General features: G+C 43.5%; 3 protein-coding genes, 1 long non-coding RNA gene and 1 pseudogene across 10 annotated transcripts; 2 read left to right on the top strand and 3 right to left on the bottom strand.

Annotated features, from left to right (window-relative positions):
* Positions 1-12,034: 12,034 nt before the first annotated feature.
* On the top strand, positions 12,035-30,016 carry septin4a (septin-5). 3 transcript variants are annotated; one of them, XM_035748390.2, is made up of 12 exons: positions 12,035-12,476; positions 19,540-19,941; positions 21,966-22,062; positions 22,222-22,308; positions 22,481-22,604; positions 24,926-25,060; positions 25,204-25,321; positions 28,348-28,449; positions 28,566-28,662; positions 28,941-29,103; positions 29,273-29,384; positions 29,569-30,016. In XM_035748390.2, exons 2-12 carry the CDS (start codon positions 19,591-19,593, stop codon positions 29,638-29,640), a joined length of 1,458 nt encoding a protein of 485 aa, XP_035604283.1. In that variant the 5' UTR covers positions 12,035-12,476; positions 19,540-19,590; the 3' UTR covers positions 29,641-30,016. The 3 variants fall into 3 exon arrangements, with proteins under 3 accessions (XP_035604283.1, XP_035604282.1, XP_035604281.1); XM_035748389.2 differs by having other exon boundaries at positions 12,036-12,577; XM_035748388.2 differs by lacking the exon at positions 12,035-12,476 and adding an exon at positions 12,693-13,263.
* Positions 30,017-32,605: 2,589 nt separating this feature from the next.
* On the bottom strand, positions 32,606-56,759 carry mntb (MAX network transcriptional repressor b). Of its 2 annotated transcripts, none has more exons than XM_035748393.2 (5): positions 56,156-56,759; positions 49,168-49,777; positions 46,133-46,286; positions 41,171-41,363; positions 32,606-33,451 (listed from the first exon to the last, which is right to left on the bottom strand). In XM_035748393.2, exons 1-5 carry the CDS (start codon positions 56,226-56,228, stop codon positions 32,700-32,702), a joined length of 1,782 nt encoding a protein of 593 aa, XP_035604286.2. In that variant the 5' UTR covers positions 56,229-56,759; the 3' UTR covers positions 32,606-32,699. The 2 variants fall into 2 exon arrangements, with proteins under 2 accessions (XP_035604286.2, XP_035604284.2); XM_035748391.2 differs by having other exon boundaries at positions 32,608-33,454; positions 56,156-56,755.
* Positions 37,410-41,162, top strand: LOC127914586 (uncharacterized). Its single transcript, XR_008088929.1, has 3 exons — positions 37,410-38,415; positions 38,651-38,744; positions 39,787-41,162. It is a non-coding gene; the product is annotated as an uncharacterized LOC127914586 (long non-coding RNA).
* A 370-nt stretch (positions 56,760-57,129) lies between the features above and the next one.
* Positions 57,130-57,873, bottom strand: LOC118365864 (coiled-coil domain-containing protein 43-like; annotated as a pseudogene).
* Positions 57,874-61,739: 3,866 nt separating this feature from the next.
* LOC118366054 (lissencephaly-1 homolog B) lies at positions 61,740-108,289 on the bottom strand. 4 transcript variants are annotated; one of them, XM_035748383.2, is made up of 11 exons: positions 108,009-108,289; positions 94,002-94,153; positions 90,615-90,699; positions 90,407-90,481; positions 85,647-85,853; positions 72,691-72,859; positions 66,241-66,343; positions 65,813-66,041; positions 63,478-63,579; positions 63,018-63,174; positions 61,740-62,843 (listed from the first exon to the last, which is right to left on the bottom strand). In XM_035748383.2, the coding sequence occupies exons 2-11, from the start codon at positions 94,031-94,033 to the stop codon at positions 62,770-62,772; spliced, it is 1,233 nt and encodes a 410-aa protein (XP_035604276.1). In that variant the 5' UTR covers positions 94,034-94,153; positions 108,009-108,289; the 3' UTR covers positions 61,740-62,769. The 4 variants fall into 4 exon arrangements, with proteins under 4 accessions (XP_035604276.1, XP_035604277.1, XP_035604279.1 ...); XM_035748384.2 differs by lacking the exon at positions 108,009-108,289 and adding an exon at positions 107,882-107,969; XM_035748386.2 differs by lacking the exon at positions 108,009-108,289 and adding an exon at positions 107,388-107,524.
* Positions 108,290-125,626: the final 17,337 nt, after the last annotated feature.

The following is a 125,626-nucleotide window of genomic DNA, read 5'->3' as shown; positions in this document are numbered from 1 at the left end:
TCATAGTGGCGTCCGACCTAACTTACTGAGTGTACAAAACATTAAGAACACCATCCTAATATTGAGTTGCACTCCGTCCCCCCATTTTGCCCTCAGAACAACCTTAATTTGTCGGGGCATCGACTCCACAAGGTGTCGAAAGCAGTCCGCAAGGATGCTGGCCCATGTTGACTCCTATGCTTCCGACAGTTGTCAAGTTGGCTGGATGTCCTTTGGATGGTGGACCATTCTTGATACACACAGGAAACTTCTGAGCAGCAGCGTTGCAGTTCTTCACACAACCGGTGTGCCTGGCACCTACTACCATACTGCTTAAATAGTTTGTCTTGCCCATTCACCCTCTGAATGGCACACATACACAATCCATGTCTCAAGGCTTAAAGCTGCAATATGTACCTTTTTGGGGCATCCCGACCAAATTCACATAGAAATGTGTGTTATAAATCTGTCATTCTCATTGGAAGCAAGTCTAAGAAGAAGTAGATATGTTCTATGTCCACTTTCTATGCTTAGGTATCAATTTTGTACACCTGCTTCAAACAGCGGTTTAGATGGTAGAATGATTCTCTACACCCCTCAAACTCAACTCTGGACCTCGAAGCCAGTTCCACTGCTTTTTTGTCATTATTCCTCTCCAATCAGGGACTGATTTAGACCTTGGACACCAGGTGGGTGCAATTAATTATTAGGTAGAACAGAAAACTAGCAGGCTCCGGACCTCGTAGGGCAAGAGTTGAATACCCCCGCTCTACGCTATTCTTGCTTGGTTTTTCACATAAATTGACATAAGGCAAACTATTCAAATTTTTGCAACCAGGAACTGGCGGAGCGATTTCTCCATAGTGCACCTTTAAAAATCCTTCTTTAACCTGTCTCCTCCCCTTCAGCTACACTGATTGAAGTGGATTTAACAAGGGATCATAGTATGTTTTGTACACCGTGTAGTTGGCCCTGCTTTCCCGGGTTGTCGGCTATCGTTATTTTATTTTTTATATCTTGCGCCACTCCACGTGCTTCCCCATGCTTGGTGTGATGGTGGGTTCGCTAAGGTATTTCTTATGATTGAGATGTAACTCATTTATTGCTTTGTACTCCAAGCTATTTAAAGTATTGATTGAATAGAGCGCAAACCACCATCCGGGGAGTTTCGGAAATCCAGACCAAGGCAACAGCAGTGACTGGGTTTTGGATTAATGACGGACTCTATTGGTAACTTCGTAAAATGAAATAAGAAATAACTCTCCCAACAAATCACACGTTTGGGTGGACAGGGTTTAAAATGCTAGTGGGAATTGAGGGGATAAGATTATCCTGCCCAGATTAACCCATTGAGAGGAGTTTGCACCTGGTGAAAAGTGATTGCATTCATTTTGGAACCGCCTCTTGGGCGTGAGCCAGGTGCCCCATTTAAAAGCCCAATGCAAAGTCAGCTCAAAACAAAGGTGACGAAGGCAAGATTAAGCACATGGTGTAATGAGTAGGGTTGTTGTTCTTACATGCAAAAGTGATTCCTTTTGTAGAAAAAAATGGTTTAAATGGGCCTTCCCAATGAGATCTAGTTTCAAAATGTTAACATATTTTATGGAGAAGGGATACTGGACGATGCACCATGCTGCCTTATTGACAAAATGACAGAGCGAGGCAAATTACGATTAGATTTGAGAAGGGCGCTCCTCCCTCACCACTTTTGCTCATTCACCTCACAGGCCATACCGTTGCACCGCAGCTCAGATTAATAGAACTCCCTCATTGTGCAAGGGCAGTGTTTCCCAACTCCGTTCCTCAACAGTACACATTTTGTTGTAGCCCTGGAAAAACACACCTCATTCAACTCAAGGGCTTGATGATTAGTTGACAAGTTGAGTCAGGTGTGCTTGTCTGGGGCTACATTAAAAATGTGTACTATTGGGGGTACTTGAGGTCTGGAGTTGTGAAACACTGCGCTAGGGCAATAATGCAGATATGGCAGTGACGTAGAAATGCCGGATGTCCCAACTCCGTCCGTTCCTCAATGCCAAACTGATGTTTTTTTACGTACAGACGTATAAGCCGGTACACTGTGGGAGGCAACCCGTCTGAGACTACCAGCCGGCTATGTATTATTGATTGATGAATGTTGGAACTGGCTAACAAACAGGAAGTGCCAGTTTTAATCTTGTAATTTAAAAATACACTTTTTATAAAGTGTTGTCTGGTCCATTGTAATGCTCAGAACTCATGAGCCAATTCAATGGGTGGCCTGACACGAACCAGTCTTCTTATGGTTCCCCCTCAGTAAAAAGGAACTGCCGTAGTCTGGTAGTTGTGCCATGTTAGGTAACTCTATAGGCGGTAGGTGTTACATAGTCATATGGCCAATGTATTCTGTAAATATAATTACATTACGGACATGTACTTCCTCTTTAGTGAAGTTCTGTCCACTTTGTTGGAAACCATATTCACGGAAACCTATACAGAACAAAAATATAAAAGCAACATGTAAAGTGTTGGTCCCATGTTTCATTAGCTGAAATAAGATCTCAGAACGATACGCACAAAAATATTATTTCTCTCAAATGTTGTGCTCAAATGTGTTTACATCCCTGTTACTAAGCATTTCTCCTTTACCAAGATAATCCAGCCACCTGACAGCTGTGGCATATCAAGAAGCTGATTAAACAGCATGATCATTACACAGATGCACCTTCTGCTGGGAACAATAAAAGGCCACTCTAAAATGTGCAGTTTTGTCACCCAACACAATGCCACAGATGTCTCAAGCTTTGAGGGAGCGTGCAATTGGCATGCTGACTGCAGGAATGTCCACCAGAGCTGTTGCCAGAGAATTACCATAAGCTGCCTCCAACGTAGTTTGAGAATTTGGCACTACGTCCAACCGGCCTCACAACTGCATACCATGTGTAACCACACCAGCCCAGGACCTCCACATCCGTCTTCTTCACCTGCAGGATCGTCTGAAACCAGCCACCAGTACAGCTGAGGAAACTGAGGAGTATTTCTGTCTATAATAAAACCCATTCTGATTGGTTGGGACTGGTTCCCCAGTGGGTGGGCCTATGGCTGCGCCCCAGTCATGTGAAATCCATAGATTAGGGCCTAGTCCTTATATGATCTGTAACTCAGTAAAATAGTTGGAATTGTTGCATGTTGCGTGTATTTTTTAGGACAATGTTTCCATCATAGGTTCCCAAGGCTACAGTAAGGGTATATTGTTAAATGTTCAGATTGGCCATGACAAATCAATGAACTAATGATATCAACATTATTTACATTATACCTCACACAACCTTTTCATGTTGACAGTGACAACTTGATATGCATTTATTGTAGGATTTTCTATCTTGTGAAATAAGATGTTTCTTAAAGTATTGACTCAAGCAAATATGGTGTAAACAGTACTGGAGGGACAGAGCAAGCAGGTGTGCTTCCTCCATCTTTGGGGATACACTTAGGGGAGGGGGTTCAGAGGAAGCCAAAGATGGTGGATAAATTAAGATTGTTCACTCAGGCCGTGTACCATTTGTCTACTTAAGGGGGTGGCTCTCCCATAGACACCCAATCCGATAGCAGCTGGATCTGGTCTACTTAGTTCATTGACTTGAATTGAAACGGAAAACATTTGGGAGTGGGATGTCTTACTTCTACTTCCGTCTCTGGTGAAGCTCTTGATTCACCTTTCTAGACCAAAAGGTTATGCAGCGGGGTCCAGCTGAGGCTACTATGAAGGAGATGGGAGACCACTTGGCACCTAAGGTGGTGAAAGGGACCTATACTGACGAGTAATGTCAAATGTGTGTGTGTGCCTGCCTGTCAGTTAGTTAGTTGCTACTCAAAGAATAGTCTACCTCGGTCAGTAGAGTGTTGCATGGCGATTAACATGGCTCCTACTTTGGCTGGTGGAGTTATTCCTGGCCTCCGCGATGGTCAGCAGACTGCACCAAGAGGCTGAAGGACAGCAGGGGGATCTGATAGGCGCTCTCCTCTCCTGCAATAGAAGTATTGAATGCAAAATAAAGAATCTCTCCTGGTGATTGGATGTCAAATGAATCCTTGCCAATAATTGAGAAGAGCTGCTGTTGCCAGGCTAGTTACAGATCTGTATGTCCACTCACCCACATCTACTAATCATAGACCAGGGGGGGTCAATCTGAAGTTATAGAAAGGATGGGGGAGAGAGAACTCTTCCTCAGAATACTCCCAAGACAGACGGACAGGCTGGCAAAGACACACATACACACGATCTGAGACCTGGGCAAAATAGGCAAATGCTAAACAAATGTTGCTATTCATAGGTTGCACCTCAGTCAGTCATGCCATTGGTGGAGTTTGTTTTGCATGTCCCGGTTCCCCGGGTGAGGGGATATTTCACTTAAGAAACAATGCAATGGAATACAATTGACAACCTCTGCCCACCCGGGGCATCGGGCCATGCAAAATTAACTCCACCATTGTTAAGAACGTTCTCAAGCCGCCCTCTACCGGCGGCCCCATACTGGGATTGGAGGGTCTAATTGGCATCTACACCCTCAGTTTTGGGAAGCTTGCACATAATGACAGAGGCGCGCCTAAACGCCCAAATGGGAAGTGAAATGGAGAGGTTTTGGAGGCGGACTTCACGTTCCAGGAAATCGAGGAATACGGGAGAAAGAGAGCGTGTTTGAAATGGAAAAGCGTTGAGGTAGATATTGGTAAAGAAGAACATCAAGACGAAAGTGGCTGCTTTGCAAGTGGGATGCACTGTTGAGTGCCACATCCTGAGGGGTTTGTGCTGGTTGTACGGAGATTGTGACTGCCGGTTAAATGGTCATAAGGCAAGAACAAGATGTATGTCAAGAGAAGTGCAGCATTATCATAAGAAGAAAAATGAGGCGGTCTAAGAGAGAGGGAAGAAGAGGGTGAGCTTGAGCTGGTTAAAAAGTGTGGGAATAAGAAGATGGTTTGTTAAAGAAGAAATGGTAGAAAGTGTAAGCAGAGGGAGCTGAAGACAGGAGGAGAAATGGAATTGAATGAGGGCGAAGTATTGGAGGTGGTAGGTGTGAAGTTCTCTGAGCCCGTGGCTTGCACCAAGGGTCAGGATAAAGATGAGTCTGACAATAGGAGTGAAGTTTTTGGTAAAGTGGACCCTTGCCTTTTGGCTGATCCATTTTAGGTTTCAGGGTGGGTGACATCAGAGTTGGGTGCTTTTGAATCGGTGAGGGTAACAAGAAGTGGTCTTGTGATAATTGTATGGGTTTCTGCTGGCTAGAGGGAGCAGGTGCTCCGTGTTAAACGAATGGGGGCAAGAGATGTGAATCATTTTGCTCTCAAGAAAAGGGTGCCATTGAAAGTGATTACTGGGGGTAGCAGTAAATGTGAAGGCAGACCAACTGAAGGGGAAGATTCCCGGTGTTTGTGATGCTCGCAGTTTGGTGCGACGCAGACAGGATGGCGTGAGTGGAGAAACAGTCATTGTCTGTTCTTTTGAGTTTTGATGTTGAGTCTTTGTCTGACAAAGTGATGTTAGGAAATATAAAATATCCTGTACGAGCTTTGTGCCGACTACATTTTGTTGTTACAGGTGTCAAGCTTATGGTATGTGGCAGCAATGTGTAGGAAGGAGGTTCCAACGTGTGAGAAGTGTGCAAAAGGGCATGAGACAAAGAATTGTGTAGCATTGGGGAAATATGTGGTACTTGTAGGGGTGCCTATGTAGCTGGGGATCAGATGTCCAGTGCGAGAGAGGCAGGTTGAGGTTTCAAGTATTACAGTAGTGCAGAAGTTGTCATATGCTGAGGCAGTGAAGAAAGAAGAAGATTGGTCAAGGGGGAGGGTTTCTGAGAGGGGTGTGAGTATTAGATCTGTTCCAGTACAAGTGATATGTTTCAGTAAGATTGGATTTTTGGCATTTATAGTAATGGTTATCAACTGTACTGCAGAGATGGAAAGTGCAGTGGGGCAAAAAAGTATTTAGTCAGCCACCAATTGTGCAAGTTCTCCCACTTAAAAAGATGAGAGAGGCCTGTAATTTTCATCACAGGTACACTTCAGCTATGACAGACAAAATGAGGAAAAAAATCCAGAAAATCACATTGTAGGATTTTTAATGAATTTATTTAAAAATTATGGTGGAAAATAAGTATTTGGTCACCCAAACAAGCAAGATTTTCTCTGACCTGTATTCATTAAGAGTCTGTTTCTGAATCAGATTTGAGAAGACACATCTCTAGGGTTGTGGCCATGTGGAGGTCATTTTCAGCAGCTGGGTTGGCTGATCCTCCACACAATTTCCCATAGCCGTCCTGATGCTGGGTTTTGCCAACTCCTCGGCCTCCTCCAATTGTCAGCTATACTAATATATAATAATAATAATATAATATAATAATAATATAATAATAATATAATATATGCCATTTAGCTCGCTTTGATGGTCCATCCTGGATGAGCTGCACTACCTGAGCCACTTGTGTGGGTTGTAGACTCCGTATCATGCTACCACTGGAGTGAAAGCACCGCCAGCATTCAAAAGTGAGCCAAAACATCATACTCTGGTCATTAGGAAATGAGAAGTGGTCTGTGGTCACCACCAAGAACCACTCATTGTTTGTCTTACAATTGCCTATAATTTCCATTTACTGAATATTTTTGCAAACAGATGGAAATTTATTTTCAATCACCTTGTTCCTAAGTGGACAGTTTGATTTCCAGAAGTGTGATTGACTTGGATTTGCATTGTGTTGTTTAGTCCCTTTATTTTTTGAGCACTGAAAATTACTGATGGATCACCACAAAACACTGCTACTCCATCACACATTCTCTCCATAGTTCGACCACGTGTTCTCGATCAACCGTTCACCTACTCTGGTCTCACAAAGACACTGGATGGTACCAAAATCTAAAATCTTGACTCAGGCCAAAGGACAGTTTTCCACCGGTCTATTGTCCATTGCTCGTTTTCTTGGTCCAAGCAAGTCCCTTCTTCTTATTGCTGTCCTTTAGTCCATGGTTTCTGTCAGAAATTACTATGAAGACCTTTCAAGCTTAACATCCTCTGGATCAGTTGATGTTGAGATGTCTGTTACTTCAACTCTGTGAAGCTTTATTTGGGCTGCTCCTTTCTGAGGATGGTAACCTCTGAACAGTTCTGCAGCAAAGGTAACTTTTTCCTCCCCTGTCTGGTCCTTTGACTCAGTTTCATCATGCTCTTTAGGGTTTTTCCACTGCACTCTGAAGAAGTTTTGAAATGGTCCATATTGACTGTCCTTCATGTCCAAAGGCAATGATGTACTGTCATTTTACTAGATGCTGTTCTTCCATAGTATGGCACTTGGTCTTTTAGTAGATAGGGCTATCTTCTGTATACCACCCCTACCTTGTCACAACACAACTGATTGGCTTAAGAAGGAAAGAAATTCCACAAATTAACTTAACAAGGCACACCTGTTAATTGAAATGCATTCCCCCCGCTACCTCATGAAGCTGGTTGAGAGAATGCCTAGTCAAAGCTTCCCTCAAAGGGTGGCTACTTTGAAGAATCTCAAATATAAAATATACTTTGATTTGTTTAACCACTTTCAGTTGCTTTCTGATTCCATTTGACTTATTTCCCCTAGTTGAGGTCTTCACTATTATTCTACAATGTAGAAATAGTAAAAAATGTAATAAATACAAACTTGAATTAGTAGGTGTGTTTGGGGAAGACCCTTTCCTGTTTCGGACATGACAATGCCCCAGTCCCTCCGAGGTCCTACAGAAATCCTCTGTCTCTGCTGTTAAGAACTTTCTGGCCTGCTACAGTCCTGACAGAGCTGCCATCGAACACACTTGGAATGAATTGGAGGGGGAGGACCAACTCCATATTAATGCCAATGATTTTACATTTACATTTAAGTCATTTAGCAGACCTCTTTGCAGAGCGACTTATGTTCGACCATCAGGTGTCCACACACTTTGCCACTACCCTGTGTGTAGATGAAGTTTACAATTATTTTACAGATTGACCAATGGTGTTTATATAAGTAGTGAAGTGAACAACCTGCCCAAAATTGACCCTATGGGTACACCTTTCTTCTTCAAGAAATTTCAGACCTTAACTCCCTTAGTCACAATAGCCTGAATACTCACTAAGAAACCATGAACAGGTGGCCGAGCTCAGGTCCCTTCCGTCTTTCATTAAAATAGCATGATCAACACCCAAAAGCTTTTGACAGGTTCATAAACAAAGCAGCATATTTCATGTGTCTAAAGCATGGACAAGATCATTAACAACTTCTTTGCTTTTCTTTGATTTTGTCTTGATAATAGTGCTATGCCTTGGCATGCATAAACCGTGATTGATTTACATTCAAAAATACCTTTCTCATACTTTTGGAATATGTCCTGATTTCAATGTTAAGTAAAAAAAAAAAAAAGACTGTTATTCAGCCAACAATAATAGGCGCTGCACACTTAAGCAGACCAGGATCCAATTGCTCTCATCTTCTGATTTATTGTTGTCTCGATTGCTGAACCATCAGACTTATTTTTCTAAATAGCCTAAAAGAAAAGCTTTGGCATCTTTCGCTGATCATTCAGCAAGTTTACAAAGTGAAGGTGTATTTACCAGGTGGCCTACACCAGCCTCCGACAACGCTGGGCTCAATGGTGTCCCCCATGGGACTCTGTTCAGGCCCTTGTGATACAGCCTGGATACAACCAGAGTGTCTGTAGTGACACCTCAATGGTCTCTGAGATGCAGTGCATTAGACGACGTGCCATTAATCTTCTCCTTTCCCCCTTATTATTAAATGCATCAATGATGGCATTTTCTTCCATAATGAGGTCAGTGTCTTAATTAATGTCTTGTGGCAGAGAGGAGTAGAAGTGTGGATCGCATCCTTCAGTGATTTGACAGTTTTCCTTTAGCCGGGTTACCATTGCCCGTTCTGATAGAGTGGTTACATAATCAGTTTATCAATTCTGATTTGTTTTACAAAATGATTCCAGAGTTGCTTAAAAAGCTTTTCAGTCTGGGCCTAAACCTGTGTTCCTGGCCTTTACATCAAAACATCTCTTTTATGAATGACTCTGATAATTCTGTACCAGGCATTCAATCTACCCTGCCTCACATTCTTTGAAGGGTGCATGACTTTCCACAATAGTATCTGAAGACATCTGCAAAGAGGCAGTAATCTAAATCTGGTTCTGGGATCCCTGAAATACAATAAAGGTCACTAAAATAAAGATCACTGAAGTTTTTAATGTTGTTCTTTGTGATGACATGAGGCTAAGATTTTTGGTCACTAATGTCTTGGTTGAAGACACCAGTAGAAACATACAGTGGGGCAAAAAGCATTTAGTCAGCCACCAATTGTGCAAGTTCTCCCCTTAAAAAGATGAGAGAGGCCTGTAATTTTCATCACAGGTACACTTCAACTATGACAGACAAAATGACAAAAAAAAATCAAAAATCACACTAGGTTTTTAATGAACCTATTAGCCTGGTAAGCCCCACTGCTTTGTAAGCCCCACTGTTTTCTCTGCTGTATTCATTAAATTAAGATCAATCAGATTTGACTTTGAAGCCCCCTAGGGTTGGGCCATGTAGGCTTAGTCAGCAGCTGGGTTAGGTTAAGATCATTACACACAATTTCCCATATCCGTTATGATACTTGTTTTGTCCAACTACCCACACCTCTTTGTCAGCTATACCTGGTCATTATTTGAATTGGCCAACCAGCTAAAAGAATTAATGCAAAACTATTGTTTAAAAATTGCTGTTCCACTGGTTTGTCATAGGTTGACATTTACTGAATATGTTTTAAACGGATGGGTTTATTTTGGACTCAAATGTAAATGTAAATGTGCTGTGCTCACTTAAACATGAAGGTGTCGCGGCGGTCCTTCATGGGCCAATTTTGTCATCAATGTCTGACATTCTCTGGATTTATGGTGCTTTCAAGACAACTGGGACCTCTTTAAAAAAATATATTTAAAAAGGTTGAATCATGACGTCAGTGATCTTCAGGTCAGAGCACTAGAAAAAGGCCTGAGTTCCCGACTTGGAATTCCCAGTTGGATGACCGTTTCCAGTCGGAGCTCGTTTTTTAAAAACGATTTCCCAGTTGTCTTGAACTCACTGAAGTCTGAGATTTCCCAGTTCTGAGTTTCCAGTTGTTTTGAGTGCAGCAAAAGTCATGCTGGATTGACAGCATGTTCAATGTTGAATGTTTATCCTTTTAAGCTTGGAAGAGAGACCCTTAAACCCAGACTTGGGCCACGCACCCACTCCAATGAGTGATTACTTTGCAATGCTTGCAGTGAGCCACTGATTCCTTCCAAACCACTCACTGTTGAATATGCGATTTCCAACTTGTTGTGTAATGGTTATGTCCAATGGCCGATGAGCACCAATACATTTTATTTTCGTACTTTCTCTTCATATGACAAGGATTGAAAATGATTTGCCAAGATTGTTGACTTGATTCATGATGATGACTGCTTGCTAAGATTTTGAAAGTTTGATGTTGACATGATCAGTCCAATGAAAGCTACAGTAGATATAACCTGATTTTACATAATATCTGGTGCCAATGACCTTGAGCATTCTTGGAGGGGCACTTTTAATGTAACTATGGCAGCACCCAAGGGGCTTGAATTTTTTTGTTATAACTGTAGATTTTGCTGTGACGCAGTCCCCATGAGTGACAGAACACTGAGCCAATCACGGTGCAACTAGAGAACATTACCAACCACTACACTCCGTATTTTCCGCTGGTTGCCCCACAACAGAAAGCACTGATCTAGGCTTAAACACCTGCATTTTAGAGCTCCCTTATTCAAGAAAGCAAAAAAAGAGACCATGTTTGTATGCAGAGCCCCACCTGCCCTGAATGACGGGTCGCCACTGCATAGGCCTATGCACTTGTGATTTGAAACAATCCACAGCATTTAAAAAAAAAAGAAGGTAATGATCATGTGTAGCTAAGTATTTTAAATGATTTCATTTAGACAGTAATTATATAGTTTTGGAAAAACATACATTTGGTTTAGGGGAACAATGCAGTGCACCTGCCAACTTTTCTTTCTAATTTGCAAATGGCTGAAACCAGAGATCCATATATAATGGATACAAGGCGGTAATGCAGTTGACAAATTTAGGTCTGCATATTGTTTTTATCGAAATGCATTGAGCTTATTCGGGACAGATTTCTGAGAGAGTGATCCGTCTCGCTTCGCCTCTTCCTCTCTGCTGAAACAACACCCCTGTCTTATGTATTCAATGTATCTGATACTGTCTGGACAGAAAAGGTGACATGCCATACTCCTTTTGTCCAGACAGCATCAGATTCATGGTCTACACATACGGAGACAGAGGGGCGCTGTTTCGCTCGCTCGGATGCTTTATGTGAGATTGATGCATCTTTCTGTTGGCGCGCCTCGTCAAATAAATGATCAATATTTTACATGGACAGCCCATAATGCCGGCCCTGAATGTCCTGTGTTTCGGTTAACCATGGCAGCCAGCATTGCAAGTAAAGAGATGTGCAGAAAGATAATCAGCCTCCGTCTGTGGATCCTTTCCCTTAATGTATTGTATTAATATATTTTTAAAGAAACACCTTTATTTCAATCTCAAGTTCTGGTCACAAGATGTTCCAGAAAATTGCGGTAAACAGTGCCACACAAACAAAACTGAATGTTCTATTCTAAGCCAGGCCCATCTTTTTAAAGTAAACATGATTTAATTATCTTTCTATTTGAACATAATAAGTAGTACTGTCGTGAATATTGTGATCACAAGAACATCCTAACAATTGAGGTAAAGAGCGTCACAGTCATGCAGAAAATTCTGTATGTGAGAACAATTAGTTTCCCTGGCTTACATTTAGCTGCTACATAAAAATACTATAAGAGTAAATTAATAGATGATATTCAATATAAAAATTGCATAGCTAACACAGACCCACCGGAGTGACCGGACCTTTGACAAAGTATCTGTGTGAAAAGGCATCCCATGGTTTTTGTCAACGAGCTCAATGTATTCCAAACATTGGTGGTAACCAGATGATCCCAATAATTTAGTTCGTAAAGATGCCTCAGTTTCTGATTTGGAATTCCAAGTTGGATGATGATTTCTTTCAGAGTTGTCTTGAACCCACTGAAATCAGATATGTCGGCAACTCTGGTCTTGGAGTGGTGCAGGCACTTCATATTAGTTATTTAACCGACTCGGAAGACCAGGCGTGTTGAAGTAAACTGATGAATAAAAACGGGGAAGGGCTGGGTTGTGGGTTCACAATTCACCGCTGCCCTTTTAAATAGGTCACTCTTTGCTGCAAGCCACACCCCCGCACACATCTCAAAGTCTGTTCAAGAACGTTTTGGGAAAACGTACAAAGTACAAACTGTTCTGCAGTGTAGCAAACGTTCAAGCAAACTGAACGTACCCCTGGTTTAGGGCCAAATTGGAACAAAATCCAGTCATTGACGGAGCGAGATTGTTTTGACAGACACCGAAGGTACGCGATCTTAGCCGTCCGATGACTAGCTGACAGCGCACTGCACCGCAACATAGACCACATGTCGTCGCCTGTCAGGTTACGTAGCAGCTTCAAACCTGGTAAATTCTGGGTGCAGTCATGGGATAGCCCTTTGAAATAGCAACTGCAATATTTTTTTTAAATAGCCTGATTTAACATTTTCTACTTTTACTTGCAGTTATGGTGTAATGTTGATGTTTTTTGTGCAATAGATGGTCTATCATTTAGTTTATTCTGTCTTTTTTTCTGATATCCGTTTGGCCAGGTCAGACAGTTTTACATTGATCAATTAATCTCTTTATTGATTGAACAGCATGTTATCTTCACATAACTTCTTGTGTCCTCCATACTCTCTCCTATGGTCTCTTCTGCACTCTGTTCAGACATCCAGGTAGGACCTTCAGTACCCCATTCATAGACTTTAGTGCCTATAAACGATAGTATCTTTATTAAGAGCCCAACACATCCTCTAATAACTCGCACTGCTTGCGGTACTGTTTTGGAAACATAAGGAATATATCTTTCATATCAGCAAGAAATTATAAAACAACTAAAGGTAAATTACTACACCTTTTTTTATAGGGTTAAGATTAGTGTTCCCACATTGCCAGATCTCCATGTTTACAGGGCTTGTTTTCGGGAAAGACTGGCCCCCACCTATGCTAATTAGCTAACCGCTTTGAACACCTGTGTGTAGAACTGGGGGGAAGTGTAGTTTCTCAACTGGAGGCACACACGGTGTATGGATCTGTGCAAAACTGCTACAGTAAGTGTCTCTTTTTAATTTGAAATATTATTTATCGCTTAAATGAAAGATAAGAGGCATATCAGTATATGTTTAGGAAAACCTTATTGAAAGCGCTGATTTGACATTTCTAAACGTTAAAATAGTGTCGAAATTGTAGTTTACACAGCCAAATGTGGGCAAATGTAATTGCTGAAAACCCTACATACGGAGAAGAGTTTAAGATATATTCCTTTAGTTCCATCTATATTTGTAGAATTGTTGTAGGTTACAATGTAATAGGTAAACAAGTGTGTGTGCTAGACTAAGTCTCCAACCCCCCATCCTCTTACCGGAGATCAGCGTATTAGAGAGCCTAGCGTTAAGCCCGTTGTAGTGGGTTGTGGGTAATGTGATGTGACGGGTAGGATTGGGCCCATAGAATTAGAATGATTAGAACAGTGGTAACCAACCGGTCACAATCAACCGGTCGATCTTCAAGGCATTCTTCGTCGATTACCTAACATTTTTTGTAAAAAAAAACGAAATCCTTGCATTACAATTTATTTTTATTTTTTTTGCGCTGTCAATTAGCAGCCCTCGCGCTGGAAATGCAAATGGTGTCCAGGGAGCAAATCATCTCCGATCACTGTGTCTGTACAGCAGAGATCATCAACTAGATTCAGCTACGGCCAATTTTTTTCTTGAGCAGATGGTCGGGGAACCGGAACATAATTGCAAATAATTTGTTGACTGCAAATTGACAGCAAGAAGCCCAAACATATGTTTGACTAAAACATACATTTCCAACCTTGCTTACATTTTTACACAATCACGTGTCTCTTTATTATGTATGGGAATACTTGGGAACAGATTTCTGAAATAAAATCATATGGAGCTTATTTCCTGGTGTTTTTACAGTCTTATGTCCAACAATAAATGCATGTGTGTGTATGTATATATATTACACACAATATACTACTCAAATGTTTGGATGCACCTACTCATTCCAGCATTTTTCTTTGTTTTTACTATTTTCTACATTGTAGAATAATAGTGAAGACATCAAAACTATGAAATAACACATGGTATCAGTTAGTAACCAAAAAACTGTTAAACAAATTAAACTATATTTGAGATACTTCAAAGTAGCCACCCTTTGCCTTGACAGCTTTGCACACTCTTGGCATTATCTCAACCAGCTTCATGAGGTAGTCACCTGGAATCCATTTCAATTAACAGGTGTGCCTTGTTAAAAGTTAATTTGTGGAATTTCTTTCCTTCTTCATGCGTTTGAGCCAAATAGTTGTGTTGTTACATGGTAGGGGTGGTATACAGAAGATGGCCCTATTTGGTAAAAGACCAATCCATATTATGGCAAGAACAGCTCAAATAAACAAGGAGAAAGGACAGTGAAGGATAGTCAATCCGGAAAATGTAAAGAACTTTGAAAGTTACTTCAAGTGCAGTCGCAAAAACCATCAAGCACTATGATGAAACTGGCTCTCATGAGGACCACCACAGGAAAGGAAGACCTAGAGAAACCACTACTTAAAGACACTAATAAGAATACTTGCTTGGGCCAAGAAACACGAGCAATAGCATTATACTGGTGAAAATCTATCCTTTGGTCTGATGAGTCCAAATTTTTGGTTCCAACCGCCATGTCTTTGTGAGATGCAGAGTAGGTGAATGGATGATCTCCACGTGTGGTTCCCACCGTGCAGCATGGAGGAGGAGGTGTGATGGTGCTTTGCTGGTGATATTGTCTGTAATTTATTTAGAATTCATGGCACACTTAACCAGCATGGCTACCACAGCATTCTGCAGTGATACACCATCCCATCTGGTTTGGGCTTAGTGGGACAATTATTTGATTTTCAACAGGACAATGACCCAAAACACACCTCCAGGCTGTAAGAGCTATTTGACCAATGAGGAGAGTGATGGAGAGCTGCATCAGATCACCCGACCTCAACCCAATTGAGATGGTTTCGGATGAGGGAAGGAAAAGTAGCCAACAAGTGCTCAGCATATGTGGTAACTCCTTCAAGGCTGTTGGAAAAGCATTCCAGGTGACTACCTCGTGAAGCTGGTTGAGAGAATAGCAAGAGTGTGCAAAGCTGTCATCAAGGCAAAGGGTGGATACTTTGAAGAATCTAAAATATGTTTTGATTTGTTTAACACTTTTTGGGGTAATACATGATTCCATATGTTCATAGTTTTAATGTGTTCTCTATTATTGTACAATGTAGAAAATAAAGAAACACCCTTGAATGAGTAGGTGAGTCCAAACTTTTGACTGGTAATAAATATATCAGCAAAAAAAGAAACGTCCTCTCATTGTCAACTGTGTTTATTTTGAGCAAAATTAACATGTGTAAATATTTGTATGAACAAAACAAGATTCAACTGAGACATAAACTGAACAAGTTCCACAGACATGTGACTAACATAAAGTTAACAATGTGTCACTGAACAAAGGGGGGTCAAAATCAAAAGTAACAGTCAGTATCTGGTCTGGCCACCAGCTGCATTAAGTACTGCAGTGCATCTCCTCCTCATAGACTGCACCAGATTTGCAAGTTCTTGCTGTGAGATGTTACCCCACTCATCCACCAAGGCACCTGCAAGTTCCCAGACATTTCTGGGGGGGAATGGCCCTAGCCCTCACCCTCCGATCCAACAGGTCCCAGACGTGCTCAATGGGATTGAGATCCGGGCTCTTCGCTGGCCATGGCAGAACACTGACTTTCCTGTTTTGCAGGAAATCATGAATAGAACGAGCACTATGGCTGGTGGCATTGTCATGCTGGAGGATCATGTCAGGATGAGCCTGCAGGAAGAGTACCACTTGAGGGAGGAGGATGTCTTCCCTGTAAAGCACAGCGTTTAGACTGAGCTCGTTGCCATTGCAGACAGTCTGATGATGCTGTGACACACCGCCCCAGATCATGACGGATCCTCCACCTCCAATTCGACCCCGCTCCAGAGTACAGGCATCGGTGTAATGCTCATTCCTTCGACGATAAACACGAATCCAACCATCACCCCTGGTGAGACAAAACCGTGACTTGTCAGTGAAGAGCACTTTATGCCAGTGCTGTCTGGTCCAGCGACGGTGGGTTTGTGCCCATAGGCGACATTGTTGCCGGTGATGTCTGGTGAGGACCTACCTTACAACAGGCCTACAAGCCCTCAGTCCAGCCTCTCTCAGCCTATTGCGGACAGTCTGAGCACTGTTGGTTGAATTGTGTGTTCCCGGTGTAACTCGGGCAGTTGTTGTTGCCATCCTGTACCTGTCCCGCAGGTTTGATGTTCAGATGTACCGATCCTGTGCAGGTGTTGTTACACGTGCTATGCCACTGCGAGGACGATCAGCTGTCTGTCCTGTCTCCCTGTAGCGCTGTCTTAGGCATCTCACAGTACGAACATTGCAATTTATTGCCCTGGCCACTTCTGCAGTCCTCATGCCTCCTTGCAGCATGCCTAAGGCACATTCACACAGATGAGCAGTAGAAAGGCCTCTTTAGTGTCCTAAGTTTTCAGAACTGTGACCTTAATTGCCTACCGTCTGTAAGCTGTTAGTGTCTTAACGACCATTGCACAGGTGCATGTTCATTAATTGTTTATGGTTCATTGAACAATAATGGGAAACGGTGTTTAAACCCTTTTACAATGAAGAACTGTGAAGTTATTTGGATTTTTACAAATGATCTTTGAAAGACCGTGTCCTGAAAAAGGAACCTTTCTTTTGTTGCTGAGTGTTATATATATATATATATACACACACACAAATACAGTTGAAGTCGGAAGTTTACATACACCTTAACCAAATACATTTAAACTCAGTTTCTCGATTCCTGACATTTAATCCAAGTAAAAAATTCCCTGTTTTAGGTCAGTTAGGATCACCACTTTATTTTAAGAATGTGAAATGTCAGAATAATAGTAGAGTGATTTATTTCAGCTTTTATTTATTTCATCACATTCCAGGTGGGTCAGAAGTTTACATATACTCAATTAGTATTTGGTAGCATTGCCTTTAAATTGTTTAACTTGGGTCAAACATTTTGGGTAACCTTCCACAAGCTTCCCACAATAAGTTGGGTGAATTTTGGCCCATTCCTCCTGACAGAGCTCGTGTAACTGAGTCAGGCTTGTAGGCCTCCTTGCTCGCACACACTTGTTCAGTTCTGCCCACAAATGTTCTATAGGATTGAGGTCAGGGCTTTGTGATGGCCACTCCAATACCCTGACATTCTTGTCCTTAAGCCATTTGCCACAACTTTGGAAGTGTGCTTGGGGTCATTGTCCATTTGGAAGACCCATTTGCGACCAAGCTTTAACTTCTTGACTGATGTCTTGAGATTTTGCTTTAATATATATAGATATTTTCCCTGCCTCATGATGCCATCTATTTTATGAAGCGTACCAGTCCCTCCTGCAGCAAGCACCCCCACAACATGATGCTGCCACCCCCGTGTTTCACAGTTGGGATAGTGTTCTTCAGCTTGCAAGGATCCCTCTTTTTCCTCCAAACATAACGATAGTCATTATGGCCAAACAGTTCTATTCGTGTTACATCAGACCAGAGGACATTTCTCCAAAAAGTACAATCTTTGTTCCCATGTGCAGTTGCAAACCGTAGTCTGGCTTTTTTATGGCGGTTTTGGAGCAGTGGCTTCTTCCTTGCTGAGCGGCCTTTCAGTTTTTGATCAAGGGAAAGATAAACAGAGCAAAGTACAGAGAGCTCCTTGATGACAACCTGCTCCAGAGCGCTCAGGACCTCAGACTGGGCCCGGCTGGTAATTTAACCATGATAACAAGTTTGCCAAATTAGCTGGCCGCTAAACTATCTATTCTAAAAGACTATCAGTGACTGACCTGACAAGAGAACCGCTAATGCACTATCCTAACTCGCAAAAGTAGTTGAGACCTAGACCGAGTTCCTTAAAAATAAAAAAAAGTGGATGGGGATTGATCCGACGGGACCACGCATCCCTGCCCTAGACAGTTTTCTTTATGTCACAATTAGATAACAGCCTCTCTTTGCTCACAAACTACTCTAAAGGTAAGTCACCATATTGGAACGTGTGGACTAGAATAGCCTAGTTATTTATAAGCCTGTTATTTTAGGTGTACCTAGCTAGTTACCTAATCATTCTCTTGCAGTTCTTGGCCATTACTCAACACTTGATAAACATTTTAAAATGTGGTTTTGAACAGTGTCTCTACTCTTAATTTTTTTGTTTGTAGGATAGCCCAATACCAGATTGTGGCTTTAGCTAGCTATGAAGTTGTGCCTTGTAAGACCGCTACATAGATAAAGCCAGGCACAATCCACATTCAGGTATGGGCTGAATAAAGCAGAAACATCCTCTTCATTATGCTTGTTTTAATATTATTGTTGGCTGCCAAAAGAGCACCGTACGCAACCTGGTTAGCTACAGAAGATCTGTTAACTAGCAAGATAATTAACAACTGCATACGTCAAGCTAACTTAGCTAGCAAGCAGATGATGGTCCTCTTCGTCTGGTTTCTTCCGAAGACCTCTTACAGTCAATGGGGCAAGTTGGGGTTCATTCAGGGGAATTTGTGCATTCGGGTAGGTCAGGTTGTGTGTTTTGATTATGTCAGGCCATTCATTGAACCAGGGAAATATTGTTGGCATATTCTGGTCGTGTGTACTGGCACCCCCTCAAAATGCAGTTTACATACAGATAGATGTCCACTTACTACTTTTACGTCTGTCATTAAAGTGTTCCAAATTGCTTGTTGTTTTGGGTCAGTCGGTAGTTGGTGAAATTGCACGTTGTGTCATGTGGAATCCAACCGGCAGTAGGGTACACAGCAGTTTACTTTGTTTATGTTGTGTCAGCACAGGACCCCGTGTTTCACCTAATTGGGTCAGTGTTTACCTCAGACTTTGCAAATTTACCCCCTATCGATCCCAGAGTGAAACGCGCTGTTTAGGGTGTGAAGTAGGGCAATTCTATGGTTAACTAGTGTGAGAAGGTAGACGGGCCTGTTGATCAGATGGTTCGTGTGAGCTGATTCTTCCCTACGAAGCCCTGCATTCAGCACAAGAGGCTTCCTTTACTCATGTCCTTCAACATGAAATAACGAGACAGATTTTAGTAATGTGGTGGACAATCTGTTCTGCAGGTATATATCCTAGTTTCCCTCCTCCACTATGTTTCTGCTTTGCTTGCGCTTCAGTGTCTAGGCCGGTATTTGTTAAGCACTTTCAGACAACTGCTGATGTAACAAGGCTATATGATTGATATTTGGCTTTATAACCCCCTCCTCCCCCAGTTGTCCAGTCTGTCTATTGAGGAGCCAGAGGATGCAGAGCTGGCCTACACCATGAGAGACCTTCCCCCCACCCCCCCACCCCGGGGTGCATCTGTGGACCAAAACACAACTCCGGGATGCCACACACCTGTCGTTGACCGAGAACCAGAAGGAACTGGGCTTGAGATGGGGCGATCCCCTCACACCCCAGGAGGGACACCCCTGCTTTCTCGGCCCTCCCCTAGTGGCCCCCCTCCCTTCACCCCCCCCAGGACCAAACGTGCCCCCCTGGAGGGAGAGTTTGAGCCGCTGAAGTTGAGGAAGTACCAGCTGACCTCTATGGGGTCGCGGTCCATGGACTCCTCCCCTCAGTCCCGGCCACGCAGCCCCTGGGGACACTTTGACCCTTACGACTCTGCAGAGGTGGGTGAGGTGTGGATACGTGTGTGAGTGAGACCTATGTGTGCACTGATGTAGTGATAGAATCATTATGAAAACTTCAGGAAGAGTGTGCAGAAGTGTGATAGCATTTTTATCTAATGGTGTAGTGACCAATAAGCATATTTTATAATGTGAAACTACAGTGCATTCGGAAAGTATTCAGACCCTTGACTTTTTCCACATTTTGTTATGTAACAGCCTTATTCTAAAATATATTACATTGAGGAGGAAAACAATCTACACACAAGTGAAAACAGGTTTGCAAATGTATTACAAATAAACATACCTTTATTTACATAAGTATTTAGACCCTTTTGCTATGAAGACTCTAAATTGAGCTCCGGTGCATCCTGTTTCCATTGATCATCCTTGAGCTGTTTCTACAACTTGATTGGAGTCCACCTGTGGTAAATTCAATTGATTGGACATGATTTGGAAAGGCACACACCCGTCTTTATAAAAGGTTCCACAGTTGACGGTGCATGTCAGAGCAAAAACCAGGCCATGAGGTCGAAGGAAATGACCGTAGAGCTCCTGGACAGGAATGTGTCGGCACAGATCTGGGGAAGGGTACCAAAAAATATCTGCAGCATTGAAGGTCCCCAAGAACACAGTGGCCTCCATCATTCTTAAATGGAAGAAGTTTGGAACCACCAAGACTCTTCCTAGAGCTGGCCGCCCGACCAAACTGAGCAATCGGGGTAGAAGGGAGGTGACCAAGAACCAGATGGTCACTCTGACAGATCTCCAGAGTTCCTCTGTGGAGAACCTTCCAGAAGGACAACCATCTCTGCCGCACTCCACCAATCAGGCCATTATGGAAGAGTAGCCAGAAGGAAGCCACTACTCAGTAAAAGGCACATGACAGCCCACTTAGAGTTTGCCAAAATCCACCTAAAGGACTCTCAGACCATGAGAAACATAATTCTCTGGTCTGATGAAACCAAGATTGAACTCTTTGGCCTGAATGCCAAATGTCACATCTGGGTGAAGCATGGTAGTGGCAGCATCATGCTGTGGGGCCGATTTTCAGCAGCAGGGACTGGGAAGACTAGTCAGGATCGAGGGGAAAGACGAACGGAGCAAAGTACTGAGAGAGCGACTCCGGGATGCTGGCCTTTTAGGCAGAGTTGAAAACAAAAAAAGCAATTTCTCAGACTGGCCAATAAAAATAAAATATTAAGAATGGGGAGAAGAACACAGGAACTCTACCTAGAAGGCCAGCATCCCAGGGTTGCCTCTTCACTGTTGACGTTGAGGCGGGTGTTTTGCGGGTACTATTTAATGAAGCTGCCAGTTCAGGACTTGTGAGGCGTCTGATTCTCAAAGTAGACACTAATGTACTTGTCCTCTTGCTCAGTTGTGCACCGGGGCCTCCCACTCCTCTTTCTATTCTGGTCAGAGCCAGTTTGCGCTGTTCTGTGAAGGGAGTAGTACACAACGTTGTACAAGATCTTGAGTTTCTTGGCAATTTCTCACATGGAATAGCCTTCATTTCTCAGGACAAGAATAGACTGATGAGTTTCAGAAGAAAGTTATTTGTTTCTGGCCATTTTGAGCCTGTAATCCAACCCACAAATGCTCATGCTCCAGATACTCAACTTGCCGTTTTCAGCTGTGCTAACATAATTGCAAAAGGGTTTTCTATTGATCAGTTAGCCTTTTAAAATTAATAACCTGGATTAGCTAACACAACGTGCCATTGGATACAGGAGTGATGGTTGCTGATAATGGACCTCTGTACACCTATGTAGATATTCCATAAAAAAACTGCCGTTTCCAGCTACATTTGTCATTTACAACATTAACAATGTCTACACTGTATTTCTGATCAATTTAATGTAATTTTAATGGACAAAAAATGTGCTTTTCTTTCAAAAACAAGGACATTTCTAAGTGACGCTAAACTTTTGAACGGTAGTATATGTAAGTGAGATATTTCTGTATTTCATTTAATACATTTGCAAACAGCATGTTTTATGTCCCGTCTTCTGTCTTCCCTACAGGACATGGACAGGGAGTATGTGGGCTTTGCCACTCTACCCAACCAGGTACACAGGAAGTCAGTCAAAAAGGGTTTTGCCTTCACCCTCATGGTAGCAGGTGAGACATCTAAATTACTCAGATTACTACTGAAATGAATTATAGACAGAAAATAATCTATTCCAAATAACTTTGTTTTATTGAGGTGAACATTGCCCAACATTTATTTGTACAGAAAAAAGTAGATAGAAGAATGACTGACTTGCCTTCTTTCTCTAGGAGAGTCTGGTCTGGGTAAATCCACTCTGGTCAACAGTCTGTACCTTACAGACCTCTACAACAACAGGAAGGTGCTGAATGCAGAGGGTGAGACAGAAATATTGTCAGAAACTCATTTCTCAATGTGTCCGTTGCTATTAACTACTATTATTGTTTTGCTATAACAGCAAGTTGTGTCCTTTTTGGAATCATTTGCCTCTTCTATTACAACCCTGATCTTCAAGATTGATTTTATACGTGTGTGTGTGTGTGTGTGTAGAGCGGATCGTGCAAACAGTGTTCATCACCAAACACACCGTGGGTATCGAGGAGAAGGGGGTCAGACTCAGACTCTCCATCGTAGATACACCAGGGTTTGGTGACGCTGTCAACAACACAGAGAGGTACATGGTTATCTAGGCTGAAATCATTACTATCTCATGATGATTTGCTGCTATCAATAGTCCCTCATGGAATGACGATTCAGTGGCCACGCCCCTCTACTGGGGGCACAGATGTAAAAAAATAATAATAATAAAAAATAATAATTTTAAAATCCCTCATCTGCCCGTTGGCACCAGGTCACATTAGTCCCAAGGTTGTCTTGTTAAATCTTGTTCCTACTTTTAAATTAAATACTCATTAGCTGTTTGAAATATCTAATACAGAAAACTTTGGTGACATTGTTATCAACCTGCTGCATACACCTTAAAAATATACATTTACGTGTGCAGGTTGTGCTAACACTCATTAATACAGACTGGTAGATTAGCTAGCATAGCTAGCATTCACTGGTTAAGTAACTTGAGTGTAATGGAGTTGACTGGTAACTATGACATATACAGTGGGGCAAAAAAGTATTTAGTCAGCCACCATTGTGCAAGTTCTCCCACTTAAAAATATGAGAGAGGCCTGTAATTTTCATCATAGGTACATTTCAACTATGACAGACCAAATGAAAGAGAAGAAATCCAGAAAATCACATTGTAGGATTCGTAATGATTTTATTTGCAACTTATGGTGGAAAATAAATATTTGGTCAATAACAAAAGTTTATCTCAATACTTTGTTATATACCCTTTGTTGGCAATGACAGAGGTCAAACGTTTTCTGTTAGTCTTCAAGGTTTTCACACACTGTTGCTGGTATTTTGGCCCATTCCTCCATGCAGATCTCCTCTAGAGCAGTGATGTTTTGGGGCTGTTGCTGGGCAACACGGACTTTCAACTCCCTCCAAAGATTTTCTATGGGGTTCAGATCTGGAGACTGGCTAGGCCACTCCAGGATCTTGAAATGCTTCTTACGAAGCCTCTCCTTCGTTGCCCGGGCGGTGTGTTTGGGATCATTGTCATGCTGAAAGACCCAGCCACGTTTCATCTTCAATGCCCTTGCTGATGGAAGGAGGTTTTCACTCAAAATCTTACGATACATGGCCCCATTCATTCTTTCCTTTACACGGATCAGTCGTCCTGGTCCCTTTGCAGAAAACAGCCCCAAAGCATGATGTTTCCACCCCCATGCCTCACAGTAGGTATGGTGTTCTTTGGATGCAACTTGGCATTCTTTGTCCTCCAAACACGATGAGTTGAGTTTTTACCAAAAAGTTCTATTTTGGTTTCATCTGACCATATGACATTATCCCAATCTTCTTCTGGATCATCCAAATGCTCTCCAGCAAACTTCAGACCGGCCTGGACATGTACTGGCTTAAGCAGGGGGACACGTCTGGCACTGCAGGATTTGAGTCCCTGGCGGGGTAGTGTGTTACTGATGGTAGACTTTGTTACTTTGGTCCCAGCTCTCTGCAGGTCATTCACTAGGTCCCCCAGTTTTTTCTGGGATTTTTACTCACCGTTCTTGTGATCATTTTGACCCCACGGGGTGAGATCTTGCATGGAGCGAGCCCCAGATTGAGGGAGATTACCAGTGGTCTTGTATGTCTTCCATTTCCTAATAATTGCTCCCACAGTTGATTTCTTCAAACCAAGCTGCTTACCTATTGCAGATTCAGTCTTCCCAGCCTGGTGCAGGTCTACAATTTTGTTTCTGGTGTCCTTTGACAGCTCTTTGGTCTTGGCCATAGTGGAGTTTGGAGTGTGACTGTTTGAGGTTGTGGACCGGTGTCTTTTATACTGATAACAAGTTCAAACAGGTGCCATTAATACAGGTAACGAGTGGAGGACAGAGGATACTCTTAAAGAAGAAGTTACAGGTCTGGGAGAGCCAGAAATCTTGCTTGTTTGTAGGTGACCAAATACTTATTTTCCACCATAATTTGCAAATAAATTAATTAAAAATCCTACAATGTGATTTTCTGGATTTTATGTTCTCATTTTGTCTGTCATATTTGAAGTGTACCTATGATGAAAATTACAGGCCTCTCTCATCTTTTTAAGTGGGAGAACTTGCACAATTGGTGGCTGACTAAATCCTTTTTTCCCCCACTGTATACTTGTGTATGTGTGTTTACTGTATATCATTCACGACATTTGGACGGGAGCTATAATTGAAGAAATGCTTTTAACTATGCGTGTTGTTATTTCTTGAATTCGGGCTTGGCTTGACTACTTTCAATGGGGAAAGATTGCTTCTATGCCCCACTTCTGTGATTTTTGTAGGAAACGTCACTTTGCCGAGTGGAGCTATAGTGGAGAGTGTACATCTATCATCATGTTGATCCACCATGTTTGTAGTTTCCTCTGAGTGGTGTTTGTGCTTCTTATAGCTGGAAAGAGATAGAGGACTACATTGACCAGCAGTTTGAGCAGTACTTCAGAGACGAGAGCGGCCTGAACAGAAAGAACATCCAGGATAACAGAGTCCACTGCTGCCTCTACTTCATCTCTCCCTTCGGACATGGGTACCAGACTACACACACAATACATATTTTCTTTCTCTCTCTCTCAACACAAGTATGAGGTAGATACACACAGTTCTTTCACAGTAAACCTGCTTTTCCACGATAATTTTAATAATTTTGTCTGTGTGTGTGTGACTCTCCAGTCTGCGGCCATTGGATGTGGAATGTATGAGGGCTCTGCATGACAAGGTGAACATAGTCCCTGTTCTGGCCAAAGCTGACAGCCTCACACCCACTGAGGTCCGCAGGAAGAAGATGAAGGTAAGAGACTGTAACTGTGCTATGGTAATCTTTAATTATCTTTACCAGTGCTAATTTTACCTGTGATATTCCTATCTGTGCTACAGAATTTCTGTATTCTATACCTGTGCTATAATGTTGGGGTATATACTTGCCCTGTGCTATAATGTTGGGGTATATACACTGCTCAACAAAATTAAGGGAACACTAAAATAACACATCCTAGATCTGAATTAATGAAATATTCTTCTTAAATAGTTTTTTTCTTTACATAGTTGAATGTGCTGACAACAAAATCACACAAAATTTATCAATGGAAATCAAATGTGTCAACCCATGGAGGTCTGGATTTGGAGTCGCACTCAAAACTAAAGTGGAAAACCACACTACAGGCTGATCCAACTTTGATGTAATGTCCTTAAAACAAGTCCAAATGAGGCTCAGTAGTGTGTGTAGCCTCCACGTGCCTGTATGACCTCCCTAAAACGCCTGGGCATGCTCCTGATGAGGTGGCAGATGGTCTCCTGAGGGATTTCCTCCCAGACCTGGACTAAAGCATCTGCCAACTCCTGGACAGTCTGTGGTGCAACGTGGCGTTGGTGGATGGAGCGAGTGGATGGAGCGAGACATGATGTCCCAGATGTGCTCAATTGGATTTAGGTCTGGGGAACGGGCGGGCCAGTCCATAGCATCAATGCCTTCCTCTTGCAGGAACTGCTGACACACTCCAGCCACATGAGGTCCAGCATTGTCTTGCATTAGGAGGAACCCAGGGCCAACCGCACCAGCATATGGTCTCACAAGGGGTCTGAGGATCTCATCTCGGTACCTAATGGCAGTCAGGCTACCTCTGGAGAGCACATGGAGGGCTGTGCGGCCCCCCAAAGAAATGCCACCCCACACCATGACTGATCCACCGCCAAACCGGTCATGCTGGAGGATGTTGCAGGCAGCAGAACAGGGCGCCAGTGGCGAATTTGCCAATCTTGGTGTTCTCTGGCAAATGCCAAACGTCCTGCATGGTGTTGGGCTGTAAGCACAACCCCCACCTGTGGACGTCGGGCCCTCATACCACCCTCATGGAGTTGTAGACTTGTGTGGGTTGTAGACTCCGTCTCATGCTACCACTAGAGTGAAAGCACCGCCAGCATTCAAAAGTGACCAAACATCAGTCAGGAAGCATAGGAACTGAGAAGCTGTCTGTGGTCATCACCCGCAGAACCACTCCTTTATTGGGGGTGTCTTGCTAATTGCCAATAATTTCCACCTGTTGTCTATTCCATTTGCACAACAGCATGTGAAATGTATTTTCAATCAGTGTTGCTTCCTAAGTGGACAGTTTGATTTCACAGAAGTGTGATTGACTTGGAGTTACATTGTGTTGTTTAAGTGTTCCCTTTATTTTTTTGAGCAGTGAAAATTACTGATAGTGTCACCAGCAAAGCACCCCCACACCATCACACATTCTCCTCCATAGTTCACGATGGGAAACCACATATGCGGAGATCAACCGTTCACCTACTCTGCGTCTCACAAAGACACTGGATGGTACCAAAAATCTAAAATTTTGACTTTACAGGCCAAAGGCCAAAGGAGTTACCTTGTGTTGTTTAAGTGTCCCCTTTATTTTTTGAGCAGTGTACTTGCCCTGTGCTATACTGTTGGGGTATGTACTTGCCCTGTGCTATACTGTTGGGGTATGTACTTGCCCTGTGCTATACTGTTGGGGTATATACTTGCCCTGTGCTATACTGTTGGGGTATATACTTGCCCTGTGCTATACTGTTGGGGTATATACTTGCCCTGTGCTATACTGTTGGGGTATATACTTGCCCTGTGCTATACTGTTGGGGTATATACTTGCCCTGTGCTATACTGTTGGGGTATATACTTGCCCTGTGCTATACTGTTGGGGTATATACTTGCCCTGTGCTATACTGTTGGGGTATGTACTTGCCCTGTGCTATACTGTTGGGGTATATACTTGCCCTGTGCTATAATGTTGGGGTATATACTTGCCCTGTGCTATAATGTTGGGGTATATACTTGACCTGTGCTATAATGTTGGGGTATATACTTGCCCTGTGCTATAATGTTGGGGTATATACTTGCCCTGTGCTATAATGTTGGGGTATATACTTGCCCTGTGCTATAATGTTGGGGTATATACTTGCCCTGTGCTATAATGTTGGGGTATATACTTGCCCTGTGCTATAATGTTGGGGTATATACTTGCCCTGTGCTATAATGTTGGGGTATATACTTGCCCTGTGCTATAATGTTGGGGTGCAAAATGGGATTCAAATGGATTTGTATTTTGAATTTATCAATCTACACAAATTACTCTCAACATGGAAGAACATTTTTAACATTTGTAAAAAAAGAATATGAAAAATAAAACATCTTGATTAGATAAGTATTCAACCCCCTTAAGTACAGAATTACCTTTAGCAGCGATTACATCTGAGAGTCTTTCTGGGTAAGTCTCTAAGAGCTTAACACACCTGGAATGTACAATATTTACCCATTATTCTTTTCAAAATTCTTCAGCTCTGTCAAATTGAATATATGGATCTTGCCATTGTCAAGTTTACAAAACTGTCTTCTTGGTAATCATGTGTTTGGCCTTGTGTTAAATGGTAAAGGAATTTGCCTGTGCTAAACTTCTTTTTTACAAAAATGACAGAACATTTTTTGATGCAGCCACCATTATGCTATTTCTTTGTTGTGTTTAAGGTAAATCCAATACAACAGAACATTTTTTGCAGTATTTCTTTAGTGCCTTGTTGCAAACAGGATGCAAATTATTGTGACTTGTTAAGCACATTTTTATTCCTGAACTTATTTTGGTTTTCTTAACAAAGGGGTTGAATACTTATTGACTCAAAACATTACACATTTTATTATGTTATTCATTTGTAAAAAGCAAGACAAAAAAATCTATTTGACATTATGGATGCAATTAAATTTTAAATTCTGTCTGTAACACAACATTGTGGAAAAGGTCATGCATGGGGTGTGAATACTGTATGCGTGTGCCTGTGTAGATCCGAGAGGAGATGGAGAAGTTTGGCATCAACATCTACCAGTTCCCAGACTGTGAATTTGATGAAGATGAGGAGTTTAAACAGCAGGAGCAGCTGCTGAAGGTGACTTCAGACCTGGGAAGGATAGAGGGCTATTAGGGCATCTGTATGTTTTGTCCATTGCATATAGCACTGACCACATGGCTTAACCATGAAAACCTTGATCTTTCTCTCTCTAGGACAGTATTCCTTTTGCTGTAATAGGCAGTAACATCCAGGTTGAGAGTAAAGGACGCAAGTTCAGAGGTCGGCTCTACCCCTGGGGTGTAGTGGAAGGTACGCTGCACAGGCACACCTTCACGTTTACACTACAGAACTCACACACACACACACACACACACACAACTGAACTTTCCTCGCTACGGTGAACAGCAGAGTTGGGCCTCACTGAGCTTGCCTGTAAAAAAATACACATTCGCACAGATTACCGTGAATGCAATCTCCGCGAACTACAAGGAAATGACTTGTCGACAGTGTACTACCTTCGATTGAATTCCAGCCTAAATGTCTTTCTGTGAAAACACACTGACCTAATAGCAGTGTTGTGTTGTCAGTGGAGGACCCGGCCCACAGTGATTTCCTGCTGCTGAGGAACATGTTGGTGAAGACTCACATGCAGGACCTGAAGGATGTCACCAGAGAGACACACTACGAGAACTACAGAGCACAGTGTATACAGAACATGACACGCATGGTGGTGCAGGAGAGGAAACGCAGGTTGGTACTACACACACACACAGAGTAGACGTACACAGAACTACCCAGACCCATACACACTAAAGTTGTACTGATGTACAACACATTTGGCACAACGGTTGTGCTACAAGGTTTTTCTGCACAAAAAGAATGACAATCTATTTGACCTTTGTTTTGTTCTGTGTGTTAGCTTGCGTGATAAGATTCAGAGTGAGAGCAGCGCTGACTTCCCCATGACCCCACTCCCACTGGCCCCTGTAGACCGCGAGACAGAGAGGCTCATCTGGGAGAAGGACGAGGAGGTGAGAACACCCACGTGCACTCCTACACCGACAACACACACACCCGTACCTGGATGTATTGCACTGCATAGAATTTGGTCTTCTTTCCAGTCTACGTTTGGAACGTTCTTCTTCAGCGTCTCAAAAAACCTAGACCGACCGACACACAAACACTAACTTTCCTTACCTTCTCTCTCCCCTCTAGTTGAGGAGGATGCAGGAGGTGTTGGAGAGGATCCACGAGCAGATGCAACAAGGACAGAAACCAGACTACTGATTTACCAACAATCCTCCTGGGCCTCTGAGGTCCATTCCCGTAGACACCTAGAAAAGGGAAGGAGGGAATTTGCGTCAGAGGAAGAAACGTGACAACCTCACTCAAACCAGCACCATTCTCCTCATTGGTGTATCAGCCTTCGAGGTCTCCATGGAGATGAGATGGGGGCAGGAATCCTCTGCAGCTGAATGTTCTGAACCCATGTCATTTTTGTTCCCTGAGAAATAAGGAGGTCCTGTAAACGTTGTTAGTAAATGCTGTGGCCTAGTCTTGATTTACCGTCATACCTGAGGTGTCAACGTAGACCGTTTGAAGTGTCAGAAAGAAAGAAGCAGCACAAACGGTGTGTAGTAAATGTAATATGATTTATTAAGAATCTTCATTTATTATTTGTTTTCATCGTACTTTTGTCCTAATGAATAGTTTGTAGTACTGTTGTTATCTTTAAACATGGTGGACAGTTGGATCCAAAAAGGCAGCCCAAAGTGTACAGGCGATATATAACGTCAACTTTCTCCATAGGGAAAACATCTGTGTTTTTATATTTATATATAATAACATTGTAGCATGAGGTCCAAGATCCTGCCCACATCATACAATATTGTACATGGTCCCAGAAAGAAACATAAAAAAAAAAAAAAGCTACATTGAAACGGAACCTAAATCGCAATCTACATGCAAGGTTAAAGAGTAAAATACACACATGTATATGCAAAACAACGTGCATACAATCACACATGTACAAAAATACACCCATACGTACCTACACACATATATTAGAAAAGTCAAAACATCAGAGTGTTCTAAAGAGAAAATATTTAGTTCCCCCTCCCCCCACGTTTCAGTCGCTCTCCTACCAAACACACACACTTGAACACAAAAGGGACATCACACCCACTGCTTTTCTGCTTGCTCTCAGATCATCTCCGGGTGTAGATCAAGGTTGTCACAGTGCTATGGTTGAAGGAGAATGTTATGACTGATTACACACCGACAGGAGCGCGCTGCATGCACACACACACGTCAAAATGCTACAACAGAAATAGAACCATGCACCAGGAACAGTAGATTTATCCACCATAGTGTAGAATAGAAATCCTACTGAATATAGGCATACACACACACACACACACACACACACACACCTGAAACAACCAGTAGGACCATATGAGATTGCTTACATACATATATGATGGTGACTCGAACGTAGTCAGACATGCATAGGCTGGCAACGGGGCATATAATTCACTATCTCTCTCACACATACACAGCAGGTATGCTATGTGTCCAGCCCCCAGAGCTGTTCCCTTATTCTAACACCAGGATAAGGTTTTCAGTGGCTATGATGGGAGACGGGCAGCAGGGGGGGCTATTGAGCAGGAGAAGAGCAGTCCTGGATGAGGCTGCAATGTTGTGGTACGGTTTTATGAATGAATGAGTAGGACCCCTGATGCCTGAGTGAATATTCATCTTACGTTAGTGCGTCTGAGGAGATGAGAGGGAACGAGAAAGACTGGCGGCGGGTAGACTGAACCTGTGTCTACAGGTGACTGCTACCCAAAGCAGGCTCTGGCTGTAACAGGAGTCAGTGTCCTCGAGAACAATTAATGTATGAGGTCATCCATGGGTCTGTCCCAAATGGCATCCTATTTCCTATTCACTTCCTATTTTGACTAGGGCCCATAGTAGTGCACTATATATGGAATCGCGTACAATTTGGGTGCTACCCATAAGTCTTGAGAGTTAATGTTCTGGGGAGGAATGTTCTGGTCACAAATCCTGTAGTCTGAATCAACCTGATCATGTACTCCTTGGTACCTGGGATCAATGAGCACCAACGGCTTCACTCGCTCTTTCTCTTCCTGCCCTCTCCGTCAGATTGTGATTTGAGTCCAGGGTTGCATTCAGTACGACAGAACGGTGTGCAACGTTGAATTCAGCGGAAACTGAAAATATATGGTGTTGCTGCATGAGTTTTGCGATTTCAAATGGTCACACCCATATTGATCAGGCCACACCTCGCTATACTCACCAAACGGGAGCAAATGTTGAATGCTACAAATGTCACACTGTAGCAAATGTTGAAGCGAACTGTCGCACCCCCCCTCTCTCTCTCCCGCACCCTCTCTCTCTCTCTGTCGCACCCTCCCTCTCTCTCTCCCGCACCCTCTCTCTCTCTCTCTCGCACCCTCCCTCTCTCTCTGTCGCACCCTCTCTCTCTCTCTGTCGCACCCTCCCTCTCTCTCTGTCGCACCCTCCCTCTCTCTGTCGCACCCTCCCTCCCTCTCTGTCGCACCCTCCCTCCCTCTCTGTTGCACCCTCTCTTTCTCTCTCCCGCACCCTCTCTCCCTTGCTCTCTCTGCCGCACCCTCTCTCTCTCTGCCGCACCCTCTCTCTCTCTCCCGCACCCTCTCTCTCTCCCTCTCTCGCACCGTTTCTTTCTGTCGTACCCCCTCTCTCTGTCGCACCCTCTCTCTCTGTGCACCCTCTCTCTCTCTGTTGCACCCTCTCTCTCTCGCACCCCCCCTCTCTCTGTCGCACCCTCTCTCTCTCTGTCGCACCCTCTCTCTCTCGCACCCTCCCTCTCACACTCTCTCTCCCCCTCTCTCTCGCACCGTTTCTTTCTGTCGTACCCCCCCCTCTCTCTCTGTCGCGCCCCCTCTCTCTCTGCCGCGCCCTCTCTCTCTCTGCCGCGCGCCCTCTCTCTCTCTGCCGCGCGCCCTCTCTCTCTCTGCCGCGCCCTCTCTCTCTGCCGCGCGCCCTCTCTCTCTCTGCCGCGCGCCCTCTCTCTCTCTGCCGCGCGCCCTCTCTCTCTGCCGCGCCCTCTCTCTCTGCCGCGCCCTCTCTCTCTCTGCCGCGCCCTCCCTCTGTCACGCCCTCCCCCTCTCTCTCTGTCGCGCCCTCCCCCCCTCTCTCTGTCGCGCCCTCCCCCCTCTCTCTGTCGCACCCTCCCCCTCTCTGTCGCGCCCTCCCCCTCTCTCTCTGTCTCGCCCTCTCTCTCCCTCCCTCCCGCTGTCTCTCGCGCCCTCTCACTCTCTCTCCCTCCCTCCCGCTGTCTCTCAGGCTAGTTTGAGTGTGCTAACAGGGAAGGGTGGTACAGTCACCATGGTGACTGGGTTGAGGACGGTGGTTTGTCCCACCAGCTGTGGGTGGTGATGGTGGTGGTGGTGGGCCAGCATGGTTGTGGGCTTCCCCAGGGACGAGCCACACTGGCCAGGCACAGCCGCCCCATTGACCTGGGGCACGTTAGCGGTAGCATGGCTAGCCTGGACGTGGGGAAGAGTGTGGTGGGTGAAGGTGTGGGTGATATGCCCCAACACCGTGGGCTGGGAGACCGTCAATCCCTGGGGGTACATGTGGGGGGGCAGGGGACCCCCCAGGTGGGCCACAGGGTGGACGGTGATGTGTCCGATGGGCTGGGCCGTGATTGTCTGGTGGGCAGCGGCGGCGGCTGCTGTGATTGGCTGCGAGATGGAGGAGGCAGGACTGGGAGAGGGAGCGATGTGCGTAAGGTGTTTGTGATTAGCCGGGAGGACGTGATTGACAGCCTGGATGACGGAAGGGTGGGTGATGACTTTGGGTGAGACTTGGACGGTCGGATGGGGGTGAGGTGGGGGGCCGGGGGCGATAGCTTGGGGGTGAGGAGGGGGGGCCAAGAGGGAGGGGCTGGTCAGAACCCCAGAGGAAAGGGTCTTGTGTGTGATGGAGAGGTGAGGAGTGAGGAATGATTTGGCCTGTATAATGGGGAGGGAGAAGGGTGGAGGAGGAGGGGAGAGGTCTTCATCAATGTCCTGGTCAAAGTTGTCTTCTCCTTCTGAAAGAGAGGGAGAGCGATTACTCATACAGCACATGTCACTATAAGAACACATCACACATATTGACATGTATGTCTACACCAGGGTTTCTGTGGCGCTGGACAACGTGAACAGGAAGATTTTAATATACCGTCCATCGGACAAATTTACCGGACCCATATGCATTGGGTGCGTAACCCATTAGGGCATCCACTCACGGTGCTCAGAATGACAGAAATCACATATAGATTATGGTCATTCATTTGAGAAGCACATGCAACTCCTGTATTGAAGTAGCCAATAAAACACAATTTTCAAACCAAAATGTAATTTGAGGGAAAAGTCCATTTTAAACAGTGAAACTGAGAAGAGCAGCTTGTGATAGAGATGAAAACGTGTTAAAACTTAGATTTGTTGTTGACTAGGATTGTGCCTTTTGGCTTCTGGACAACGGAAGAAAATTGATATGAAAACCAATAGAAGAGGAGAGAAATGGCACAAAGTCTTTCAGAGGCGGCGAGTCAAATAGGCTAGGAAGTAGACAAAATTATAAAATAATTCAAATTATAAATAATTACTCCTGTCTATACATAAATAAAATAAATCACCAGAAAGCATGACTTAGCCGCAAAGGAATCGAGGATCATTTAAAAAAAATAAATAAGTGTTTTATATAGCTGTGGATTGTTTCAAATCACAAATCAACTCAAATCAAGTTGTATTTGTCACATACACATGGTTAAGATGTTAATGCGAGTGTAGCGAAATGCTTGTGCTTCTAGTTCCGACAATGCAGTAATAACCAACAAGTAATCTAACTAACAATTCCAAAACTACTGTCTTATACACAGTGTATGGGGATAAAGAATATGTACATAAAGATATATGAATGAGTGATGGTACAGAGCAGCATGGGCAAGATACAGTAGATGGTATCGAGTACAGTATATACATATGAGATGAGTATGTAAACAAAGTGGCATAGTTAAAGTGGCTAGTGATACATGTATTACATAAGGATGCAGTCGATCATATAGAGTACAGTATATACGTATGCATATGAGATGAATAATGTATGGTAAGTAACATTATATAAGGTAGCATTGTTTAAAGTGGCTAGTGATATATTTTACATCATTTCCCATCAATTCCCATTATTAAAGTGGCTGGAGTTGAGTCAGTGTCAGTGTGTTGGCAGCAACCACTCAATGTTAGTGGTGGCTGTTTAACAGTCTGATGGCCTTGAGATAGAAGCTGTTTTTCAGTCTCTCAGTCCCAGCTTTGATGCACCTGTACTGACCTCGCCTTCTGGATGATAGCGGGGTGAACAGGCAGTGGCTCGGGTGGTTGTTGTCCTTGATGATCCTCTTGGCCTTCCTGTGACATCGGGTGCTCTTGGTGTCATGGAGGGCGGGTAGTGTGCCCCAGGTGATGCGTTGGGCAGACCGCACCACCCTCTGGAGAGCCTTACGGTTGTGGGCGGAGCAGTTGCCATACCAGGCGGTGATACAGCCCGCCAGGATGCTCTCGATTGTGCATCTGTAGAAGTTTGTGAGTGCTTTTGGTGACAAGCCAAATTTCTTCAGCCTCCTGAGGTTGAAGAGGCGCTGCTGCGCCTTCTTCACGATGCTGTCTGTGAGTGGACCAATTCAGTTTGTCTGTGATGTGTATGCCGAGGAACTTAACTTGCTACCCTCTCCACTACTATTCCATCGATGTGGATAGGGGGGTGTTCCCTCTGCTGTTTCCTGAAGTCCACAATCATCTCCTTAGTTTTGTTGACGTTGAGTGTGAGGTTATTTTCCTGACACCCTCACCTCCTCCCTGTAGGCCGTCTCGTCGTTGTTGGTAATCAAGCCTACCACTGTTGTGTCGTCCGCAAACTTGATGATTGAGTTGGAGGCGTGCGTGGCCACGCAGTCGTGGGTGAACAGGGAGTACAGGAGAGGACTCAGAACGCACCCTTGTGGGGCCCCAGTGTTGAGGATCAGCGGGGTGGAGATGTTGTTGCCTACCCTCACCACCTGGGGGCGGCCCGTCAGGAAGTCCAGTACCCAGTTGCACAGGGCAGGGTCGAGACCCAGGGTCTCGAGCTTGGAGGTTACTATGGTGTTGAATGCCGAGCTGTAGTCGATGAACAGCATTCTCACATAGGTATTCCTCTTGTCCAGATGGGTTAGGGCAGTGTGGTTGAGATTGCATCGTCTGTGGACCTATTTGGGCGGTAAGCAAATTGGAGTGGGTCTAGGGTGTCAGGTAGGGTGGAGGTGATATGGTCCTTGACTAGTCTCTCAAAGCACTTCATGATGACGGAAGTGAGTGCTACGGGGCGGTAGTCGTTTAGCTCAGTTACCTTAGCTTTCTTGGGAACAGGAACAACACAACATGCCATCTTGTGTCTGAGCCGTTGAATTGAGATTCTACTTCGTCTCTGTACTGACGCTTAGCTTGTTTGATAGCCTTGCGGAGGGAATAGCTGCACTGTTTGTATTCGGTCATGTTACCAGTCACCTTGCCCTGATTAAAAGCAGTGGTTTGCGCTTTCAGTTTCACGCGAATGCTGCCATCAATCCATGGTTTCTGGTTAGGGAATGTTTTAATCGTTGCTATGGGAACGACATCTTCAACGCATGTTCTAATGAACTCGCACACCGAATCAGCGTATTTGTCAATATTGTTATCTGATGCAATACGAAACATATCCCAGTCCACGTGATGGAAGCAGTCTTGGAGTGTGGAGTCAGTTTGGTCGGACCAGCGTTGGACAGACCTCAGCGTGGGAGCTTCTTTTTTTAGTTTCTGTCTGTAGGCAGGGATCAACAAAATGGAGTCGTGGTCAGCTTTTCCGAAAGGAGGGCGGGGCAGGGCCTTATATGCGTCGCGGAAGTTAGAGTAACAATGATCCAAGGTTTTTCCACCCCTGGTTGTGCAATCGATATGCTGATAAAATTTAGGGAGTCTTGTTTTCAGATTAGCCTTGTTAAAATCCCCAGCTACAATGAATGCAGCCTCCGGATAAATGGATTCCAGTTTGCAAAGAGTCAAATAAAGTTTGTTCAGAGCCATCGATGTGTCTGCTTGGGGGATATATACGGCTGTGATTATAATCGAAGAGAATTCTCTTGGTAGATAATGTGGTCCACATTTGATTGTGAGGAATTCTAAATCAGATGAACAGAAGGATTTGAGTTCCTGTATGTTTCTTTCATCACACCATGTCTCGTTAGCCATAAGGCATACGCCCCCGCCCCTCTTCTTACCAGAAAGATGTTTGTTTCTGTCGGCGCGATGCGTGGAGAAACCCGCTGGCTGCACCGCCTCCGATAGCGTCTCTCCAGTGAGCCATGTTTCCGTGAAGCAAAGAACGTTACAGTCTCTGATGTCCCTCTGGAATGCTACCCTTGCTCGGATTTCATCAACCTTGTTGTCAAGAGACTGGACATTGGCGAGAAGAATGCTAGGGAGTGGTGCACGATGTGCCCGTCTCCGGAGTCTGACCAGAAGACCGCCTCGTTTCCCTCTCTTTCGGGGTCGTTTTTTTGGGTCGCTGCATGGGATCCATTCCGTTGTCCTGTTTGAAAGGCAGAACACAGGATCCGCGTCGCGAAAATCATATTCTTGGCCGTACTGATGGTGAGTTGACGCTGATCTGATATTCAGTAGTTCTTCTCGACTGTATGTAGTGAAACCTAAGATGACCTGGGGTACTAATGTAAGGAATAACACGTAAAAAACAAACTGCATAGTTTCCTAGGAACGCGAAGCGAGGCAGCCATCTCTGTCGGCGCCGGAAGGTAGCTTGTAGGCCTATGTCTATTTGGGATCACAGCAATCTGGGCAGAGTGCATGGCAATAGGCCTCACTCGATTGAGTTGCGGCTGTCCGTGAAAAGTATCTTAAGATATGTGCCTCGAGTATCATTTCTAATGTTGAGACAAGAAGAAGGGGAGAGGTGTGTGGCATCGATAAGAGGTGAGTCTCTCTCCAGAATGGCTGGCTCAGCTTGTCTCCTGACAAATTCTTGCACATTCACTGTAAATTATTTGCCCTTTTTGAATGTTAATTTTTGTTGATCAATCCCCCCATTGCATATGTCCCCAGCAGTAAACGTATGTAGGCCTAATGGGGAATTGACCAAAAAGAGAGGAAGGGGGGCAGTGAGGCGAATCAACCTGAATTGATCATGTTTTTTTATTTGTCGGTTTTATGCATTTCGACTTAGTTGACAATGGAAGTCCTAGGACTACTGCTGCATTGGCCTATAGGCTATGAGTCGCTCTCGTTTCCACGCGCTCGTTTCTTTTAACTGCCAAAGGATCACGTGTATCAATGTGACGTGCCCTCGCATAAGTTACATTTTTTACTTTCGCATTTTTACGATGAGCCACGTGACAATGACTATGAGAAACCCAAACGGTATTATTAGAACTGTTCCAGGAAAATGTGCACATGAAAATCGTGACTGGCACACAGATCGATAGAAATGGGAGGAGAAATTATAAGGTACCCCCAAATTTGAAACTCACGCATCGCCTATGACGTCTATAAAAGATTTGCCTCCATGTTTCCATGGTCAGATTTGCCTACAGGCTCCTATGAAGCAAGGTAAGACGTCCCTGGTCAGATTTGCCTATAGGCTCCTATGAAGCAAGGTAAGACGTCCCTGGTCAGATTTGCCTATAGGCTCCTACGAAGCAAGGTAAGACGTCCCTGGTCAGATTTGCCTATAGGCTCCTACGAAGCAAGGTAAGACGTCCCTGGTCAGATTTGCCTATAGGCTCCTACGAAGCAAGGTAAGACGTCCCTGGTCAGATTTGCCTATAGGCTCCTACGAAGCAAGGTAAGACGTCCCTGGTCAGATTTGCCTATAGGCTCCTACGAAGCAAGGTAAGACGTCCCTGGTCAGATTTGCCTATAGGCTCCTACGAAGCAAGGTAAGACGTCCCTGGTCAGATTTGCCTATAGGCTCCTACGAAGCAAGGTAAGACGTCCCTGGTCAGATTTGCCTATAGGCTCCTATGAAGCAAGGTAAGACGTCCCTGGTCAGATTTGCCTACAGGCTCCTACGAAGCAAGGTAAGACGTCCCTGGTCAGATTTGCCTACAGGCTCCTACGAAGCAAGGTAAGACGTCCCTGGTCAGATTTGCCTACAGGCTCCTACGAAGCAAGGTAAGACGTCCCTGGTCAGATTTGCCTACAGGCTCCTACGAAGCAAGGTAAGACGTCCCTGGTCAGATTTGCCTATAGGCTCCTACGAAGCAAGGTAAGACGTCCCTGGTCAGATTTGCCTATAGGCTCCTATGAAGCAAGGTAAGACGTCCCTGGTCAGATTTGCCTACAGGCTCCTATGAAGCAAGGTAAGAAGTCCCTGGTCAGATTTGCCTATAGGCTCCTATGAAGCAAGGTAAGACGTCCCTGGTCAGATTTGCCTACAGGCTCCTACGAAGCAAGGTAAGACGTCCCTGGTCAGATTTGCCTATAGGCTCCTATGAAGCAAGGTAAGACGTCCCTGGTCAGATTTGCCTATAGGCTCCTACGAAGCAAGGTAAGACGTCCCTGGTCAGATTTGCCTATAGGCTCCTATGAAGCAAGGTAAGTCGTCCCTGGTCAGATTTGCCTACAGGCTGCTCTGCTATGAAGCAAGGTATGTCGTCCCTGGTCAGATTTGCCTATAGGCTCCTATGAAGCAAGGTAAGACGTCCCTGGTCAGATTTGCCTATAGGCTGCTATGAAGCAAGGTAAGACGTCCCTGGTCAGATTTGCCTATAGGCTGCTATGAAGCAAGGTAAGACGTCCCTGGTCAGATTTGCCTATAGGCTGCTATGAAGCAAGGTAAGACGTCCCTGGTCAGATTTGCCTATAAGCTGCTCTGCTATGAAGCAAGGTAAGACGTCCATGGTCAGATTTGCCTATAAGCTGCTCTGCTATGAAGCAAGGTAAGTCGTCCCTGGTCAGATTTGCCTATAGGCTGCTCTGCTATGAAGCAAGGTAAGACGTCCCTGGTCAGATTTGCCTATAGGCTGCTCTGCTATGAAGCAAGGTAAGACGTCCCTGGTCAGATTTGCCTATAGGCTTCTCTGCTATGAGGCAAGGTAAGTCGTCCCTGGTCAGATTTGCCTATAGGCTGCTCTGCTATGAAGCAAGGTAAGTCGTCCCTGGTCAGATTTGCCTATAGGCTGCTCTGCTTTGAAGCAAGGTAAGTCGTCCCTGGTCAGATTTGCCTATAGGCTTCTCTGCTATGAGGCAAGGTAAGTCGTCCCTGGTCAGATTTGCCTATAGGCTGCTCTGCTATGAAGCAAGGTAAGTCGTCCCTGGTCAGATTTGCCTATAGGCTGCTCTGCTTTGAAGCAAGGTAAGTCGTCCCTGGTCAGATTTGCCTACAGGCTGCTCTGCTATGAAGCAAGGTATGTCGTCCCTGGTCAGATTTGCCTATAGGCTCCTATGAAGCAAGGTAAGACGTCCCTGGTCAGATTTGCCTATAGGCTGCTATGAAGCAAGGTAAGACGTCCCTGGTCAGATTTGCCTATAGGCTGCTATGAAGCAAGGTAAGACGTCCCTGGTCAGATTTGCCTATAGGCTGCTATGAAGCAAGGTAAGACGTCCCTGGTCAGATTTGCCTATAAGCTGCTCTGCTATGAAGCAAGGTAAGACGTCCATGGTCAGATTTGCCTATAAGCTGCTCTGCTATGAAGCAAGGTAAGTCGTCCCTGGTCAGATTTGCCTATAGGCTGCTCTGCTATGAAGCAAGGTAAGACGTCCCTGGTCAGATTTGCCTATAGGCTGCTCTGCTATGAAGCAAGGTAAGACGTCCCTGGTCAGATTTGCCTATAGGCTTCTCTGCTATGAGGCAAGGTAAGTCGTCCCTGGTCAGATTTGCCTATAGGCTGCTCTGCTATGAAGCAAGGTAAGTCGTCCCTGGTCAGATTTGCCTATAGGCTGCTCTGCTATGAAGCAAGGTAAGACATGCCTTTTATAATATGAAGTAAAACAGTCAGGTTTCAAACTATTAAGTAGGCCTGTGTTTTCAGAATGCATACTGCCTCCAGCTCACATTGTAAAGTGGTGGTGACGCACTGATAGCCTGTTGCCTGCACTTTAATGGTGAATGGGAGGCGTGCTTCAATTAGGCTACCAGTTGAGAAATAAAAATAGTAGGCCTAGTTCTTTTTAATTGTTCACCAAAACTTAACACGAGTGCATTTCAAATTGTTGCACAATGAACAGGCTTTTACAAAAGCACACGTTGTACTTCAGCAGCACCGGCCCGAGGAGCTGCAGGAGAAACATCCTGCTCAAAATAGGCTCTGTATGCTGTGTACGTGTGACAGTTGTGTTGGATAAAAAAGATAGGCCACATGATGACTAACGAAAATACACACATAGCAATTTAATTCCACTATATTATGCAAATTAACCTGTAGACCAGCGTTTCCCAAACTCGGTCCTGGGACCCCAAAGTGTCCCTGTTTTTGTTTTTGCCCTAACACTATACAGCTGGTTTTAAAATAATCAAAGCTTGATGATTAGCTGATTGATTTGAATCAGCTGTGTAGTGCTAGGTGACCCTTTGGGGTCCCCAGGACCAGGTTTGGGAAATGCTGCTATAGACTGATAAGCATGATGGTCAAATGTGTTTCTAACGGAAACCCTGGTATGCACACAGCATGCTTTCTTCTGCAAGTGTGTGTGTGTGTGTGTGTGTGTGTGTGTGTGTGTGTGTGTGTGTGTGTGTGTACCTGAGGCAGTAGAAGTAGAAGCCTGGTCGTCCTCTGGTTGTACAGTCTGTCTGAGAACCTTGTCTATCTCCATAACGTCCATACACTGACTCAGCTCGTTCTTCAGCTCAGCCAGTCTCTGCTGCGTGGAGATCTTCTCTCTCGCCAGACGCTCCATCTCGTGTTCATACTCCTTCTCCTTTCGCTTCAGAGTCTGGGGGACAGGGAGACACACACACACACACACACACACACACACACACACACACACATACATCAGCATATGTAATACCAACACACTTGGTACACATTACCGTAAATTAAACTCATTCTCAAAGTCTGAGAAAAGGACATTAACACACTCCTTGCTCATAACACACATGCAAACACACATTTCACGTAAACCAATAACATCTGCCCAGAACTGACCCAACCGTGTGCGTGTGGTGCACTCCAGACAACATGGAGATGAGAAGAGTAAACTTATGACAGGGAGCGAGGGGTTGACGTGATGGAGGAAAAGGGAGAGAGAGGCGTGCAGTAGTCATGCAGACAAATGGTTCTCGGACCAAGTTACTGAGTGGTCTGAGGGGCTCCTAAACACAGGCACACACAACTCTCTGCTGAGAGGGAGAAAGGGGGAGTGAGAGAGGAAGAGAGAGCACAGGGTGGACAGAAAGAGTTAGAGAACAGAAGATCACAAGATGGCGGCGATAATAGAGATGGGATAGAGGAGAAGACGGATAGCAAACAAACGAAAAAGGGAGAGAGAGGGTCATCACATGATCCGACTACAGGGCACTGAGTTCAGTGAGCAAAGCGGTTTACTCTTAGCAGGCACGTGATGGAGTCCACACGCGAGGTCAGTTTCTCTCCCCACATTCACTGCTAGCCAGGAACACGCCATTCCGGCTCAACATTCAAAGGGCTCCCATTTCTCTCTGCAGAGGTGTTACTGGAGCTTTGTAAGAGAGATATGTGTGTGTGTGTGTGTGTGTGTGTGTGTGTGTGTGTAGTCCAGTGATCAGGATTAGCCTATACGCTTCTACAGTCTGTGTGGTTTGTTGTACCATTAATCATATTGATAATCCTATATCACGTGAGACAAATCATTCATTTTTACATTGCATGTCCATTCATCAATATCAGCAAAGAAATGAAACAAGTCATTTTGATAGCCTTTCCTTCTCCCAGTGCACCACTGACTATTCATTGACCAACTGGCTTGGTGTCTGGTTGCGAGTGTGTTTGTCTAACGGTGTGTATTGGTGTAATTGTGCGTGTTGGTGAACAGACCAGCTCAACACACACACCTTCCCGATGATGACACGCATGGTGGTGCAGGAGAGGAAAACACAGGTCGGTGTGTGTGTGTGTGTGTGTGTATGTGTGCGCTCATTAGGTCTACTTGCTTCTCCAACACCACGGCAACAGCTGCCACACATAGCCGTTTCCTTGGTAACAACATCCACAAGGGTTTCTGCGGTTGAGCAGGAGAGTGACAGCTTATAAGGAGGAATCTAATTGGAAGATATATAAAGGTGGAATTTCATCTAAAGAGTCATGTAATTGGTTGTTTTCCAGTTTACTGATCCAGCTGACTACTCCCCTCTCTTCCTTAATCTCCCCTTCAATCCCCCTCTCCTTTCCTCCATCCCCCAGTTCCATATACACTATAAGGCCAAAAGTATGTGGACTGGTCGTTGAACATCTCATTCCAAAATCATGGACATTAATATGGAGTTGGTCTCCCTTTGCTGTTATAACAGCCTCCACTCTTCTAGGAAGGCTTTCCACTAGATGTAGGAACATTGCTGCTATAACAGCCTCCACTCTTCTGGGAAGGCTTTCCACTAGATGTAGAAACATTGCTGTTATAACAGCCTCCACTCTTCTGGGAAGGCTTTCCACTAGATGTAGAAAGATTGCTGTTATAACAGCCTCCACTCTTCTGGGAAGGCTTTCCACTAGATGTAGAAACATTGCTGTCATAACAGCCTCCACTCTTCTGGGAAGGCTTTCCACTAGATGAAGAAACATTGCTGTTATAACAGCCTCCACTCTTCTGGGAAGGCTTTCCACTAGATGTAGAAACATTGCTGTTATAACAGCCTCCACTCTTCTGGGAAGGCTTTCCACTAGATGTAGGAACATTGCTGTTATAACAGCCTCCACTCTTCTGGGAAGGCTTTCCACTAGATGTAGAAACATTGCTGTTATAACAGCCTCCACTCTTCTGGGAAGGCTTTCCACTAGATGTAGGAACATTGCTGTTATAACAGCCTCCACTCTTCTGGGAAGGCTTTCCACTAGTTGCAGGAACATTGCTGTTATAACAGCCTCCACTCTTCTGGGAAGGCTTTCCACTAGATGTAGAAAGATTGCTGTTATAACAGCCTCCACTCTTCTGGGAAGGCTTTCCACTAGATGTAGGAACATTGCTGTTATAACAGCCTCCACTCTTCTGGGAAGGCTTTCCACTAGATGTTGGAACATTGCTGTTATAACAGCCTCCACTCTTCTGGGAAGGCTTTCCACTAGATGTAGAAACATTGCTGTTATAACAGCCTCCACTCTTCTGGGAAGGCTTTCCACTAGATGTTGGAACATTGCTGTTATAACAGCCTCCACTCTTCTGGGAAGGCTTTCCACTAGATGTTGGAACATTGCTGTTATAACAGCCTCCACTCTTCTGGGAAGGCTTTCCACTAGATGTAGAAACATTGCTGTTATAACAGCCTCCACTCTTCTGGGAAGGCTTTCCACTAGATGTAGGAACATTGCTGTTATAACAGCCTCCACTCTTCTGGGAAGGCTTTCCACTAGATGTAGAAACATTGCTGTTATAACAGCCTCCACTCTTCTGGGAAGGCTTTCCACTAGATGTAGGAACATTGCTGTTATAACAGCCTCCACTCTTCTGGGAAGGCTTTCCACTAGATGTAGGAACATTGCTGTTATAACAGCCTCCACTCTTCTGGGAAGGCTTTCCACTAGATGTTGGAACATTGGAATCAAGTCCCCGCAGCATTCAGCTATGAGCGTTACTGAGGTCAGGCATTGATGTTGGGCGTTTAGGCCTGACTTGCAGTCGGTCTTCCAAGTCATCCCAAAGGTGTACGATGGGGTTGAGGTCAGGGCTCTGTGCAGGCCAGTCAAGTTATTCCACACCGATCTCAACAAACCCTTTCTGTATGGACCTCGCTTTGTGCATGGGGGCATTGTCATGCTGAAACAGGAAAGGACCTTCCCCAAACTGCTGCCACAAAGTTGGAAGCACAGAATCATCTAGAATGTCTTTGTATGCTATAATGTTAAGATTTCCCTTCACTAGAACTAAGGGGCCTAGCCTGAACCATGAAAAACAGCCCCAGGCCATTATTCCTCTTCCACCAAACGTTAGTTGGCACTATGCATTTGGGCAGGTAGTGTTCTCCTGGCATCCGTCAAACCCAGATTCGTCCGTGGGACGGCCAGATGGTGAAGCGTGATTCATTACTCCAGAGTCCAATGGTAGCGAGCTTTACACCACTCCAGTCGACACTTGGCATTGCGCATGGTGATCTTAGGCTTGTCTGCGGCTGCTCAGCCATGGAAACCCATTTCATAAAGCTCCCGACGAACAGTTTTTGTACTGACGTTGCTTCCTGAGGCAGGTTAGAACTCGGTAGTGAGTGTTGCAACTGAGGACAGACAATGTTTATGCGCTACACACTTCAGCGGTTCTGTGCTGTGAGCTTGTGTGGCCTACCATTTCGCAGCTGAGCCATTGTTGCTCCTAAACGTTTCCACTTCACAATAACAGCACGTACAGATGACCGGGGCAGCTCTAGCAGGGCAGAAACTTTGCAAACTGACCTGTTGGAAAGGTGGCATCCTATGAAGGTGCCACGTTGAAAGTCACTGAGCTCTTCAGTAAGGCCATTCTACTGCCAATGTTTGTCTATGGAGATTGCATGTGTGTGCTTGATTTCATACACCTGTCAGCAACGAGTGTGGCTGAAATAGACATCCTAATATGAAGTGGTGTCCACATACACTTCATTGCCAAAAGTATCTCCTACCACCCTCTAAGGTTCCCTCATCTCTCTTTGCTCCCCCTCTCTCTCTCCATCACTAGGATGGAGATCTCCTGCCGATACCCTCCCAGATATCATTGTATCAGTGACCAGTGTGTTTCTTGAGATATCTTCCTCAAAACAACCACAGCACCTAATTTTGAAAAGCCTTCGTCATCATGATCCTCATCATCAATCAGCATAATATTTTTCATTTTGTGCTGGTGTGAGTACAAACCCTGCAGACTTAACACACAATTCCACAAACACATCCTTGTATAAATACACCCGGAACACAAACACACACTGAGTAAAGAATTGGACCTCCTGCAGTGTTCTGACCACCTGCCGCCTGTCTCTATGGTTACCAAGTGTTCTAAAGGGCAGAAACTGAGAGAGGGGGGAGGAGAGAAAGAGAGGAAAAGGGGGAGAGAAAGGGTTGTATAACTGGAAAGAGAAAGCATGAGAAGGAAAGAGGGATGACAGTGCAAAAAAAGAAAGAAACAGGTAGACAGAAAGAGAGAGAGGGAGGTAGAGACAAAGAGCTGAGCAGCAGCAGAACAGAGTGTGCTCAGTGTGTCTCTCTCACTCTGCCATGTGGGTGAGGGAGGGGCATAGCCAAGCGGGGCAGAGGGAGGGAGGGGGGTTGACGTCACTGAGCTCGCGTTAGCCATGTGCTCTCAACTCACGTGGCCAAGGATCCAGGAAAAGAGAGGGAGGGAGGGAATGAGAGAAAAAGGAAATGGTAGCTTAATTAGAATACAGCTCTAATCGCTATGTTTTCTGTGAATTTTGGCTAATAAAGAAAAACACATTTATTTGAATTAGGAGCGAGAATGAGAACAAGAAAAGCAAGATAAAAGGCAGAGGGAAAGCGAAAAGGAGAATGCACCACCCTAACATCACACACGTAGCCGTAGCCTACCTGTATGTATCGCAGGGCACTGCGTAGAACACTGAGGTTAGAGGTCTTCTTCTCATCTACGTTTGGAACGTTCTTCTTCAGTGTATCAAAACAATCCTTCAAGTGAGCTCTTCTGTTCTTCTCCAGTTTGTTGTGCACCTCTCTGGTTCCAGCTCTGCAAAACGCAACATCTGTATCAAAACTGACTTCCACACCAATTGTTGGTGTTCGATGACATGCCATCATGTTTGACTACACTGTGCGTGTTCGATTACATGACATCATGTTTGACTACACTGTGCGTGTTCGATTACATGACATCATGTTTGACTACACTGTGCGTGTTCGATTACATGACATCATGTGTGACTACACTGTGCGTGTTCGATTACATGACATCATGTGTGACTACACTGTGCGTGTTCGATTACATGACATCATGTTTGACTACACTGTGCGTGTTCGATTACATGACATCATGTGTGACTACACTGTGCGTGTTCGATTACATGACATCATGTGTGACTACACTGTGCGTGTTTGATTACATGACATCACGTTTGACTACACTGTTTGTGTTCGATGACATGCCGTCATGTTTGTTCGATTACATGACATCATGTGTGACTACACTGTGCGTGTTTGATTACATGACATCATGTTTGACTACACTGTTTGTGTTCGATGACATGCCGTCATGTTTGTTCGATTACATGACATGTTTGACTACACTGTGCGTGTTGGATGACATGCTGTCACGTTTGTGTTCGATTACATGACATCATGTTTGACTACACTGTTTGTGTTCGATGACATGACATCATGTTTGACTACACTGTGCGTGTTCGATTACATGACATCATGTTTGTGTTCGACATGTTTGACTACACTGTTTGTGTTCGATTACATGACATCATGTTTGACTACACTGTTTGTGTTCGATGACATGCCGTCATGTTTGTTCGATTACATGACATGTTTGACTACACTGTGCGTGTTCGATTACATGACATCATGTTTGACTACACTGTTTGTTCGATGACATGCCGTCATGTTTGTGTTCGACATGTTTGACTACACTGTGCGTGTTCGATTACATGACATCATGTTTGACTACACTGTTTGTGTTCGATTACATGACATCATGTTTGACTACACTGTGCGTGTTCGATTACATGACATCATGTTTGTGTTCGACATGTTTGACTACACTGTGCGTGTTCGATTACATGACATCATGTTTGACTACACTGTTTGTGTTCGATTACATGACATCATGTTTGACTACACTGTGCGTGTTCGATTACATGACATCATGTTTGTGTTCGACATGTGTGACTACACTGTTTGTGTTCGATTACATGACATCATGTTTGACTACACTGTTTGTGTTCGATGACATGCCGTCATGTTTGTTCGATTACATGACATCATGTTTGACTACACTGTGCGTGTTCGATTACATGACATCATGTTTGACTACACTGTTTGTGTTCGATGACATGACATCATGTTTGACTACACTGTGCGTGTTCGATTACATGACATCATGTTTGTGTTCGACATGTTTGACTACACTGTGCGTGTTCGATTACATGACATCATGTTTGACTACACTGTTTGTGTTCGATTACATGACATCATGTTTGACTACACTGTGCGTGTTCGATTACATGACATCATGTTTGTGTTCGACATGTGTGACTACACTGTTTGTGTTCGATTACATGACATCATGTTTGACTACACTGTTTGTGTTCGATGACATGCCGTCATGTTTGTTCGATTACATGACATGTTTGACTACACTGTGCGTGTTCGATTACATGACATCATGTTTGACTACACTGTGCGTGTTCGATTACATGACATCATGTTTGACTACACTGTTTGTGTTCGATGACATGACATCATGTTTGACTACACTGTGCGTGTTCGATTACATGACATCATGTTTGTGTTCGACATGTTTGACTACACTGTGCGTGTTCGATTACATGACATCATGTTTGACTACACTGTTTGTGTTCGATGACATGACATCATGTTTGACTACACTGTGCGTGTTCGATTACATGACATCATGTTTGACTACACTGTTTGTGTTCGATGACATGACATCATGTTTGACTACACTGTGCGTGTTCGATGACATGACATCATGTTTGTGTTCGACATGTTTGACTACACTGTGCGTGTTCGATGACATGCCATCATGTTTGACTACACTGTTTGTGTTCGATGACATGCCATCATGTTTGACTACACTGTTTGTGTTCGATGACATGACATCATGTTTGACTACACTGTTTGTGTTCGATTACATGACATCATGTTTGACTACACTGTTTGTGTTCGATTACATGACATCATGTTTGACTACACTGTGCGTGTTCGATGACATGCCATCATGTTTGACTACACTGTTTGTGTTCGATGACATGACATCATGTTTGACTACACTGTTTGTGTTCGATTACATGACATCATGTTTGACTACACTGTGCGTGTTCGATGACATGCCATCATGTTTGACTACACTGTTTGTGTTCGATGACATGACATCATGTTTGACTACACTGTGCGTGTTCAATGACATGCCATCATGTTTGACTACACTGTGCGTGTTCGATGACATGACATCATGTTTGTTCGATTACATGACATGTTTGACTACACTGTTTGTGTTCGATTACATGACATGTTTGACTACACTGTGTGTGTTCAATGACATGCCATCATGTTTGACTACACTGTGCGTGTTCGATGACATGCCATCATGTTTGACTACACTGTTTGTGTTCGATGACATGCCATCATGTTTGACTACACTGTGCGTGTTCGATGACATGCCATCATGTTTGACTACACTGTGCATGTTCGATGACATTTGTTCAACTACACCCGTGGTGTTCCACTGTTGACTGGCTGATCTACAAATCACCTTGCATCCTAAATAACTACTCATTTATTATAGTCGTTATTATTATCCTTAGTCGGTGATCAGTGAAAATCCATGCAAAATGTATGCCCTCAAAAAGCGAGGACTCTCTCACCCTCCAGGTCGTCTCTTCCCGTCCAACCCTCTCAGGTCATCCATGATGGTTCCGTTTGGGCGTGGCTGCGTGGGAATGGCTTGCTGTGGAAGTAGTGCATGTTGGGAAGCGGCTTTGGTGATGATGGAGGTCGGGTACGGAATCTGAATTGGAGGTTGGGATTGGCTAGGGCTTCCGCCTGTCTGTGGTGTCATCGAGTTAGGCTCCGCCTTCACCTGGGCTGCCAGCTGGTGCTGGATTGGCTGCTGCTGAGTAGGGGAGGAGCCTCCCTTCATCACCTGGGTGCCTCCGAGGTGGAGCGAGGTTGCCGCAGCAGCGATCGTCGTGATGACGGGAAGGGGCGGTACAGAGGGCGTAGCTGTGACAACGGGTACCATGGGGATGACAGCGATGGAGATGGGGGGAGGAGGGAGGGAGAGGGGAAGAGGGTGAGAGGAGGGAGAGAGGTGCTGGTGCTGACAATGTTGTGATGACTCAGGCCAATGCTGTGATGGCCCCCAGGTGACATGGTTGAATCTGATTGGCTGGTCCGCACAGGTCACAACCTCTGCTCGTCTGGACTCTGCCTCCCGGCTGTGAAGCTCCGCCTTCTCTCTGCAACGCTCCTCCTCTTTGGGCGAGGAGAAGAATAACATATAAGAGGAAAGAGAGAGGGGGATGATGGTTAGAAATGTAGGCACTTCAAGGCTTCATCTCGTATAGCAGTACAAAAATGTAGTAGAATTCATATTTCACAGACAACCCCCCCCCACACACACACACACACATAATGATGTCATCCTAGAGGCAGACCGACCGATGGGACGTGAGGACATGGTCTTTCTCTGACAGCCCTTGGTCCAGGCCTGTGATAGGCTGGTGGGTTGAATGGGTCTACTCAGTGGTGTCATTGGAGCCGGCAACATGCGCAATGCACACCAAACACGGTGTAGCTGACACGCATATACACATGCACATACACAGGTCAACACATATGCACATCAGTAAACACAGCACACAGCAGACACACAGGCAAGCAAAATCACACACACACACTAGACAAAAGGGGTTTGTCTTAAATGAGCATGCTCAATGAAACGGCAGTAACCACAGATCCAAGGCAAACTTAGATACACACGATACGAGGGATCCCACAGGCAAGAACACTAACTAAAAAGGTGGCACACCACGGAGTTCACTCATGCTTAAATGTACTACATATCAAATATACACTGTACATACAGTTACAAAACCAACTGTGTGAACATTGCTAGAAGTTTGACAGACACACACACACACACACACACACAGAAAAAAGGCACAAGTTTCAGTTTGTTCCACCTGAGCGAGTCTGACCACAAGTCAAGAGACCATATTGATGACACACCAAATGGGTTTGATGAATCGCAGGAAAGGGCTTTTGTAGGCTACAGTCCAATGGTGTGACTGCTGTCAGCATCCGAGCATTATCCAGTACATCCAACTGGAGATAAGGACGACAGCAGGGGCGTGGCCTACGGGCGCTATGGATATCACTTATTATTGATATATCTACATAGCCCAATGAGGTGAATCACACTGCTGCTCTCTCATTTAGCTAATTGCACCTTACGGATAGTTTTTATTCAACCTTAATTTAACGAGGCAAGTTAGTTCAGAACAAATCCTTATTTACAATGAAGGCCTACCCTGGCCAAACCCGGGCCAATTGTGCAATGCCCTGCACACCCAATCACAGCCGGAAGTGATTCAGCCTGGATTCGAACCAGGGACTGTAGTGACGCCTCTTGCACCGAGATGCAGTGCCTTAGACCGCTGCGCCATTCAGGAGCACGTTGTTGTGGAAGGCTGTAAACAAATGTAGGCCTATGTCTGTATTTGAACCCAATAATGGTTGAATTGTAGAAGTTTAAGCTGCCTTTCAAGCATTGTTTTTGCAACCAGTGGACAGCCAGTGAACAATGTGCTCTTGCAACAGCTGCATAGTGAGTATCCAGTCTGTGTGGAATAAACGTCAGAGGGTGTTCCTCCCTTCTAAACTCCTCCGTGGTATTGTGCTTTTACATACGGGCAAAAATGAGTTTCATATAACACGACCATGACTGGGGCTTTTATTGCTCAATCTAATTTGTCCTGGGATTTTTTTTTCCATAGGCCTAACATGCTAACATGCTCAAACTCACACACTTTTGATAGACTTTATACAGCTGCAAATGATCAAGGTATCAAAGCGTCACCAACAGAAAACGTGAACAATAGGCCTATAACAAATGTAGAATATTTCATTCATTTTCACATGCAAATAGGCCGTCATTGGAAATAAGAATTTGTTCTTAACTGACTTGCCTAGTTAAATAAAGGTACAAAAAAAAAATGGGTAGTGCACAAAGCATGCCATTCCATGAGAGCAGTATTTATTTTGCAACTCGAAGCAATGAGCCCAATCAGTTCTTCATGACAACAAAATCCTAAACAACAGAGTAGGCTAATAAGTCCTTTGTTTTGGGGTTATGCTCAGGTAAAACTATTTGGCTAATCTATATATTTCTAAATCCAATTCTTGAAGATCAAGTGGTATTAAATTAATTGGAATGACTTGAAATCTGACAGCCTAAAGATATAGCCTAATCAAATGAATATCTCTATTGAAGTAGAAAGCAATGAGTTAGAAGAATCCTACATAACCCATACATTTAAATGCAGCATCCATTTATGGCCAGCAATGTAAACTCTAAAATTGATTTATCCTAATTATATATATATATATAATTAGGATAAAGGACATATACATATATATATGTATATGTCATTCAATTGGCAATATTCATTTTGGTCTAAAAAGTAGTCTAAAAGTAACTGAAAGTAATTAGATTACGCTAATCCAAAATTGTTACTGATTACAATTTTGGACAGGTAACTAGTAACTAATGGATTACATTTAGAAAGTAACGGATAAGTAAATGAGAAAACAAGAGGTAGGTTGGGAGGGAGAGATAGACCTCTGCATTGCAACGGGGGGGGATAAGCACACTTTCCAGACTCCCTGACCTTTCTCTTCCGCTCTGAAAAGGTTCTCACACATACATACAAAAGTTGGTGGTCGCCTTTTCAAATGACTGGCTATTAATTTTTTTTAGTTGTTCTTTTTTTTACCCATTTTTCTCCCCAATTTTGTGGTATCCAATTGTTTAGTAGCTACTATCTTGTCTCATCGCTACAACTCCCGTACGGGCTCGGGAGAGACGAAGGTTGAAAGTCATGCGTCCTCCGATACACAACCCAACCAAGCCGCACTGCTTCTTAACACGGCGCCATCCAACTCCGAAGCCAGCCGCACCAATGTGTCGGAGGAAACACCGTGCACCTGGAAAACTTGGTTAGCGCGCACTGCGCCCGGACCGCCACAGGAGTCACTGGTGCGCAATGAGACAAGTATATCCCTACCGGCCAAAACCTCCCTAACCCGGACGACACTAGGCCAATTGTGCCTCGCCCCACGGACCTCCCGGTCGCGGCAGGTTACGACAGAGCCTGGGCGCAAACCCAGAGTCTCTTGTGACACAGCTGGCGCTGCAGTACAGCGCCCTTAACCACTGCGCCACCCGGGAGGCTAGGATTTGCCTATTTCAGCCACACAAACATTGGCAGTAGAATGGCCTTATTGAAGAGCTCAGTGGCTTTCAACGTAGCACTGTCATAGGATGCCACCTTTCCAACAAGTCAGTCTGTCAAATTTCTACCCTGCTAGAGCTGCCCCGGTCATCTGTAAGTGCTGTTATTGTGAAGTGGAAATGTCTAGGAGCAACAGCGTCTCAGCCACGAAGTGGTAAGCCACACAAGCTCACAGAACGGGACCGCCGAGTGCTGAAGCGCGTAGTGTGTACAAATCGTCTGTCCTCGGCTGCAACACTCACTACCGAGTTCCAAACTGCCTCTGGAAGCAACGTCAGTACAAGAACTGTTCGTCGGGAGCTTCATGATATGGGTTTCCATGCCCGGGCAGCCACACACAAGCCTAAAGATCACCATGTGCGATGTCAAGCATTGGCTGGAGTGGTGTAAAGCTCGCTGCCATTGGACACTAGAGCAGTGAAATCGCATTCTCTGGAGTGATGAATCGCGCTTCACCATCTGGCAGTCCAATGGACGAATTTGGGTTTGGCAGATGCCATGAGAACACTACCTGCCCCAATGCATAGTGCCAACTGTAAAGTTTGGTGGAGGAGGAATAATGGTCTGGGGCTGGTTTTTTGTTGTTCTTTTTTTTCCCCTTTTTGAATTGTACAACCGTTTTCTCCCCAATTTGTAGTTGTGATTTTGTCTCATCGCTGCAACTCCCCAACAGGCTCGGTAGAGGCAAAGGTCAAGTCATGCGTCCTCCGAAACATGACCCGCCAAACCACGCTGCATCTTAACACGCTGCTCGCTTAACCGGACGCCAGCCGCAACCAATGTGTCGCAGGAAACACCGTTCAACTGACGACCGAAGTCAGCTGGCAGGCACCCGGCCCGTCATCGCTTGAGTGCGATGGGCAAGGAGGAACCCCCCCCGGACGACGCTGGGCGAATTGTGAGCCGCCCTATAGGGCTCCCGGTCACACAGCCTGGGATCGAACCCCTGGGGCTGTCTTTCATGGTTCGGGCTAGGCCCCTTTAATTCCAGTGAAGGGAAATCTTAACGCTACAGCACACAATGACATTCTAGACAATTCTGTGCTTCCAACTTTTTGGCAACAGTTTGGGGAAGGCCCTTTCCTGTTTCAGCATCACAATACCCCTGTGCACAAAGCCAGGTCCATTCAGAAATGATTTGTTGAGGTTGGTGTGGAAGAACTTGACTTGCCTGCACAGAGCCCTGACCTCAACCCCATCGGACACCTTTGGGATGAATTGGAATGCCGACTGCGAGACAGGCTTAATCGCCCAACATCAGCGCCCGACCTCACTAATGCTCTTGTGGCTTGAATGGAAGCAAGTCCCCACAGCAATGTTCCAACATCTAGTGGAAAGCCTTCCCAGAAGAGAGGAGACTGTTATAGCAGCAAAGGGGGGACCAAATCCATATTAATGTCTGTGATTTTGGAACGAGATGTTGGATGAACAGGTGCCCACATACTTTTGGTCATGTAGTGTACATACATACATGCAACACACACACACACACACACACACACACACACACACACACACACACACACACACACACACACACACACTGTTTCTTTTCAGCCCTGCTCCAGATTTAAAAACATGCTAACATTAATTACATAACTCTTTCATTGAGAGAGGGAGAAAGGTGTCCATATACTTTTAATTTGAAAAAAAGGAAGAGATAGAGGGAGAGAAAAGGGGGGGGTTGCCCTACTTTCCCCCCCCACTGTGACCTGTGCGCCAGTCATTCTGGCATGCACGTGGTGGTCGGGGGCAGGTCCTCTTAGGCACACGGTATGCATGTGCCACTAGGGGCGTGTGGATGAACTGACACGTCACCAGATGAGTGAAACAAAAAGCCTTCTTCCCAATATGTGGCGATAAATCACCAACCGTCGATGAAACATCCTGTGAATAACCGTGATTCAGTTCACAACCCCGTTAAACGGACACCCATGCTGTGTTTGACGTTTCACACACACAGCTGGACAGGGAGTAAGGTTGTGTGTGTGTCCCGCCCCGGAGTGTCATAAGATATCTGAGCAATGTCAGAGCATTATGTAAAAGAGAGAGCCTGCTTGCAGGAGCCTCTCCGGTTGTTCTGCTGCCTGCCACCGCCCTATGCAACCTGGTATCAGATCATTTTGTATTATTCTGTACGTAGACACTCTATTTAGTATGATATGTTGTGTTTTGTATGGTATGTACTAATTTGTGGATGTCCAGCACCTATTTCGTACGATATGTTACAAATTACAATTCATAATATATGTTATGAATTTGCTAAACGTATGATATGTTACAAATTCTAGTTAGGTGGCTAACGTTAGCTAGGCCAGGGGTTTGGGTAAGTTTTTAAGTTAACTAACATGCTCAGTAGTTGCAAAGTAGCTCAAATGTAGTAAGTAATTGAAAGTTGCTATTTATCAAAAATGATAAAGTTGTCTGTGAAAATTTGAACTGACAACTTTTGGGTTGCTAGACTTCGCATTATACACCCACCCGTGTCCACCTCAACCAACCACCCTTCTTTCGTTTTTGCCTTAAGTAACCATCTCTCTTATGTAACCATACCAAACATAACATATCATGTTAAATAGTGTCTCGGATTTATATAACGAATAATACGAAATGCTCTGAGACCAGATTGCAACATCGACCATCAATAGCCTTGCCAAAATTCTGCAATCATTAGTCTACTACTGCAAAACAAGCTACAAATATAACCCTACTCGACCTATCTTTTACGCCCAAAACATGTTAAGAATTTCCAAGAGTATAAAAGACTGAAGACTAATGACGACATAGTACATGTAAAGAAAGTACTGTTGTAACATAGTAACACGCGTGTGTGTGATCCACAGTTGCAACATTGTAGCAAGCAACAACACATGCTTTGGAGCCAACCCGAAACAAATACAGAAGCGTTCTGGAGTGCAGAACGCGCGGCAATATGTCAGTAGATACAGCATAACTAGCCACACATAGACAGAGTGCGCATATTAGTAGCAGCAAAGCTATATATAGCTGGGATTTAACCCGGAAACCGAGGTAGAAAAATACCTCCTGCTCCCGTATTGATAAATGAAAATAAATGCATTAGTCAAACTATAGAGGGTCAGTCAGACTATGGTCATGAATGACCGATAAAGGGTCCATGAACAGGCTATTGAGTGAAAACGATGTTTCCCAGCAGGACCTAGGCTGATCGGTGGGAATGCATGACCGTTCGGGGTTAAAGTAGGTGTGGACCCCCCAATATACCGACCAAGCCTAATCCTGCTATTCCAAAGGTTTACCTAGACTGTGAACTCCCGCAGCCCCCCCGCCGGTTCCCACCGGAGTACCCCTTTCTTACCATGTGTGATCTGTTGTTGCTGGGCTTGCCATTCCAGATATCTGGCCGCTTCCAGAAGAGTATCGATGCTCATCGTGCGCCCCTCACCGTAGGCTACCCGATCGCCCAGGACAGAAGAAAAAAGGCACAGCCGAGATCCGCCGGGGAGCACTGTCTGGAACGCAGCAGACACGAACGCGCACTTTGTTTATTCCTTTCTCCCTCTCACCGGAAAGAAAATGAGTAAAAATATATTCCTTGGATAAATGCTTTACTCACACGTAAAAGAGGGATTGCAACAAGATGGCGATGCGATCACGGGAATACATTACAAGGCGAATGCAGTCAGGGCCCGCCCTCCACGTTTCTACCCCTCCCTGTTACTACAGCCTGGGGTAAAAGACGGCAGGGAGAGCGCTACTGTATGTAGAGAACATCAGAACCAAACAGAGGGGTTATACCGCCTGTGGCCTACTGCCTGTACACACTATAGGCCAGACACCGTCGCTCCAAAAGTCCAACGTTTATTGCGTATATGAATATGAAAGCGTTTGGGTCGCTTTTTGACGTTAAACTGCGTGGCATCAACGCCTGGCGGGACTCTGAAGTCCCTGAGAGATTCCGTCCGTGTGATCCACTCGGGACCGCTCTCCAGGGTTTAGCCCTTCCCCTGGCCCGCAGCGCATTAAAACATGTCGATGTGAATTGGCCAATGAGTGCACAGAACAACAAGGCATGGTGCCTGTCCACATGGGCACCCGCTCCGCCCGAGCGCGGCTCATTTACATGCGCTCCCTCGCGCCCGGACCTGTCAGTCACACAGAGGGGGGCGGGGCATCTGCTCGACAACATAAAGATGTCATCTTATATTTGCAATAGTGCTAATCTGCTTTTAATGTCTATAGTGCTACTATGGGATAGGCAAAAATAGACGTGTTTTTGTTCGGGAACAAAACATTTCATCTGACAGTGTCCCAAAGTGTAATTTGTTTTTCTTATCGTTTGCGTTTCCCTTTTTGTGTGCGTTTCTTTTCGTTGCCCTTCCTTGTCCTGCTTGACTAGTTTATCCTTTTCATTATGTATCTTGTCTGTTTCTTTCTTCTTATTTAAGTCTTAGCCTGGTCCCTCTGCTGCTTCCTCCTGTTCAGAACCTCCTCCATGTTGGAGTTGTTTAACAGGGATTTATAACCACTGGGGGGGGGGGGCAGCAGCAGCTATTGGCATATTGAGCCAGGATTGCTTCTTTAGTTTATTTCCTCTTTCTGGACTTCTGGTTCACCACAATCTGAGCCTGCTAATCTATTAGACTGGCAATGGTCAATGTGTCAATATCATATTTGTTCTTGGTTGCAGACTGAGCACAGCTCTCCACCCACATTCTGATGATCTCTCTGCAGACACCTTCAAGTTTCTTGCCCTCCAAAAAAAACGCAGATAGCATTCCAAGCAGTGTGTCGTCCTTCTTTTCGTGACTCTCCTCCTAACTTAACATAGCAGGCGTACAAGAAAACGCTTTAGTGGAGTTCCCACATACGGTTTTCAGCCAAAAAAAGGAAGCTAGTTTGAATTAGCTGTATCCCTGAAAACCCAGAATCATTTGCTTGTTAGCAACTCTGCTAAGACCACTCTCCTACTTTTAAAATATAAGCTCCATACACCTCCTGGTCAACTTCTAAGGAGTCTAGTCGTTCATTCAGCTACTTCTCCAACTCCTCAGTATCTGCTATGGACCCGGCCATCTTGGCCGTTCCACATCCTACCAGACCACTATGACCAACAGCAGAAAGCAGCACTAATGGATCTCACTGCCCATTTATTTACTTTGTAAAAAATCAGATGGTCATTGTCTTGATGTTAAGGCATTTTTGTAGTTGTTGCCACTTGCAATACTACCTCAATGGCCAGCCATTCCCTCCCTCTCTCTCTCTCTCTCTCATTTACTTTCTATTTCTCTACCATTCACTTTCTATTTCTCTACCATTTACTTTCTATTTCTCTCTCCCTAACTCTTTTACATTATGCTGCTCCCAGCTACTCTCTTTCACTTCTTCTTCTACTTCTCTCACCTCCCACACGCTCACCCCTAATGTTGTCATTTTTGAGACTCGGGGGATGGCTCAGAGTTTCAACACAAGCGAGGGAACCAGTGTGTGTTGTTGGACATGCATGTGTGTGTCAATATGAGTTGTTGACTATGCATGTACAGCGCGTGTGTGTGCGTGCGTGCGTGTGTGTGTTTGTGTGTGTGTGTGTGTGTGTGCTGCTACAGTGTGTGTCCCTGCATGGTAACAGTCTGTGATTGGACAGAGCTCGGTGGAATACCCTCTGCTCTCATCACAGAGTCAGACTGTCTCGACCAATCATAACAACTGCTCAGAAGTGCGTAAGGGCTGCTCTCATGCTTTACTGCACGCTAGTTCTCTCTCTCTCTCTCTCTCTCTCTCTCTCTCTCTCTCTCTCTCTCTCTCTCTCTCTCTCTCTCTCTCTCTCTCTCTCTCTCTCTCTCTCTCTCTCTCTCTCTCTCTCTCTCTCTCTCTCTCTCTCTCTCTCTCTCTCTCTCTCTCACACACACGCCATTTACCCTCCTCATTAACACTGAACCCAGACATTATCCCCTACCACCAATGTAGGTGTGAAAGAGTATGTGTTTGTGTGTAAGCGTTTGTGCGTGAGACTCAATGAGCACACTGGCCTCAGAAAAAGCCACAAAATGCACACAGACCAAAGCCATGCATGATTCACTATGATCAGTTCAGGGAGAAATATTACACCTCCATGTTGATTACAGACAGAAAAGGTGCTGATCAATCGATGAGTGCAGATATATTTATGGTTCAGCCATTTACCCTCCTCATTAACACTGAACACCGACACTACTAAAGGGAGGGAAGAGAGCAATATAGATGAGAGCAAGCAAGAAAGAGAATATAGAGACAGAAGGAAAATGCTACAGATTCATTAAAGAGACAGGGAAAGAGCACAAGCGAATGAACTGGGGATAGACACAGACAGACACGTACACGCCAAATCTGTTGTTCTCCGTTCGGACAAAATAACAATCAAATCAACTGATAAATACTGTACCAAATTAGCATGTGTATGACAACAAACCAGGACTATCTCTGGGATTAGTCTCACAATGTTGCGGGTGTGGAGAAAGAAGTAGGCTAGAGTTTCTGTTCCTGTGGTTCTCTGGAGAAACAGAGTTCAACTCAGGGCGACCTGGTTCTAGGTAGGTGTCTCTCATCTAACCTCTTCACACTCCATCCTTCCTCTCATCCCCTTTCTATCTTCTCTCTATCCTTCATTTTAACTCCACCTCCTTTACTCTGTTCTCTCCTCCCATTTCCCCTTTTTGATACAAAATTGTAGGAAGAAAATAAGTGTATTTGTATTTATTAAGGATCCCCATTAGCCAAGATGCCAAAGCAGCAGCTACTCTTCCATGTGTACGTGTTTGTAGAGTGTGTCTTATCATATGTATGCGTGTCAGTGCCTGTGAGTGTGTCTCTTCACAGTCCCCGCTGTTCCATAAGGTGTATTTTAATGTTTTTTTAAAATCCGATTCTACTGCTCGCATCAGTTACCTGATGTGGAATAGAATAGTACTGTGTGCCTCCCATAGTCTGTTGTTCACTTAGGGATAGACAATCCACCTCTCTCTCTCTTTACAAAGGCTGCAAAAGGTGCTCATGCATTCACCGTCGTGGCAACTGTTGCCAAGATACGGTCCTCCGTGATACAGTAATAGCTCTGTGGGTGAGGGAGGGAGGGAGGGAGTGAGCAGGTGTGTTTGAGCAGTGAACGGTGCATTATTAATAAGGTGACCTGACAATTTGGACACACCCACTCATTCAAGGGTTTTTCTTCATTTTTACTATTTTCTACATTGCAGAATAATAGTGAAATCATCAAAACTATGAAATAACACATATGGAATCACGTAGTAACCAAAAAAAAGTGTTCAACAAATCAAAATATATTTTATATTTCAGATTCTTCAAAGTAGCCACCCTTTGCCTTGATGCCAGCTTTGAACAATCTTGGCATTTTCGCAAGCTTCATGAGGCATTTTAGGCCATAATTGTAAATAAGAATTTGTTCTTAACTGACTTGCGTAGTTAAAGGTGAAATAAATAAATACAAATATTGAGATAGTCACCTGGAAAGCATTAGAATTAACGTGTGCCTTGTTCAAAGTGAATTTGTGGAATTTCTTGCCTTCTTAATGCGTTTGAGCCCATCAGTTGTGTTGTGACAAGGTAGGGGTGGTATACAGAAGATAGCTCTATTTGGTAAAAGACCAAGTCCATATTACGGCAAGAACAGCTCAAATAACAGAGAAATTACAGTTTCTTCAAAGTGAAAGTGCAGTCGCAAAAACCATCAAGCGCTGTGATGAAACTGGCTCTCATGAGGACCGCCACCGGAAAGGAAGACCCAGAGTTACCTCTGCAGCAGAGGAGAAGTTCATTAGTTACCAGCCTCAAAAATCGACAATTAACTGCACCTCAGACTGGAGCCTAAATACAGTAAAGGCGTCACAGAGTTTAAGTAACAGACACATCTCAACATCAACTGTTCAGAGGAGACTGCATGAATCAGGCCTTCATGGTCAAATTGCTACAAAGTGGTGGTGTGATGGTGCTTTGCTATTGACTCTTGTCAGTGATTTATTTAGAATTCAAGGCACACATAACCAGTATGGCTACGGTCATGGGAATTCACAGGAACACTCAAAGTCAATCTTAAATTAATCATCCTTTATTGGTCAGTGCGCTGGAGAGGTTCAAATCAAATCAATGCAGCATGGCACATGTCAATCAGGAGCTCACTTTGGGCAAACCCAGCAGTTGTCTTATATACGGCTATACACAGACAAGTTATATATATGCATGATTTAGCATAATTCCTTAATCATTACCGTTTTGTTTCATAACATGTGACAGACCAATACCGCACAACTTCTTCTCTCCAAGCCGAGACCTTGACACTGAGATATTTTTTGTTCTCGTTCTCAAAATAAGGTCTGGGTGTACTGCCAAATTCCAGATACTGATAAGTGAGGATTCGTTAAATCAGTCACTTGCATGAACACATCCATTGGTTATTAGAACACAGAAATGAGTTTTACGAAAAGCACAAACATTGAAATTCCCATTACACTACCAAAGCATTCTGCAGCGATACGCCATCCCATCTGGTTTGCGCTGAGTGGGACGAAGGAAAAGCAGCCAATAAGTGCTCAGCATATGTGGGAACTCCTTCAAGACTGTTGGAAAAGCATTTCAGGTGAAGCTGGTTGAGAGAATGTCAAGAGTGTGCAAAGCTGTCATCAAGGCAAAGGGTGGCTACTTTGAAGAAACTAAAATATATTTAGATTTGTTTAACACGTTTTTGGTTACTACATGATTCCATATGTGTTATTTCATAGTTTTGATGTCTTCAATATTATTCTACAATGTAGAAAATAGTACAAATAAAGAAAAAAAGCATAAATGAGTAGGTGTCCAAACTTGACCGGTACTGTAGTTTGGCGTCCTGAAGCTGTGCAAAACTTGTAGAACATAGTTTTTTTTTTAAATGTAAAAAAACAGGGCCAACGTTATATTTACAGATTTTTATTTTTTAATTATGGTGCAAACAATGACATCCAGATATATTGATACACAATTTTACTGTGCGTGTGTATGTGCATCTGTGTGAGTATGAGTGTATGTGTATATGAACGAGAGAAATAGCGAGCGAGCGCACAGAACTTAGTGAGCATACTCCTATGAGTAGCTACTAGAAGCCAGTCGGTCAGTCAGAAAGAGAGGGAGTAAAAACAGAGGGAAAGAAGCCTTGCCTCCACACAATTCTCTACATCTGTATAAACAGACGACCACAGAGAGAGAGAGATAATGATAAGAAGTTATCCTATGTACACACGTACAGTACGCATTGCACGCACGCAGATGAACAAACGCGCACACACTTTGTCACTTCAACTAAAGGACTAAATGTTCATTTCTATCCCCCCCACATATTTTATTCTACTCCTTCTCCTCCCCACTTCATCTTCTCTTCCTTCTTTCACACTCCTCTCCTTCCCTCCTCTCCCAGGTAGCGTCAGACTATAACAGCGGAGGCAAGATACTAAATAAAACCCTTAAAGGACATACGTGATTGGGTTGCGTGCACTCTGTCACAAATACCCAGCATCCACTGGGACAGAACACAAACCATTTACCCCCATCAGGACGTCATGACAACGGTATGCAAATTTACAGTATACAAGTTTTGGGTGAATTCACCATGCAAGGAATACTTTTCTCTTTTAGTGTGTGTGTGTGAGCGAGAATGTGTGTGTTAGTGTGTAACATTTATTAAGCGTACTCTATATCCAGAATAATTTACATAAAAGGACAATATTTATTTGAACAGGGCAGGGCGGAGAGCCTGGGTAACCATGGTTTGGAGTGCGAGAGGTGGGGCTTAGGTGAGTGTCAAAGAGACAGGGTAGGATAGGGGGAGGGGGGGTTATAGGGCTGCTGTTTGGGGGGGGATAAAGGAGGAGGCTGCGGTGAGTTTGTGGGAAAAGAGGTGGTTGTGGGGTAGAGAGGAGGATGAGGATAGGGAGGTTGCAGGCAGACTCAGCGACACTCCCACACTTTGACTGTCTGATCAACGCTGCCTGTTACCACGTATGGAGCAGTCCGGTGCATATCTGGAAGACAGAGATACAGATGTAAGAGACAATGGAAGATGGACTGGGTGGAGGCAGAACTGTGGAACTGGCAGAAGGGTGTTGGAGATTACACACATAAACAGGTGGTTTTGACGAGACGTACAACAATGTGAGGGAATGCCCACAAACACGTGGATACAAACACACTCTTACCCAGAGAGGTAACAAAGTGTTCGTGGGCACACAGGGTCTTCATGCAGCGCTTGTTCTTGTAGTCCCAGATCCTCAGAGTCTTATCATCAGCACAGCTCACTATGAACCTGCCTCCAGGGTGCACCAACACACCACGCACCCAGTTATCATGACCCACCTAGACGGAGGAGAGAACACGTTACACACACTAGACCAGTGTTTCCCAACTCCAGTCGTCGAGTACCCCCAACAGTACATGTTTTATTGTATCCCCAGACACCCGATTCAACTTAATCATCAAACCCTTGACTTGAATGAGGTGGGTTTGTCTGGGGCTTCAATGAAAATGTGTGCGGTTGGGGGTACTTGAGGACCGGCGTTGGGAAACACTGTACTAGACCAACCTGTGAAAAAAAAACAACACTGGAAACCAATCGGGTTACCTGAGGAGGAGGTAACACACACACACACACACACTCACCAGAGTCATAAGGCACATGCCAGTGCTGATGTCCCACATCTTGATGGTCTTATCTCTAGAGCCAGAGAGAAGGAACGGACCAGACTTCCCATTCTTCTTACTCTACAGAGAGAGAAAGAGGGAGGGGGAGAGAGACAGGGGAGAGAGAATATGCTCATCATTTAAAAGCAAGTGTGTATGCACCGTTACATTGTTAACCTACAAAAGTACCCAAGGTTTTGAAATTAATATATAGAAAATTACAGAGGGTTACAGAATGGTTTGACACTAGTTGCCCTTTTCATTTCTCCTGGTTAAAATCCTGCAATCTTGTGGCCTAGTGGTCTTAAACCACTGCCTCTGGATCACATTTACCGCTGTAGCATGGGTATCAATCCAGCCCACTGCTATTGCACCAAAAATTATCGTTCTACTGTCTCTTCTCTATCCAATAAAGCATAAAATGCCAAAATATGCCTTAAAAAAAATCTGCTATCTTATTGGTTGAGCTCTGGTACTATGTTCACTGGTTTTCAAAGACACCACCAGAGATTCTTTAAATTCCAGGTTTCACGGACATCCTGGTTGGAGGCTTACAGATTTCCTGCTTATTCCTGCCTGATTCTGGGAATCTTCCAACCAGGATTTCTGGTAAACCTGGGAATTTTGGTAGAGTTACCAAATCTTTGCAACCCTAACCAAATGTGACTCACCATCTGGATTTGGTCTTATGTAGCAACATTTTAAATTGTGTTTTTTACATTGGATAGTAGAGACAAAATGGTACATCATACACTGAATTTTTGTGGAACAATGGGAAAGTAATTCTGCTTTGAAAGTTGATAAACTTGTAAACTCACTTTTGAGAAAATGGACCTTGAATATTTTGGTACCTACTTGAGAGCTCTTATTTATCTAAACCCATTCAGCATCGTTCACACCCTCTTAAACTTTAGCCCCACCCATCTCCTTGCGTTCAGAGCGCACACTTGAGGCTCTGGTCAATGATTTGTTTACCTCTGGATAACATGAAAACAGCCTAACCAGCTCCGCTGGCAACAATTTCATTACACTTTTTTTTGCCGACGTTTACTGACACCGGCCATATTCAACGCGTGTTGTATCCTTTAGCTTAAGACATGTAGCTAGCTAGCTAGGTAAACAATGAACCTAGCTAGGTAAACAACGTGTAAGATCACACACACACATCACATAACGTTAGCTAACGAGCCAGCCAGCAAACGTTAGCTAGTTAAACAACAATGAACATAGTGCCAAATCATGCCATTTACTACCCTGCATGAATCTCCAGGGAGCTAACCAACCAGGTTCAATGTTAGCTAGCTAACATTAGCCTTTAACTAGCAAAGCAAACGGTTCTGGGATACGAATAGTCATACACATAATGTTAGCTATGGAGCCAGCCAGCTAACGTTAGCCAACTAGCTAATAGTACACTTTAGCTTGAAATTAAACCACTTTCTGTCAAAATTATAAAATTAATATCTGAAAACGTAGCTAGCTGGACTATCTTACCTGTATACCTCATCGTGCATGAACGTGTCTCCCTGTCATGAAGACCATGCCACGGTTGCCCTTAGTTTGATGATGTAATCCAGAGACAGGTGTTTCCTCCATCTCTTTAACTATCATACTCTAATTCTACTGATTTCAAAACTTGATCCTCCAGGAAGTGGAGAGCAACACTTATGCAGCTCCGCTACACAATACATTTTAAAAAAGCTGCGTTCTACAGGATTACCAACACAGACTGACCAGCTCAAATAGACCGAAGCCTTCTATATGGCAGACCAATTCAAACTCCTCTCTCTGCATGTCCAGCCCATTCATTATCTTAGTCAATAATGGCTAGTGGGAAGGTTGCTGGATTTTTCTGTGTGCTTAATCAACAAGGCTTGTATGTAACACTTGTATTCGTATTTACAGATGGCATACAAGTTTGTTATTAAGGCACATGAAAGTTTACATGTTCAAGATGGTATTTCTGCCCAAAAAAGCATTTAGATTCAAAATGAATAACATTCAAATGGGTCTCTTGTGAAGTCGATACTTGCGACATACGTCAAGTTTCCTGAAACGGGTCACAAACTGCAGTGTTTCCCAAACTCGGTCCTGGGGACCACAAGGGGTGCATGCTTTGTTTTCTGCTCTAGTACTATACCGCTGATTCAAATAATGAAAGCATGATGATTAGTTGATTCGTTTGAATCAACTGTGCAGTGCTAGGTGAAAAACAAAATGTGCAACCCTCGGGGTCCCCAGGACAGAGTTTGGGAAACGCTGGGTTACTGAGTCAGGATTAGGGTTAGTGTGTGTACATAGAGGTTCTCCTCACCTCCGAGCTGGTAGCCTCCAGGATGGTAGGGTGAGCGGTATCGGGGGCCCATGCGATACACTCCACCACGTGTTCGTGCTCTCGCAGCTCAGCCTTACACTCCTTGGAGGTGGCCACCCACACACGCACCGTCTGGTCGTTGGAACAGCTGGCGATAAGAGAACCATCCTGGTTGGGCCGGACCATCCTCACCCACTCCCTGTGGCCTGTAAATGTCTTTACACAATACCTAGAGAAAGAAAACACTCAGAGTTACATACATACACTACTGCAGCAACACTCATATACGAGACATTTTGCAACATTCTGCCACTGGATTAATAAAACATGAGATTAAGTATTTCAGCACCTGATAAGTGAGAAGTAAAATCAAATGTATTTATAAAGCCTTTTTTACATCAGCCGATAAGTGTGTTTGTGTGTCTCACCCAGTGGCCACCTCCCACATTTTGATGGTCTTGTCTCTGGAGGCGGAGACTATGTGGTCTCCGTTGGGCATGATGGCTACAGACGACACGTTATGGTCATGACCTGAAACAGACGGAGGAGAGAGAGGGAAAGAGATATCAGTAAACCTAATACAAAAGAAACAGTTCCACTTTACAGTAATTACATAGTAGTAACCAAATATATAGAATAATTCTATTTCTTTTTAGAAATATTTATTCAGGGTTTTCAGGTCATGTTTCATACATACACTACATGACCAAAGTATAAGGACAAATGCTCAAACATTTTCATTCCAATATCATGGGCATTAATATGGAGTTGGTCCCCCCTTTGATGCTATAACAGCCTCTACTCTTCTGGGAAGGCTTTCCACTAGATGTTGAAATGTTGCTGCGGGGACTTGCTTCCTTTCAGCCACAAGAACCTTAGTGAGGTCCAGCACTGATGTCGGATGATTAGGCCTGGCTCGCAGTTGACGTTCCAATTCATCCCAAAGGTGTTCGATGGGGTTGAGGTCAGGTCTCTGTGCAGACCAGTCAAGTTCTTCCACACCGATTTTCAACAAACCATTTCTCTTTGTGCACAGGGCATCATCATGCTGAACCAGAAAGTGCCTTCCCCAAACTGTTGCCACAAAGTTGGATGTCATTGTATGCTGTAGAATTCAAGGCACACTTAACCAGCATGATTACCACAGCATTCTGCAGCGATACGCCATCCCATCTGATTTGTGCTTAGTGGGACTATCATTTGTTTTTCAACAGGACAAATGACCCAAAACACACCGCCAGGCTGTGTAAGGGCTATTTCACCAATAAGGAGAGATTGATGGAGTGCTGCATCAGATGACCTGACCTCCACCATCAACCAACCCAATTGAGATGGTTTGGGATGAGTTGGACCAAAGAGTGAAGGAAAAGCAGCCAGTGCTCAGAAGATGTGGGAACTCCTTCAAGACGGTTGGAAAAGCATTCCTCATGAAGCTGGTTGAGAGAGTGTGCAAAGCTGTCATCAAGGCAAAGGGTGGCTACTTTGAAGAATCTAAAATATATTTTGATTTGTTTAACAATTTGTTTGACTCCATGTGTGCTATTTCATAATATTTTTCCAGTTTTAAAAAGTCAATCAAATACTGCAGCCATTGACTGCAAATGGAGGGTGGACCTTTTTCCACTCAAGAACTACAAGTATCTTATAGAAAAACCAGCTGCACTGGCCTGGACACCATTAAACCAGTAGGTGGTGGACCCAAAAAAGGCCAGCAGGGGGCACAATTACACACGGACTCCAAAAATGACAGACAATGTTGAAAAAACACTTGGCCAAAATAGGGATGGGCATTCAACAGTTTTTTTTTACCTGTTCAGTACATATATTCAAGTACTCAAATGAAAACAAATATAATATTTAGAACAGGCCCACATTGAAGGAAAAAAAGTGTGCGTATTTAGACCTATGCCAACAGTGCGCAACAAACACCTCATTTATCATAACCATTACAGATAACAAATCATGATTGCAACATTTCTCCATATATACAGAACAAAATTATAAATGCAACACGTAAAGTGTTGGTCCCATGTTTCATGAGTTGAAATAAAAGGTCCCATAAATGTTCCATATGCACAAAAAAAGCTGATTTTGTTCAAATTTACATCCCTGTTAGTGAGCATTTCTCCTCTGCCAAGATAATCCATCCACCTGAAAGGTGTGGAATATCAAGAAGCTGATTTAACAGCATGAGCATTATACAGGTGCACCTTGTGCTATGGACAATAAAAGGCTGCAAAAATATGCACACAACACAATGCCACAGCTGTCTCAAGTTGAGGGAGCGTGCAATTGGCATGCTGACTTCAGGAATGGCCACCAGAGATGTTGCCAGATAATTATGTTAATTTCTCTGCCTCCAAAGTCGTTTTAGAGAATTTGGCAGCACGTCCAACCGGCCTCACAACCGCAGACCACGTGTTACCACACCAACCCAGGACCTCCAATCAGGCTTCTTCACCTTCGGAAGCATCCGAGACCAGCCACCCGGACGGCTGATGAAACTGTGGGTTTGCAAAACTAAATCATTTCTGGAGGCACATTGTCATGCCATTCATCTGCCGCCATCACATTTTTCAGCATAATAATGCAAGGCCCCGTGTCAAGCTGAAAATGTCCCAGTTCTTCCATGGCCTTCATACTCACCAGACATGTCACCCATTGAGCATGTTTGGGATGCTCTGGATCAACGTATACAACAGAGCATTCCAGTTCCCGCCAATATTCAACAACTTGGCACAGCCATTGAAGAGAGGGACAACATTCCGCAAACAACAGCCTGAGATGCGAAGTAGATGTGTCACACTGCATGAGGCAAATCGCTGGTCACATCAGATAATGACTGGTTTTCTGATCCACGCCCCTACTTGTTTATTTTTTTTACGGTATCTGTGACCAGAGGTATATCTGTATTATCAGTCAGACCCTAATCTATGGATTTCACATAGTCATTTATTTCAATTGACTGATTTATGTACAGTGGCAAGAAAAAGTATGTGAACCCTGTAGAAATACCTGGATTTATGCATACATTGGTCATAAAATGTGATTGGATTATCATGTAGGTCACAACATTAGACAAACACAGTCTGTTTAAACTAATAACAAACAATTATATGTTTTGTCTTTATTGAACACACAGTGTAAACATTCACAGTGCATTTAATCGAATAACTGGTTGACCCTCCCTTGGCAGCAATAACCTCAACCAAACGTTGTCTGCCGTTGTGGATCAGACCTGCACAGCGGTCAGAAGGAATTGTGGACCATTCCGCTTTACAAAATCGTTTCAGTTCAGCAATATTCTTGAGATGTCTGGTGTGAACAGCTCTCGAGGTCATGCCACAGTATCTCAAATCGGGTTGAGGTCAGGACTGACTGGGCCACTCCAGAAGGCGTATTTTCTTCTATTGAAGACATTCTGTTGTTGATTTACTTTTGTGTTGTTGTCCTGTTGCATCACCCAACTTTTGTTGAACCTCAATTGGCGGACAGATAGCCTAACATTCTCCTGCAAAATGTCTTGATAAACTTGGAAATGCATTTCGATGATAGCAAGCTGTCCAGGCCCTGATGCAGCAAAACAGCCCCAAACCATGATGCTCCATCCACCATACTTTACAGTTGGGATGAGGTTTTGTTGTTGGAGTGCTGTGCCATTTTTTCTTCCACACATAGTGGTGTGTGTTCCTTCCAAACAACTCAACTGTAGTTTCATCTGTCCACAGAATATTTTGCCAGTAGTGCTGTGGAACATCCAGATGCTCTTTTGCGAACTTCAGACGTGCAGCAATGTTTTTTTTGGACAGCAGTGGCTCCGTGGTGTCCTCCAATGAACACCATTCTTGTTTAGTGTTTTACGTATCGTAGACTCGTTAACAGAGATGTTAGCATGTTCCAGAGATTTCAGAGTCTTTAGCTGACACTAGGATTCTTATTAACCTCATTTAGCATTCTGCTCTTGCAGTCATCTTTGCAGGACGGTCACTCCTAGGGAGAGTAGCAACAGTGTTGAACTTTCACCATTTACAGGCAATTTGTCTTGCCGTGGACTGATGAACATCAAAGCTTTTAAAGATAATTTTGTAACCCTTTCCAGCTTTATGCAAGTCAACAATTCTTAATCTTAGGTCTTCTGAGATGGTTCACATCAGGCAACGCCTCGTGAATAGCAAACTCAAGTTTTGTGAGTGTTTTTTATAGGGCAAGGCAGCATCTCCATTCTCGTCTCATTGATTGGACTCCAGGTTAGCTGACTCCTGACTCCAATTAGGTTTTGGAGAAGTCATTAGCCTAGGGGTTCACATACTTTTTCCAACCTACACTGTGAATGTTTAAATTACATTTTCAATATAGTTAATAATGTGTGTGTTATTAGTTTAAGCACACTATGTTTGTCTATTGTTGTGATCAGATCACATTTGATTTATGCAAAAATCCAGGTCAATCCAAAAGGGTCATACTTTTTCTTGCCACTGAATATAAACTGTTACTCAGTCGAGTCTTTGAACTTGTTGCATGTGTATATTGCAAAAAAAAAAGACATTAATTTTCACAGTATTTATGCATCCAGATAAAAGGGAAGAAGCAACCACCGCTCAAAGTCAAGTTCTAGTACCTTCTTAAAGTTTGCCTTTAGGTCTTTAAAATGGCAGGTAACAGACAACCAGTATTCAGACTCACTTTTTGTTACGTTACAGACTTTTTCTAAAAACGGCTAAAAAACATTTTTCCCCGATTCAAACTACACACGATACCCCATAATGACAGCGCAAACAGGTTTTTAGATTGATTTTTGCAAATGTAATTTAAAAAATAAAAAATAAAAATCAGAAGGTATTTACATAAGTATTCAAACCCTTTGGTGGTATGAGACTCGAAAATGAGCTCATCCTGTTTCCATTGATCATCCTTGAGCTGTTTCAACAACTTGGGAGCCTGCGGTAAATTCAAGTGATTGGACATGATATGGAAAGGCTATAGTTTGTCGAGTTTGGCTGGGCGGACAGCTCTATGAAGAGTCTTGGTGGTTCCATACTTCTTCCATTTAAGAATGATGGAGGTCACTGTGTTCTTGGGGACCTTCAATGCTGCAGACATTTTTTGGTACCATTTCCCAGATCTGTGCCACGACACAATCCTGTCTCGGATCTCTACGGACAATTCCTTCGACCTCATGACTTGGTTTTTGCTCTGACATGCACTGTCAACTGTGAGACCTTATATAGACAGGTGTGTGCCTTTCCAAATAATGTCCAATCAAATTGAATTTACCACAGATGGACTCCAATCAAGTTGTAGAAACATCAAGGATGCTCAATGGAAACAGGATGCACCGGAGCTCAATTTCTAGTCTCATTGCAAAGGGTCTGAATACTTTTGTAAATAAGTTTTTTTTTTTTTTTTTTTGCAAAAATGTCTAAAAACCCGTTTTCGCTTTGTCATTATGGGTTATTTTGTGTAGATTGAAGGCGGGAAAAAATGCATTTAATCCATTTTAGAAAAAGGCTGTATTGTAACAAAATGTGGAATAAGTCAAGGGGCCTGAATACTTTCTGAATGCACTGTATAATATTAAACAGGTGTCTCAAATTTGAACAATAATGCCTGTTTTTAATTAATCCTGTCTGATCGGGGTTGATTATGGAAGGTAAGTGCTAGGGTTTTAGCTAATATCCAATCCAAAAGCGAGAGAGGGTCCTTATCTTTCTTTAGGATGAGTGATATAGTGGCTTGATAAAAAGTCTGGGGTATAGAGATTTATCAAAGCAGTGGGAGTAGGCTGAAGCTAATAGTGGACGGAGTTGTTTAGAAAATGTCTTAAAATTCAGCTGAGAACCCATCTGGTCCCGGTAAAAATTCTGAAGTGGTAAATGGTTTATGAAGATCCATTCTCACTGCATCTGTTAGCTTGGGTATTGGTAAACTTGAGAGGAAAGCATCTGTCAAGTGATCTCCAGAGGCTTCAGTGCGATATAAATCAAAACTAATTTGAGATCAACCCTGCTTCGGTACGATATTAGGTGGGAGGCTGTGGATTGTCTTAATTCTATTTCTATGGTAGGAACCATGTAAGTACACTAACAGTGTTGGTAGGTCAGGGTTTCTGTTAGCCGGTAAATGCCGGCTTTAGGACATGCTGTAGCGGTTTGTGACATGCAATATGCTTTGTGGACTTCACCAGACAGAGGTTACTCTCCGGTTTTGTGAGTAAACAAAAAGGTGTGGTGAGGTATCTCCTGATTGTCTTGGCCTTTAGACATATACCACGGCTCAATCATGGCTAGAAGGGATCCAGCTTTTGCCAAATTAACGTCAAAAGTAGATTTTCTTTGCATTTTAGCTAACCTTAACCCCAACTCCGTTACCCTTAACTTTTCCTAGCCTTAGCCGGTTAGGATTATTCAGTTATGTTAATTCTCCTAACCTGCTGCTTAAATTCTCCTAACCTGCAATGAAAAGTCAAATATGACGTTATTTGACAAAAACCGGATCGCTTTAAGCCATGACCTGCTGGCCCTGCTGTTCGCAGACAGTCATGTTTTGTTATTTATTAGGCCTAATTAAAAATGTTCACGCCTAGGCTCAATTGAAGAGGCCTAACGTTTTCAAAGAAATAGCCTATAGGACAAGTCGTTTGCAAACAATATTATATTTTGAAGTAGTGCTTTATTACTGTATATACATATGGATGTCCAGTTAATTCTAATCTTGCTGGTCACATTGTCTGGCGCCAAAACATAAATCCTGAGGTAGGTACACATTGGTAAACAGTGCTTGTTATGCTGTTATACCACTTGAAGGAACACACACACACACACACACACACACACACACACACACACACACACACACACACACACACCTCAGCCCCTCACCGTGCATGGTGCGGATGCACTCGAAGCCCTGGAAGTCCCACAGCTTGATGGTCATGTCTGCAGAACAAGAAGCCAGCAGCTTGCCCGTCTGGTCAAAGGAGATGTCCTGGACAGAGTCTGTATGGCCCTTCAGTGTCCGCTCAAAGTCCCCTGCCTCATAGTCCCACACCTAGAGAGATACACACACATTACAAACACACAGTCAGTTAATATCACTTTGAAACCTTTTCAACATGACAATAAATGCCCTCTGGATCAATGCAAATGAGCATACAATGTTTTGGAAAATTGGAATCATACCCAATGCAAATGAGCGAGAGAGAGAAAGAAAGGAGAGACGACAACCAAAATATAAAGAAAGATTAGAGGGAAAGAGAGACAACGAAAAAAAAGGAGAGAAAAGCGGTGAAAGAAAGAGCAGGAGAAGATTTGTATGTATCCCAGGGTACAGTACTCGGTGCTCTGCCAGCGTTGCCCCTGGTTACCAGAGCATCACCCCATCTCAACGTAGATAAGCAGTGACACAGCAGAAAAGAATGAGGGAGATTGAGAGAAAAAGCAAGAGAACAGGAAGAATCAACAACAAAACACTGAATGCAATATGAAATTGTATGAAATATTTTTGGGAATGGCCTCGTCTCCGAGGGACGATGGCAGGTAGCCCTAAGAGATATTCTGTTGAATCTGACAATTAATCTTAATGGTTTTACAGTCGTCTCAAATAAAACTGTGAAGGACCTCGGCGTTACTCTGGACCCTGATCTCTCTTTTGACGAACATATCAAGACTGTTTCAAGGACAGCGTTTTTCCACGTAGCATTGCAAAAATCAGAAACTTTCTGTCCAAAAATGATGCAGAAAAATGAATCCATGCTTTTGTTACTTCTAGATTAGACTACTGCAATGCTCTACTTTCTGGCTAAAGCACTAAATAAACTTCAGTTAGTGCTAAATAGGGCTGCTAGAATCCTGACTAGAACCCCAAAATTTGATCATATTACTCCAGTGCTAGCATCCCTCCACTGGCTTCCTGTCAAGGCAAGGGCTGATTTCAAGGTTTTACTGCTAACCTACAAAGCATTACATGGGCTTGCTCTTACCTATCTCTCTGATTTGGTCCTGCCGTACATGACTACACGTATGCTACGGTCACAAGACGTAGGCCTCCTACTTGTCCCTAGAATTTCTAAGCAAACAGCTGGAGGCAGGGCTTTCTCCTATAGAGCTCCATTTTTATGGAATGGTCTGCTTACCCATGTGAGAGACGCAAACTCGGTCTCAACCTTTAAGTTTTTACTGAAGATTAATCTCTTCAGTTGGTCATATGATAGAGTGTAGTCTGGCCCAGGAGTTGGAAGGTGAACGGAAAGGCTCTGGAGCAACGAACCGCCCTTGCTGTCTCTGCCTGGTCGGTTCCCCTCTTTCCACTGGGATTCTCTGCCTCTAACCCTATTACAGGGGCTGAGTCACTGGCTTACTGGTGCTCTTTCATGCCGTCCCTAGGAGGGGTGCGTCACTTGAGTGGGTTGAGTCACTGATGTGATCTTCCTGCCTGGGCTGTGCCGTGGCGGAGATCTTTGTGGGTTATACTCGGCCTTGTCTCAGTATGGTAAGTTGGTGGATGAAGATATCCCTCTAGTGGTGTGGGGGCTGTGCTTTGGCAAAGTGGGTGGAGTTATATCCTTCCTGTTTGGCCCTGTCCGGGGGTCTCATCGGATGGGGCCACAGTGTCTCCTGACCCCTCCTGTCTCAGCCTCCAGTATTCATGCTGCAGTAGTTTGTGTCGGGGGGCTAGGGTCAGTTTGTTATATCTGAAGTACTTCTCCTGTCTTATCCGGTGTCCTGTGTGAATTTAAGTATGCTCTCTCTAATTCTCTCTTTCTCTCTCTTGGAGGACCTGAGCCCTAGGACCATGCCTCAGGACTACCTGGCATGATGACTCCTTGCTGTCCCCAGTCCACCTGGCCGTGTTGTGCCTGTGATTATTATTATTTGACCATGCGGGTCATTTATGAACATCTTGGCCATGTTCTGTTATAATCTCCACCCGGCACAGCCAGAAGAGGACTGGCCACCCCTCATAGGCTGGTTCCTCTCTAGGTTTCTTCCTAGGTTTTGGCCTTTCTAGGGAGTTTTTAGCCACCGTGCTTCTACACCTGCATTGCTTGCTGTTTGGGGGTTTAGGCTGGGTTTCTGTACAGCACTTTGAGATATCAGCTGATGTACAAAAGGCTATATAAATACATTTGATTTGATGTGGGGCTGCTGGCATCGAAACCCACCCCACTGGGGAAGAGGAGCTCCAATGATGTGCCTTAAGGTTATTATAGCTGGTGGTGGAAGGTTGTCGAAAACTGTTGCTGAAAAACAGCAAGTGAGAGAACGAGGGTAAGTTGACATATACAGTTGAAGTCGGAAGTTTACATAAAACTAGTTTTAATGACTCCAACCTAAGTGTTTCAATCACTTCACACATTTCTTGTAAACAAACTATAGTTTTGGCAAGTCGGTTAGGACATTTACTTTGTGCAAGACACAAATAATTGTTTACAGACAGATTATTTCACTGTATCACAATTCCAGTGGGTCAGAAGTTTACATACACTAAGTTGACTGTTCCTTTAAACAGCTTGGAAAATTCCAGAAAATTATTTCATGGCTTCAAAAGCTTCTGAATAGCTTATGGCTAATTGACATCATTTTTGAGGTGTACCTGTGGACGTATTTCAAGGCCTACCCTCAAACTCAGTACCCATTTGCTTGACATCACGGGAAAATCAAAATAAATCAGCCAAGACCTCAGGATTTTTTTTTGTAGACCTCCACAAGTCTGGTTCATCCTTGGGAGCAATTTCCAAACGCCACATTCATCTGTACAAACACCATGGGACCACGCAGCCGTCATACCGCTCAGGAAGGAGACGCGTTCTGTCTCCTAGAGATGAACGTACTTTGATGAAAAAAGTGAAAATCAATCCCAGAACAGCAGCAAAGGACCTTGTGAAGATGCTGGAGGAAACAGGTACAAATATATCTATATCCACAGTAAAACGAGTCCTATATCGACAGAACTGAAAGGCCTCTCAGCAAGGAAGAAGCCACTGCTCCAAAACTGCCATAAAAAAAGCCAGACTACGGTTTGCAACTGCACATAGGGACAAAGACAGTACTTTTTGGAGAAATGTCCCCTGGTCTGATGAAACAAATAGATCTGTTTTGCCATAATGACCATCGTTATGAAGGAGGAGGCTTGCAAGCCGAAGAACACCATCCCAACCGTGAAGCACTGGGTGGCAGCATCATGTTGTGGGGGTGCTTTGCTGCACGAGGGACTGGTGCACTTCACAAAATAGATGGCTACATGAGGAAGGAAAATTATGTGGATATATTGAAGCAACATCTCAAGACATCAGTCAGGAAGTTAAAGCTTGGTCACAAATTGGTCTTCCAAAACGACAACGACCCCAAGCATACTTCCAAGTTGTGGCAAAATGGCTTAAGGACAACAAAGTCAAGGTATTGAGTGGACATCACAAAGCCCTGACCTCCATCCTATAGAACATTTGTGGGCAGAACTGAAAAAGCGTGTGCGAGCAAGGAGGCCTACAAACCTGACTCAGTTACAACAGTTCTGTCAGGAGGAATGAGCCAAAATTCACCCAACATATTGTGGGAAGCTTGTGGAAGGTTACCCGAAACGTTTGACCCAAGATAAACAATTTAAAGGCAATGCTACCAAATATTAATTGAGTGTATGCAAACTTCTGACCCACTGGGAATGTGAGGAAATAAATAAAAGCTGAAAGAAATCATTCTCTCTATTATTATTCTGACATTTCACATTCTTAAAAGAAAGTGGTGATCCTAACTGACCTAAAACAGGGAATTTGTACTTGGATTAAATGTCAGGAATTGTGAAAAACTGAGTTGAAATGTATTTGGCTAAGGTGTATGTAAACCTCCGACATCAATTGTAAATACATCCCAAGATTTACACCCATTGGTTTAGAGAGAGAAGGAGATAATTGCAAGAGTGAGCCCATAGGCTGAACAGCAAGCATGAGGAATATGCATTTTTGTAAATAGGTGAATGATATTCTGCACATGGTTAATAGGAATGAGAAGAAACAAGACGCCGTTAGAATAGGAAAAAGTGAATTGTGTGATTACTGGATGAAATTAATCAATCATTCAGACCAGCCTTCCTGGTAGAATTCTCGTAAACTACAGTGCATTCGCAAAGTATTCAGACCCCCTTGATTTTGTCCACATTATGTTACAACCTTATTCTCAAAGTGATTTTTAAAATGTTTTTCCCATAATCAACCTACACACAATATCCCATAATTACATCCCATAATGTATTAAATGTAAAAAACAGAAATATCCCATTTTAGTCAGTACTTTAGTTGAAGCACCTTTGGCAGTGATTAGTCTTGGTTATGGCTCTACAAGCTTGGCACAACTGTATTTGGGGAGTTTATCCCATTCTTCTCTGCAGATCCTCTCAAGCTCTGTCAGGTTGGATAGGGAGCTTCGCTGCACAGCAATTTTCAGGTCTCTCGAGAGATGTTCGATTGGGTTCAAGTCCAAGCTCTGGCTGGGCCACTCGGATATTCAGAGACTTGTCAGAAAAGCCACTCCTGCATTCTCTTGGCTGTGTGCTTAGGATCGTTGTCCTGTTGGAATGTGAACCGTCGCCCCAGTCTGAGGTTGTGAGCACTCTGGAGCAGGTTGTCATTTTTCCCTTGATCCTGACTCGTCTCCAAGTCACTGCCTCCGAAAAACATCCCCAAAGCATGATGCTGCCACCACCATGATTCACCGTAGAGATGGTGCCAGGCTTCCTCCAGACGTGACGCTTGGCATTCAGGCCAAAGAGTTCAATCTTGGTTTCATCAGACCAGAGAATCTTGTTTCTCATGGTCTGAGTGCTTATAGGTGCCTGGCCACTCTACCATAAAAGCCTGATTGGTGGAGTGTTGCAGAGATGGTTGTCCTTCTTAAAGGTTCTCTCATCTCAATAGAGGAACTCTGGAGCTCAGTCAGAGTGACTTTCTGAATGAGGAATAAGGAAAATGAGAGCAACAGAGCAAGAGTAGGAGCGAGAGAGAGAGAGGATAGAGAGAAGATTAAGAGGACGAAAGCTAATGGACAGGGTGGGCTGCTTAGAGATAATATCTAATGGGACACAGTCACTGACATACAGTATGTGTTAAAAAAACAAAACATTTGTGGACCAGGGAACCATAGGCCTACATAAGATACATAGGCCTATTGAAACAACCAGCTTGGATTGCAAACAATACTACCATATAAAAGTTCAAAGAAATACTTTGTTTCTAGGAGTGACCGAAGACAGGCAGACAAAATGAATAAAGTGAGCAAAAGAAGCATAGTGTCATATAAAAGTGTATAAATTCACAATCGTAATTCAATTAGACCCCAAATAAATTTCTGAATGTCCAAGTCCCAAACCCAACACAAAATCGTCCCCAAGTCAATCAAATCCAAAAATGAGCAACCCTCCTTCAAAATATAAAAATATAAGTAATCCAATACAGGCACAAACTAATACAGTCAACAGGATCAATCTCACCGAATGGTTGAGGAGGAAAATCCGGCCTGGTGGAGATTTCCTTATAACAGCTCAATGTTCATGGCATCCTCCAAAACAATCCATCAACATATGGAAGTCTTTGTCGTTGGGGTTAACAATCCACAAGATTGAGCAACAATTATTACTTGGAATGGCTAATATAGGTTCTTAAAATATTTTTCCAAAACAAACAGAACCTCAGCTAGGTACACAAATATTTCTCAAAACTCTCCTCCATTTCTAAAAAGAGACATTCAGTCTTAAAAAGGGAGAGCCAACCAAATGGATTGAATTCTTCGATTTGACAGTGAAAATAACGCAGTCAGAAATGGAAAATGCATAGTAAAACAGCATGAAAATAGACAAAAGGTTTAACCTTGCAAGGTCTTTTCAGACATATAATTATGTCAGATTTAAAGTTCATGTGCCTATCACCTCACACTTGGGGCAGCGTCACAGTTCGATGTATGAGCCTCTTCAGTGGCCCTTTGAGATGCCTGCCAATGGCAAGTTCTGCAGGGGTGCAGCCAGTGTACTCTTGTTTGGAGCTGTTGATGGTAAAACCGGAATTCAGGCAACTACTTAACCCACTTCCTGTGATGCTCACCCACGAAACACGCCATCATGGTCTTGCGAGTCCTGTTGACCCTTCCAGGTTTATCTAAAGGGTGGAAGCTGGAGGTCAGCTTTTGGATCACCCCCCACTTATCAAAATGTCTGAGAGGACTTTGCTCGTGAACTGGGAACCACGATCAGAGACGATGAATTTAGATGGACTCTTCACAAGATGGGTGTCCCTTTTATAATTTGGCAGTCTGAGTCTTGCTGTCTCGGGAGGCAGAAAAGCTCCCCCCACTTTGTGAAATAGTCCACACAATCATAAGTAGAAAGGCATTTCCCTTCTTGCTCTTGGGAAACGTCTTGGTGTACTTTCCATCCAATCCCGTCAGGCCGGTCATCATGTGTCGCCTCTTGCTTTCAATCCCCTCACGCAGTCATTTTGAGCACATACAATCTCCGCGAGGGATGTCGGGCAGATCAGAGGCACAAGATGCTTGTTAGCGAGCCACATAAGGAGCCATCACTGGGTTGTCTGGCGGTTCTGCAGCCCTTGTCTGGGCCGACATTCATGTAGCCTCTACAGTAACATACTTGAACAATTGCAGCCCATAAAACGGAACTCCATCCAAATAATGGCGCCATTCTCAACTGCCCACAACACACTACTTTCCCAAAGTAGAGCAGTTGTACTCTGCCCCTTTCAGACCTCTGGAGGAATATGCTATGGCCCTCTCATCCCCATTGATTTTCTGTGTCAGGACTGCTCCAAGACCCACGCCGCTGGCGTCAGTTTGTACCTGGAAAGGCAAGGTCAGGTTGTGAGAGCCGGAGGCTTTTCTAGGGCGATGCAGCTGGTCCACACACTGCTGGCATTTCTCAGTCTATTCCCACTTCACTCCTTTCTGCATGAGGTTGTTCAACGGAGAGGCAAGGTCAGCAAAGTGGGGTATACAGTGATTTCTGAAAGTATTCAGACCTATTTAAATTTTTCCCCATTTTGTTACGTTACAGCCTTATTCTTAAAATAGATTAAATACATTTTTTTTAAATGATCAATCCAAACACAATACCCCATAACGAAAAAGCGAAACCAGGTTAAGATTGTTTTGCAAATTTATAGAAATACCTTATCTACAGAAGTATTCAAACCTTTTGCTAGGAGACTCGAAATTGAACTCAGGTGCATCTTGTTTCCATTGAACATCCTTGAGATGATGTTTCTACAACTTGATTGGAGTCAACCTGTGGTAAATTCAATTGATTGGACATGATTTGGAAAGGCACACACCTGTCTATATAAGGTCCCACAGTTGACAGTGCATAAAATAGCAAAAAAACAAGCCATGAGGTTGAAGGACTTGTCAATAGAGCTCAGAGGCAGGATTGTGGCGAGGCACAGATCTGGGGAAGGGTACCAAAACATTTCTGCAATATTGAAGGTCCCAAAGAACACAGTGGCCATCATTCGTAAATGGAAGAAGTTTGGAACCACCAAGACTCTTCCCATTGCTGGCCGCCCAGCCAAACTGAGCAATCGAGGGAGAAGGGCCTTTGTCAGGGAGGTGACCAAGAACATGATGGTGACTCTGACAGAGCTACAGAGTTCCTCTTGGAGATGGCAGAACCTTCCAGAAGGACAACAATCTCTGTAGCACTCCACCAATCAGGCCTTTATGGTTGAGTGGCCAGATGGAAGCCACTCTTCAGTAAAAGACACCACAGCCCGCTTGGAGTTTGCCAAAAGGGAGCCTGAAGAACTCTGACCATGAGAAACAAGATTTTCTGGTCTGATAAAACCTAGATTTAACTCTTTGGCCTGAATGCCAATCTGGAAGAAACCTGGCACCATCCCTACAGTCAAACACGGTGGTGGCAGGATCATGCGGTGTGATGTTTTTCAGCTGCAGGGACTTGGAGACTAGTCAGGACAGAGAAAAAGATGAACGGAGAGATCCTTGATGAAAACCTGCTCCAGAGCACTCACACCTCAGACTGGGGTGAATGATCACCTACCAAAAGTACTGACTAAAGGGTCTGAATACTTATAAAATGTACTTTCAGTTTATTTTTATTACATTTGCTAAACATTTCTAAAAACCTGTTCACTTTGTCATTATGGGGTATTGTGTGTCGATTAATGAGGGAAAAATGCATTTAATAACTTTTATAAAAAGGCTGTAATGTAACAAAATATGGAGAAAGTGACGGGGTCTGAATACTTTAGGTTTCCAGGGTCCACACAGTACCATGCCACAAGTGAATTGGGTTTTTCAAATCAAATCCAACTTTATTTGCCACATGCGCCGAATACAACAAGTGTAGACTTTACCGTGAAATGCTTACTTACAAGCCCTTAACCAACAGTGCAGTTCAAGAAGAAGAAAATGTTTACCAAGTAGGCTAAAATAAAAAGTAATAATACAAATTAGCACAATAAGAGTAACAAGGCTATATACAGGGGGTACTGGTACTGAGTCAGTGTGCAGGCTAGTTGAGGTAATCTGTACATGTAGGTGGGGGGGGCAAAGTGACTATGCATAGGTAACAAACAAACAGCTAGTAGCAGCAGTGTACAAGAGGGACGACGGGGGGGATTTTAATGAATTGTTCAGCAGTCGTATAGCTTGGGGGGTAGATGCTGTTGAGGAGCATTTTTTTGTCCTAGACTTGGAGCTCCGGTAACACTTGCCGTGCGGTTGCAGAGAAGACAGTCTATAACTGTGGTTACTGGAGTCTGAAAAATGTCTGGACTTTCCTTTGACACCGCCTATTATATAGGACCTGGATGGCAGGAAGCTTGGCCTCAGTGATGTACTGGGCCGTTCGCACTACCCACTGTAGCGCCTTACGGTCAGCTTCCTTCAGCTGTGTCTGTGTGTGAGAGACTTTCCATCAGTGAGCACAAAGGCTCTGGAATCCCACGTGATGAGCTGCTCACATGGTTTGGGCAACTGCTACCATAGCTGCTTCTGCATCAAGCTTAAGGTGTATCCTGTATCTAACACAGCCTCCACTTGGGTGCCCCAAACTTCTATGGGGACTACCAGTAAGGCAGGAAACTCAGCGTGCTATGGCCATGTGTTTAGTAGGTCTACCATCTCTTATGATTGGTGGTTATTCACCTTGGCCCAGTAATCCTTATTTGAAGCCATGTCCTTTTCCACTATAGAGCAGACTTTGACAAACGTCTCAACAGTCATGACGGATCCTCTTAAACTGCTAGCAAGAGTTATTATTCAAGAGCTTTCTCACCATCGCAGTCTCTGACATGTCCGGCTTCCATTTCATGCCCATTTGTTAACATGTTTATTTTTTAGCGACCCACCAGGTCCCGTGAGGACTGTGGAAAAGCTTTGAGTACATGGAATGGGAACTTCATGATGCTCCTTTTGGGATATTACTGAGATCAGGGATGTGACAGCAGAATATTATATTAGAGGATGGGGTGCTTGTGGATTTGACTTTAGAGATCTCCTTGTCCCATTTCTCCGCTCTTCTGAGCATACATTTTACCACTGCTTGCTCCAGGTGGGCGAGTGAGTTTTTCATTGTCACTTCCATGGCCTCAAATCGTTGCTCCTCATACTCTGAGGCTGGTCTCTCTGTTCACAGCATTCTCCAGAGTGTTTACTTGATCTTGGAATCCTTTGACAGTGTTGTTGACTCCCCCCAAATTAACTGTAGTAGTAAGTGTGGCACTTTTACCACCACCATCATCTTCCTCCATACTGTCAACTCACACAACAGTGATGATATATTTGAGCCACAGGATTTCAAAAGGTAACGCCAGGCCCAGGGTTGAAGGGTGGTGTACCTTGGCCTGCTTCATCTTGCCCTGGGTCAATGTCTGTTTGTACCTCTAAATGGCTACGGTCATACCCGACACCAGCCATATTAGCAACAACATAACTCTCGTAAAAAATCAAATGAACAAGTCTCCCAGTACTGGCCACCAGTCGAAATATCAGCTTGCATCGCAAACTATGCTATCATAAACGTTCCAAGAAACACGGTGTTCATGAGTGACCGAAGCAAGACAGACAAAATGAATAACGTGAGCAAAAGAAGCATATTGCCATGTAAAGTGTATATATTCACAATCTCAATTCAATTAGACCCCAAATAAAGTTCTGAATGTCCAAGTCCAACAAAAAAAATTTCCCAAAGTCAATCAAATAATGAGCAATCCCCCTTCAAAATACAAAAATATAAGTAATCCAATACAGGCACAAACTAATCGAGTCAACAGGATCAATCTCACCGGATGGTTGAGGAAGAGGAAAATCCCACCTGGTGGAGATTTCCATATCAAATCAAACTTTATTTGTCACACACGTCGAATACAAGTGTAGACTTTACAGTGAAATGCTTACTTACAAGCCCTTAACCAACAGTGCAGTTCACGAAGAGTTCAGAAAATATTTACCAATTAGACTACAATAAAAAGTAATAATAAAAAGTAACAATAAGAATAAAAATAACGAGGCTATATACAGGGGAACCGGTACCCGAGTCAGTGTGCGGGATTACAGGCTAGTTGAGGTCATTTGTACATGTAGGTGGGGGTGAATGCATAGATAATAAACAGCAAGTAGCTGCGTGTACAAAAGGGAGGGATCAATAAAATTGACCGGTGGCGATTTTATTAATTGTTCAGCAGTCTTATGGCTTGGGTGTAGAAGCTGTTGAGGAGCCTTCTGGTCCTAGACTTGGTGCTCCGGTACCGCTTGCTGTGTGGTAGCAGAGAGAACAGTCTATGACTTGGGTGACTGGAGTCTCTGACAATTTTATGGGCTTTCTTCTGACACCGCCTATTATATATAGTTGAAGTCTGAAGTTTACATACACTTAGGTTGGAATAATTCAAACTTGTTTTTCAACCACTCCACAAATTTCTTGTCAACAAACTATAGTTTTGGCAAGTCGGTTAGGACATCAACTGTGTGCATGACAAGTCATTTTCCCAACAATTGTTTACAGACAGATTATTTCACTGTATCACAATTCCAGTGGGTCAGAAGTTCACTGACTTAAGTTGACTGTGCCTTTAAACAGCTTGGACAATTCCAGAAAATGATGTCATGGCTTTAGAAGCGTCTGATAGGCTAATTTACATCATTTGAGTAAATTGGAGGTGCACCTGTGGACGTATTTCAAGGTCTACCTTCAAACTCAGTGCCTCTTTGTTTGACATCATGGGAAAATCTAAATAAAATCAGCCCCCCAAAATTGTAGGACCTCCACAAGTATGGTTCATCTTTGGGAGCAATTTCCAAACGCCTGAAGGTACCATGTTCATCTGTGCAACCAATAGTACATAAGTATAAACACCATGGGACTACGCAGCCGTATTAATACTTGGTTTAAATGTCAGGAATTGTGAAAAACTGAGTTTAAATGTATTTGGCTAAGGTGTATGTAAACTTTTGACTTCAACTGTAGGTCCTGGATGGCAGGATGCTTGGCCCCAGGGATGTACTCGGCCGTTCACACTACCCTCTGTAGCGCCGAGCAGTTGCCATACCAGGCGGTGATGCAACCGGTCAGGATGCTCTCCGGCAGCGCAGCTGTAGAACCTTTTGAGGATCTGTGGACCCATGCCAAATCTTTTCAGTCTCCTGAGGGGGAAAAGGTTTTGTCGTGCCCACTTCATGACTGTCTTGGTAAATTTGGACCATGATAGTTCGTTGGTGATGTGGACACCAAGGAACTTGAAAAACTCTCGACCTGCTCCACTACAGCCTGTTAATGTGAAGGGACACAAACCCCCACCCCTCGTCTTACCAGTGGTAGCGTTTCTGTTCTGCCAGTGCATGGAAAATCCCGCTAGCTCTATATTGTCCGTATCGTCATTCAGCCACGTCTCGGTGAAACATAAGATGTTACAGTTTTTAATGTCCCGTTGGTAGGATAATCTTAAATCGTAGGTCAAAAATTGTATTTTCCAATGATTGCACATTAGCAAGAAAAACATATGGCAGTGGGTGTTTACTCGCTCACCTACGGATTCTCAGAAGGCTGCCTGATCTGCGGCCCCTTTTCTTCACGCAAATGGCGGGGATCTGGGCCTGGTCCAGTGAAAGCTGGATATCCTTCTCGTCGGACTCGTTAAAGGAAAAAGTTTATTCCAGTCCGCGGTGAGTAATCGCTGTTCTGGTGTCCAGAAGTTATTTTCAGTCATCAGAGACAGTAGCAGCAACATTATGTACACAATAAGTTTAAAAAAATAACTTACACAAAACGCAAAAAAAAAGTAACAAAATAGCACAATTGGGTTGGGAGAATGTAAAACGTCAGCCATGTTCTTCGGCGCCATCTTATAACAGCTCAATGTTCATGGCATCCTCCAAAACACCCAACATATAAATTATGTGAAGTTAACAATTCACAAATGATCAACAATTATTACATGGAATGACAAATATAGGTTCTTAAAAGGTTTCCACCTCAGCCAGGTACACACCAAACATTAGAAAATGATCCTCCATTTCTAAAATAGACATGCTGTCTTAAAGGAAAAGCCCACCAAACTGACAATGGCAGCCATCTTAGATTTGACAGTGAAAATAATGCAGTCTAAACTGGCAGATACATAATACAATAGCATGAAAATATACATAAAGTTTCACCTTGCAATGATTTTTTAAAATCTTTAAAACCTATCATAATTATATGTCTATGTTCCTATCACCTCATACTTGTGCCAGCATCCCAACTATGGCTCCCTGGTCCACATACACTTTTGCTGTACTTTTAAACCAAGAGCTTAGAAAATGATTGAAGCACACGCACACACCTTGATGGTGGCGTCCTCGGAGGAGGTGACCATGACGGAGAAGACAGGATGGAAGATGACCCGTGTGACGGGGGAGCGGTGGCCGCTCAGGGCGTATCTCTCTGGGGGACGGGGGATCCACTCCTTAGGGTCCCTCTTCTGGGCCACCGGACCCCCTAGAGTGATCTCCTCTTTGGCCTCATTCAGCTTCGACTCCAGCTCCATCACCTGGAGGAGAGAAGGGGTGGGATTGGGAAAGAGCGACGAGAGAGAGGTATAAAAAGAAGGAATAGTTGGAAGATAAGGGTTAGAAAAGAAGACGAGAAGAGAGGAATAAAGAGGTGATAGTTCAGTTGGTTGTTTATTATTCTCCAACAGTGTTGTTTCACGCATACTCCAGATATACACTGCATTCAAAGTATTCAGACCCTTTCACTTTTCCATATTTTGTTAGGTTACAGCCGTATTCAAAAATATCTTAAATACAAAAAAAAAAAAGTCTACACACAATACCCCATAATGACAAATCAAAAACAGGCTTGTAGAAATGTTTCAAATGTATTAAAAATAAAAAACAGAAAAACCTTATTTACATAAGTATTCAGACCCTTCGCTATGGGACTTTAAATTGAGCTCAGGTGCATCCTGTTTCCATTGATCATCCTTGAGCTGTTTCTACAACCTGATTGGAGTCCACCTGTTGTAAATTCAATTGATTGGACATTATTTGGAAAGGCACATACCTGTCTATATAAAAGTTTGACAGTGCATGTCAGAGCAAAACCAAGCCATAAGGTAGAAGGAATAGAGCTCCGAGGCAGGATTGTATCTGGGGAAGGGTACTAAAAATGTATTGCAGCATTGAAGGTCCCCAAGAACACAGTGGCCTCCATCATTCTTAAATGGAAGAAGTTTGGAACCAAAGACTCTTCCTAGAGCTGGCTGCCCGAAGGAGAAGGGCCTTGGTCAGGGAGGTGACCAAGAGCCGGTGGTCACTGACAGAGCTCCAGAGGTCCTCTGTGGAAAACCTTCCAGAAGGACAACCATCTCTACAGCACTCCACCAATCAGGCCTTTATGGTAAAGTGGGCAAATGGAAGCCACCCTTCAGTAAAAGGCAGATGACAGCCTGCTTAGAGTTTGCCAACAGGCACCTAAAGGACTCTCAGACCATGAGAAACAAGATTCTCTGGTCTGATGAAACCAAGATCGAACTCTTTGCCCTGAATGCCAAGTGTCTGAATACTTATGTGAATGTGATTTAAGTTGTACATTTTTAATACATTTGCAAATATTTCTAAAAAACTTTTTTTCTTTGTCATTATGGGGTATTGTGTGTAGATTGGTGAGGGGAAAATGTTATAATAAGGCTGTAACATAAAATGTGGAAAACGTCTAGGGGTCTGAATTAGGGATGCACGATATAACGGTAAGCATATAAGAATCGGACGAAATTAACTAAAAATGCCAACACCGGCCCGATGTGTAGTTTAACACTGATGTGCAAAACCGATGTTATTGCTGACGTGCGTACTATATATATATATATATATATATATATATATATATATATATATATACACACACACTACCGTCCAAAAGTTTGGGGTCACTTGGAAATGTTCTTGATATCCATGAAAACGTACATGAAATGGGTTGCAAAATTATTAGGAAATGTAGTCAAGACATTTACAAGGTTATAAATAATGATTTTTAACTGAAATAATTGTGTCCTTCAAACTTTGCTTTCGTCAATGAATCCTCCATTTGCAGCAATTACAGCCTTGCAGACCTTTGGCATTCTAGTTGTCAATTTGTTGAGGTTATCTGAAGAGATTTCACCCCATGCTTCCTGAAGCACCTCCCACAAGTTGGATTGGCTTGATAGGCACTTCTTACCATACGGTCAAGCTGCTCCCCCAACAGCCCAATAGGGTTGAAATCCGGTGAATGTGCAGGCCACTCCATTATTGACAGAATACCAGCTGACTGCCTCTTCCCTAAATAGTTCTAGCATAGTTTGGAGCTGTGCTTTGGGCCATAGTCCTGTTGTAAGAGGAAATTGGCTCCGATTAAGAGCCGTCCACAGGGTATGGCACGGTGTTGCAAAAGGGAGTGATATACACAAGAAGGAAGGCTAAGGTAGTCATTGTGAATATGTTAGATAATACTGCACTGTTGGTACTAGGAGCACAAGCATTTCGCTACACTCACATTTATCATCTGCTAACCATGTGTATGTGACCAATACAATTTAATTTGATACCCTGTACAAATCTTCCACTTTACCATCACCAAAGCACCCCCAGACCATCACATTGCCTCCACCATGCTTGACAGATGGCGTCAAGCACTCCTCCAGCATCTTTTCATTTTTTCTGCGTCTCACAAATGTAATTTTTTGTGATCTGAACACCTCCAACTTAGAATGGTCTGTCCATAACACTTTTTTCCAATCTTCCTCTGTCCAGTGTCTGTGTTCTTTTGCCCATTTTAATCTTTTATTTTTATTGGCCAGTCTGAGATATGGCTTTTTCTTTGCAATTCTGCCTAGAAGGCCAGCATCACGGAGTCACCTCTTCACTGTTGACGCTGAGACTGGTGTTTTAAGGGTACTATTTAATGAAGCTGCCATTTCAGGACTTGTGAGGCGTCTGTTTCTCAAAGTAGACACTAATGTACTTGTCCTCTTGCTCAGTTGTGCACCGGGGCCTCCCACTCCTCTTTCTATTCTGGTCAGAGCCAGTTTGCGCTGTTCTGTGAAGGGAGTAGTACACAGCGTTGTATGAGATCTTCAGTTTCTGGCAATTTCTCGCATGGAATAGCCTTCATTTTTCAAAACAAGAATAGAGTGACGAGTTTCAGAAGAAAGTTCTTAGTTTCTGGACATTTTGAGCCTGTAATCGAACCCACAAATACTGATGCTCCAGATACTCAACTAGTCTGAAGGCAAGTTTTATTGCTTCTTTAATCAGAACAATAGTGTTCAGCTGTGCTAACATAATAACAAAAGGGTTTTCTAGTGATCAATTAGCCTTTTAAAATGATAAACTTGGATTAGCTAACACAAAGTGCCATTGGAACACAGGAGTGATGGTTGCTGATAATGGGCCTCTGATATTCCATTATCTACAATAGTCGTTTACAACATTAACAATGTCTCCACTGCATTTCTGATCAATTTGATGTTATTTTAAAAATGGACACAAGTGACCCCAAATTTTGGAACGGTAGTGTTGGTAGATGACATAATGACGTCACGAAAAATACAGCACTACACGTGCAACACAGCATTCCTAACCTAGCCCACAAGGTCTGCTGTGTGAATCTATTTTGAAGTTTCAAAGGAAGATAAAGGCCATTTGCAATGTTTGTGCTGCTATTATTTCCAGAGGGGAGAAAGTGAAATATTTCAATACCACAAACCTAATTACTCATTTGAAAGTGCATCACCCCCAGACGTTCAGCGACTACTTAGGGGGAAAAAAAGCGGAAAAAAACAAAGCTCACATTTCCAACAACTAAACAAGTTAAAGTCGAGCAGTCATTTGAAAGAGTAAGAACATTTCAGCGACGCAACTCAAAAGGTGAAATCCATTAAACGCCAAGATAATGAGATTCATTGCCCTTGACAATCAACTGTTCTCTATCGTGGATGATGTTGGCTTTCGCCGACTGGTCGAGCACCTTGAGCCCCGGTACACAATACCAAGTAGGCGCTATTTTTTCCAATGTTACCCTACCAGAGTTACACATTCTTGTTAAAAAGCACATCCATGAGTTCCTTGCTGTGGGCGTCACTGCTATTAGCTTCATGACTAACGTTTGGAACAGCGATGTCAGCCCCATGGGCATGCGGAGTCTGACAGCACAGTTAGTCGACGAGGATCGTGTAATATGGAAAACAGTATTGCGTTGCTCAAGAATGTACTGGTTCTCCTACCACTGCTGCCATTTCAATGGCATTTGAGAACACGTTTGAAACATGAACACACACTCCAACCTCCATTCGAACAGCTGACTCAAGAAATAAGCTCATCAACTGTGTCTGCAGCAGACGTGATACCCTCTGTCATGGCATGTAAACGCCTGCTCAACTACACTGCCGACACAGACCGTGGGGTTATAACTTGCAAAAGTACGCTACTTGTGGCTGTGAAAAAACGACTCGGTGGCATTCTCTCTGAGCCTCTTTACTGTGTCGCCACCATACTCGATGCTCGGTACAAGGACCGCTACTTCGATGCAGACTAGAAACAGGGTTTTACGTGAAATGTTACAGACACAGCTGGACAAGATGGAAACGGACACAGTGACAGTGCCCACCGAAGAAGAGGACCCACGACAGAAGAGGCGACGGACAGACAGAGCTGAAACTTCACCGCTTGACATGTATGATGAAATCCTGGTTGAGAATGAAACGACTGAACAAATGAACAACAAAACAGCACAGCAAGTAAATTAAAGAAATAGGTTTTGACTATGTTTTACTGGTAATGGGGGACATACGTAAATGCCAACAAAATAACTTTTTGGTGTGTGTGTTTTTCAACTATTTAACTTAACTAGAATGCTTAAAAAAGGCAGCTAAACTGTTAAATATCAGTTATCGGTATTTTTTTTGGGCAAGGAAAATATCAGATATCGTATCAGCCAAAAATGTAATATCTGTGCATCCCTAGTCTGAATACTTTCCAAATGCACTGTTCACACATACAAGTCACAGTCAACTGACAAACACATCAAATACCATAACACCACAAACGTGACGTCAACAATCACCTTCTTCTGTAATCTGATGACAGAGGTCCATTTCTTTTCCAAAAGACCAGCGTACTTCTTATCTAACTCCTCATTCTGTGGAAGAAAGAAATGGAAATATGAGAGAATGATCTCTAGGTTTAAAATGGTTGTGGAGGAAATAAAATAATAGGTTAGTGTTGCAAATCGGGAATGTGTGGGGTTAGTTAGTGTGTGTGTGTGCTCTTACCATATCTAATTCAGCCTCTTTCTTGAAGGTGGAGTAGGCTTCCTCATAGCCATTGGAGCGTAGGTAGTCTGCTATAGCTCGGTTTCTAACACACAGAGACAGAGAAAGAGAGAGAATTTGAACGCAGTGGCTGTACAGACACATGCTACACAAAACGTCAGGGCTCAGGTTCTCCGCTTCACAGCGCTGTATAAGTTTTGACTGACAGCCATTATAAAGTTGAGCAACACGCGTGACAAAATGCCTCCACCCCCCCCTCGCTAATTGGGCTACTCTGAGTGAGGGAAACATTGAGTATTATAACACTGCTTTGATGTCACAGAAGAAAAGCACACACCCTCGAGTCCAAATGTGCACTACACATTTTCATTATCAAATATTTATTACTGCCATGTTTGATCCACAGTTACAAGGATGACATGAGTGACACCCTGCGTTGTCCTGAAAGAATGAGCCTGTTTGTCATATTGTGAAGAACATCTGCTGTGGAACACACACTTGAAAGCCCTCATGATTGCATTCTATGCGCACCAGAATTACAATCCGTTTGTCTGAAGTGCCTTCTGAAAGCCTAACACTAATATCAGACTCTTTAACAATCCACGTTGGATTCGAGTTATGCACACCTGGCCCGGATTGGGATTTATAAAGGAACTTTTGGGGATTGCGTAAACAACCGTAAAAGTGTTAGGGTGTGGACGCAGGGCTGTATTCCAAACCAAAAACTGCAAGTGTGCTTGCTTCAGTTCCTCAACGGAACTCAAAGCTAGGAGAGCTAAAAAAGAAAGCACCTCTTTCCTCGAGTCAAAAGTGCATTGAAATTACTTAGGAACCGTGCACAGTTTGAAGGGGTGTGTGGCCACCTGGAGACACCAGTTAGACCTCTCACTCAAACCCTTGTAAAAGTGTTTTAATTGCTGCCATGGTCATGCTTTTTAAAGTTCTTCCATATTAGGACAATTTCCAAGAGTGGTTTTCAGAGTATCGTAAAAAAGGTATGTAACCTACAAAAACGATCTGTAACTTACATTAGTGCACCATTCCAGTTTCAACCGAGCATGTTTTATTGAGTCAGTTTTTTCTATGATGCCTTATTGCTAAATGTATCCTTGAATGACAACAGTGATATCAGCAGTTCTACCTTAAGAGAAATCTCAGTTCCACCTTAAGGCAGAAAGAGACCACACCCTGTCTGTCTGGCAGAAGCTGTGCTGCAGTGAAAGTGGGTGTGTGTGCTCGAGTGTGAAGTCCAGTGATATGTTTCCTCTAGGAAAACGACAATGAGAATTGAATCACAGATGGTGTGTGTGTGGTTGTCATGGAAACATGGCGACACTCAGGAGAAGCAGATCGACCAACACGACCAAAACCGCATGCGCGCGCACAGAGTTGCATGTCTGAGTGGCAAGCCTGGTTCCATTCTCTGATGAGGGCTACATTTTCTATGAGCAGCAACAAAAAATCTCTGACATCATCAGCACTCCTCAAATGGCTTTTGGATAATTGTAATATGTGTGAGTGTCAGAGAGGGAGAGAATGTGAGTGTGTGTGTGTGTGTGTCATATTTACATAAGTATTCAGACCCTTTACTCAGTGCTTGTTGAAGCACATTTGGCAGCGATTATATCCATGAGTCTTCTTGTTATGACGCTACAAGCTTGGCACACCTGTATTTGGAGAGTATCTCCCAGTCTTCTCTGCATATCCTCTCAAGCTCTGTCAGGTTGGATGGGGAGCGTTGCTGCACAGCTATTTTCAGGTCTCTCCAGAGATGTTCGATCGGGTTCAAGCCCGGGCTCTGGCTGGGCCACTCAAGGACATTCAGAGACATTCAGAGTCCCGAAGCCACTCCTGTGTTGTCTTGGCTGTGTGCTTAGGGTCTTTGTCTTGTTGGAAAGTGAACCTTGACCCCCAGTCTGAGGTCCTGAGAAGGTTTTCATCAAGGACTTTGCTCTGTTCATCTTTCCCTCAATCCTGATCAAGTATTTTTCACTGTGTGCCTAAATTTCTTTGTCTGCGCCTACATGTTTTAACTTCGAACACCTTGCAAAAAAGGGTCAGCGTAGAGCCCTGGGGATACAGAGTTCTGAAAACAGCCTGCAGTTCCCTGGTTAACATTAACCTTCATGGCTTCAATGAGAGGGGACTGTCATTCTCCCCTGGTTTTACAAGAAAATACATTTTAATATCATAGCACATCTTGCCCTCCGGTCAGCCCTGACAACCATATGCTATTTTCCCCACTTCAAATTAGCCTACAGGCGCGTACAAACCGAGGGTCCACAAGACCTGACACAGATCAAGGCAAAAAAAACACAAAATAAATAAATAATAATAATCTGAAATCAGTTTTATGATGGCGAACAGCAGACTTTTCACTGTTTTTAGCGTAGGCTACTGTTACCCCAAAACTCCCCGAATATTACCCTAAAAATAAGTGTGCATTGTTTGCTGTGGCCTTTTTAAGCATAATTCTGATTGGTCAAGAGACTAGAGCAAATATCTTCAACTATCCGGATATCCCCCCAAAAATAATGATATTATTTAAATAGTGAAATCATTTCAAATGCCCATCTAAGGGTGTTTTCTCACATGTTCTCTTTCAGCAAATTTTTGTGAACTCAGTGCAGTTCGCTTAAAAAGGAACTCAAACCCCCTCAAAAAAGCCCCTGAAGCAAACCGAGACCACCTCCAGTTCCCTTTTTAGGACAATGTTAATGCAAAGCTCCCCAAGCTCGCATGTCATAATTCCCACACCAGCCACTAGAGTACTGCAACACCGGTTACTCTGCCATAAACCCTCACATTGGTGCCACAAAAGAGAGAACTCAAAAAACCTCTGTTCGTTTCACATCGGGGGCTCTTTTGAGGGGTCTGAGATCCTTTGGCGTGTTCAAACTGCACTAAAAAAATTAAGCAAACCGCACTAAGTAAAAACATTGTCTGAAAGGGACCAAGTGTGAAAACATCAGAACACACACCCCAAAAAATTGGGGCTATGGAATTGCCTGGGACCTCACAAAATGATGTGTATACGATATGTATTGCGATTTGATACTGAGATTTTATTGCAATCTGATGTTCCAAACATATTGCTCACTATATTCCTGCTGCAGAGAGAAAAAAAAGAGCATGACAAAATTTGTTTTGAGCAGTCAAGGAAATAGGCGCAGAAGATTTAGAACAAACCATAGGATGAAAAATATCGGCGTTTTGGCAAATGTACAGCCAGATATCGCTAGCTAAATGCTACCTAGCATTACAAATCAATACTTTGAGTCAAAGTATCAATGTAATATCGCCCAAAATAATATTGCGATATGTAACTATCGATCCTCTCCCACCCATATCACTAGTGTGTGCGTGTGTGTGCGCGCGTGTACTTACAGTTCGTCTCGTTGTCTCTGTGACAGCACCATGTTGGCTGTAGTGGCTGCTCTCTCCCTCTGAGGGAGGCGGGTGAGACAGGGTGAGATGGTGTAGGGAGGTTCTCAGGTCCCTCGGTCAGTCGTTCAGACTTCAACCCTCAGAAACTATAACTGGTATTCCACAAAGACAGACAAGACACAGAGAAAGAAAGAAAGAGAGAGAGAGAGAAAGAAAGAGAGACAGCCGGAAAACACGGGGGAGAAAAGCAAAACAGAGGTAGAGGGAGAGTGGATGAGAAAGACAAAAATGTACTGTTGACGGAAAAACAATTACAGATAAGAAATGAACACGGTGCACAAACAATGACTGATATCTGCCATTCTGCCTAATGGCAAGGCTCACTGCTCCCTTCAGTCCGGACTGACAGGTGTGGAACAGGTTTAGGCTAATAGAGCTATATAAACTCAACAACAAAAAGAAACGTCCCCTTTTCAGGACCCTGTCCTTCAAAGATAATTCATAAAAATCCAAATAACTTCACAGATCTTCATTGTAAAGGGTTTAAACACGGTTTCCCATTCTTGTTCAATGAACCATAAACAATTAATGAACATGCACCTGCGGAACGGTCATTAAGACACTAACAGCTTACAGACGGTAGGCAATTAAGGTCACAGTTCTGAAAACCTAGGACACTAAAAGAGGTCTTTCTACTGACTCTGGAAAACCCAAAAGAAAGATGCCCAGGGTCCCTGCTCATCTGTGTGAACGTGCCTTAGCTATGCTGCAAGGAGGGATGAGGACTGCAGATGTGGCTAGGTCAATAAATTGCAAGAAATGTCAGTACTGTGAGACGCCGAATACAAGGCTAAAGGGAGATGTGGTAGACCACGTGCATCAAAAACCTGCACAGGATCAGTACATCCGAACATCACACCTGTGGGACAGGTACAGGATGGCAACAACTGCCCGAGTTACACCAGGAACACACAATCCCTCCATCATTGAGAGAGGCTGGACTGAGGGCTTGTAGCCCTGTTGTAAGGCAGGTCCTCACCAGACATCACCGGCAACAACGTCACCTATGGGCACAAACCCACCGTCGCAGGACCAGACAGGACTGGCAGAAAGTGGTCTTCACTGAACGAGTCGCGGTTTTGTCTCACCAGGGTTGATGGTCGGATTCGCGTTTATCGTCGAAGGAATGAGCGTTACACCGAGGTCTGTACTCTGGAGCGGGATCGAATTGGAGGGTCCGTCATGGTCTGGGGCGGTGTGTCACAGCATCATCCGACTGAGCTTGTTGTCATTGCAGGCAATCTCAATGCTGTGCGTTACAGGGAAGACATCCTCCTCCCTCATGTGGTACCCTTATTACAGGCTCATCCTGACATGATCCTCCAGCATGACAATGCCACCAGCCATATTGCTCATTCTGTGCGTGATTTCCTGCAAGACAGGAATGCCAGTGTTCTGCCATGGTCAGCGAAGACCCCGGATCTCAATCCCATTGAGCACGCCTGGGACCTGTTGGATCAGAGGGTGAGAGCTGGGGCCATTCCCACCAGAAATGTCTGGGAACTTGCAGGTGCCTTGGTAGAAGAGTGGGGTAATATCACACAGCAAGAACTGGCAAATCTGGTGCAGTCCATGAGGAGGAGATGCACTGCAGTACTTAATGCAGCTGGTGGCCACACCAGATACAGACTGTTACTTTTGACACACCCTTTGTTCTGGTACACATTATTCCATTTCTGTTAGTCACATGTCTATGGAACTTGTTCAGTTTATGTCTCAGTTGTTGAATCTTACGTTCATACAAATATTTACACATGTTAAGTTTGCTGAAAATAAACGCAGTTGACAGTGAGAATGTTAATTTTTTTGCTGAGTTTACAGTTGAAGTCGGAAGTTTACATACACCTTAGCCAAATACATTTAAACTCAGTTTTTCACAGAGTTAAAATTCCCAGTCTTAGGTCAAGTTAGGATCACCACTTTATTTTAAGAATGTGCAATGTCAGAATAATAGTAGAGAGAATGATTGATTTCAGTTGCTTTCATATCTTTCATCACATTCCCAGTGGGTCAGAAGTTTACATACACTCAATTCGTATTTGGTAGCATTGCCTTTACATTTTTTAACTTGGGTCAAACATTTCAGTTAGCCTTCCACAAGCTTCCCACAATAAGTTGGGTGAATTTTGGCCCATTCCTCCTGAAAGAACTAGTATAACTGAGACAGGCTTGTAGGCCTCCTTGCTTGCACACGCTTTTTCAGTTCTGCCCACAAACTCTCTACAGGCTTGAGGTCAGGGCTTTGTGATGGCCACTCCAATACCTTGACTTTGTTGTCCTTAAGCCATTTTGTCACAACCTTGGAAGCATGCTTGGGGTCATTGTCCATTTGGAAGACCCATTTGCAACCAAGCTTTAACATGTCTGATGTCTTGAGATGTCACTTCAATATATCCACATCATTTTTCTTCCTCATGATGCTTTCAATTGTGTGAAGTGCACCAGTCCTTCCTGCAGCAAAGCACCCCCACAACATGATGCTGCCACCCCGTGCTTCACGTTTGGGTTGGTGTTCGTCGGCTTGCAAGCCTCCCCCTTTTTCCTCCAAACATAACGATGGTCATTATGGCAAAACAGTTCTATTTTTGTTTCATCAGACCAGAGGACATTTCTCCAAAAAGTACGATCTTTGTCCCCATGTGCAGTTGCAAACCGTAGTCTGGCTTTCTTATGGCGGTTTTGGTGCAGTGGCTTCTTCCTTGCTGAGCGGCCTTTCAGGTTATGTCGATATAGGACTTGTTTTACTGTGGATATAGATACTTTTGTGCCTGTTTTCCTCCAGCATTTTCACAAGGTTCTTTGGTGTTGTTGTTCTGGGATTTTCACTTTTCGCACCAAAGTACGTTCATCTCTAGGAGACAGAACGCGTATCCTTCCTGAGAGGTATGATGGTTGCGTAGTCCCATGGTGTTTATACTTGCATACTATTGTTTGTACAGATCAACGTGGTACCTTCAGGCGTTTGGAAATTGCTCCCAAGGATGAACCAGACTTGTGAAGGTCTACAATTTCTTTTGAGGTCTTGGCTGATTTCTTTGGATTTTCCCATGATGTCAAGCAAAGAGGCACTGAGTTTGAAGGTAGGCCTTGAAATACATCCACAGGTACACCTCCAATAGATTCAAATGATGTCAATGAAGCTTCTAAACCAAGACATAATTTTCTGAAATATTCCATGCTGTTTAAAAGGCACAGTCAACTTAGTGTATGTCAACTTCTGACGCACTGGAATTGTGATGCAGTGAATTGTAAGTGAAATAATCTGTCTGTAAACAATTGTTGGGAAAATTACTAGTGTCATGCACAAAGTAGATGTCCTAACAGACTTGCCAAAACTGTAGTTTCTTAACAAGAAAGTTGTGTATGTAAACTTCCGACTTCAACTGTACACATGAGATGAGTAATGTAGGGTATGTAATCATTATACACTGCTCAAAAAAATAAAGGGAACACTTAAACAACACAATGTAACTCCAAGTCAATCACACTTCTGTGAAATCAAACTGTCCACTTAGGAAGCAACACTGATTGACAATACATTTCACACGCTGTTGTGCAAATGGAATAGACAACAGGTGGAAATTATAGGCAATTAGCAAGACACCCCCAATAAAGGAGTGGTTCTGCAGGTGGTGACCACAGACCACTTCTCAGTTCCTATGCTTCCTGGCTGATGTTTTGGTCACTTGTGAATGCTGGCAGTGCTTTCACTCTAGTGGTAGCATGAGACGGAGTCTACAACCCACACAAGTGGCTCAGGTAGTGCAGCTCATCCTGGATGGCACATCAATGTGAGCTGTGGCAAGAAGGTTTGCTGTGTCTATCAGCGTAGTGTCCAGAGCATTTTTTTTTTTTTTTTCCCATTGGAGTATTGTGTAGATCGCTGATTTTTAAAAATTCAATTAAATCCATTTTAATCCCACTGTGTAACAACTAAATTTGGAAAAATCAAGGGTGGTGTGAATACTTTCTGAAGGAACTGTATCAGTGAACACGTGAATAACTCATGCTGTCCAGTCAAACTTTCAGTTTTGCGCCAAAATTCCATGTAGCATGCACCACAGATCTCAAGGTAGATCTTAGCCAGTTGGTCAGTTACTTGTCTCCTGTCCATCTCTCAATCTGTGAACTACATCATACCCAACAGCCAGACCGTATAGTAAGTAATACCACAGTAGACTTAGCTAGGAGACCAACTCTCCAAACCATCCAGAGAGTCACAGACATACAAGGCCCCTATAGACAACCGGGTTCTTAGAGAGGAGCTAGGGCTAGTATTACTGGACAACATTTAGGCCACACACAAAAGGATGGGCATTTGTTCGTGTACTGGCCTAGGCTGACCAAATTTGAATGGCACTAGCAGTTCGCAAAGTAGCCTAAGCGGAAAATAGACAAAGAAATTATTTCAAAACTGCAGCTCGTTGGAACACATTTTACTACTTCAAATCAACCATTGGATTTAGAATTTGTGATTAAACGGTTGTCATTTGGCAAGGAATGTAGCTTGTGTCAGATACACATCTCATTCTAAAATCATGGGCCTTAATATGGAGTTGGTCCCCTCTTTGCTGCTTTAACAGCCTCCACTCTTCTGGGAAGACTTTCCACTAGATGTTGGAACATTGCTGCGGGGACTTGCTTCCATTCAGCCACAAGAGCATTAGTAAAGTTGGGCACTGATGTTGGGAAATTAGGCCTGGCTTGCAGTCGGTGAGGTGTTCAATAGGGTTGAGGTCAGGGCTCTGTGCATGCTAGTCAAGTTCTTTCACACCGATCTTGACAAACCATTTTTGTATGGCCCTTGCTTTGTGCATGGGGGCATTGTCATGCATAAACAGGAAAAGACCTTCTCCAAACTGTTGCCACAAAGTTGGAAGCACAGCGTTAAGATTTCCCTTCACTGGAGCTAAGGGGCCTAACCCAAAACCATCAAAAACAGCCCCAGAACATTATTCCTCCTTCACAAAACTTCACAGTTGGGACTATGCATTGGGACTGGTAGCGTTCTCCTGACATCAGCCAAACCCAGATTGGTCCATCGGACTACCAGATGTAAAATAATAATAATAAATGAAGCGTGATTCATCACTCCAGAGAATGTGTTTCCACTGCTCCAGAGTCCAATGGCAGTGAGCTTTACACCACTCCAGCTGACGCTTGGCTTTGCGCATGGTGATCTTAGGCTTGTCTGCGGCTGGTCGGCCATGGAAACCCATTTCATGAAGCTCCTGACGAACAGTTATTGTACCGACGTTACTTCAAGACGCAGTTATGAACTTGGTATTGAGTGTTGCAGCCTAGGACAGATGATTTTTAACGCGCTGCAAGCTTCAGCAATCAGCGGTCCCGTTCTGTCAGCTTGTGTGGCCTACCACTTTGAGGCTGAGCCGTTCTTGCTCCTAGAGCAATAACAGTACTTGCACTTGACTGGGCAGCTCTAGCAGTGCATAGATTTAACAAAGTGACTTGCTGGAAAGGTGGCATCCTATGACAGTAAGGTCTACTACACCTGTGGTATTTGATGCATGAGATAAATAAAACCTGATTTGACGGTGCCATGTTGAAAGTCATTGAACTCCCCTGTAAGGTCATTCTACTGGCAATGTTTGTCTAAGGAGATTGCATGGCTGTGTGCTTGATTTTATACACCTGACAGGAAAGGGTGTGGCTGAAATAGCAGAATTCAGTCATTTGAAGGGGTGTCCTCGTACTTTTGTGTATGTAGTGTAGATAATATCCCCATAATCTAAAATAGACATAAAAGTGGCCTTGACAATTTATTTCCTGTTAAGAAAATTCAGACATGCTTGGTTTCTGTAAAAGAAACAAACCTTGAACTTCAACTTCTTCACCAGCTCAGTGACATGTTCTTTAAATTACAGTTTGGTATCAAGCCAAATACCAGGATATTTGTAGGAAGGAACTCGCTCAAATTGTGTACCGTTTAGGGATGTGGCAATCATTTCATCAGATGGTGATTGTCAAGCAAATAACTGGTTGGGCTCAAGGTAATTGACCGTTAATGAACATAAACACATTTAGCATCTCCTTGGCTTCAACATATAGCCTTACAAGCCACTGATGCAGACCTTTGGAACATTTTAAAAAGTCTAATAAATCCATCTAATATAGCCTACACCTTCACAACAAATCCATTAGTTATTTTAGACAGGTCTAAAGAAACATGATACAAAGAAAATGTAGTCTATTTCAGAAGAACAGAATAGCATAGTCTGAGTAAAAAAAAATATATATATACACATTATTTAACTAGGAAAGTCAGTTAAGAAGGACAGATTTTTACCTTGTCAGCTCGGGGATTTGATCGGTTACTGGTTTAACGCACTAACCACTAGGCTACCTGCCGCCCCTTATGTTAGGTCCTGATCTGGCTATGCCAAATGGCTGTGGGCTACACATTTATCAGATTAGATTTCCTTCGAATTCTGTGGCATTATTTTATAGTATGAAGAATACAATTGAACAAAACTGGATCAAATATAACATTTTTCTACAAACGATTTGAGGGAGTGCACACATGCAGGGCGTACACACTTTAACAGTCTCTCATTCACAATTTGACAAGCACTTGATAATGCCTCACATTTCATGGCGGCATTCCCTCTGTGTGGCAGTAATGCACCCTAAAAAATAAATCCATGCCTTTTGCTTCCAGTGGAAATTGCGCCCTTCTCCCTGAGCGCTGCGTTGCGCCCTTCTCCCTGAGCGCTGCGTTGCGCCCTTCTCCCTGAGCGCTGCGTCGCGCCCTTCTCCCTGAGCGCTGCGTTGCGCCCTTCTCCCTGAGCGCTGCGTTGCGCCCTTCTCCCTGAGCGCTGCGTTGCGCCCTTCTCCCTGAGCGCTGCGTTGCGCCCTTCTCCCTGAGCGCTGCGTTGCGCCCTTCTCACAGGCTACAAATGAAGACAGACACATCCGGGACGCAACCTTATCCAATTCCGAGATGCATATTGAAGATATTGGAAGAACTGTCCACATGTACTTTTCATCAGCAAACAACAACAAACATAAATTGTGCTAGCCTATGTCAATCTACTAAATTGTACTATTCTATGCTAAAAAATATTATTCCACACATTGTCTGGGACAGTTGTGGGATGCGATAGATGCCAAATGAAAACAAATACTAGCATCAAAAAAACGTTTTATGCAATGTGGCTGAGGCAGCAGATCAGAACATTTAGCTTAAAATGTTGATAAACTATTAAGCTATTTCTTCACATTATAAACACAGCAATGCGCACATGGTAGTAGGCTATACGCGTGAATGTTCCATTAGCAACAAAATACCAGTATCAAAAGTGAATGCAATTACGCATGTAATGCTTTTATTATAAAGGTGCATTTTTTATGATGAAAATGATCTTCCCCAAACATGAAACTCACGCGCTGCTTATGTATGCTAATGAAGCTCTTTTTACAACCCTTGTAAAGCGGATTAATGGGCTTCATTTTAAATAAGTTATTTGGCCACTTAAATTGCGATACAAACCGTATCAAAACATAAAGGCTAGGCTACATGAGGTGCACGACTATGAGTTGAAAAAGTCACAAAAAAAATTGTTTCTTATGCTGGGCATCATCCACAAGTGACAACATAGGCTAATATTGTCACCCATCAGACTATTCTTGATTTAATCTCGTCTTTGCATATACTAAATAATAATATATATGGGTGACATTTGTTTTGATGCAGCCGTCTCCCAACAAGGGGCAGCGGGAAAAAATACATGTCATCTATGCACTTAAACAGCAAATTGAGGATGCTTTTCCCGTGGTTCATTTTCATGCCAACCAGGTAGGCTGTACAACCTGCTCAGCACTTGTGGGAACTTCAAGACTTATCTAAATACAGTGTGGTATAAGCACAGCACGTATTAATGAATAAAGAGTTCCTATTTACTATTTTACAATTATCAGTTCATAACTTAATTATTTATTTATTCAGGCAGCCATAGTCTTATGATTGTGTAATGATGCAGAAGTAGACTCAAATCATTAAAATTGAATAACAAAATACCTTAAAAACATGTAACACATAGCCTACCGATTACAAGGTGCAGCCTGTGTCCAAAACATTGGAGTCTGATCCAGTCATTCAACGCGACATGTTTAAACTTCTCCATTAATTTTGTTATACAGTGTTGGAATGGCGACTTTGGAGAAATATGTGCAAGATGGAATCTTGAATCTCCTGTCCAGCTTGTTTATCATATTCTTGAAGCTGTCTTTGCAACTGTAAATAGGAACCATGTATTTGGCTATGTGATAGGTGATGATGTGTCTGCGGGATGTTTTAGGTAGGGCATTATACCTGAAAACACATCGGCAATCAATGCCTGTTTGACGTAGGTGGCTGGTTGTGGCTGAGGGGCTTTGCTGCTGTTGGGCTTTTTTTCTCCACCACCATTCTTCAAATGATTGAATCAATTTGTTGTGTTACCTCTTGTAGTCGCCACAAATCTGAGGTACTTTTAACAACTTGCATTTGGTTGTTATTGGTTTGCCTGGTGCCAAAATACTGTCATACCACTGAAGAAGCACCCTTCTTTGGCACCATATACGACACTGTCGTCAGTACTAACATCACTCATGTTTCCAACACACACCCGGAGGTAAAGCCACAGAGTTTCTAAACCTCGTACTGTACCGTCTTTGGTAAAGCACTTTCTCTCCTCACCCACCAGCACCTAACTGCGTGACCTAAGCGGGGAAGCTCGTGATTGACCTGCATGTGCATTACAAGCGGAGTGAATGAACAGTCTAGATCGTCTCATTGGAAGAGGTACCGGAGTCTAGTTGTCTAGTTGAGTCTAGATCGTCAAATAAAGAAGAAAAATCACAGCCTCTTGCGATATGGATATTGCACATACCAATATCTCAATTTCGATCTGAATTGCATTAATCATGCAGCCCTAGTTTCGATGTTCCAAACATATTGCCCATCATGTCTTCTAAAGGGAAATGAGTAATGAGAAAACTACTTTTGATGAGTCATGGAAATATGTGCTGAAAACAAATTGGCTCCCTATTTAAAAAGACTGAGAACAAGCTACGATATAACAACACTGGAGCTTTGATGCAGGTACAGCCAACTAGCTCAACATTTTGAACGCGATATTGTCGCTACATCGCCAAAAATAATATCCCAATATTAGGATGCACATTTCGGGCAATTTTGCTGCCGACTCTGCCGACTCACCGAACCCCATTCACCAGTCACAGATTGTTTTTAAAAAATGTCCAAACAAAATGACGTGACCAACAGAAAATACTATGCATGCTTGTACAAAGAACTGACATTTTTCATTAAGAGCTTAATGAAAACATGCAACAACAGCACACCCATTGCCTTATAGTAAAACGTCTATAGCCCATTATTGAACATGCAACTGCCGTAATGAAGCAGCTAAATAAACATGTTCAAACATTTACCAAGATGCAATTTGTGGGAAAACACTGACATAGGGCTGGGCGGTATACCGTATAGGCACGGACGGGTTTGGGTTTTTACTTTACCTTCTATAACGGCATTTGAATGTTTGGTTTGTTACATGTGATACGCCGTGTGTAACGTCCATTTGTATAGTTTACTCCGCTACTTGAGTCCTCTCTCTCGCTCTCCCTAGTCCCTGTCACTCAACGAGCGCATTTGTTGTTGCTTGACCAAGAGACACTTTCGTTCAGTCTGCATGGGCAATGCAGCACATGCAACAATGTTGATGACAACGATGTTGTTTCCACTTTGATCTTAATATAAACCCACAAGTGTTCCATAATTACAATATTAGTTTGTGTTTCTTACATCTGCAAACAACTCGTTTGTATTTTCTTAGCAAGTTACTCGAAATTGTTTTAGCCACTAATGCTAATCGCTAGTTAGCTGACTAGAGCAAAGGTATCTAGCTAATACAGCCTGATACCAGTACTGGTGGAGGCTTAAATCAGCATGTTTTTTGTGCAACAGTATCTTCTAAATCAAAGAGGAATAGGCGAAGCATGAATGAATATGTTGGCTATATGAATGAAGATTTAATTAATGTAGCCAAAAATGATATGAATGAAGATTTAATGTAGCCAAAAATTATAGGGTACCCTAGGAAACACTGAACATCATATTGGTTCCTACCCTGTCACTATAACACGTCAATGGCATTTTCATTCGTTGTCATGTCAAACAACACTGTATTCAAAGTGCACACCATTATTTATAATCTAACTATAGAATTACAATAAACGTTCTATTTCCATGGTTCCAGAAGTTCACCCAAGTGTTTTGATCTAAATCGCAATTGCAACATTTGGTTAAAAATAAGGCCTGGTAGTTTTGCCCACATCGTGGCAGTCTGGAAATGATCTCAAATGAGTGCAGGAAATGCAAAAATTGATGGAAATTGTTTTAGGTTGAAGTTGAAACTGAAAAGTATAAAACAAATCAGAACTGAGAAAGACCCATTGAAATAATTTAGAATATGTGTTGCCACCCTAGGGTCACACACTGCTGATAAAGCAAATGTTGAACTTTTATTAATCAAAAACATAAAATACCGTCATACCATCAAAGATTTGAAAAATACCATATAACAGCAACAAATAGTATGGGTTGCTAATATGACTAGGATTGTGTATTTGGGTTCTGGACAATGAAAAAAAGTTTTGAAAACCAATAGAATAAGCGAGAAATTCTGGTTAATGACATGAGGTAGTCTTTATAAAGAATTGCCTCCACCTTTCTATGGTTGGATTTTGGCTAGGCTATTTTGAAGCAAGGTAAGACATTCCTCACTATTTTAAGTACAATTATATTGCCTCAATCTCACATTGTAAAGTGGTGGGTGACACGCTGATAACCTGCCTACCGTTGACTATAGACGTTGAATGGTGAAATAAAAATATTAGCTATTTCAAAATCGTGGCATCAAAACAGTTAGCACACAATTTAATTTTGAATTATTTGTTTTGTATTTATATTTTGCCCCCACTGGTTAAGGTCAATGGCATCATGAACTTTACCCAGTACAAACACACACACACACACACACACACACACACGCACACACACGCCTCTGCCAGGTGACTGAAACTTGACCACAAGACAAGTGGATCTTCCAGCAAGACAACAACCTCAAGCACACATCAAAATCCACAAAGAAATTGTTAATTAGCCACAAAATCAATATTTTGCAAATGGCCATCTCAGTCTCCAGACATGAAGAGGCCAGTCCATAAGTGCAGATGAATGATATCAAGGATATGGAAGGATTCTGTATGGAGGAATGGTCCTAGATCTCTCCCGATGTGTTCTCCAACTCTTAAAACATTTTAGAAAAAAGGTGAAATATTGGAAGGTGTTAAAACATGGTTGTCAATCATTTTATTATATTATTATTATATTATTTTGACCCCTACCTTTGAGAGAAGAAAAACAAAGTATTAGTTAAAACAAAATCTCATTCTCTGAGCAATTGTATTAGTATAAAATAATATCTCAATATTTTAATTGTAATGTTTGCTCATCTTTTTTAAGCGTGTCAATTTCAGACCCAACTGTACATGCACTAATAAATAGCAGACTGACAAAAACAGTGAAGTTTAGCACAGGCTCATTAATTGTTGTTTTTAATGTCCTTTTTAATATCCTGTTGCTCACTGTTCATTCCACCCTCACTCAAATCATGGATGACAGCTGCCTACTTGCTTAAACGCAAATAATGACCTAGAATTCAGATCAGGTGTACCTTGATGTTTGGTTTAAAAAAAAAAAAAATTGAATTGTTAGTGGGTTCAAAGGGAGATTATTTGCCAGGTAATGTCTGCCTACATCACAAACAGCTGTGTCAAGACAGCATTGGGAGAGTTCGTTTTGTATGGCACTGTGCTGCAAGTTTGCTGAGTTAATTAAGCAATAAGGCACTAGGGGGTGTGGTATATGGCCAATATACCACAGCTAAGTGCTGTTCTTAAGCACGACGCATAGTGGAGTGCCTGGACACAGCCCTTAGCCGTGGTATATAGGCCAGAAAATATACCACAAACCCCTGAGGTACCTTATTGCTATTATAAACTGGTTACCAATGTAATTAGAGCAGTAAAAATATATTTTTGTCATACCCATGGTATACCATAGCAGTCACCTAATCAGCATCCAGGGCTCAAACTACCCAGTTAAGTGCATTTTAGACCATTCAATTGGTCCTCAAGGGTAATCTCCACCCACTGGGTGGGCCATGCAAAACAAACTTGGCTAATAGACCTAGCCAGTTTGAAGTCCTAAAAAACGGAAATGAGTTACCTCTGGTTCATTCAGCCATTCATATGGGGAAATTGGGTTTTGGGATGAACACCAAAAATAGGGTCTAAGGTTAACACAGGCTTAGGAGATCGTATATTGTTTTTTTTCTTATGAAATAGTGTTAGCATGACCTTTATGAATTATGACGCCTTTATATGCGGCAGGTAAATTACTAAAACGTAATGTGCTTGTTCCGATTACATAATTCAAAATTCACAAAATGTGACATTAGCTGCATAAGAGCATCTCAGAACAATGTGTATAAGATCTAAGCATGCGTTTACCACAGACCGTATACGCCATTCATTTTCACATGGGCCTCTGCCAGCGAAACATGGCGGATTTAGTGCTTACAGAAATACGCCATTAACGTTACTTTTTTATTTTCGACGAGTCCCCCCCAGTGACAGCTAACGTTAGCTAGCTAGCTCAAACTACGTTGTCTTTGCCATAAAGGCTCATTAAAATACCATTCTGGCTTGTTAACTGACAACAAAAATCGTGAATCTAACGTTAGCCATATATCTAGTTTAACGTTATACTATTTGAACCGAAATGTAGATATAAACCCAGCCAATGTTCAGTGTAGAGTAGCCACTAGACAACCAGAGACCACTATCTGTGTAACGTTATATTCATGATGAACACCATAATGCCAAAACTCCACCCTGTTAGACTTACATTCTGGTGGCAAACAAGCCGTTTCATCACATGAACGATGTGATTTATTTTGGACATTCAGCCCATTTAAGCCTTGATCGACATGTGCATATATGCTCGAGGAATCAACACCAGAAATGTGATGTTACTAATTTAACTCAAATGGCACGCAAGATCGTTAACGTTACCTAGTTAACGCCCTAGTTAGCTAACGTCTGACATTAACGTTTCTATAGTTAGCCATTTTCCAAAAGTGCTTACACAAGTAGACAACTCCTTACCTTAGCTACATTAAATATCGTCGCAGGTGGTAAAGCAAATGTGATACTTAATAAGTGGTTTACTAGCCAACATACCGGTAGGTGGCTACATGATCTAGCATGGAGGGAATTGGCTATCCAAGGTTGCAGCAATGACCAACATACGCCCTTCCAGCCAGTTAGCTAGTTGACGAATGCAGCTTGTTACGTTAGCTAGTAAGACCGAAATTGAAGCGGTTCGTTAGCATTTTATCTTGCCCAAGTCATCTCACCAAACATGACATTGTCACCTACCATAAGTAAGAAACCTATACTATATTCTATAGTTCTGTAATTTCAATCAAGCATTCCGCATTCGGACCATTTAAAGTCGAACCAACTGATCCGTGGCTAATTGCTATGCTGACTTGCTATGTTAGCTACTAAAGTTTAAAACCTTAGTAAGCTAACGTTCCACGTAAACAAACTCGATGTGAATGCTAGCCAAGTTTCCAAATGTCATGGATTACAACTACACGCCGAGACAACATTGGATACATGTATCAGAGTGAGATGGGTCATGATTTAGCTACAATAATCAATTTCCCAACCGTGTGTTGTTGCTGTAACTGCCTCTCCGCCATTTTGAGACAGACGGGAAGCGCAAAACAACTGCAGCCACATCGTCATCATTACCGCTTCGTTGTATATCAAGATAATAAAATCAACTCAACTCACCCCTCTATGTATGATCTGTCTCAAAGTCCGTGTTCTGTGATCTAAATAGGCGATACAATGTTATGTTTTTGCTGGGATATGTCCTATCACCAGGCAGGATCAATCTTGTTTTCAGTACGCGCACGGGTTGGTGTTGCTTCGCAGGCGGTGACAGCGCAGTGCGCACGCCCGGTTCAGATGAACAATAATAATAATAATAATACTAATATTTCTTCTTCTATGATATCATGGCGGTCCGCAAACAATCGTTTAAGTGCACGTCACCACCTACTGTGCAATCATGGTCAGCCCAATTCTGTAGTACCATGAACAAATTCTAAACCAAATAAATCCCTAACTCCTTCCACACCCTCCTCCAAACCCCCAACCCAATTAAACTTTATCTATATCGTGCTGAAACACTCCACCCGTAGGTTTGTTCAGCATGTCAACAACGATTTCAACAGTAACATCTGTTACTCCCAATATCTATTTTGCCATCTCCACAATAACCTTCAACCTGGCATTTCTGCTTTCCACAACCCGAGTTGTATTGATAACCTTACCAATAAAAGCTACGAAGTCCACTTTATTCATTATCAAAGTTTCCTTTGCCGCCGCACATTCATGAGCACAGATTTCTGAACAGGCCTCGAAACCATGCAGGACCATCAGAAGCGTAGGTGTAGTATGTAGTATGTCATCAAATGAGACTTAATTTCAACCAGTAGAGAATTTGAAAAGCTTTAATGAAAGAAGTGTTATAAATACATAGTACATGCATTATACATATTATAATTGTAGTATGATATTATAAATACAAGTTCAAGCTGTACTTCAATGCACATCTGGTGTGCATAAAAAACACACAGGAAGAAAGAAGTTTGGGAGAGGGGTGTGAGAGTGTAAAAGACAAAGGGAAAGAGTTAAGAACTGAGGAGCAGGGAAGATAGCATATGATGAATGAATTATAGTGCTACTAAACTTCATATTCTCTCGGGTCAATACAATTACATAAGTGTCTAGCAGTGTTTCCTGACCAGCCTTGGGCACCCAGTAGGCCCGTCAGTTATCTTAGAGCAGGTGAGGTGGCAATGACGGGACTGGGAGTTGGTATCCCTCACATCAAAACATACAGTACCTGCAGACGAGAGAAAGAGCATGATTAAGCCTTATGTTATTTTAATCCCAACACTGTCAGCCATCATAATCATTAGGAGGTGAATGCAAAACTGACCTTGGATCCTTAACTCTGGGACTATTACATCTCTATCTGTATTTCAATGTAAACATCTCTTTAATAATACTTCATGTTGACCTGACCAAGTGACCTTTCACTTCTGATCATGCTGTGCCCTCTGTGTCAGGCAGTTCACAAGCTGGAGGGGTTTACCGACACAGCTGATATAACCTAGAGGATTTAGGGAGAAGGGGGAGAGAGATGAAGTGAAGGAGAGAGACTTATTGAAAAAGCAAGGTAGTTAAAGAGACAGTGTTCAACAGGAATATTTGTGTGTGGCCTCACCTGGTGTCCCACACGGAGTGGCTGCAGAGTACTTTATACTGAAAAACAGACAAGGCACACTAGAACAAACAAATAGCATCGATGCATAAATACACAAGTGTGTACTGTAGGTTGGGTTATAGGGTGTCTAGTTGTTCTAATTTTTTTTCAATATGAGTGACTCTTAAAAGAGCCTGTTGTTTTTGTACATCCCCTTATCCTGAACAGCACCCTCACCTGAGAAGTAGAAATCCAACAGAGAGAAACTGGTTATTGAATAACTGTAGTTGACATAGCTAAGTAAATGGAAGAATACTCTTATTGCAATGTGGGTGGCTCTTAAAAGAGTTGTGCATAGTGTAGTCTTTGGTGTTGCCAGGGAACAGCACCCTCTTTGAAGAAGAAGGAGGTGAAGATCTCCCACATACGGATTGTCTCCCGTGCTGTGTTGTTGGCCCCCATCCTTGCAACATCCTGCAGAGCAGCAGACCTCTCCTATGGCAGTCGGCGGCGAGCTGCAGGTCCCCTCCTGGTCCTCACGTCCATCATGAAGTTATGCAGGACACAGATGGCTTTCACACATACTTGAATTCCCCCACGAGGCAGTGCCCTACATGGCAATTGTCAGCAATTGTTTTGAGGGAATTTCCAGTTGGAAGGTATCTACAGGAATATGGAAGATAATGTCATTATTAGGCTTTTACATAACCAGGTCATTGTGAATTAGTAATGTATCATAACAAATCATGATAACATTGGATAGATAGATAGATGCATGTGAACACACATAGCAAGATCATACTAAAGATAACATCACAAATGCATAAATTAATATCACTTGAAGCTTGATGAGTTGATCATTTGCATCAGCTGTGTAGTGCTAAGGCTAAAAACTAAAATGTGCACCCCTTTGAGTCCCCTTCACCAGGACTGAGAACCACTTCTCTTCATTGAGCCCTCTTCATCTGTAAAACAGGCTTTCACAGCTCTCTGTATCTGAAGACAGAAAACATCAAAAGAAACAAACTTCATTATACTCAAATTACACAGAACCAGTGGTGACCTGTCATTTTGCATGTTATTTTGGCATTAATACATTTGCTATCAATAAATGCATTTGTTTTCTTTCTTGAGTAAGGCATCTCCAAAATGCAGGTGTTTCAGCCTAGATCAGTGCTTTCTGTGTTGGTGGGGCAGCCAGTGGACAATAGGGGTTGGTATTGTTCTCTAGTTGCGCCGCGATTGGTTCAGTGTTCTGTCACTCCTGGGGACACTACACCACTGCAAAATCTATGGGTAGAGCTAGAAAATTCAAGCCCCTTGGGTGCTGCCATAGAGTTACATCAGAAGTGCCCATTAAAGAAGGCTCAAGGTCATTGGCCACAGATAAAATGACAGTAAATCACATGATATCTACAGAGGCTTTGATTGGACTTAACATTTTTAGCTAGCAGTCATCATGAATCAAGTCGACAATCTAATGGCAAATCCTTTTCAATCATTGTAATATAAAGAGAAATAATGAAGAGAAATTATAGATAAAACGTATCTGGCTCACCAGCCATTGAACATAAACATTACACAACATGTTGGAAATCACAAATTTAACAATGAGTGGTTTGGAAGGAATCGGTCGCTAACTGCAAGCATCACAAATCAATCACTAGCCTACTATTCAGTGGAGAGGTTGTGTGGTCCATGTGTGGGTTTAGGGGTCTCTTTTCCAAGCTTAAAAGGACAAACATTAGGCATTCTGTCAATCCAACATTCTGCCGCACTCAAAACAACTGGAAACTCAGAACTGAGAAATATCATACTTCAGTGAGTTCAAGACCACTGGGACCTCGGGACAAAAACAAGCTCTGACTGGGAAAATACGTTTTGAACGGTCATCCAACTCAGAATTACAAGTCGGGAACTTCGTCCTCTTTCTAGAGCTCTGACCTGAAGATCACTGACGTCATGATTCAACTCTTGCTTTTTTTTCCACAGTTCCCAGTTGTCATAAAAGCACCATAAATCCAGGGAATGCCAGACTTTGATGCCAAAGTTTGATGACATAATTTGCCCACCAAGGACTGCCGTGCCACCTTTCTGTTCAAGTGAGCACAGCACAACAAGGTGAGTCCAAAATGTCAGGTATGTTGCTACATAAATGATGTAATATGCCAGGGAGATACACTACCACTACCATTCAAACATTTGGGGTTATTAAAGAAATGTCTTTTTTTTAAAAGAAATTAAAATAACATAAAATTGATCAGAAATACAGTGTAGACATTGTTAATGTTGTAAATGACTATTGTATCTGGAAACAGCTGATTTTTAATGGAATATCTACATAGGCGTACAGAGGCCCATTATCAGCAACCATCACTCCTGTGTTCCAATAGCACGTTGTGTTAGCTAATCCAAGTTTATCATATCAAGGCTAATTGATCACTAGAAAACCCTTTTGTTATTATGTTAGCACAGCTGAACACTGCTGTTCTGATTAAAGAAGCAATAACACTGGCCTTCTTTAGACTAGTTGAATATGTGGAGCATCAGTATTTGTGGGTTCGATTTTAGGCTCAAAATGTTTCTTCTGAAACTCGTCAGTCTATTCTTGCCCTGAGAAATGAAGGCTATTCTATGCGAAAAATTGCCAAGAAACTGAAGATCTCGTACAACGCTGTGTACTAATCCCTTCACAGAACAGCGCAAACTGGCCCTGACCAGAATAGAAAGAGGAGTTGGAGGTCCCGGTGCACAACTGTGCAAGAGGACAAGTGCATTAGAGTGTCTACTTTGAGAAACAGACGCCTCACAAGTCCTGAACTGGCAGCTTCATTAAATAGTACCCGCAAAACACCAGTCTCAACGTCAACAGTGAAGTGGTGACTCCGGGATGCTGGCCTTCTAGGCAGAGTTCCTCTGTCCAATGTCTGTGTTCTTTTGCCCATCTTAATCTTCTTTTTTTGGTCAGTCTGAGTGATTTTCCTTTGCAGCCTTGCCTAGAAGGCCAGCATCCCTGAGTCTCCTCTTCACTGTTGATGTTGAGACTGGTGTTTTGCGGGTACTATTTCGTTCGTTTCTTATGCAGTGTGGGTTAGTGTTTGATCTGCAGCCCCATTCTTACGCCACTGACAAGGCTAGGATAGCCTTTGTTATTGAACTGCTGCGTGGAAGAGCTCTGGAATGGGATTCAGCCGTTTGGGAACGACAGGAGACCTGCATGGCTTCATACCAGGAGTTCACGGGAGAGATGAGAAAGCTTTTTGACCATCCAGTCTGAGGTAAGGACGCAGCTAAACGTTTGTTCACTCTTCGCCAAGGAGCTTGCAGTATGGCAGACTTTATGATCGAGTTCAGGACATTGTCTGTGGAGAGTGGTTGGAATGAGGAGTCACTACAAGCGGCTTTTTACCAGGGGTTGTCGGAGCAACTCAAGGACGAGCTGATATCCTATCCAGAGCCTAGTGACCGAGACAGCTTGGTCACTTTATCTATTCAGGTAGATAATAGAGTCCGAGAGAGAAGGAGGGAGAAGCAGTGGGGCCCATCCAATCAATCAGCAACTCGGTTACCATTCGGTTCAGGAAGTGAACCAGAACGTATTGATCGTTATTCCCCAGACGGGATTAGTGGAGGGGTCTTGCCACCAGATCCTGAACCAATGCAAGTGGGGCGACACGGGCTAACTAAGGAGGAGCGCCAACGTAGACGTGAGACCAACAGCTGTCTCTACTGTGGTAGCTCAGGACATTACATCTCCGCTTGTCCACAGCGCCCGTTAAACTGCCCGGCTCGCTAGTTTTGGGAGGAATTTTAGCGAGCCAGTTTCAACCTCTCAAAGATCCTGTCAGACCCCGTTTTCCTGCGACCCTTATGAATAAGGATCAGAGCTTAGAGATGAACGCTTTTATCGATTCAGGTGCCGATGGCAGCTTTATTGATGCCGACTTGGTGGAACAGCTGGGGCTTTCCAAGGAGCAATTGCCGGAAGCCATTGAAGCAACCACTCTGAACAGCAGTAGTCTGGCACGGATCACTATGAGGACTGAACCGGTTAAGATGTTGTTGTCAGGGAATCATTCAGAGTTTATCTCCTTCTTCATTCTGTCCTTGCCCCATGTTCCTCTGGTTCTTGGTTACCCCTGGCTGAAGGAACACAATCCCTCGTTTGATTGGGTGACGGGTAAGGTAACTAGTTGGAGCATTGATTGTCATGCTAACTGCCTTAGGACTGCCTGTTCTCCTGCCGTTTCCAGTCAGGTCAGTGACTCTGCTCCTCCTGATTTGTCCCTGGTTCCAGAAACATATCACGAGTTGGGTGAAGTATTCAGTAAACAGAAGGCTCTGTCCCTTCCTCCCCACCGACCTTATGACTGTGCGATTAATCTGTTTCCTGGAGCTGATTTTCCCAAGGGACGGTTATACAGTATCTCTCGACCTGAACGTGAGGCCTTGGAGACCTACATCAAGGAGTCTCTAGCTGCAGGTCTCATTCGGCCCTCGTCATCACCTCTGGGAGCAGGATTTTTTTTGTGAGCAAGAAGGATGGCTCTCTTCGACCGTGTATTGATTATCGGGGTTTGAATGATATTACGATCAAGAACAAGTATCCCCTGCCCTTGATGAGCTCGGCTTTCGATTTTTTACAGGGTGCTATGGTTTTTACGAAGCTTGATTTACGTAATGCTTATCATTTGGTTCGGATCAAAAAGGGGGACGAGTGGTTGACTGGGTTCAATACTCCGATGGGACATTTCGAGTACCAGGTGAGGCCGTTTGGACTGACCAAAGCTCCTGCTGTGTTCCAAAGTATGGTGAATGACGTTCTGAGAGATATGATTGGTATTTTTGTGTTCGTTTACCTGGATGATATCCTCATCTTCTCGAAGGAGCTTTCTAGCCACGTTCAGCATGTCAAGCAGGTCCTGCAGCGGTTATTGGAGAACCGTCTGTTCGTGAAGGCTGAGAAGTGTGATTTTCATGCCCACACGACGTCCTTCCTTGGGTACATCATCTCCAGGGGAGAGATCAAGATGGACCAAGAGAAGGTTCGGGCGGTTTGGGATTGGGTCCAGCCCGGTACGAGATTGCAGCTCCAGAGATTCCTGGGGTTTGCAAATTTTTATCGGAGGTTTATCCGTGATTACAGCCGGGTGGCCGCCCTTTTAACTGTACTGACGTCTTGCACCAGAAAGTTATTTTGGTCTCCTGAGGCAGACCGAGCATTTCTAGATTTGAAGAGCCGATTCACCAACGCCCCGATTCTCTCTCAACCTGACACTTCCCGTCAGTTCGTTGTGGAGGTGGATGCGTCTGATGTGGGGGTGGGCGCCATCCTGTCCCAGCGTAGCTCCACTGACGGTAAACTCCATCCCTGCGCCTTCTACTCTTGTCGTCTTTCTCCAGCTGAAAGAAACTACGATGTGGGTAACTGGGAGCTTCTCGCTGTGAAGCTTGCCTTGGAGGAGTGGCGTCACTGGTTGGAGGCAGCGGAGCAACCGTTTGTGGTCTGGACTGACCACAAGAATCTGACTTACGTGCAATCGGCTAAACGTTGCTGCTCTACTGTTGACATCACATTCATAGAATCTAGTGATTTTATCTTCTGTGGCTGTACTAATTATGTTACACTGCTTTTTCCTGCAGTATTGAAGACTTGTTGGCATGTTTTCATTTGTCCTCATTGCTTTTGCTGAAAATCCAAATTCTCTTTTTTTGCAGCTTTGACCAAGCCATACTTTCTCAAGATGTTGCCTCTGAACACTTTGGAAGCCACTTGTTTGTCCTTGGCACTGCCCATTCTTTTGACACTTTTGCTTTAACTGCAATGATGGCATTTTGAAACAATAGAATCCTTCCCAAGTTCTTTGGAGTTCGCTTCATTTTCTGTTTTGTCTTTGGGGAATCTTGTCTATCCATTTTCTTCATCAGTTGATCATAGCTTTTTTTTGTATTTCTCAGTTTTCCGTTAAGCTTTATCAAGTTTGACATTTGTCATGCAAAGATCTCTATGTTTTTGAGCGACCTCTTCCAACCTTTTTCCTTCCAGCAAGTATTAGACTTCTCATTCCTGTTGCAGATGATGAGGACGAGGTATCAGGGCGTGCATCAGGGCAGGTAAGTTAGGGGCAGGTATGTTGGCCTCATGTTCTGGCTGCAAGTCATCTGGTGACTGAGGTGGTGTGTTGCCTGATAGGTAGGTCTCCATTACAACGGTTCTCTTTAAAGTCTGTCTTCTATTCCGTTGGTTACATTTCCATTGCCATCTCTTGCTTCTTTGTTCTCACTTTGTAAGCTCAGAGATAATGGATTTTTGTCATTTCCAGCACGTTCTGTCATTTCCATCACAGTTAAGTTTGTGATGGAAATGACGCTTCTGCTGTTTTTGGATAAAAAATGACAGACTGCTTAGCATGCTTTGGCCAGTATTACAGCTAGCATATGGTTTACACTAAATACATCAAATATATTTAAAAAATCTAAATTCTACCACAAATTCAAGAAGTTGTAGCCTGTTTGGAAATGACTGACAACAAAAATATTCTCTACACAAGCAATATTTACCTAGATTTTCCTTCAACTTCTGGACATCACACCTGGAACAACTGTCCTGTGCAGCCATGTGCTTCAGTGTCACAATACGTTATCATGGTAACCAAGTTAACATTCTCTTGACAAAACTTTATTAATGAGGAATTTGTCCGCAGTGGTGGAAATGACAACACTCCCAAAGGACAGGTATATGTTGTGTAAATAACAACATTAAGGGCATACCCACAGCAAATATTGATATAGATTTGATTTAATTGACTCTTTCTCTATAAGATAACATAATGTGTAATTATTCATGGTTTCTCATAGAAAAACATAGTAGAAGCTCAAAAGTCTGGGTCATGGACAAGAGCAAAACAGTGAAATTGAGGTATAAAATGCATCTGAAAAGAAGCTAAAATACTTGATAGAGAGGTGTTGGGAAAAAATGGGGTGATTGTAGTGTGAACTTAACATATAAAGAATAAAAACATATATATATTTTTTAAATCGCCAAAATTAGACCCTGAGGACATAGAAGTTCCTGTAGTTGCGGAATTACCCATACAGTCTTATAGCAGAGTTCCTGCTCTCTAGCGCTGGAAAGCCCAGTGGTGGATTTCATTCTCGACTTCCTGAAAGCGAATCACAAGACAACTTTAAAAACGCAAGCGAGGGAAACAAAAAAGTGGTTAGCCTTGTAGTTAGAGAGCTCGGAAACTGCCTTGACGTTATGAACTTCCGTTGGTACCACCCACAACAAAAGCAACGCTCAAATTGAAAATATTGAAGCATGTGGTACACAGAACGCACCACAGCCTAGTGCGGCATTTCCAACACAGCGTTGCGGACTGCTTCATTGAAAATGTATGACTTCCACCAGAGCACAAATACTTTGAAGCATCTGGTGGATATGAAGCTTAACTCGATCCGTTTGTATATGACGATACGAGTGCTATTTCAAAGAGCGCTATGTAAACCACAACCCAGTGGGCAAAGTTAGGCACGTTGCACTGGGACACATTTTAATATGTTAAAAAGCCCCGAATGTTACGTCCGCCGTGGTTCTGTGTAGCCTAGTTATGCTAATATATTTGAGACCAGTGTATTGCAGTTAATTTTGGCTTTGATTTAATAAGTCAAATATCTTTTAAGTAGTTAAACAGGGAAATAACAAGTCCCAGACAGTTCGCAATAGAACAAAGGGGGCCACCGTTTAATACCTACATTATTTGGCTCATCTGGTTACCAACAACCTGTGTTTGGAATACATTAGAAATACAAGTAAATATCTTTGAGTAGTAAACAGGAAAACAACGAGTTTACTACCAAATCTATTTGGATTATCTGGTTACCACCAGTGTTTGGAATAGATTGAATTGGTTAGCAAAACAGGCCATTTCACATGAAGATTTATTTGTTCCACAGTAGGTCTGTGTAAATTATGTGATTTAATATGGAGACAGGTTTATAGCAGTGAATGTCATCTATTCATTTACTGTTACAGTACTTCTAAGTAGCAGCCACATAACAAACAGCCAGGGAAACTAATTGTTCTCACTTCATGATATAACATTCCGATTGTTCTGCCTGACTTTAGCGCTTTTTAACTGATTTGTTCGGGTTTTCTTGTGATCCAACACAACTACTTATTTTGCTCAAATAGATATATAATTAAATGTGTTTTCTTTGACAAGATGGGCCTGGCTGAGAATAGAACATTCAAGTTTTCTGCCTGAGTGTGGTGCTGTTTACCATAATTTCTGGAATGTCTTGTGACCAGAACAAAGCTACTTCATTTAAACAACTATAGATTGAAATAAATGGTGTTTCTTTAAAAAGACAGGCCTGACTGGCATGGACTGTGTCCTCATCTTCTTCACCTCGTGGTTATCCATCTACCACTCAAAGATATTTGACTTATTAAGTCAAAGACAAAATTAACTGCAATACACTGATCTCAAATATATGAGCAAAACTAGGCTATGCAGAACCACGGCGGACCAATAGTAAAACGAGAGGCTTTTCATCATGTTTGATTGCCTTACGGAGGGAATATCTACACTGTTTGTATTCGGCCATATTCCCAGTCACCTTGCCATGGTTAAATGCGGTGATTCTCGCTTTCAGTTTTGCAAGAATGCTGCCATCTATCCACGGTTTCTGGTTAGGGTAGGTTTTAAGAGTCACAGTGGTACAACATCTCCTATACACTTCCTGATATACACTCAGTCACCGTATCAGTGTATTTGTCAATGTTATTCTCAGAGGCTACCCGGAACATATCCCAGTCCGCGCGATCAAAACAATATTGAAGCATGGATTCCGATTGGTAAGACCCCCGTTGAATAGTCCTTAGCACGGGTACTTCCTGTTTAAGATTCTGCCTATAGGAAGGGAGGAGCAAAATGGAGTCGTGATCAGACTTGCCGAATGGAGAGAGGGGGAGGGCCTTGTAGGCATCCTGGAAGTTGGAATAGCAGTGGTTGGGTGTTTTTAACAGCGCGAGTACGACAGTCGATGTGTTACTTCGGTAGCATTTTCCTCAAATTTGCTTTGTTAAAATCCCCAGCTACGATAAATGTGTCCTCAGGATATGTGGTTTCCAGTTTGGATAAACTCCAGTAAAGTTCTTTCAGGGCCGTCTTGGTATCGGCTTGTGGGGGAATATCCGCTCGACCCTATCCCCTCCTCTCTTCTCCAGACCATTTCCGGAGACCTTCTCCCTTACCTCACCTCGCTCATCAACTCATCCCTGACCGCTGGCTACGTCCCTTCCGTCTTCAAAAGAGCGAGAGTTGCACCCCTTCTGAAAAAACCTACACTCGATCCCTCCGATGTCAACAACTACAGACCAGTATCCCTTCTTTCTTTTCTCTCCAAAACTCTTGAACGTGCCGTCCTTGGCCAGCTCTCCCGCTATCTCTCTCAGAATGACCTTCTTGATCCAAATCAGTCAGGTTTCAAGACTAGTCATTCAACTGAGACTGCTCTTCTCTGTATCACGGAGGCGCTCCGCACTGCTAAAGCTAACTCTCTCTCCTCTGCTCTCATCCTTCTAGACCTATCGGCTGCCTTCGATACTGTGAACCATCAGATCCTCCTCTCCACCCTCTCCGAGTTGGGCATCTCCGGCGCGGCCCACACTTGGATTGCGTCCTACCTGACAGGTCGCTCCTACCAGGTGGCGTGGCGAGAATCTGTCTCCTCACCACGCGCTCTCACCACTGGTGTCCCCCAGGGCTCTGTTCTAGGCCCTCTCCTATTCTCGCTATACACCAAGTCACTTGGCTCTGTCATAACCTCACATGGTCTCTCCTATCATTGCTATGCAGACGACACACAATTAATCTTCTCCTTTCCCCCTTCTGATGACCAGGTGGCGAATCGCATCTCTGCATGTCTGGCAGACATATCAGTGTGGATGACGGATCACCACCTCAAGCTGAACCTTGGCAAGACGGAGCTGCTCTTCCTCCCGGGGAAGGACTGCCCGTTCCATGATCTCGCCATCACGGTTGACAACTCCATTGTGTCCTCCTCCCAGAGCGCTAAGAACCTTGGCGTGATCCTGGACAACACCCTGTCGTTCTCAACTAACATCAAGGCGGTGGCCCGTTCCTGTAGGTTCATGCTCTACAACATCCGCAGAGTACGACCCTGCCTCACACAGGAAGCGGCGCAGGTCCTAATCCAGGCACTTGTCATCTCCCGTCTGGATTACTGCAACTCGCTGTTGGCTGGGCTCCCTGCCTGTGCCATTAAACCCCTACAACTCATCCAGAACGCCGCAGCCCGTCTGGTGTTCAACCTTCCCAAGTTCTCTCCGTCACCCCGCTCCTCCGCTCTCTCCACTGGCTTCCAGTTGAAGCTCGCATCCGCTACAAGACCATGGTGCTTGCCCTACGGAGCTGTGAGGGGAACGGCACCTCAGTACCTCCAGGCTCTGATCAGGCCCTACACCCAAACAAGGGCACTGCGTTCATCCACCTCTGGCCTGCTCGCCTCCCTACCACTGAGGAAGTACAGTTCCCGCTCAGCCCAGTCAAAACTGTTCGCTGCTCTGGCTCCCCAATGGTGGAACACACTCCCTCACGGCGCCAGGACAGCGGAGTCAATCACCACCTTCCGGAGACACCTGAAACCCCACCTCTTTAAGGAATACCTAGGGTAGGATAAAGTAATTCTTCTCACCCCCCTTAAAATATTTAGATACACTATTGTAAAGTGACTGTTCCACTGGATGTCATAAGGTGAATGCACCAATTTGTAAGTCGCTCTGGATAAGAGCGTCTGCTAAATGACTTAAATGTAAATGTAAATGTAATATGTACGGCTCGGACTTTAACCAAAGAGAATTCTCTTGGGAGGTAATAAGGTCGCATGTGATTGTGATGTATTCTAGGTCGGGTGAACAAAAGGACTTGACTTCCTGTACGTTATCACAATCACACCATGAGTAGTTAACCATGAAACATACACCCACCCCCGTCTTATTTTTAAAATTTTATTTCACCTTTATTTAACCAGGTAGGCTAGTTGAGAACAAGTTCTCATTTCCAACTGTGACCTGGCCAAGATAAAGCGTAGCAATTCGACACATACAACAACACAGTGTTAAACATGGAATAAACAAAACATACAGTCAATAATACAGTATAACAAAAGAAAACAAAAAGTCTATCTACTGTGAGTGCAAATGAGGTAAGTTAAGGAAATAAATAGGCCATGGTGGCGAAGAAATTACAATATAGCAAATAAACACTGGAATGGTAGATCGGCAGAAGATGAATGTGCAGGTAGAGATACTGGGGTGCAAAGGAGCAAGATAAATAAATAAATACAGTATGGGGATGAGGTAGGTAGATAGATGGGCTGTTTACAGATAGACTAAGTACAGGTGCACGGATCTGTAAACTGCTCTGACAGCTGATGCTTAAAGCTAGTGAGTGAGATGAGAGTCTCCAGCTTCAGAGATTTTTGCAATTCGTTCCAGTCATGGGCAGAAGAGAACTGGAAGGAAAGACGACCAAAGGAGGAATTGGCTTTGGGGGTGACCAGTGAGATATAGCTGCTGCAGCTCGTGCTACGAGTGGGTGCTGCTATGGTGATCAGTGAGCTGAGATAAGGCGGGGCTTTAACTAGCAGAGACTTGTAGATAACCTGTAGCCAGTGGGTTCTTCCCGGAGAGATATTTATTCCTGTCTGCGCGATGAACTGAGAACCCAACTGGCTGTACGGACTCAGACAGTATATCTCGAGAGAGCCATGTTTCTGTGAAACAGAGTATGTTACAATCCCTAATGTCTCTCTGGAAGGAAATCCTCGCACTAAGTTCGTCAACTTTGTTATCCAGAGACGGGAAGAGGTGGGTACTCGGAAGCGGAGGGTGGTGTGCGAGCCTCCTGAGTCGGACTAGAAGACCACTCTCAGTACCTCTTATAACCATCTATGTCCATAAAACCTCTTGCATGTGTGGTGGGCATTTTAGAATGGTGTTTTCCTGTAAACTGCATTTGGAACATTCACGCATAGGCCAACTGCTGTGTGTACATTGCTGCACCTAAAATGTGAATAAATAATAGTTAATCAACATTTTAAGCTAAATATTCTGATCTGCTCCATCAGCCCCTTTATTTGATACAGCATGTACCTCAACTACACTACTTTGATCAGTGGGGATTAAGAAGTGAGTAGACACAATGCCCACTGAAAAACAAGTGGGTATATGGCATACACCTGCGTATACCCTCCACTACACCACTGGGGTGGATATAGTAGTGATTAGCTAAATATTCCCTAATAATAAACCATCTACGAAACTGAAAGCGGTATTAAATAAGAAGTTAGTACCAGCAGAGGGAAATCAAAATCAAATCAAATTTTATTAGTCACATGCGCCGAATAAAACAGGTGAAATGCTTACTTACAAGACCCTAACCAACAATGCAGTTCATAAAAATACGGACAAGAAGAAATAAAAGTAAGAAGTAATTAAAGAGCAGCAGAAAAATAACAATAGCAAGACTATATACAGGGGGGTACCGGTACAGAGTCAATGTGCGGGGTCACCGGTTAGTTGAGGTAATATGTACATGTAGGTAGAGTTATTAAAGTGACTATGCATAGATGATAACAACAGAGAGTAGCAGGGGTGTAAAATAGGGGGGTGCAAATAGTCTGGGTAGCCATTTGATTAGGTGTTCAGGAGTCTTATGGCTTGGGGGTAGAAGCTGTTTAGAAGCCTCTTGGTCCCAGACTTGACGTTCCGGTACCACTTGCCATGCGGTAGCAGAGAGAACAATCTATGACTAGGGTGGCTGGAGTCTTTGAAAATGTTTATGGCCTTCCTCTGACACCGCCTGGTATAGAGGTCCTGGATGGCAGGAAGCTTGGCCCCAGTGATGTACTGGGCCACTCGCACTACCCTCTGTAGTGCCTTGCGGTCGGAGGCGGGGCAGTTGCTTCCTGCCCTCCCGGACACATACAGAACCAATGTCACAGGAAGGCCAAAAAGATCAACAACCATCGAGCCACAGCCTGTTCACCCCGCTATCATCCAGAAGGTGAGGTCAGTAAAGGTGCATCAAAGCTGGGACCGAGAGACTGAAAAACAGCTTCTATCTCAAGGCCAACAGACTGTTAAATAGCCTTCACTAGCCAGCTACCACCCAGTTACTCAACCCTGCACCTTAGAGGCTGCTGCCCAATATACAGCGGGGCAAAAAAGTATTTAGTCAGCCAGCAATTGTGCAAGTTCCCCCACTTAAAAAGATGAGAGAGGCCTGTAGTTTTCATCATAGGTACACTTAAACTATGACAGACAAAATTAGAAAAAAAAATCCAGAAAATCACATTGTAGGATTTTTAATCAATTTATTTGCAAATTATGGTGGAAAATAAGTATTTGGTCACCTACAAACAGGCAAAGGACACCAGAAACAAAATTGTAGACCTGCACCAGGCTGGGAAGACTGAATCTGCAATAGGTAAGCAGCTTGGTTTGAAGAAATCAACGGTGGGAGCAATTATTAGGAAATGGAAGACATACAAGACCACTGATAATCTCCCTCGATCTGGGGCTCCACGCAAGATCTCACCCCGTGGGGTCAAAATGATCACAAGAACGGTGAGCAAAAATCCCAGAACCACACGGGGGGACCTAGTGAATGACCTGCAGAGAGCTGGGACCAAAGTAACAAAGCCTACCATCAGTAACACACTACGCCGCCAGGGACTCAAATCCTGCAGTGCCAGACGTGTCCCCCTGCTTAAGCCAGTACATGTCCAGGCCCGTCTGAAGTTTGCTAAAGAGCATTTGGATGATCCAGAAGAAGATTGGGAGAATGTCATATGGTCAGATGAAACCAAAATATAACTTTTTGGTAAAAACTCAACTCGTTGTGTTTGGAGGACAAAGAATGCTGAGTTGCATCCAAATAACACCATACCTACTGTGAAGCATGGGGGTGGAAACATCATGCTTTGGGGCTGTTTTCTGCAAAGGGACCAGGACGACTGATCCGTGTAAAGGAAAGAATGAATGGGGCCATGTATCGTAAGATTTTGAGTGAAAACCTCCTTCCATCAGCAAGGGCATTGAAGATGAAACGTGGCTGGTTCTTTCAGCATGACAATGATCCCAAACACACTGCCCGGGCAACGAAGGAGTGGCTTCGTAAGAAGCGTTTCAAGGTCCTGGAGTGGCCTAGCCAGTCTCCAGATCTCAACCCCATAGAAAATCTTTGGAGGGAGTTGAAAGTATGTGTTGCCCATCAACAGCCCCAAAACATCACTGCTCTAGAGGAGATCTGCATGGAGGAATGGGCCAAAATACCAGGAACAGTGTGTGAAAACCTTGTGAAGACTTACAGAAAACGTTTGACCTCTGTCATTGCCAACAAAGGGTATATAACAAAGTATTGAGATAAGCTTTTGTTATTGACCAAATACTTATTTTCCACCATCATTTGCAAATAAATTCATAAAAAATCATACAATGTGATTTTCTGGATTTTTTTTCTTCTCATTTTGTCTGTCAAAGTTTAAGTGTACCTATGATGAAAATTGCAGGCCTCTCTCATCTTTTTAAGTGGGAGAACTTGCACAATTGGTGGCTGACTAAATACTTTTTTGCCCCACTGTACATAGACATGGAATCGCTGGTCACTTTAATAATGGAACACTAGTCACTTTAATAATTTTTACATACTGCTTTCCTCATTTCATATGTACAGTTGAAGTCAAAAATTGACATACACTTAGGTTGAGTCATTAAAACTTGTTTTTCAACCAGTCCACAAATTTCTTGTTAACAAACGATGGTTTTGGCAAATCGGTTAGGACATCTACTTTGTGTATGACACAAGTAATTTTTCCAACAATTGTTCACAGATAGATTATTTTACTTATAATTCACTGTTTCACAATTCCAGTGCGTCAGTTTACATACACTAAATTCACCTTGCCTTTAAGCAGCTTGGAATATTCCATGGCTTTAGAAGCTTCTGATAGGCTAATTGACATCATTTGAGTCAATTGGAGGTCTACCTTTGGATGTATTTCAATGCCAACCTTCAAACTCAGTGCCTCTTTGCTTGACATCATGGGAAAATCCAAAGAAATCAGCCAAGACCTCAGAAAAAAATTGCAGACCTCCACAAGTCTGGTTCGTCCTTGGGAGCAATTTCCAAATGCCTGAACGTAACACGTTCATCTGTACAAACAATAGTACAAAAGTATAAACATCATGGGTCCACGCAGCCATCATACCGCTTAGGAAGGAGATGCATTCTGCCTCCTAGAGATTAACATACTTTGTGCGAAAAGTGCAAATCCATCCCAGAACAACAGCGAAGGACCTTTTGAAGATGCTGGAGGAAACAGGTACAAAAGTATCTATATCCACAGTAAAACGAGTCCTATATCGACAGAAACTGAAAGGCCACTCAGCAAGGAAGAAGCCACTGCTCCAAAACCACCCTAAAAAAGACAGACTACGGTTTGCAACTGCACATGGGGACAAAGATCATACTTTTTGAGATATGTCCTCTGGTCTGATGGAAAAAAATAGAACTGTTTGGACAGAATGACCATCGTTATGTTTGGAGGTAAAAGGGGGAGGCTTGAAGCCGAAGAACACCATCCTAACCGTGAAGCATGAGGATGGCAGCATTATGTTGTGGGGGTGCTTTGCTGCAGTAGGGACTGGTGCACCTCACAAAATAGATGGCATCATGTGGAAGAAAAATTATGTGGATATAATAATGCAATGCTCTATTTTCCGGCTACCCGGATAAAGCACTAAATAAACTTCAGTTAGTGCTAAATACGGCTGCTAGAATCCTGACTAGAACCAAAAAATTTGATCATATTACTCCAGTGCTAGCCTCTCTACACTGGCTTCCTGTCAAAGCAAGGGCTGATTTCAAGGTTTTACTGCTAACCTACAAAGCATTACATGGGCTTGCTCCTACCTACCTCTCTGATTTGGTCCTGCCGTACATACCTACACGTACGCTACGGTCACAAGACGCAGGCCTCCTAATTGTCCCTAGAATTTCTAAGCAAACAGCTGGAGGCAGGGCTTTCTCCTATAGAGCTCCAT

This window comes from Oncorhynchus keta, chromosome 33, assembly GCF_023373465.1.
Source record: "Oncorhynchus keta strain PuntledgeMale-10-30-2019 chromosome 33, Oket_V2, whole genome shotgun sequence".
Lineage (NCBI taxonomy): Eukaryota > Metazoa > Chordata > Actinopteri > Salmoniformes > Salmonidae > Oncorhynchus > Oncorhynchus keta.
The sequence above is the reverse complement of the archived record's forward strand: the minus strand, read 5'-3'. Positions and strand labels throughout refer to the sequence as shown.

Coding starts and splice junctions, on each gene's coding strand:
- septin4a (XM_035748388.2), top strand. CDS start 13,240: ATGGATCTGTGCAAAACTGCTACA. Junction 28,450..28,565: donor AGCAGGAGCAGCTGCTGAAG/GTGACTTCAGAC, acceptor TTCTCTCTCTAG/GACAGTATTCCTTTTGCTGT. Junction 28,663..28,940: donor CCCCTGGGGTGTAGTGGAAG/GTACGCTGCACA, acceptor TTGTGTTGTCAG/TGGAGGACCCGGCCCACAGT.
- LOC118366054 (XM_035748383.2), bottom strand. CDS start 94,033: ATGGTGCTGTCACAGAGACAACGAGACGAACT. Junction 90,482..90,614: donor AAGAGGCTGAATTAGATATG/GTAAGAGCACAC, acceptor TTTCTTCCACAG/AATGAGGAGTTAGATAAGAA. Junction 66,042..66,240: donor ATGTGGGAGGTGGCCACTGG/GTGAGACACACA, acceptor TTCTTTCTCTAG/GTATTGTGTAAAGACATTTA.
- mntb (XM_035748391.2), bottom strand. CDS start 56,228: ATGAGCATCGATACTCTTCTGGAAGCGGCCAGATATCTGGAATGGCAA. Junction 46,287..49,167: donor GGGAAGAGACGACCTGGAGG/GTGAGAGAGTCC, acceptor TGCGTTTTGCAG/AGCTGGAACCAGAGAGGTGC. Junction 33,455..41,170: donor TTCTACTTCTACTGCCTCAG/GTACACACACAC, acceptor CCTCTCTTTCAG/AAGGAGAAGACAACTTTGAC.